Source organism: Phyllobates terribilis, unplaced genomic scaffold (genome assembly GCF_046119375.1).
Source record: "Phyllobates terribilis strain yellow unplaced genomic scaffold, ASM4611937v1 Scaffold_3__8_contigs__length_932513732, whole genome shotgun sequence".
Lineage (NCBI taxonomy): Eukaryota > Metazoa > Chordata > Amphibia > Anura > Dendrobatidae > Phyllobates > Phyllobates terribilis.
In genome coordinates, this window is record NW_027362763.1 from 316671069 (window position 1) to 316794955 (window position 123887).

Consider the following 123887-nt stretch of genomic DNA (forward strand, 5'->3'; position numbering starts at 1 on the left):
AACAGACAGTACTCTGCCTCCTAAAATAATAGAAACAGACGGTACTCTACCTCCTAAAATAATAGAAACAGACGGTCCTCCTAAAATAATAGAAACAGACAGTACTCTGCCTCCTAAAATAATAGAAACAGACAGTACTCTGCCTCCTAAAATAATAGAAACAGAAAGTACTCTGCCTCCTAAAATAATAGAAACAGACAGTACTCTGCCTCCTAAAATAATAGAAACAGAAAGTACTCTGCCTCCTAAAATAATAGAAACAGACAGTACTCTACCTCCTAAAATAATAGAAACAGACGGTCCTCCTAAAATAATAGAAACAGACAGTACTCGGCCTCCTAAAATAATAGAAACAGACGGTCCTCCTAAAATAATAGAAACAGACAGTACTCTGCCTCCTAAAATAATAGAAACAGACGGTCCTCCTAAAATAATAGAAACAGACAGTACTCTGCCTCCTAAAATAATAGAAACAGACAGTACTCTGCCTCCTAAAATAATAGAAACAGAAAGTACTCTGCCTCCTAAAATAATAGAAACAGACGGTACTCTGCCTCCTAAAATAATAGAAACAGACAGTACTCTACCTCCTAAAATAATAGAAACAGACGGTCCTCCTAAAATAATAGAAACAGACAGTACTCGGCCTCCTAAAATAATAGAAACAGACAGTACTCGGCCTCCTAAAATAATAGAAACAGACAGTACTCTGCCTCCTAAAATAATAGAAACATACAGTACTCTGCCTCCTAATAATAGAAACAGACAGTACTCGGCCTCCTAATAATAGAAACAGACAGTACTCTGCCACCTAATAATAGAAACAGACAGTACTCGGCCTCCTAATAATAGAAACAGACAGTACTCTGCCTCCTAATAATAGAAACAGACAGTACTCTGCCTCATAAAATAATAGAAACAGCCAGTACTCGGCCTCCTAAAATAATAGAAACAGACAGTACTCGGCCTCCTAAAATAATAGAAACAGACGGTACTCTGCCTCCTAAAATAATAGAAACAGACGGTCCTCCTAAAATAATAGAAACAGACAGTACTCGGCCTCCTAAAATAATAGAAACAGACGGTCCTCCTAAAATAATAGAAACAGACAGTACTCTGCCTCCTAAAATAATAGAAACAGACGGTCCTCCTAAAATAATAGAAACAGACAGTACTCGGCCTCCTAAAATAATAGAAACAGACGGTCCTCCTAAAATAATAGAAACAGACAGTACTCTGCCTCCTAAAATAATAGAAACAGACGGTCCTCCTAAAATAATAGAAACAGACAGTACTCTGCCTCCTAAAATAATAGAAACAGAAAGTACTCTGCCTCCTAAAATAATAGAAACAGACGGTACTCTACCTCCTAAAATAATAGAAACAGACGGTCCTCCTAAAATAATAGAAACAGACAGTACTCTGCCTCCTAAAATAATAGAAACAGACAGTACTCTGCCTCCTAAAATAATAGAAACAGAAAGTACTCTGCCTCCTAAAATAATAGAAACAGACAGTACTCTACCTCCTAAAATAATAGAAACAGAAAGTACTCTGCCTCCTAAAATAATAGAAACAGACGGTACTCTACCTCCTAAAATAATAGAAACAGACAGTACTCTACCTCCTAAAATAATAGAAACAGAAAGTACTCTGCCTCCTAAAATAATAGAAACAGACGGTACTCTACCTCCTAAAATAATAGAAACAGACAGTACTCTACCTCCTAAAATAATAGAAACAGAAAGTACTCTGCCTCCTAAAATAATAGAAACAGACGGTACTCGGCCTCCTCAAATAATAGAAACAGACGGTACTCTACCTCCTAAAATAATAGAAACAGACAGTACTCTGCCTCCTAAAATAATAGAAACAGAAAGTACTCTGCCTCCTAAAATAATAGAAACAGACGGTACTCTACCTCCTAAAATAATAGAAACAGACGGTCCTCCTAAAATAATAGAAACAGACAGTACTCTGCCTCCTAAAATAATAGAAACAGAAAGTACTCTGCCTCCTAAAATAATAGAAACAGACAGTACTCTGCCTCCTAAAATAATAGAAACAGAAAGTACTCTGCCTCCTAAAATAATAGAAACAGACAGTACTCTACCTCCTAAAATAATAGAAACAGACGGTCCTCCTAAAATAATAGAAACAGACAGTACTCGGCCTCCTAAAATAATAGAAACAGACGGTCCTCCTAAAATAATAGAAACAGACAGTACTCTGCCTCCTAAAATAATAGAAACAGACGGTCCTCCTAAAATAATAGAAACAGACAGTACTCTGCCTCCTAAAATAATAGAAACAGACAGTACTCTGCCTCCTAAAATAATAGAAACAGAAAGTACTCTGCCTCCTAAAATAATAGAAACAGACGGTACTCTGCCTCCTAAAATAATAGAAACAGACAGTACTCTACCTCCTAAAATAATAGAAACAGACGGTCCTCCTAAAATAATAGAAACAGACAGTACTCGGCCTCCTAAAATAATAGAAACAGACAGTACTCGGCCTCCTAAAATAATAGAAACAGACAGTACTCTGCCTCCTAAAATAATAGAAACATACAGTACTCTGCCTCCTAATAATAGAAACAGACGGTACTCTGCCTCCTAAAATAATAGAAACAGACAGTACTCTACCTCCTAAAATAATAGAAACAGACGGTCCTCCTAAAATAATAGAAACAGACAGTACTCGGCCTCCTAAAATAATAGAAACAGAAAGTACTCTGCCTCCTAAAATAATAGAAACAGACGGTACTCTGCCTCCTAAAATAATAGAAACAGACAGTACTCTACCTCCTAAAATAATAGAAACAGACAGTACTCGGCCTCCTAAAATAATAGAAACAGACGGTACTCGGCCTCCTCAAATAATAGAAACAGACGGTACTCTGCCTCCTAAAATAATAGAAACAGACAATACTCTGCCTCCTAAAATAATAGAAACAGAAAGTACTCTGCCTCCTAAAATAATAGAAACAGACGGTACTCTGCCTCCTAAAATAATAGAAACAGACGGTACTCTGCCTCCTAAAATAATAGAAACAGACAGTACTCTGCCTCCTAAAATAATAGAAACAGACAGTACTCTGCCTCCTAAAATAATAGAAACAGACAGTACTCTGCCTCCTAAAATAATAGAAACAGACAGTACTCTGCCTCCTAAAATAATAGAAACAGACAGTACTCGGCCTCCTAAAATAATAGAAACAGACGGTACTCTGCCTCCTAAAATAATAGAAACAGAAAGTACTCTGCCTCCTAAAATAATAGAAACAGACGGTACTCTACCTCCTAAAATAATAGAAACAGACGGTCCTCCTAAAATAATAGAAACAGACAGTACTCGGCCTCCTAAAATAATAGAAACAGACGGTCCTCCTAAAATAATAGAAACAGACAGTACTCTACCTCCTAAAATAATAGAAACAGACGGTCCTCCTAAAATAATAGAAACAGACAGTACTCGGCCTCCTAAAATAATAGAAACAGACGGTCCTCCTAAAATAATAGAAACAGACAGTACTCTGCCTCCTAAAATAATAGAAACAGACGGTCCTCCTAAAATAATAGAAACAGACAGTACTCTGCCTCCTAAAATAATAGAAACCGACAGTACTCTGCCTCCTAAAATAATAGAAACAGAAAGTACTCTGCCTCCTAAAATAATAGAAACAGACGGTACTCTGCCTCCTAAAATAATAGAAACAGACAGTACTCTACCTCCTAAAATAATAGAAACAGACGGTCCTCCTAAAATAATAGAAACAGACAGTACTCGGCCTCCTAAAATAATAGAAACAGACAGTACTCGGCCTCCTAAAATAATAGAAACAGACAGTACTCTGCCTCCTAAAATAATAGAAACATACAGTACTCTGCCTCCTAATAATAGAAACAGACGGTACTCTGCCTCCTAAAATAATAGAAACAGACAGTACTCTACCTCCTAAAATAATAGAAACAGACGGTCCTCCTAAAATAATAGAAACAGACAGTACTCTGCCTCCTAAAATAATAGAAACAGAAAGTACTCTGCCTCCTAAAATAATAGAAACAGACGGTACTCTGCCTACTAAAATAATAGAAACAGACAGTACTCTACCTCCTAAAATAATAGAAACAGACAGTACTCGGCCTCCTAAAATAATAGAAACAGACGGTACTCGGCCTCCTCAAATAATAGAAACAGACGGTACTCTGCCTCCTAAAATAATAGAAACAGACAATACTCTGCCTCCTAAAATAATAGAAACAGAAAGTACTCTGCCTCCTAAAATAATAGAAACAGACGGTACTCTGCCTCCTAAAATAATAGAAACAGACGGTACTCTGCCTCCTAAAATAATAGAAACAGACAGTATTCTGCCTCCTAAAATAATAGAAACAGACAGTACTCTGCCTCCTAAAATAAAATAAAACGGACAGTACTCGGCCTCCTAAAATAATAGAAACAGACAGTACTCTGCCTCCTAAAATAATAGGAACAGACGGTACTCTGCCTCCTAAAATAATAGAAACAGACGGTACTCTGCCTCCTAAAATAATAGAAACAGACAGTACTCGGCCTCCTAAAATAATAGAAACAGACAGTACTCGGCCTCCTAAAATAATAGAAACAGACGGTACTCTGCCTCCTAAAATAAAATAAAACGGACAGTACTCGGCCTCCTAAAATAATAGAAACAGACAGTACTCTGCCTCCTAAAATAATAGAAACAGACGGTACTCTGCCTCCTAAAATAATAGAAACAGACGGTACTCTGCCTCCTAAAATAATAGAAACAGACAGTACTCTGCCACCTAATAATAGAAACAGACAGTACTCTGCCTCCTAAAATAATAGAAACAGACAGTACTCTGCCTCCTAAAATAATAGAAACAGACGGTACTCTGCCTCCTAAAATAATAGAAACAGACAGTACTCTGCCTCATAAAATAATAGAAAGAGACAGTACTCGGCCTCCTAAAATAATAGAAACAGACGGTACTCTGCCTCCTAATAATAGAAACAGACGGTACTCGGCCTCCTAAAATAATAGAAACAGACAGTACTCGGCCTCCTAAAATAATAGAAACAGACAGTACTCGGCCTCCTAAAATAACAGAAACAGACAGTACTCGGCCTCCTAAAATAATAGAAACAGACGGTACTCGGCCTCCTAAAATAATAGAAACAGACGGTACTCGGCCTCCTAAAATAATAGAAACAGACAGTACTCGGCCTTCTAAAATAACAGAAACAGACAGTACTCGGCCTCCTAAAATAATAGAAACAGACGGTACTCGGCCTCCTAAAATAATAGAAACAGACGGTACTCGGCCTCCTAAAATAATAGAAACAGACGGTACTCGGCCTCCTAAAATAATAGAAACAGACGGTACTCGGCCTCCTAAAATAATAGAAACAGACGGTACTCGGCCTCCTAAAATAATAGAAACAGTTGGTACTCGGCCTCCTAAAATAATAGAAACATACAGTACTCTGCCTCCTAATAATAGAAACAGACGGTACTCGGCCTCCTAAAATAACAGAAACAGACAGTACTCGGCCTCCTAAAATAATAGAAACAGACAGTACTCGGCCTCCTAAAATAACAGAAACAGACAGTACTCGGCCTCCTAAAATAATAGAAACAGACGGTACTCGGCCTCCTAAAATAATAGAAACAGACGGTACTCGGCCTCCTAAAATAATAGAAACAGACGGTACTCGGCCTCCTAAAATAATAGAAACAGACAGTACTCGGCCTCCTAAAATAACAGAAACAGACAGTACTCGGCCTCCTAAAATAATAGAAACAGACGGTACTCGGCCGCGCGGTGTCTCCACTGCTGCATTAGCTGTAGATGGCAGGAGCCACTAACCCCACTGATGGCAGCGCTGTGGATATGATGTCACCTCTAATGCCGGTAAACAACTCCCAGAACAGTGGTGGAGATGCAGCGCGGGACACAGTGAGAGTGAGTACCAGCTATTTGTATTATTTTTAATACAAGCATGCCTATGGCATGCAGAGTGCTGAAAGAGGAAATGCCTATAAAGCTATATAGGCATAAAACTATATGTTGTAGTATAGTCGCCATTGGTGGACTGTCCAAGGTATATGGAAGGAAGATTGCCTTTATTGACTGTTGCAGGTGTGGAAGACTAACCACTTGTTCAAGTTAAAGAGGTTGTCCACTGCTTTATTATTGATGACCCATCCTGATCAGTCGGGGTTCAACACCCGGCACCCCTGCCGATCAACTGTTCCCTATGTCAGCGGCTTCCGGCCAGAAATGCTCAATTCCGGAGCAGCTCCATCTTCTGATAGTGGCCGCGGCCGAGTACTGCACATCAATTTGAATAGGAGGTGGATGTGCAGTACCGGCTGCAACCACTATCAGAAGATGGAGACTGGCTGCCTTTGGTTGAAAGTGCATAAGATGAGGTTGCCCACAGAAGAAAGCATTGCCTGTGGAAGAGAGTGAAAGTCTTATCCACAGTGAGCGAAAGAAACCTGTAAGTGAGGAGACCTGACTGCTAGAGAGGCAAAGAGAATAGGACTAAGCACTTCTTCAGACGAGCGTATTATCGAGTAAAAATGGGACAGCACAATGACCAATTTGACTCAGTAGGGCTGTTCAGATGAGTTTCCCTGTGAAAAGAGTTGTAGCATGCACTATTCTCCTTCAAGCATTGGATGAGAATCACCTATACAAGTATGAGTGCACCAAAAAATCAGATCCCATATGGATCATCTGTGTAGTATCCGATTTTTACGGTTACATTGCCATTATTAACCAAAGAAACGGTATTTGATCATGTACATTTTAAAATGTTTATGTATAAAAACAGATGTCACACAGCCATAAAAAGTGGACACATGGATGACAATATGGATAAAAATCTACATGTACACGGTGCATCCGCACACTCCGATTAATGAATACATGAACTCCAATATTGCTGTAAATGTTTAAAACATAAAGTACTTAGTGTTTTTTGATCAAAGAGCGCAAAAGCCACCTAACCACGTCAAGGTGTACCTTTTAATACAGATGGTCCCTAAATACTAAATGTCCTACCTCTCCATTTACCAAACCAGGCCTCATCTGAATGGGGAGTGAGAAGGAGACTAGACGTAGCTCAAAGGGAATCTATCACTCCCTGGAACTTATCTGATCTCTAATATGGGCATACAGGTGATAGAAATGTAAATCTATACATACCTGTATGTCCCATATTAGAGGTCTTGTTGCTGTGAAATATTTTTTTATTCATACAAGTTTCTGATGCGTTCCAGTCCCGGGGCCCGGAAGAAATCCCTGCCTCCTGTGTGAAGTATAATGTTTCACCCCTCCCCATCACAGTGCCCTGCGACATGCAGTTGCGGCGGCCAAATCCTGTGCCTGCGCACTTCACTTTTTGCAGAAGGTGCCCTTGTACTATGTACTATGCACAGGGCCGGCTCCAGGTTTTTGTGGGCCCTGGGCGAAAGAGTCTCAGTGGGCCCCTTTAGCACATACCACGATTCATGATGCACAGATACCACAGAGAAATATATATATATATAGTACAATGCAAAGATTTCACTTACTACATTACATGAGTGATATCTATTGTAAATTCTACAATAGCTCAGAAACCGGCGAATCCTCACAGCGCACAGTGCAGACCGGACAGTATAGTCCTCCATACAGTATAATGTACCCCATATAATGCTCCATACAGGATACTGACCCCCATAAAATGCTCCATACAGGATACTGGTCCCCATATAATGCTCCATACAGGATACTAGCCCCCATATAATGCCCCACACAGGATACTGACCCCCATATAACGCTCCATACAGGTTACTGGTCCCGATATAAAGCTCCATTCAGGATACTGGTCTCCATATAATGCTCCATACAGGATACTGGTCCCCATATAACGCTCCATACAGGATACTGGTCCCCATATAAAGCTGCATACAGAATACTGGCCCCCATAAAATGCTCCATACAGGATACTGGTCCCCATATAAAGCTCAATACAGGATACTGGTCCCCATATAACGCTCAATACAGGATACTGGTCCCCATATAACGCTCCATACAGAATACTGGCCCCCACATAACGTTCCATACAGAATACTGGCCCCCATATAATGCTCCATGCAGGCTGTTACCCCCTTATAATGCCCCATGCAGGATGTCACCCCCCTTATAATGCCCCATGCTGGATGTCACCCCCCCTTTTAATGCCCTATGCAGGATGTCACCTCTCCCCCCTCCATATAATGTCCCATGCAGGATGTCACCTCTCCCCCCCATATAATGCCCCTTGCAGGATGTCACTTCCCCCCTTTAATGCCCCATGCAGGATGTCAGACCACCCCCTCCCTTATAATGCCCCAAGCAGTATGTCACATACCCACCCTCCTTATAATGCCCCATGCAGTATGTCACACACCCACCCTCCTTATAATGCCCTATGCAGAATGTCACATACCCACCCTCCTTATAATGCCCCATTCAGGATGTCACCCCCCCTTATAATGCCCCATGCAGGATGTCACTTCCCCCCTCCCCCTCTTATAATGCCCCATGCAGGATGTCGCACCCCCCCTCACCTTATAATTAATGCCCCATGAAGGATGTCACATACACCCCCACCATATAATGCCCCATGCCCCCATATATGAAAAAAATAAAAAAATCCAATACTCACCTCACTTCTTACCTGCTGCTGGCGCTGCTCCGGACCCCCGCGTCTTCCCGCTCTGCACTGTGACAGGTCAGGAGAGAGCGCGCGCGGTGTAAAGACATCACCGCGCCCTCTGACCTGAGACGTCACAGTCAGAGGACGCGAAAGATGCTGCGGAGGCACGGGGAGAGGTAAGTATTGTGCCGGCTGCCAGGGCCCTGAGCAAGTGGGGGGGTGGCGGGTGCTGACACCGGCACCGCACCGCTCATGGGTCCCATAGCGTGGCGGGTGCCCAATGGCAGTGGGCCCCTCTGCCTGCTCAGGGCCCCGGCACTTGCCCGGGTGCGCCAGTTGCTGACGCCGGCCCTGACTATGCAGTACAAGTGCGCCTAGAAGGTGTGGGGTGCAGACTGAGATTGTGCCCAGTTAGGAAGCATGGACAAGGGGTAGAAAATAAGGCACAAGTGTGAACAGTATATGACACCGCTTTTCAGGAGGTGCACATAAGCCATCAGTGAGGTGAGAGTAACGCAGAGCAGAAGGAAGCACTGTGTGTTGTGTGCTGTAAGCTGAGGAGAAATATGAACTACTGATGCGCCCCCTGGGGCCGTGGGGTACTCGGCAGCAGGGCCGGTCGGTGCTGGGGATGTCACGGTGGCAGTGACCCGGTCCGTGGCCCGAGCGGTCAAATAATTGGAAAAGTAAAAGGGGAATAAATTTTTTAGAGATAATGTTCGTGACGCCACCTGTGGTATGCGGCTATATGCAATGCAGATCCACTGGAGCTGATGGTGACGCAGCAGAGTTGGTTCAGCTCTCCACAGGCAGAGCTAAGCCCCAGGGCAGTATATGAAGAATTTTGGAGGTACATGTTGTTGGTGCGGTGTAATGCAGGTGATGGCGCAGCAATTTTTCAAGGACACAGTGGGGTGCAATCTTCAGGTTCTACTCACAGTTGTTAAGTTCCTCAGGTTACAGTCACCAGTGTGCAACCGCCCACGTCATCCTGTGTTCTCCGTGGTAGTGATCCAGCAAACTCTCAGGTATCTCAAGAGCACTTGGACGGGACCCCATTCTATGTACCTTTCCAGGTCGTCTCACTGCGCTGGCTCTCACCCTCCTGCCCTGCGCCTCACAATCAGTGTCCCAAGCCAGTGGCCTCGGGCCTTGTCGGGCGACGTGCAGTCCCCTGGACCCTATGTGGCCACCTTTTCAGCGATGTAATTGTGGATGTTGGCTGCAACACCTTGAAAATGCTGCAGCCTCCGGTTGTCTAGCTGAGCCTGGTTGTTCTCCACTAGTCTGGGGCCTGTCCCCTTCTGCGGCCTGATCCCTCCACGTCAGTGTGAATTCGGGTGCACGGGTGGCTTCCTGCACTGACCGTGCCGCTGGGATACCTTCTGTCTCTGGAGCTTTTCCCTCTGCTCCCGTCTTCTCTCACTCTCCTCCTGGGCCTCTCTCACCAGGCCCGTCTCCTCTCTCTCTCCACTGAACTCCTGCTCCAAGCACTGGAGCCAGGTGAATGGACCCTTCTGCACTGCTCTCCTGAGCAGGACTGGACCCTTCTAGATGTTTCGCTCTGTCTTTTATACCCTTTCTGTCTGTGCTCCCCTGATCGACTTCCTCCACCCACCTCCTCTACCAAGTTACACCCTCCAGCTAGGGACTGTGCTCTCCCTTAGGAGCAATCTCGCCCTTCCCTACTGAAGTGGAGTGTATTGGATGTGGGTGTGTGGGTCCCGGGTAGTACTCCGTCCTTACCTGAGAGTGGGGTACCACACCTCTGGGTGAGATGCAGTACCTCTGTGGCTACTGGACCCGCAGGGGTGCCACATTACCATTCCTGTCTTCTGTAAATACTTTCATAAATGCTCAAGATTGTGCGTCCTGCAAAAGTTGAAGTGCACAATTTGTTGACTTCTTCTCAACAGAAACAAGTTGAAGAATCTGCCCATATAGTTCAGACTGAGTAATTATATGGGCGTTATACATATGTCACACTTCTGACATGCTATGTTTTTTTTTTCATTTGAATTTCTACAGAAATATGACAGAAATTGAAATAATTGGACCTATGGAGCTACAGTAGAGGCCCTCTAGAAGTCTAGGGGTGCTTACTTCCAGCTCCGTATAATTTGTAGGTTGTAAGGAGCCCTACTAAGGCCATGCACAATCGTCACCACCATATTTTAATATTGGTTTATTTGCAAAATACAACATGATAGTCACAAAAGTTTCGGTCATGAAATGGTTGATTGTTTTGGCAAGAATGCTAGTTTACTGTAAGCTGCCATATATGTGAAAATGTCACCTCAAAGGTGATGATAATCTCTAAGCCTGCTCGTCTGCTCTGCGGAAGAAATTGATCTTTTTCAAAATGTTTTCTACTGCAATCTTAGAGCATGTTATTTTCAGTTTTCTGAGAAATGGGTCTGTTGCTCTTGTACCTTGTAACTACACCGCCTACAGAGCTTTCACTCACCTGCAAGTTGTCACTTCCTATTTTATGACACCTTGTAACATCTGAGCTGTGCTAGTAAATTACTTTCATTTTGTAATAATAAAAAAACAGTGAATAATGAAGGGATAAATTTGGCCTGAATGTGGCAATGATTGAAGAATTCCAAATAAAATGTGTGATAAATCCCTTTGTCCCCCCCTTGCAGTATATAAGTGCTCTATTGTTCCACGCACATGGAAATCGACTGACATAAAGGAAGACTGGTTTGATGAAATCGCCATGACATAAAGAATAGAGGGACTCATTGCACAAACCCCTTGGGTATCCGACATACATATGAATACTTAGTGATATTGGCTATAGTTCCAAACATATCATGCTATTACGAATTAAATAATCTTCGACAATATCTTCTGAGCCATATATTCTTTCTGATTACTTTGTTTCGTAACCCACCAGATTGCAAACAATTATCAACCATCACTGTAAGTTATATATAGGAGGAAATTCTAGATAACTTCTCAGCACTTCTATTCTCTCAATCTTTCTCTTCCTATCCATTCCTTTTGTTTTCTGTTTTACATGGACAACATACCTACAGTGCTCGGAATAATTGAGAACACTCCATTTGAAAAGTAAGATTTTAATCAATATCTTACAGAATGCAATTTCCAAAATTTTGACAAGACTGAGTTTCATAGAACATTTTCATTACAAAATCTTCTTCAGGTTTACTCAATTTAGTTGATGCAAAGATGAATACAACCCACATCACTAGCTACTACATCTTTAGTTTTTTGTATGATCTTCATGATTTTTAAAGACAGCACCAAGTCTTCTAGGTATGGAATGAACAAGTTGGCGATATACAGTTAGGTCCATATATATTTGGACAGAGACAACATTTTTCTAATTTTGGTTCTAGACATTACCTCAATGAATTTTAAACAAAACAATTCAGATGCAGTTGAAGTTCAGACTTTCAGCTTTCATTTGAGGGTATCCACACTAAAATTGGATGAAGGGTTTAGGAGTTTCAGCTCCTTAACATGTGCCACCCTGTTTTTAAAGGGACCAAAAGTAATTGGACAATTGACTCCAAGGCTATTTCATGGACGGGTGTGGGAAATCCCTTCGCTATGTCATTCTCAGTTAAGCAGATAAAAGGCCTGGAGTTGATTTGAGCTGTGGTGCTTGCATTTGGAAGGTTTTGCTGTGAAGTAAACATGCGGTCAAAGGAGCTCTCCATGCAGGTGAAACAAGCCACCCTTAAGCTGCAAAAACAGAAAAAACCCATCCGAGAAATTGCTACAATATTAGGAGTGGCAAAATCTACAGTTTGGTACATCCTGAGAAAGAAAGAAAGCACTGGTGAACTCATCAATGCTAAAAGACCTGGGTGCCCACGGAAGACAACAGTGGTGGATGATCACAGAATAATCTCCATGGTGAAGAGAAACCCCTTCACAACAACCAACCAAGTGAACAACACTCTCCAGGAGGTAGGCGTATCAATATCCAAATCTACCATAAAGAGAAGACTGCATGAAAGTAAATACAGAGGGTTCACTGCACGGTGCAAGCCACTCATAAGCATCAAGAATAAAAAGGCTAGACTGGACTTTGCTAAAAAAACATCTAAAAAAGCCAGCACAGTTCTGAAGAACATTCTTTGGACAGATGAAACCAAGATCAACCTCTACCAGAATGATGGAAAGAGAAAAGTATGGCGAAGGCGTGGTACAGCTTATGATCCAAAGCATACCACATCATCTGGAAAACACGGCGGAGGCAGTGTGATGGCTTGGGCATGCATGGCTGCCAGTGGCACTGGGTCACTAGTGTTTATTGATGATGTGACACAGGACAGAAGCAGCCGAATGAATTCTGATGTATTCAGAGCCATACTGTGTGCTCAAATCCAGCCAAATGCAGCCAAACTGATTGGTCGTCGTTTCATACTACAGATGGACAATGACCCAAAACATAAAGCCAAAGCAACCCAGGAGTTTATTAAAGCAAAGAAGTGGAATATTCTTGAATGGCCAAGTCAGTCACCTGATCTCAACCCAACTGAGCATGCATTTCACTTGTTAAAGACTAAGCTTCAGACAGAAAGGCCCACAAACAAACAGCAACTGAAAACCACCACAGTGAAGGCCTGGCAGAGCATCAAAAAGGAGGAAACACAGCGTCTGGTGATGTCCATGAGTTCAAGACTTCAGGCAGTCATTGCCAACAAAGGGTTTTCAACCAAGTACTAGAAATGAACATTTTATTTACAATTATTTAATCTGTCCAATTAGTTTTGGTCCCTTTAAAAACAGGGTGGCACATGTTAAGGAGCTGAAACTCCTAAACCCTTCATCCAATTTTAATGTGGATACCCTCAAATGAAAGCTGAAAGTCCGAACTTCAACTGCATCTGAGTTGTTTTGTTTAAAATTCATTGTGGTAATGTCTAGAACCAAAATTAGAAAAATGTTGTCTCTGTCCAAATATATATGGACCTAACTGTATTGCAACATTCCTTTTCTGCTCTTCAAGAACGACCTGTTTTAGAGCCTGGATGCTGGATGGAGAGTGATGCTCAACTTGTTTCTTCAAAATTCACCATAGGGGTTGGGTTGGATTCAGATCATCCTGTACTTCTTCAGAAATGCAATAGATCTGTGTTTTGAATCATTGATTGTTCTCAGTGGGAGCAACATAATAATAATCTTGCAGTTATAATACCTTTTAATGGTTAACAAAAATAAACCAAGCGATGTTAAAAATCAAGCTTTTGAGATTACTTAGGTTCTCCATCAAGCATGTTATAATGAAGTATCTGAAGCAGAGGTGTGCCTAGGTTTTCTGGCACCCGGGCAAGAATTCAGTTTGTCCCCCACCCCCCCAAGGCACATATGCGATTTGCACACTCAGTCACGTGCCAACGAGCTGCTCTCCCTAATTCTCTCAATGTTCAGTGAAAAAAATGAGAAAAGCAGGAAGAGAAGCTTGTTGTTACTTGACCCTGAGTATGAAAATCACATACGAGTGAAGTGGCTGGAACCTGCAAGCAGTGCTGAATCCTAACAGTGAGTAAATTACACACTGTTAGGATTGGCTGCTACAGGGCTTTATTTTATAATTAAAGGGCTCATCCAGGTTTGAGATGAAAGTCTTCAGTGACTATGTGACTGCAGGCTTCTGAATTCTCACAGCGAATGTACTGCACACTTTTAGGATTCTCCCTTGCCGGTGGCATGAGTGGATGGTCATGTCAGCACAAGTATTCGATTTGTATACTTCTGGCCACATTCTGACTAGACGTGTCCGGCCTCGCTCAATGCATTTTCATCGAGTGAGACCACGCATATCTAGTGGTCACGTGACCGCATGTATGCAAATCGCTGGCACCAGAGAATCCTGACAGCGTGCAGTGCTCAATGTGAGAATTCAGAAGTCTGCAGTCACATAGAATGACTGAAGAATCATCAAAAACTTGGACAACCCCTTTAATGCTCCTAACAAAAAAAAAGAGAATTAGTATCACAAAAAATCTTTATATCCAGGTACTTTTTTAGATGAACGACTCCAGAGACAATGTCTCTTTCTTTTCATCTTCATCTTGTCCAGACGCCATGATGACTTTTCTCATCCACAGCTTGTATCTACAGACTTACGTCTTCTCCAGTCTAGTGCAGCACATCCCCACACAATGTCCTTAAATATAGCAGTGTCATTCTAATGCTCCTGAATAAAAATATCTGCCCTACTCTGAGCCCCTGAATAAATAATTGCCCCTCACTATATTCCCTGCATAAAATATGACCCCCACATTGTCCCTCTTATGGTACATGCCCTTCACACTGCCCCCTCCTTACCATACTGGGCCCCCTTTTCACACTGTCCTCTCACACTGTGTCCCCCCTATAGGGCCTAGTCTGTGCCCCCTCATCACACTCCCCCTCCTTAGCTTACTGTCACTTTCTGGCTGTGCCCTTACACTGTCCCCCCATGCTACCCCCCCCCCACACTACTTAGTTTTTATTCTGTGCCCACTCACATTTTTCTCCCCTAATACTGTCTCCTCACACATTTCCCCCACATCCTCATACTGTCTTCTCTCACACCCCCTGCTAACCATACAGTCTCCTCACAAATCACCCCAACTCCGGGGGTCAGAAGAAGGCACAGCGCCGAAAGGCGCGTAGGGGTGACGGTACCTGGGCTTACATTCTTTGCATCTACACATGTAAGTTATATTATTTTGTGTATACTTTTGTTGCTTAATGGAGATTGTTTTTCCCATATTTAGCTATGCACTGTGCACTTTAGTGGCTCATTGGAGCCTTCTTGATAGTCTTTATACGACCAATTTGGCTATGGTATATGTTTGACATATCCATAGTTACATATGTCCCATTTCAGCAACTTTTTTTAACTATTTTGCACCATGTGTTTGGTTCAGCCTTGAGTATCTGTTTATATTGCTCACTACTAATGTATCTGCGTCATTATGTCAAATAAATATGTCAGTTTTTAATTTTGTATTTACAATAAACTTTGCATTTTTATGTACCATTACGTTCTTGTACGTCATTTGCTCTATATGAATCATAGACAATATGAATGTTGTTATATTAAAAGGCAACTTCAAATCACAAAAACATTGAAGTGTGTGTGAAAAAAATGAATGGCAGTCTTTGATACCCTCCACACAGGACTAAATCTATCACAAGGATTTATAATATACTACAATCTGAGGAATCTGCTCAAGACAGTAAGGGCATTAGGTCTCTGATCTACATAGTTATTGGGAAACTAGATGGAGGCCCGATGCTTTCGCAACGGGAGGGCAGTAATGTCACGATGGGGGCAGGCGTTGCAGCGTTGAGAATCTCTCCCCCCCATGTGCTCACCCACATATCCACTCTCTCTTTCCCCCATGTGCTGACTTCTCCCATCTGTGCTCTCTTCTTTGACCTGTCTACCCCATGTGCTATCCCCCTTGTCTGCTGTTTCTCTACTTCCTGTGCTGTGTTCTCCCCTCATGTGCTGTCCCATTTGAGCTGTCTCCCCCTGTGCTCTGTCTTTCTCCCCCCTGTGCGCTTTCTCTCTCCCCCATCTCCTGTCTTCTGCTCTCATGTGATCTCTTCTTTGACCTGTGTACCCCATGTGCTCCCCCCATTGTCTGCTCTCTCTCCACCCATGTGCTGTCTTCTTCCCTTATGTGTTCTCTCGTTTGAGCTGTCTCCCCCCTGTGTGTCCTCTCTTTCCTATGTTCACTCACCCCTCCCCCTGTGTTAAGCGTGGAATTCACGCAGGTGCAGTAAATCAGACCGCCGCCATCTTTGTGCAGGCAGATAGCGGCGGTCACATTAAAACTGTGAATGCGCTCCTCCTGTACAAAGATGGCGGTGGTCAGTGAATCATTTGGCTGATCCCGGCGGCGGCGTGTGCAGTGCATACGGCATGTTCGTGACGGTGTTCCGCTGGTGGTATCGCGCAAGAGGCTGGTACCACCAGCGGTTTCCATATTGAGACACCCATCACTTGGGTGTCCCAATATGGTGGTCGACGAACCTCCACCGCTTGGAATTCTGGGATCCGGACACATCTGGACGGAACAGGATGTGAAGACATTACAAGGTAAGTATATATTAGATAAAACTTTCACACCACTTATCTAAGCCAATGAAGGATTCATTCTCTGAGCTCAGTTTGTTTGTTTTTTTTAAATGTCCATTCATTATGTCATGTCTCTGCTCCTTTTGTGTATACATGTGTGTTTTTTTCCGATATTTTGTTATACCATGCCCGATGAAGAGACTTAAGTAGTCTTGAATCCTTGCTTTGTAACATCACTAATTTTATTTTTGTTAGCTATTAAAAGGTATCATAACTACAAGATTACTATTTTGTTTATCCCACTGAGAACAATCAATCTTTTTTCAACTGGCTAACATGGTACCAAAAACTTTTTTTTTTTCCTTTTGGATCATTGTCATGTTGGAAAATGCACGTCTACCAAAGGCACAGAGCTCTTTCAATATAGAGCAGTGCATCTATGAATTCATAATACCATTAATTTCTAAATTAGTTATTTTTTTTCAAAGGAAATGGAAAAATGTGTAATTCTCAACTTCTGATCTGAGTTTTATGTCCTGTTGTAAATAAAATATGGCTATAAAGGATTTCCATATCATTGCAGTCTTGTTTTCTTTACGTTGTACTAAGTGTCCCAACTTTTTTTAGGGCTGTAGACTGAATTTTCCCTCACCCTCTTGTACCAGATTATTTTTCAGGGAACCAACACTGATTTTTGAGTCTCTTATTATTCATGGAGTTTTTGAAGAGTATTTTTGGCTTAGTGTTTCTTTGCAGTGAGTCTCTTTGTCTCAATCTCTGCTGCTTTGAAATGTTTTTTTTACATAAGTTTTTTCTCTATATAATTTTTTAATGTCTCACCTTGCTTTAATTCTAAGCACTTTCTTTTTGTCATTTATTGCGCCCTTTTCAGCTCTATTTAGCCATAGTGGTTTTCTAATTCTAACTCGTATATTTTTTTGCACAAGATCGATTCAGGATGCTGATAAAAGTGTCCCATTTTCTTTGTGTACTTTTATTTTCAAGGACAGTCCAAGTTTATGGTATAAGGATCATCTCTTAGCCGATGGAAACAAGCCTTCATTATTATAGTGTTTCTGTAACTCCTATATGAAACACCTTATTAAATAATATGTGAAAGCTCAGTATGTTTTAGCCACCATTACTTTAGTGACATCCAACCTATACATTTGATATTCTGGCTGGTCTATTAGTTAAAATAAGATCTAGAAACAAGTGACTGCAATCTCTGCAGTGCTGCCAAAAAATATGTGGTTTCTGTGGCAGAAAAAAACCCACAGAAACAATCTAAGACGATATCTCAGAACAGCAGTGTAATTCATGAGGTTTTATTAAATCCTGATTATAACACCAAGGATTATCCGGTGGCTAGACAAGGAACAATGCAAAGTAATTTCAGGTCATTGATGTTTCCCCTCAGCTTATAGGCTTTATAAAAAAAAAAGAAGATGTAAAAGAGTATTTATTAACTGTTCTTGACAGCAACCTGTCCATTGTTACATAGAATCTTTATCAAAGACAGCATCATATAAACTCTTATGGTCCTTCCAAAGTATGTTGCAATCACCTTGCATATTGTCTTCAAGATTTGGGAGTGTATTTTGATGTATTGCTCATTTTTCTGCTGAATGTCTTTGATTTACAGGATCTACTTTGAGTAACATTTGCAGACACCCACTCTCCTTCTGCTTATCAACTAAGGATAGGGGAAGCTTCTTCCAGCCATTGCTTAGGTTCCCATTAAAATGTAGAAAAAAATATCCTGTCACTAAGTTATTATCCTCATCATATTTTACTGGAATTCCAGAAATGGTTACAAGAAAACATATTCTCGCAGTCTGGTTTAATTATTAGCAAGGAAATGCTGCAGAGTTAAGCTGTGCCAGGACTGCAAGTATGACATGAATAAGTTAGCACCGCAATGTCGCTGAAATCTAAACAGGACATTTCTTGCATTTCATGTGTTGCAATGCCAGGTATTTCATTTGTACCATACTATCAGATCGAAACTTGGGAGTGAGAGCTTAGAGGGAACCTGTCAGCTGATTCCTGCTATCCAAACCAGTGGCACGATGAATGAAAGCCTGGCAGCCACACATATTTGTCTCTGAAACTCCCATTGTTTAGCAAGAGACCTGTCAATCATCTGGAGCGGCACTGGAAAAATTCGGCCAGCGGCAGTGCTGGAATATACTCGTCTCTCCGTATGGTTCCTGGCTGGCTTTTCAAACTATATTTTCTTTGAAACACTGGTCCGTTTCAGAGATAAATATACCTGGCCGTAATTGTGCTGCCAGTCTATGATTCAGGCTGCCAATGGCTTGGGCAACATAAATCGTCTGACAGGTTCCTTTTAATTTCTCTCAAAAACTGATAAGAAATATGAACCTGAAGGTAATAGGAAGTCGGCACCCATATTATTTTTTAACACAGTAATGCACCACACTTACGGTGATTGAAATGTATTGCAATTGGGGATGTCTTTAAAAAAAAAAAAAGACTTTTGACTCCTTGTAACAGTGACAATATGGATAATATAAATTAAAGGGAAGTTTCAGAATGTTTCCAGTCAAGTGCATTTGTCATTCACAGGAAAATGCGGGATGAAGAGTGATGATAGAAAATACCATTATCAAGTCAGAAGTTCTTGAATCACTGAAGCACCATGGCTGAGAAGAATGCTGAGCACCACTACCCAAATAACAGACTTCCCTTATGAGGATGGGGTGATCAGTAATGAAGTCCATGGAGTTGTGGGTCCAAGATTTTTTTGGGGTGGGTAAAGACTGAAGAAGTCCCATGGGACGAGTTCAGAGTGTTTTCATTAGGGCACAAATTTTGCAAGTACTAACATATTCCCTACAATCACGAACAATGGTTGGCCCCTAAAATTCCTGGTTATTAGTCAGATAGTATTACTAATCTCAGGGTGACCTGCAAGACAGAATCATGAGACTCCTGGAGTATTCGTAGATGAAACTGGAACAAATAATTTTTGAGAAGGAGTATTGTCAGGCGCTAACTCTTGAGATTTATATATCTCCTCAACAAGATGTAGAGAAACCGAAGACACAACTATAACCTCAGCTAGAATGGTGACTTGTTCTGAGTCCCCGGTTTGGGATGGGCTGAAACTTTGGGAGAGAACTTTGGCTTTAATATTTTCGGACCAGGTCTAAATGTCATCACAAAATCAAACCTAGAGAAGAAGAAAACCCATAGAACTTGCCTAAGATTTAGTCTTTTGACTGATTCAAAATACATAAGGTTTTTGTGGTTCGTAACAACAGTAATTTTATGTTTAGCACCTTTGAAGAAGTAGCGCCATTTCTCAAAGGCCCATTTGATTGCCAACAATTCACGATTGCTGATATAATTATTTTTTTCAGTAGATGAATTTATGTTTTAAAATAAGGCACACAAATGGAGTTGAGTGAGAGACTGTGTACCCTGTAACAAAACTACACTTACGCCAATTTCTGAGGCATCAGCCTCCTCTGCAATAGGAAGGTCAAGAACAGGCTGGACCAATACAGGGTCAGATTTGAAACACTGTTTTAATTCAGTAAATGCACGGATGGCCTCAGGCTTACAAACAGATATATTTGCCTCCGTCTTGGTCAACTCAATAAGTGGTTTGGCAATCTCGAAACATTTTACCAAATTTATAATAGTAGTTTGCAAACTCAAGAAAATGCTACCAGGCCTTCAGAGATTTGAATTGCACCCTCTTCCTAACAACTTTGACCCTGGGGTACATTCAGAAGTTCTTATTAGACAAGATATACTCCAGGAAATTTATTTCTTGACCAAGAACACACAATTTTCAAGTTTAGCAAATAAAAAATTGTCTTTGAGTCTTTGGCGTACTTTATGTACAAGTTGGATGTGTGACATAATATCAGGTGAATAATAAACCCAGATGTCATCCAGATAGACAGACATATTAAACACTGATATCTCTGAATATGTCATTGGCAACATTTTTAAAAACAGCCGGCGCATTACTTAGTGGAAAAAGGCACCGCAAGATATTCATAGTGACCCTCAGGCATGTTAAATGCTGTCTTCCACTCATCTCCTTCTGTGATAAGCATCAGGTTATATGTTCCCCTGAGATTATTGGTGAACCAATGGGCTCCCAACAGCTGGTTATAGAGATCAGGGATGTGTGGCAGATGATATTGATTCTTTACAGTAATTTTGTTAAGTTCCCGATAGTCAATACATGGTCTGAGACCACTATATTTTTTACAAACAAAAAAGAAACCTGCCCCTACTGGTGACGTGGACGTTCTGATGAACCCATTTTGCAGACTGTCGGCTAAATAATCTTTCATGGCCTGATGTTATTGACCAGAAAGATTTTAGATTTTTTCCTTGGACAGATCAATGGAACAATCAAAATCCCTTGACACAAAAATTAAGACATAGAAAATAAATCAGCATGACTTTAGAGAGATTCACAGAAAAAGACATACATTTGTCCTGATACTCAAGGGTCCAGGGTACAATATCACCTTGGAGCCAGTCAACATCTGGGTTATGTTAGTGGAACCAAGGCATGTCCAAGACCGCAACCCCAGACATAAAATGTAAGGTAACAACAAGAAGGGATACCTCCTTAATGATATGCTTCACCATGCCCTGAGTGAGAGGGGTATCATCAATAGCAGTGATTTTCATAGGAAAACATAATTTTAGCAGTGGTAAACTAAGATCTTAAGCCGCTTGGACATTAATAAAATCAGCAATCGAACCAATGACTGAAAGACCACCCACTGGACTGAAAATCCCAGAAAGAGCAGAGGCTTAAATGATTAAAAGGAACCAGTCAGCAAGTACATGTGTAGCACCCTGAGGATTCGGCTGCTACAGGGGTATTGCACCTCAACCCAGAGGTGTGATATTCCACTCCCGGGTAAGGATGGAGTGTGGACCTGAGCTCGGTAGGCTGCATGCACTACACACATCCCATTTCCGAGGAGCAGACCGACGGTACTCCCACTTAGAAATGTGCAGGTACGACCGAGTCTGTTCCTGGCTGGAGTGGGAGGGGGGTGGAACATCCCAAGTAGTGTAGGGGCAGATAGGGGGAGCAGCCTGGGTAAAGATAGGAGCTCATTGGGTGCTGGTCACCTGAGCTCACACATAGAGGGTGTATATAAGGTGGGCACCATCAGAGAACAGGGTCAGTCAGTCAGTCTTTGCAGAGAAGTCAGAGGAAGAGGAGCAGAGAAGACCCAGAGAGAGAGAGAGGAGAAAGCCAGAAAGACCCAGAGGGGGAAACAGAAAAGGAACTCTGAGAACCCAAAGTCCATCAGCGGGTGAAGAGTTGGCAAAAGGGTACCGGATCCCAAGCTGGTGGGGGCAAAAGCACACCCTAGCCAGAGACCGGAGGCCGTGGGCAGCGTCTGCCACGGCCACCCACCACATCCACCCCGAAGGCATACCACGTGGAGGGTCAGGGAACCCAAGGCCAAGGGTCTCCCAACAGAAGGCCCGAGGGAGCTGGACCTGGGTGGATCACTAGTGGGGACGGCCAGAGGAAGGGGCAGAAGGAGAGCTCAGGGTCACGCTCCGGACTTGTTTGGGGGTTGGCTGGATCCAGGACCTGGTGGACGCAGCACGGCTCGGGTGGTCACTTGAAGCTGGAGTGACCGGAACATCAGCAGTAAGTAAATACCCTAAACTGCACAACCCGACTCTGTCTTTAATTATCATCTATGCTGCACCACCACAACCCCCATCCTCTGCACCTGACCCCCTGAGGCTATACCCCACCCGTTGGGGGTTATACTATCAAAAGCTGCACCAACACCATCAGCCTCAGCGGACCCTGCTGCAGCGGCGGCCGTAGTGACCGCAATACAACGGGTGGCGTAGTCGACATAAAGAACTTTATAACATCTGTAGGACTGCCACATACTCTGAGCTTGACACCCTGGGCACGGACCGGGTCACAGCCACTCGGAGACTACAACCCCCATCTGATCCGGCTCCGGGTATTCCCCTAAAGAATATGGCCCAGGGGGCGCGTCACATGCAGACCCAACTGTGGGCAGCATGTATCAGCCACTGGCTGTACAATCACAGCCATGTATGTTTTTCTCTGAAGCGCTGCGGTCTTTCAGAGAAAAACATACTTGTAATAGGTGCCGCGGGCCAATCTGTGCTGTGCACTAGTCATACAGGCAGATCCCTGGAAGCTTCTCCCCGCCAGTTGACAGTGACTGACAATCCTCGCTCATACCCTGGATGCCGCTGTCACCAAAGACTGTAGTATCCGAGTGGTTGACAGATGCAATCTAGAGAGCTGATGTTTGCTATGACAACTGTAGGCCTAACAATGCCTTCAAGGTCCACCAGTTACAGAAGCCAGAATTGCTGGGTTAAGTAAATCCCCCTCCCCTTATATTGTAAAAAATCCCTCATTAAAAATAATTTAAAAAATGTATATATAAAAAAAGCAATCAAGAAGTCACATAAACCCAAAACGTTTACTAAAAAACACCTGACACACCTTTGGCAAGGAAGAAATAAAATCGTTATTGCTCTAACAATTTGGCAAAAAAAATATTATTTATTTACTTTTTTAACCCTTAACAACCTCCGTAACGTATTTTCACGGCGGTAATGAAGGATATTTATTCCTCAGCGCCGTGAAAATGCGACGCTGAGGAATGAGTAAATAGCGCCACCCGGCGGTGGTGATTCCTGCGGGTGTCAGCTGTGTGTGACAGCTGACGCCCTGCAGTATCGGCCCCGGCCGGTCTCGATGCCGATCGGGGCCGATTAACCCCTTAAATACCGCTGTCAATCGTGACAGCGGTATTTAAGTTGTTACTTAGTAACCATCGGACCCCTGCGATGAGCATTGCGGGTCTCAATGGTTACCATGGTACCCTGAGATCATGTGATGATCCCAGGGTACGGTGGCTTGTGAGATCCAGCAATAAGCTGGATCTCACAGGCATAGTCAGTGAGTCAGACACGACTCACTGACAGGTCTCATACACTGCAGTACAGGAGTACTGCAGTGTATGAGATCAGCAATAAAAGTGACAATCACACATGTCCCACAGTGGGGACATGTTTAAATAAAATATGTAAAAAAAAAGTAAAAAAACACACACAAAAAAGTGCACACAAATCACTAAAATCCGTTTTGCCGCTCAAAACGCAGCGTTTGTGATAAAACAAAAATAAACAAAAAAAGTACACATAATTGGTATTGCCGTGTCCGGAACAACCCGCTCTATAAAACTCTTGCATTATTTAGTCCGTTTGGCGAATGCTGTAAAAAATAATAAAAAATACGTTGAAAATGACGCTTTTTCATCATACTGACTCACAAAAAAGTGAATAAAAAGCGATCAAAAAGTCGCATGTAAAAAAAAATTACATTAATAAAAATGGCAAATTCTCCCGCAAAAAACAAGCCCTAATATGGCTCATTCGGCAAAAAAAAAAAAGTTACAGCTCTCAAAATGTGACGATGCAAAATCAAGTTCTTTTTTCTAAAATACTGTTTTTAGTCTGTAATAATAGCAAAGCATAAAAAAATATATAAATCTTGTATGTACCGACCCGACGAACAAACCGGTCTTATCACTTTTACTGCACGGCGAACGGCGCAAAGAATAAAAACAATAACTGAATTGCTGGTTTTTGTTCATTCTGTGTCTGAAAAATCTGAATAAATAGTAATCAAAAATTACTATGTGCCCCAAAATGGTACCAAAAAAATCTGCAACTCGTCCCCCAAAAGATAAGCCATCATACAGCTCTGTTCACCAAAAAAGAAAAAAGTTACAGCTCTCAGAATATGGTGACGAAAATAACTATTTTTAGTAAAAAGCATTTTTACTGTGTGATCGCAACAAAACCTAAAAAAAAAACATATAAATCTGGTATTGCTGTAATCGCACTGATTCAAAGAATAAATCCGCCTTATCACTTATACTGCACGGTGAAGCGCAAAAAAATAAAAATAAGAACTATTCTGGTACTGCTGTCTATTTTTTCATTCTGCCTCCAAAAAAATGGGAATAAGGCTCGGCTCACGTTTATCCTGCGCTCTACGCTGAGCGCTTACGTTGGAGTTTCCGTGTAAATTCACCAAAACAGCAATTCAGACAAAAAACACAGATGGAGCCACTCACTTATGAAGCTGATGGAGTCCCTTTGGACTGGTCACTGTTCCGGCGGCGTACCATCATTTTAGGCCTTTTTTTAGCACACAAGTGTGGACGACCACAGATCTGTGCATGCCTAAAAAGATGGATAACACGGGAGCAGACGCCAAACGGACTCCAAAGTGTCTGACACTTTGTGGTGGGTGGTTCCGTTTGGGGTTTCATCTGAATCGCATTTTTGCGGGATTTAAACGGAAACCCTGACAAAAGTGCTCAGCGTAGAACACAAGCATGTGATCCAGCCTTATCCTGGAAGCAATTGAAAATTATGTACCCCAAAATGTTACCAATAAAACCCCTAATTTATCATCAAATAAATCCAGTGAATTCTGCGCTCCCAAATCCAAATGCCCCCTCCTTCTGAGCCCCACTGTGCCTAAACCGCAATAAGCAGCCACATCTTTGGCATTATTGTAGCTTGAAGAGCGCTTAATTTACGGGGTGTGTGTCACCAGGAGAAATGTATGGGGACACTACACTTTATGGGGGCACAATGTATGGGCACTAAACTGGCATAAGAATAAAGCCTGGCGTGGATGTTACATAATAGTCACTGCAGCAGTAGATGAAATCATTGAGATGTGAAATTTCTACAATGGGGTCACTTTTGGGTTTTTTTCTGCTGTTCTTCCACCTTAGGAGCTCCGCAAATGTCACCCACAAAGTATTCTACCAAAATCTATGCTCCAAAAGCCAAATAGTGCTCCTTCCTTCTCAGCCCTGACATGTGGCCTAACAGTAATTTCTGATAACATATAGGGCATCATAACGTTCGGGAGAAATAGCATAACAAATTATGAGGTACGTTTTCTTCTATTATCCATTGCAAAAATTACTAATTTTGGGCTAAAACTACATTTTCATGAAAAAAATGAACATTTTCAGTATGACCACCTAATGTTATCAAATTCTGTGTAGTAGCTGTGGGTTAAAAATGCACACTATACCCCTGGATAAAATCCTCGAGGGGTGTAGTTTCCAAAATGGGGTAACTTTTCGGGGTTTTCCACTGCTTAGGCACATCAGGGGCTCTACAAACGCGACATGACACCCACATACCATTCCATCAAAGTCTGCGTTCCAAAAGTCACTCCTTCCTTTCCAAGCCCTGCCATATGCCCAACAATAGTTTTCCCCTACATATAGGGTATGTCCGTACTCAGGAGCAATTGCACATCAAATTTTGGGGTCCATTTTCTCCTGTTACCCTTGTGAAAATATAAAAAATTGGGGCTAAAAGTACATTTTTGTGGAAAAAAATTTGATTTCTTAATTTCATGGCTCTAAGTTATAAACTTCTGTGAAGCACCTGGCAGTTCAAGGTGTTCACAACACATCTAGACAAGTTCCTTAAGGGGTCTAGTTTCCAAAATGGTGTCACTTGAGGGTGGCTTCCACTGTTTAGGCACATCAGGGGCTCCCCAAACACGACATGGCGTCCGCTAATTATTCAAGCAAATTTTACATTCAAAAAGTAAAATGGTGCTCCTTCCTTTCCGAACCCTGCTGTGCGCCAAAACAGTGTTTTTTCCCTACATATGGGGTATTGGCTTACTCAGGAGGAATTTCTCAATACATGGTGTGGGGCAATTTCTCGTGTTGCCCTTATGAAAACGCAAAATTGGGGGCTGAAAAACATTTTTGTGGGAAAAATGAGAAAATTTTATTTTTATGGCTCAATGTTATAAACTTCTGTGAAGCACCTGGGGGTTCAAGGTGTTCACCACACATCCAGATAAGTTCCCTAAGAGGTCTAGTTTCCAAAATGGTGTCACTTGTGGGGGGTTTGCACTGTTTAAGCACATCAGGGGCTCCCCAAACACGACATGGCTTCCTCTAATTATTCAAGCAAATTTTTCATTCAAAATGTCAAATGGCGCTCCTTCCCTTCTGAACCCTGCCGTGCGCCGAAACAGTGGTTTTCCCCCACATATGGGGCATCAGCTTACTCAGGAGGAATTGCACAACAAATTTTTTGGTCCATTTTCTCTCGTTACCTTTGTGAAAATAAAAAAATTGGGTCTGAAGTAAACATTTTGTGAAAAAAAGTTGTGTTCATTTTTTACTTTCACGTTGCTTCAGTTCCTGTGAAGCACGTGAAGGGTTAATAAACTTCTTGAATGTGGTTTTGAGCACCTTGAGGGGTGCAGTTTTTAGAATGGTGTCACTTTTGAGTATTTTCTGTCATATAGACACCTCAAAGTCACTTTGAATGTGATGTGGTCCCTAAAAAAATGGTTTTGTAAATTTTGGAAAATGAGAAATCGCTGGTCAACTTTTAACGCTTATAACTTCCGAACCAAAAAAAATTTTGGTTCCAAACTTGTTCTGATGTAAAGTAGACATGTGGGAAATGTTGTTTATTAACTATTTTGTGTGACATATCTCTCTGATTTAAGGGCATGAAAATGCAAAGTTTGAAAATTGATACATTTTCAAAATTTTGCCAAATTTCCATTTTTTTCACACAAGTAAACGCAAGTCTTATCGAAGAAATTGTACCACTATCATGAAGTACAATATGTCACGAAAAAACAATCTCAAAATCAGTGGGATCCGTTGAAGCATTCCAGAGTTATTATCTCATAAAAGTGACACTGATCAGAATAGTAAAAATGAACTTGGTCATTAAGTACATAATTGGCTGTGTCCTTAAGGGGTTAAAGGGAATTTTATTGAGAAAAAGTAATAACATATTAATACACTATACATATTTGGTAAAATTGTGTCAACAATGACCGACATGTAAAATTAGCATGTTATTTATCCTGCCCAGCGATCACTGTAATAAAAAAAATAAAAAATAAAGTCACAGTGAGTCCTGTAAAATTTAATAAAAAGTGATCTTAGAATACAGACACAATTTAAAAAACAAAACATTTTATTGCTCATAAATATGAAAACATAAAAAATATATACATAATTGAAATTGACTCATTCATAAGCATCTAAGCTGTAACTTTATCATATTATTTACCTTTCAGATAACTTTGGGGGGAAAAAACATAAAAAACAATGACAGTACTGAGTCATTTTTTTTTAATCTTCTCTTACAATAAAATATACTAATTGACCACAACTTAGAAATTAAAAAGTTATGGCTCCCAGAATATGGCAACATCAAAATGCTAAAACTATTTTTTCAAGAAATGTTTTTTTATTGTGCAAAACGTATTAAACATAAATAAAACCTACATCAATTTTATATTTACATAGTCATACTGACCCACTAAAACAAGTTAATATGTCACTGATACCACATAGTCAATGCAGTAGAAAAGTTAACCCATAGCAGGTTAAAAAATGTAAAATTTCACTTTTTACCATATGCCACATATTAATTTCTCAAAGAAACTTTTGGGGTCAAAATGCTCTTTATACTCCTTGATAACTGCCTTGAGAAGTGGAGTTTCCAAAAAAAGGTGACATCTTATGGTACTTTTAAAAATATTTTTTCACTTTAGAAACTCAACAATTGTTGGACAAAGCTCTCAAAATCACCAAATGAGACCTTAAATGCATATGGTGCTCTTTCACTTCTGAGCCCTGTTGATTATCAAGCCAAAAGACTATAACCAAGTATAGAGATATGAATCACGCATAGGACTGCTGGACAGTGTGTTAGATATGCCACATTGATTATGGTGTTTGGTGGGTATATATTGGATTTGTATGCTGTTATTCAGGGGTTGGCAATTCATTTTCCCAATGGGCCACATGAGAGGCTGTAACTATTGTAGAGGGCCGAAGCAAAAGGCTGAAATTAATTCTGCTCAATATTAATATATTGATTAAAATTATTTTATATTAATATTAATTGTATCACTTAGCATTGAGCAGAATTAAAGGGGTATTCCCATCTCCAAGATTCTATCCCAATATGTGATAGGTGTAATAATAATAATATTAGCAAATAACTCCAATTAGAAATATAGTGTAGTTTTTCTGATTCGCTATGTCTCAGGCATTGCAGGACCTTAGGTATCCATGTTACTGTCCCGCCCCAGCCGGGCCGCTGCTGTTACGGTACTGGTGCATGGCAGTCCCAGTGCTGGTCTGGTCTGAGACCGGGGACACGCTACAGTCTTTGTTAATTGTGGGGGTTAATAACAAAATAATAAAAAGGTTCGTGACGCCAGTTGGGATGTTCGGCCTGGTATGGCTGGGCACTGATGAAGGCCCCTGGGATTTAGGGTGATGAGCAGTGCCAGATGATTAACCCTTCCCAACCAGGGCTGGCTCCCAGGGGAGTTGGAGCAGGAATGGCGCAGCAGAGAATAATCAGCTTGAGACAGGGTAATAACCAGTTTGTATCTTTTACTGGAGTTTTGCAAACAGTTCCATAAGCTTCTATGCAATTCACATACAGGGTTTTGGACAGACCTGCACGGTGAGGGTTCAGATTCTACTGTAAGGTTGTGTAGCCTTCCTGCTAATTATATCTCTGGTAGACGATTCCTTGGATCCTCAGGGGTCCAATGTAAACAATTACTGGATCTGTGATCCCTTCCAGCGAGGAGGCAACATGAATCCTGTCAGAACACTCACTTTCTCTTGCAGCAGTGTCTTTGATTCCATGCAGTTGCTGAGCACCCAGGTAAAACAGTTCCCTGCTCGTTATATAAAGACCGAGCAGACTCACAGTTTAGCACAGACTCTGGAAGTCTCTGTGCTCTCGGGACTGAAACCTGGGGTTGTGCAGTCTGTACATGCAGAGAGTACACTTCTCTCCCTTGCACAGGGAACTCCATGATGCTCCTTTTTCCTCACACTACAACTTCTCAAGCACCTCCTCCCCTCTCTGAGGGATTGTGCACAACTTCCTGGTTTGGCAGAAGTGCACAATCCTCCAGTAAGGGATCGGGTAACAATGTGTGTATGTAATGAAAATAGCAGAGAACTTACGCTCACCATAACTGGCAACACATATGAATTATATCACACATGCAGGCATTTTGTGGCGCTATAGACATGGGGGCCACATTACAACCACTAGCAACTAGCTAACAGTCACTATATCAGTGGTCGTAACACTACATACAGTATGAGCCCCCACATAGCCCCTCTATATACAGTATGAGACCCCACATAACCCCCCTATATATAGTATGAGCCCTCACATAGCCTCTCTATTTACAATATGAGCCCCCACATTGTCATCTGTATACGGTATGAGCCTCTACATAGAATCCTGTATACAGTATGAGCCCTCACAGTCTCCCCATATACAGTATGAGAACCCACATAGGCTCTCTATGTACAAAATGAGCCCTCAAATAGCCCCCTGCATACAATGTGAGCCCACAAATAGCCTCCTATATACAGTATGAGCCCCCACACTCCCTCTCTATATACAATATGAGCCCCCACATTGTCATCTGTATACGGTATGAGCCTCTACATAGCCTCCTGTATACAGTATGAGCCATCACAGTCTCCCCATATACAGTATGAGAACCCACATAGGCTCTCTATGTACAAAATGAGCCCTCACATAGCCCCCTGCATACAGTGTGAGCCCACAAATAGCCTCCTATATACAGTATGAGCCCCCACATAGCCTCCTAAATACAGCATAAGCCCCGACATAGCCTCTTAAATGCAGTATGAGCCCCCACATAGCCCCCCAATATACAGTGAGCCCCCACAGAACCTCTCTATATACAATATATGCCCTCGCATAGCCTCCTGCATACAGTATAAGCCCCCACATAGCCTCTCTATGTACAATATTGTTACGCACACGCCCGGACTGACTGGCGTGAGCATGATTAGTGATCCCACTGTACCATGAACCGAGGAGTGCCTGGAGGGGCGTAACTAAGTATCAACTCGGTCCGACCAAGGTCACACGGCGGCTCAGTTGACTCCGTGAACCAGGGAGGAACCGAGCAGAGGGACCAGGTGCTACTCCAGGTCAGACCCCGGTCACAGTTGTTGACCCACACCGGGGAATGCAGGAACAGGCAGGTTAGGCTGGCATACAGACAGGTGGATACTGGCAGGCACGGCTGGTATGCAGACAGGTGGGTATTGGCAGGCACGGCTGGTGTGCAGACAGGTGGGCGCTGGCAGGCACGGTTGGCATACAGACAGGTGGGCACTGGCAGGCACGGCTGGCATGCAGACAGGCGGGTACTGGCAGGTAGGAACACAGGCAGGATAGGGACCAGTACAGACTGGGATACTGAAACAGACAAGCAGAGCAGAGCAAAACCCGCAGATGCGGTAGACAAGCAGAACAGAGCAAAACCCGCAGAAGTGGTAGACAAGCAGAGCAGAGCAAAACCTGCAGGTGCGGTAGACAAGAAGAGCAGGGCAAAACCCGCAGGTGCGGTAGACAAGCAGAGCAGGGCAAAACCCGCAGGAGTGGTAAACAAACAGAGCAGAGCAAAACTCGCAGATGCGGTAGACAAGCAGAGCAGAGCAAAACCCGCAGGTGCGGTAGACAAGCAGAGCAGGGCAAAACCCGCAGGTGCGATAAACAAGCAGAGCAGAGCAAAACTCGCAGATGCGGTAGACAAGCAGAGCAGAGCAAAACCTGCAGATGCGGTAAACAAGCAGAGCAGAGCAAAACCCGCAGAAGCGGTAGACAAGCAGAGCAGAGCAAAACCCACAGGTGCGGTAGACAAGCAGAGCAGGACAAAACCAGCAGGTGCGGTAAACAAGCAGAGCAGAGCAAAACCCACAGATGCGGTAGACAAGCAGAGCAGAGCAAAACCCGCAGATGCGGTAGACAAGCAGAGCAGAGCAAAACCTGCAGATGCAGTAAACAAGCAGAGCAGAGCAAAACCTGCAGATGCGGTAGACAAGCAGAGCAGAGAAAAACCCGCAGATGCGGTAGACAAGCAGAGCAGAGCAAAACCCGCAGATGCGGTAGACAAGCAGAGCAGAGCAAAACCCGCAGATGCGGTAGACAAGCAGAGCAGAGCAAAACCCGCAGATGCAGTAGACAAGCAGAGCAAAACCCGCAGATGCGGTAGAAAAGCAGAGCAGAGCAAAACTCGCAGATGCGGTAGACAAGCAGAGCAGAGCGAAACCCGCAGATGCGGTAGACAAGCAGAGCAGAGCAAAACCCGCAGAAGCGGTAGGCTAGCAGAGCAGAGTAAAACCCGCAGATGCGGTAGACAAGCAGAGCAGAGCAAAACCCGCAGGTGCGGTAAACAAGCAGAGCAGAGCAAAACCCGCAGATGCGGTAGACAAGCAGAGCAGAGCAAAACCCGCAGATGCGGTAGACAAGCAGAGCTGTGCAAAACCCGCAGATGCGGTAGACAAGCAGAGCAGAGCAAAACCCGCAGATGCGGTAGACAGGACAGGGCTCTGTTCACATGGAACAGACTGGAAAACACAAGAAGATACCTGGAACACAGGAGTTAGATATGGAGGCAGGGAAACAGAATGAGCAGAACCAGATACACACAAGGTACTAGCAATGAAGTAGTGAGTGGACACAAAACTCACAAACAGAAGTACAGAGACAACGAGTTGGAGTTAGGTGCAGGTTCAGATACTGCAGGAAAAGGGGAAAGTACAGACATAGAGACAAACAGGTAACGGACTAGGACACTGTTCAGACAGGATCTGAACCAGCAACAAGATACAGGAACGAGCCTAGGAACTCAGCCCCCAGGGTGGCGGAAACTGACTAGAAGTCACAGGTACAGGTAACAGGCCTGGGTATACAGCTCCCAGGGTGGCAGAAACAGACTAGATACAGGACAGGACCTGGCAACTCAGTTGCACAGCACACACTGAATGAAAGTGTTGCTCAGGCACCTCCTACTGGGTGGAGGGGGTTTAAGTATCCAGTGACTCACAGCAATAGGCTGGGGACGCATTAGGACTCCGCACACTGTAGCTTTAAGAATCAGGAAGCAACAGCGCCACTGCCCTAAGCCAGCAGACAAGAGACATACAAACAGCAGGTACTGGAGCAAAGTGTGCAGCCTGGCCTGATAGGTAAGATTGCGGTCTTGCATGGTGGGAGATGGTAAGCCAAGCAAGCACGCCGCCAGGGATGTTACAAATATGAGCCCTCACATTGCCCTCCATATACAGCATGAGCCCCCACACAGCCTCCTAAATACAGTATGAGCCCCACATAGTCTCCTATATGCAGTATGACCCTCCACATAGACTTCTATATACAGTATGCAGTCTTTGTGAAGACCAAGCTGACTTTTATCCCCCTCTTCCCTAGCTTGGCTAAATATAATGGCCGGGGGTTCACCTGCTATTTCAAATAGCAAAACGAAAGATGGGACAACCCTGTCTTGTCCCTCTGCCTAGGGGAACATTGATCTAATATTGTAACTACTGTAGCATCATAAAAGGACGCTGGGAGACGACCACATTCAATGGAAGATTGATAAACTTCAAGGGGTCTAGGGTCAATGAGATGGAGATACTTGGTGTATACTCCTAGGGGATCCCATCTGAGCCAGGAGCTTTCCCATTCACTATTCCACAGATCACATCAATAATTTCATCAGCAATAATAGGGGCTTCTAGGGCCGCTACTCCTTCTGGTGTCAATATGGGAAAATTGATAGCGTCAAGGTGATCAGATTCCTCAAAAAGTAACATGCAACTGATATAACTTTGTATAAAACTTGGAAGCACAATATCTCCAAAGGGTCTGTCAGCAACTTCCCTTCATCCGCAATGAAAAGACCCAGAGGGAAGCAGATTTTTGATTATCCACACAAGCCAATAGTCCCCCTGTCTGATTTCTCAACTAAAAAAATGACTGTTTAAAAAAAAGACCTACAGTGCTGGTCACCATTATTGTCACCCCCTCATTTTTTTCATAGACTGTACAATATCTTCAGAAATAAATGGAAATGCACCAAAGTTATATCCTTAGGATTTTTTAATTAGTGGTCCAAAGTAATACAACAATAAAACATTGTTTTTCAACTTCCATGTAGCAATTTCAAGGAAGAAACTGAATAAACAGCATGGGCAGCAATAAAGGCACCCCTACTTAATACTGGGTTGCACACCCTTTGGCATTGCTGACAGCCTCCAAACGTTTCTTGTAGCCATCTATAAGCTTCTTGCACTTCTCAGCTGGAATTTTCTCCCACTCTTCTTTTGCAGTTTGTTCAAGGTCTTGAATGTTTGCAGGATTCTTTTTCCCAATGGCAGATTTCAGCTCACCCCAAACATTTTCAATGGTATTGAGGTCAGGACTCATTGCTGGCCATTTTAAAACAGTCCATTTTTTCTTTTTCAGCAGTTCTGGTGTACTTTTGGATGTGTGCTTTGGGTCATTGTCTTGCTGGAGGACCCATGATCTTCGACTCAAACCAGGTTTTCTTACACTGGGTAGGACATTTTGCTCTAAAATCTCTTGATAATTCTCTGATTTCATGATTTCTGTGATATGGCCAAGGCCTTCAGTACCAGATGCAGCAAAGCAACCCCACAGTATTATGGATCCTCCACCATGCTTAACGGTTGGTAATGTGTTCTTATCATTATCAGCTTCATTGTGCAGTCTGTAAACAAACTGTTGCTTTGCATTGCCAAAAACTTCTATTTTTGTTTCATCTGTCCACAGAACATTTTACCAGAAGGATTGTGGTTTGTCAAGGTACTCTTTGGCAAAGATCAGTCGTTCCTTTTTATGTCTTTTCCTCAGCAATGGTTTCTTCCTTGGCCTTCACCCATAAAGCTCTGCCTGGTTTAGTGTGCAGCATTTGATAATTGTTGAAACCATGACCCCAGACTGTTCCAGGTTGGCCTTCAGGTCTTTGAATATTTGACGTGGTGTTTTTTCCACCATTTGCACCAACCTTCGAATATATCTCTTGTCAATTTTCCTCTTTCCCCCACATCCAGGGAGGTTTTTGATGGTTCCATGCTTGGCAAACTTCTTAATAACATTAAACACTGTTGAAACTGGGATACCAAGGTCTTTGGAGATGGCCTTATACCCTTTGGAAGTCTTGTGTTTGCTAATAATAGCACTTCTGATATCCTCAGACAGCTCATTTGTCTTCACCATTGTGACAAAGGAACATGTGGCTTTTTAAAACACTGAAGTTATCATTCATTGGCTAATTCATGTCACATGGGCACTGACAATTAATCACTTGAGAATCTCTTTTGTGATTTACCACAGGCGAGTCAAAATGTGTTTCCATACTAAATTAATGTAAATTGTGCCAATACCAGTGTCACAGCAAGCTTTAGGTTTTTATATTTTTCCCTCCAATTGTTTTTGGTTTTAAATTATTGTTTATCATTTGCTCTTTTGTATTTAACACGAGTGCTCTATACAAAAAATTGTTTCACTTGATTCTTTTTTTTCAGGAGACATTCCACATTATGTACTTAAACTTCATGGGTTCCAATAACAATGAGCAGGACTGTATAAGCTTTATCCTTCTAAAGTTGCAAAGAGTATCCACCTGCCCTAAACTATTTGTTACACCAATGTCCCGGGTATCCCGGTTCATGCTCCCTTCCCCTGGGTCTGCTGCCCTCTGTTGTGGTCCACATCGGATTTTGCAAGTTGCCTGGCGTGGATCATTATATCTTCTCCCTAGACCTATTTAAAGCCCATTGACACACACACCTGTCTTGGGATTGAGATTCTAAGACTCCTAGACCTATGTCTGGTGTGTTCCACCATTTGTACTGTTTACAGTGGGTACGGAAAGTATTCAGACCCCTTTAAATTTTTCACTCTTTGTTTCCATTTGGTAAATTCTAAAAAGTTCATTTTTTTTCTCATTAAAGTACACTCTGCACCCCATTTTGACTGAAAAAAAAAAACAGAAATGTAGACATTTTTGCAAATGTATTAAAAAAGAAAAACTGAAATATCACATGGTCATAAGTATTCAGACCCTTTGCTCAGACACTCATATTTAAGTCACATACTGTCCATTTCCTTGTGATCCTCCTTGAGATGGTTATTCTCCTTCATTGGAGTCCAGCTGTGTTTAATTAAACTGATATGACTTGATTTGGAAAGACACACACCTGTCTATATAAGACCTCATAGCTCACAGTGCATGTCAGACCAAATGAGAATCATGAGCTCAAAGGAACTGCCCATGGAGCTCAGAGACAGAATTGTGGCAAGGCACAGATCTGGCCAAGGTTACAAAAGAATTTCTGCATTTCTCAAAGTTCCTAAGAGCACAGTGGCCTCCATAATCCTTAAATGGAAGACGTTTGCGACCACCAGAAGTCTTCCTAGACCTGGCCGCCCAGCCAAACTGAGCAATCGTGGGAGAAGAGCCTTGGTGAGAGAGGTAAAGAAGAACCCCAAGATCACTATGGCTGAGCTCCAGAGATGCAGTAGGGAGATGGACGAAAGTTCCACAAAGTCAACTATCACTGCAGCCCTCCACCAGTCGGGCCTTTATGGCAGAGTGGCCCGACAGAACTTTTTAGAATTTACCAAATGGCTGCAATGAAACAAAGAGTGAAAAATTTAAAGGGGTCTGAATACTTTCCGTACCTACTGTATGTTTTATGCTTGTGTCTGCATTCATCCCTGCTGGGTTCTAGTGCAACCGATCTGCTGATCCTGGGATTCCTGGTGATCATGTCCTCGCTGCACACATGCTTTCCTGCTCACTGCATCAATGTCCGGGATCCATGTGCCCACCCAGACCTGGGGCTTAAAGGTTCCACCTCACCTAGTGAGCCGTGAACCCACTGTTCCCTATTCTTACCATGGTTCCGAATGTACGACATCTGAAGAGTCACCCTTCAAAAAGCCAGCTCCTCCTACTGCCTAGCCAATGACTTCTAAATAAATACAGTGGATCTCATACATACTCTAAGGTAGGGCTTGCAAGTCTTCCATAGTATCCCCAAGCCATCTCAGTCTACTAGTATCTGATCAGGAAATCTTATAATTTTCCCCTCTAAAACTCAACCAAAAAAGATGAATTCTATCATTTCAGTTCATACATGGTACTGAATTACATAGATCTATGAGCATAGGGAAATGGTCAGATATTGCTCTGGGGAAATAGTCTACATTAGGCACTAAAGGGGATTGTTTCCCGATTGCCAAAACTATAATCCATCCTGGATATTCTTTCTCTAGGATGAGTGTGGCATGAGAATTTTCTAAAGTTAAAAGGTCTTGTCCTCCAGAAGTCGAACTCCCCCACCCCCCAATCAAAATGTTAACCACTTAAGGACGGAGCCAATTATGTATTTAACTAGATGGTGGCCCGATTCTAACGCATCGGTTATTCTAGAATATGTAGACTAATATATGCGACTAATCAGCAAAGCAGTGTTTAAATGGGTTGTGCACTACTTTAAATTAACCCCTCAATGTATCCCCCCGGGGCCCCTAATGAATTTTGTAATTAAGTCATGTTGTCAATTCTGCTTGTGACAACATCGATGACCACGCACAGCCAGCATGTAATTCCCCCGGCTGCAGCCGGCTCTTGCTTCCGCTTACATCACGACTATTTGCGGCTGCAGCCAGGGGTCTCCTGTTCGCCGGCCGCGACCAATCAGCGAACCGTGTTAGTGAGGACTGGGGAGCGGCGCTGCCTGTGCGGGTACTTCTGCTGCGAGCAGCCGGGAGATGACCGGCCAGCGCCGGTCATCTTCCGGCTGCATCACCACTGACCTCCATGCGGCTACCGTCGGGAGATCAGCGGCTGGGCTGGGGCCGCTGATCTCCCGACGGCAAGTGTGAAGGGAGGACCGGGGAGCGAAGCCGCCGGTCGGGGTAATTCTGCTGCGAGGAGCCGGGAGATGACCGGCTAGCACCGGTCATCTCCTGGCTGCGTCGCCGCTGATCTCCCGACGGTGGCCTGCGTGTTTCAAATCCGGCGCCAATTCGCGGCCGGGCTGCGCCAGTCGCTGCGACCAATCAGAGAAGCGGTGTTTTAAATTTCGCGCCAATATCGCTGATTGGTCACGGCTGGGCAGGTGCAACCAATCAGCGAAGTGTGTTTCAAATCCGGCGCCAATTCGCGGCCGGACTGCGCTCGTCGCTGATTGGTGGCGACCGCCGGCCGCGACCAATCAGGACAGCGGTGTTTTAAATTTCGCGCCAATATCGCGACCAATCAGCGAACCGTGTTAGTGAGAACCGGGGAGCGGTGCTGCCTGTGCGGGTACTTCCCGCTGCATCGCCGCTGACCTTCATACGGCTAAAGTCGGCTAAGGCCGCTGATCTCCCAACGGCAAGTGTGAAGGGAGGACAGGGGAGCGGCGCCGCCTAGGCCGCCGGTCGGGGTACTTCTGCTGCGAGCGGTCATCTCCCGGCTGCATCGCCGCTAACCTCCGTGCGGCAGATAAGCCGCTAACGGCCGCCATCTTGTTCTGAAATCCGGCGTCGCTGATTGCCCGCGGCCGGACCAATCAGCGACGCAGGGTTTCCTGGACGGACAGACAGACGGGATAAGCCGATTATATAGTAGATGACCAAGCCAAATTTTACAATTCTGACCACTGTCACTATATGCGGTAATAACTCTGGACCGCTTCAACGGATCCCCTTGATTCTGAGATAGTTTTTTCATGACATATTGTACTTCATGAATTTTTATGCCCTTAAATCAGAGAGATATGTCACACAAACTAGTTAATAAATAACATTTCCCACATGTCTACTTTACATCAGCACAATTTTGGAACCAACATTTTTTTTGTTAGGAAGTTATAAGGCTTAAAAGTTGACAAGCGATTTCTAATTTTTCCAACAAAATTTACAAAAACATTTTTTTTAGGGACCACATCACATTTGAAGTGACATTGAGAGGTTTACATGACAGAATATACCCAAAAGTGACACCATTCTAAAAACAGCACCCCTCAAGGTGCTCAAAACCACATTCAAGAAGTTTATTAACCCTTCACGCACGTGCTTCACAGGAACTGAAGCAACATGGAAGGAAAAAATGAATATTTAACTTTTTTTTACACAAATTTTACTTCAGGCCCCACATTTTTAATTTTCTCAAAGGTAACAAGAGAAAATGGGTGACAAAATTTGTTGTACAATTTCTCCTGAGCACTACGACACCCCATATGTGGGGGAAAATCACTGTTTGGGCGCACGACAGGGTTCGGATGGGAAGGAGCGCCATTTGACTTTTTGAATGTAAAATTTGTTTGAATAATTAGTGGACGCCATGTCGCATTTGGGGAGCCCCTGATGTGCCTAAACAGTGGAAACCCCTCACAAGTGACACCATTTTGGAAATTAGACCCCTCAGGGAACTTATCTAGATGTGTGCTGAGCATATTGAACCCCCAGGTGCTTCACAGAAGTTTATAACGTTGAGCCGTAAAAATAAAATTTTCACATTTTTTCCACAAAAATGTTTTTCAGCCCCCAATTTAGCATTTTCATAAGGGTAACAGGAGAAATTGCACCATAAAATTTGTTGTGCAATTTCTCCTGAGTAAGCCAATACCCCATATGTGGTGGAAAACCACTGTTTGGGCGCACGGCAGGGCTCGGAAAGGAAGGAGCGCCATTTCACTTTTTGAATGTAAAATTTGCTTGAAACTGGATGCCATGTCGCGTTTGGGGTACCCCTGATGCTCCTAAACAGTGAAAAACCCCCACAAGTGACCCCATTTTGGAAACTACACCCCTCAAGGATTTTATCACGGGGTATAGTGAACATTTTGAACCCAGAGGTACGACACAGAATTTGATAACATTAGGTCATTATATTGAATAAGTTGTCATTAGTTTTGAGCGCAAGTGCTTGCTACTAAGGGTACTCGGGTATGCACCATGTATCGCGGGTGCTCGGGTGACATGCTCGAGTCCCCGCCCCGCATGTTTCACAGTTGTTAGACACCCAAAAAAAACATACGGGGATCGCTCGTGTATGGCAGGCAATCCCCACGTTTTTTTTTTGCTGTATACCTGAGCACCCGATGCAAACTCAAGTAGCGAGCACTTGCGCTCAACACTTGTCGCCATATCGTCATCTTTTTTTTTCTTCACTTTTGAAAAAATCCCAACCCCAACACAACCGTAACAAAACCCTAGTCCTAATCCTAACCGTAACCCTAACACAACCCTAACCCTGGGCTAACCCTAAGCCTGGGCTAACCCTAACCCTGGACTAACCTTAACCCTGGGCTAACACTAACCCTGGGCTAACCCTAACCCTGGGCTAACCCTAACCCTGGGCTAACCCTAACCCTTTGGCTAACCCTAACCCTGGGCTAACCCTAACCATTGGCTCTCCCTAACCCTGGGATAACCCTAACCCTTACTTTGGGCTAACCCTAACCCTGGGCTAACCCTAACCTGGGCTAACCCTAACCATGGGCTAACCCTAACCTTGGGTTAACCCTAACCCTAACAAAATATATATATTTTTTATTTTATTTACCTAAGGGGGGGATAAAAGGGGGTTTGATTTATTATTTTTTTTTATTTTGATCACTGTGATAGGGTTTATCACAGTGATCAAAATGAACCAATAGGGAAAATTTTCTGTTGTTGCCGGGCACCGGCTGGCAGATCTGGGCGTACGCACTGCGCATGCGCCCCCATTTTTTTTACAAGAAGATGCTGGGGAGCTGGGGGACAATCAGGGGGAGATCTGGGGACCGTACAGGTACCGGGTGGGCTTCATTTCTCTCTCTTCTGACATGTACAGTGCAGACCAAAAGTTTGGACACGCCTTCTCATTTAAAGATTTTTCTGTATTTTCATGACTATGAAAATTGTACATTCACACTGAAGGCATCAAAACTATGAATTAACACATGTGGAATTATATACTTAACAAAAAAGTGTGAAACAACTGAAAATATGTCTTATATTCTAGGTTCTTCAAAGTAGCCACCTTTTGCTTTGATGACTGCTTTGCACACTCTTGGCATTCTCTTGATGAGCTTCAAGAGGTAGTCACCGGAAATGGTTTTCACTTCACAGGTGTGCCCTGTCAGGTTTAATAAGTGGGACTTCTTGCCTTATAAATGGGGTTGGGACCATCAGTTGTATTGTGCAGAAGTCTGGTGGATATGACGCGCCCCCTGGGCCGTGGGGAACCCGGAACTGGGCATTTTAGGATGAATGCTGGGGGTTGTAGTCCTTGTGTGGCGATGACCCGGTCCCATGGCTCAGGGTGGTCAGACCAGTGGCGGATTTACTGGTATTGTCCGACTACGCCACCCGTGGATTGCGGTCAGGGCGAACCGCCGCTGCAGGGCAGACCGCTGAGGCTGGTGTTGTGGGTGCAGCAGAGTGTGGTATAACTCCCCACGGGAGGAGTGATGCAGTCCAGGGCCTTTACTCACAGTTCTTATACTCCAGACCACTTCTACAGGTACCGGCTGCCCACGTCGCACTGTGCTCACCAGGTGAGGGGCTCGGCCGACTCCCAGGTATCTCTGAAGTGCTTCACAGGACCCCCTTTGTGTGTCCTTCCTCTGGCCTGTCATACCCCACCAGTGACCACGCTTCTGTCCAGCTGCCTCGGGCCTTGGCGGGCAAACGTGCGTTCCGTTTCCCTGGATCCTATGTGGTGCCTTCCTAGCGGGTGTAGCGAGGGGCTGCGCCACTTGAAATGTCGCAGCCTCCGGTTCCTAGCTGAGGGTAGTTTCGCGCCTCCCCTAGTAAGGGATCCGGTACCCTCTCTTGGCCTGACCCCTCTATGCAGGTAGATACGGGCGTGCAGTGGCGACTGGCCGGTCTGCACCCCTGGGATCCCTTCGTTCCTCTGTTCCTGGAGCCTCCTCCGCTCCCCTCTCCTTCCCCTCTTTCTCTTTCTCCAGGCTTAGGCCTCCTGACAGGGCCTGCCTGGGGAGCAGAGCCATGCAGCAGCTCTGCTCCCTGACTCCTCTCACAGAACTCACTCCCTAAGATAGCCCCCACCTTTTATATCTCTCTCTTGTGCATCCAGGAACTGCTTCCTCTCTGCCCCTGCACTACTGGGTTCCCCCTTCCTGGGTGTTCCCTCCCTCCCACTCCAGCCAGGGACAGGGACTGTCGTGCTCATCTCAGGAGCATATCGGTCGCCCTGTCCCCCGGAAATGTGGTGTAGTGCATGCAGCTGTCGGGGTCCTGATCCACACTCCATCCTTACCTGGAAGTGAGGTATCGCACCTCTGAGTGAGATGCAATACCTCTGTAGCGACCGAGTCCTCGGGGTGCCACAGATACACAGCTGGTAGTCCTACTGAATAGACTGTTAGAACTTGTATTATGGCAAGAAAAAAGCAGCTAAGTAAAGAAAAACGAGTGGCCATCATTACTTTAAGAAACGAAGGTCAGTCAGTCCGAAAAATTGGGAAAACTTTGAAAGTGTCCCCAAGTGCAGTTGCAAAAACCATCAAGCGCTACAAAGAAACTGGCTCACATGAGGACCGCCCCAGGAAAGGAAGACCAAGAGTCACCTCTGCTTCTGAGGATAAGTTTATCCAAGTCACCAGCCTCAGAAATCGCAGGTTAACAGCAGCTCAGATTAGAGACCAGGTCAATGCCACACAGAGTTCTAGCGGCAGACACATCTCTTCAACAACTGTTAAGAGGAGACTTTGTGCAGCAGGCCTTCATGGTAAAATAGCTGCTAGGAAACCACTGCTAAGGACAGGCAACAAGCAGAAGAGATTTGTTTGGGCTAAAGAACACAAGGAATGGACATTAGACCAGTGGAAATCTGTGCTTTGGTCTGATGAGTCCAAATTTGAGATATTTGGTTCCAACCACTGTGTCTTTGTGCGACGCAGAAAAGGTGAACGGATGGACTCTACATGCCTGGTTCCCACCGTAAAGCATGGAGGAGGAGGTGTGATGGTGTGGAGGTGCTTTGCTGGTGACACTGTTGGGGATTTAGTCAAAATTGAAGGCATACTGAACCAGCATGGCTACCACAGCATCTTGCAGCGGCATGCTATTCCATCCGGTTTGCATTTAGTTGGACCATCATTTATTTTTCAACAGGACAATGACCCCAAACATACCTCCAGGCTGTGTAAGGGCTATTTGACCAAGAAGGAGAGTGATGGGGTGCTACGCCAGATGACCTGGCCTCCACGGTCACCAGACCTGTACCCAATTGAGATGGTTTGGGGTGAGCTGGACCACAGAGTGAAGGCAAAAGGGACAACAAGTGCTAAGCATCTCTGGGAACTCCTTCAAGATTGTTGGAAGACAATTTCCGGTGACTACCTCTTGAAACTCATCAAGAGAATGCCAAGTGTGTGCAAAGCAGTCATCAAAGCAAAAGGTGGCTACTTTGAAGAACCTACTGTAGAATATAAGACATATTTTCAGTTGTTTCACACTTTTTTGTTAAGTATATAATTCCACATGTGTTAATTCATAGTTTTGATGCCTTCAGTGTGAATGTACAATTTTCATAGTCTTGAAAATACAGAAAAATCTTTAAATGAGAAGGTGTGTCCAAACTTTTGGTCTGTACTGTATATCATGTCAGAGGAGAGAGAAATCATTGCAACCACCAGCACACTTTTTTTTTGCATGATCGATGTTATTCATTGAATAACGATGATCACATGATTAGGGGCTGGAAAAACTGGCCCTGATCATATTCTCCAGGGTCTCCGCTACCAGAGAATTTCCGACTCTGGGGGGCGCTACAGCCTTATTCCTCAGCGACGCATTTTCACGGTGCTGAGGAATAAGTACCCTTAACTGCCACCGTGAAAATGTGTTACGGCGGTTGTTAAGGGGTTAAATCATGTGGGACCAGGGAGACCAGCAAGTGAACCAGATAGTGTAAATCTATCTCGCTGCGGGTACATTACCATATTTAAGTTATCCATACAAATCAAAGGGGCAGAGACGAAAAAAGCTGCAAATGACATTGCTATAGGTTTACAGGAAACCAGGGCTACCACAAATACGAATGGCCTTTCTGGGTCACATTTCAAAGCGATAACCTCCCACCTTATGTACTATAATAGGAACCCACCTACAGTAATTTGTTTGATAAAACTTACGGACCATTGAATCAAGGGTTTAGCTAAAAGCCTAGAGGAAGTTTAAGTTAGATCCGTCTCCTGCAGACACACTATGTGTGGATCATGTGAATCTTCAACTAGCCATTTTAGATAGGGAGAAAAATATCCACAGATGTAGTATCATCATATAGTGAAAATCAAGTATTCAAATATATCTATGTAGGCATGAGCCCAACGTATTTGGAACAGATAACTGCAAACAATAAGAAGGCTACAATGCACAATGGAGACGTCATTCTTAGGTGATTCAGAAGAGCAATTACGGTAAAACATCAAAACTAAGGCTCAACAGGAGCTAACATAGTGCAAACTGAAAAAGTATCATATGTGGATGAGTAAATTAATTGCTTCTTTAGGATGTGACCAAAAATAAGAAAAAAGGAGTATCTGGATGACTACTAGATGAAATATGTTGAATAAACAAGATGTTACAGCACATAATGACATTTAGGAGCTAGGACAAACATAAATCAATCTCATATCTAATATTCTTATATTGAAAAAGAAAAATGACCCAGAAAGACAGCAGATGAACAAACAAATATACATGCAAAGGGCAACAAAAATAATCACGACTAACTTAAAAGTTCATCTTTGTGAATGCCTCTAGAAAGCCACTCATTGGCCTCCACGAGAGAAATAAAAAAATGGGCTCAATCTCCATCCACCACCCTTGAGTGGGATGAGCATGCCATTAAATATGGATTTGGAGATCTCTCATTCTTCACTTTATGGAAATAAACAAGGTTTTTTGTTTTTGTAATTCTGCGGAGAAGTTGGGAAAGATAGAGACAAGAGGTATTTTCAAAGCAAATATCACCCTTGCTCCTTGCCGCCAATAGAATTGTGTCGCAATCTTTATAATGGAGTAACAATGCCAGAGGTCTCAGGGGAGCCCAAGGGAGTAGGGACCCCATGCAAGTATAAGAGTGGTGGACTGTGCTGCTGTGTTCCTGCCCCTGAAGACACCAATTGCGTTAATATTGTGTAATGTGAATAGCGTCATGCGTTTATGTGCATAAATTGTGTAATGTGATACGGTATTGTATAATGTTGATAGTTTACAGTATAAGGATAGGACATACGATAAGGACAATAGGCTTAGTACATACTATTGAATACTACAAAACAATGAAGTGATAATCCCCAAAAATGAGCAAAAGAACAAACAGTGACAGTACATTACATAAAAATTAGTAGATCAATGGTGAGGACACAAGCAAACAGGATGTCACCATGGACAGTAATATATGTAAGCAAAATCATGTAGGGACAGTTGACAATACCTCCATATGCATTGGTTAGTAGAAAAAGTATACATATATACCAAAACCTGACAAAGAGAAAGGCAGTGCTAGGCAGTAATACTGTATGTTATGACACCAGAGTCAGGATGTATGTAACTGCAAGTAAACTGACCATTAAAATGGTTTGTGGTCACCTAATATGATGCAGTGCAAAGTTTACTCATGTAGTGGATTACCCAGGTGTACGCCCGTTGCCCTGACGCACGTTTCGCTTAGGCTTTCTCGAGGGCTACGGACCTTGTTACTGTATGTCCTTTTCTGAGTCACTACCTGAAAGTGGTATGTTTATTTTTCCGTATTGATAGCTGGTACTATTTATACATCTTGCATGTATGTTTTGTTGATTTTGCCTTGCATGATGTTCTTTGAAATCTAGTATTCATTTTTGATATCTTGTTAGTTTTTAATATTTTTGTCTAATTTTATCTTTTCCACTTAATTACCGTTCAATTTCACCTACCAACCTATTTATTCTCGTATCTTTGAATCTCCTGTAAGACATGTTTATTCCAGCTGTTCAGGCAAGAAAGCTGTCCATAACTCAAGTGAAAAAAAAGTTTCACTATCTGGTTATTTTTTTAAAAAAATATACGGAATATGTTACCTTTAACACCTTCAGGACTGGACCATTTTTCATTTTTGCTATTTTGTTTTTATAACTCCAATTCTTCCCAGAGCAGTAAGTTTTTTCTAGTTTTGCATACGTCTAGCCATAACTTTTCATATATTGCAGATAAACATATAAAAATATGACATATGCAATGGAATTGTGAAAAAAATTAAGTTCGCCATTGCATATTGTGTGTTGCAGCAAAAAATTATCTGATAACGTGATTCTTCAGGTCCATAGGACTATGCTGACACCAAAATTGTATACTTTATTTTTAGATTTTAATAGTTAAAAAAAACATGGAGCTTTGTAAAAATTTGGTTTGTGGTGCCATTTTCAAAGACCTGTAACTTTTTCATTTTTCCATCAATTAAGCTGAGGTGTTCACTCAATGTTTTAAATGCGTTTTATTGTATAATTGGGGTGGAGGAGGGGAGAAGAGCAGTGACCAGAAAAAAAGAAATTCTGGCAGTTTCATTTTTTCTCTTTACATAGTTGACCATATTGGATAATTAATTTTATTTTCATAGATAGGATTCTTACAGACATGGTGACACCAAATGTGTTTAATTTTAAAATTGGAAAGGGGTAGGGGTTTAAGCTTATATTTTTCAAAGTTTTTTTTTATTAACTTTTATTTTTTTAGTCCCCATTGGGGGATTTGAACTTCCCTTTACTTGTGTTATTTAATAAAATACTGCAGCTGTTTCAGCCGGTAGCAATCTTCCCCAACTTTTGCCTAGAGAAGTGCACTCATTTTGCCGATCTCTCCTACGGGCTCTATGAGAACTGCTACCAGACATCTTTGGCAGAGGCTTATCTCCAGAGAACAAAGGATTGGCAGTCCAAAGTCGGACATGCCAGATCCACTGCCAAAATCATCTGTCGGGAGAGTCAAGGGCCCTCATGTGAGGAATGTGAAAGAAACAAGCATGCCTCACATGTACACTGTGTTCCAAATTATTATGCAAATAATATTTTCTCAGATTTTCCCAAATTACCTATATGAATTGCAGCCATTGTAATTTTCCAGTCAAATAACTATTAGAGTACAATTGAAAGGTTTTTGTACAAACTGCCTATGATAACAGTATATTTAAAAAAAAATAAAAAACTCAAACTGCACTCAAAATGCATGTTCCAAATTATTATGCACAGCAGAGTTTTCAACCTTTTCATTTTAATAAAGAACAAAAAAATGGTCATTTTTGAAATTATAGGCATTAGCAGGTTATTACAAACTGAAATCAAACAGTTTTCAACTCAAAACTTTATTCTAGGTAATGTTACATTTGCACATAGGACCCCTTGTTCGAAAGGAGCTTCTGAACTCTCTCGTCCATTGAATTTGTCAGGTTTTGGATGGTTTCTGCTTTAATTGTTTTGCATGAGGACAGAATACCCTCCCAGAGCTGTTGCTTAGATGTGAACGGCCTCCCGCCATCATAGACACTCCTTCTGATGATGCTCCAGAGGTTCTCAATGGGGTAGAGGTCAGGGGAGCATGGGTGCCACACCATAAGTTTGTCCCCTTTTATGCCCATATCAGCCAGAGATGCAGATGTGTTATGTGCAGCATGAGACGGGGCATTATCATGCATGAAAATGATCTTGCTGCGGAATACACGGTTCTTCTTCTTGAACCATGGAAGGAAGTGCTGTTTGAGAAACTCAATATACATTATGGAGTTCATCTTTACCCCTTCAGGGATCCTAAAAGGGCCGACAATCTCTCTCCCCATGATTCCAGCCCAAAACATTACTCCACCTCCTCCTTGTTAGCGCCGTAGCCGTGTTTGCATGAGGTGTCCATCAACCAGCCATCCTCCACTCCATCCATCTGGACCATCGAGATCATTTCATGCATGATAATGCCCCGTCTCATTTGCACAATAATTTGGAACACAGTACGCTGAAGATACTCGGTACTCGCACGAGCATACTCGCCGAAAGGGTTAACCGAACATACTCGCTCATCACTAATGACAAGACTACAGTCATGCTGACTACTGCACACTGGGGGAAGATTTACAGATTGATAATAAATTAGATCTCAATGCTTTGTACTGCATGTGAGGTATTATTCTCTCTGACGCAAGCTAAAGAAAGAGAGAAAGACTAAGTAAAACATGAGAAACAATGCACCTAGGACCAAACTGCAGTGTTTTGTCCGTATTTTACGTCAGCATTTGTAAGCCAAGACCAGGAGTCATTCTTCAGTTGTGCTGACATAAAAGGTCTTCGAACGAAGCTTAAATCTGAAGTCACTTATTTATGTTGATTAAAATGTATTTCACACTGGTCGATTATTGTGAATGAGCGTTCCCAGGAATACTCTTTCCCAATAATTGGCCTGTGTAAACAGGCTGCCAATCACCCGACCAACAAGCAAAACACTTGTTCATCAAGTTAAATGATTGTTAAGCTTGCTTACAAAGCATCGTTCATGGCAGCACATAATCTTGTGTAAACAGCATATGAGCTGCTGAGAACAATGATATTCTATGAAGACAGAGCAATCTATTACTGATAGTGCTGTGCAAGCAAAAACAAAAAAACCCCTCTAAAATTATTCTTTATTATTTTACTTATTAAAAAATGCAATAGATAATCACAACACACAAAAACATCAAGTCAGCAGGGGAGTTCAATATCCTCAGGCGTCCCTAAGAGGAGCCCTATTCTTACCCCTGCCTGTCTGCAGAGGTTGGCACCCAATTAGATGATTGACATGGTGCCCGCGCTCAGCGTAGGCTGATCCACTTGGTCCCTACGTTCTCAATTGAGCATGAGTAACATTAATGTAAATTGTATGGTGTCATTCAGATAAAGTGCCTCCACACACTCAATAGGATAGACACGTCTTCAAACAAGGCCGAGGCAAAAGAATGGGGCAATTAGAAAAGAGGTATTCTAAGGTCTAATCACACCCCTAAGCCTGCCCCTACCTGCCAGCGATGGTTAACACCCTATTTTGCATTGGTGCCTCTGCTCCTCGCCGGCTGGCCCTGTTTCTCCCTATATAAGACCCTAATACATAGGGAGAGGGAACACATTGGAGCACCTGGGCTTCTTCTGCCATTTTCTCCTGATGAACCCCCACAACAATGGGGGGGGGGAGCATCGGGTACTTCAGCAGAATAAGATAAGTGGTTACTTATATTTATATTAATATCTCATTGAAAGGTTATTGCATGTGATGCATGGGGATATTGATTACCCATATGAGCTGTGTCCATTGACATTAATGAAGGATTCAGATGAGTCCCGATTATCTGGCTACCTTAATTGAGCATGGTGGGTGACCTATTTCTTATAATTCTTCACAATAGCTATCTAAAATCAGTATATCATTAATTATTTTGTTTTTGGTTTCCTGAATGTGGGGAACTGTTACTTTGGCATCATCGGTAGCATCTTACCCCTTCCCCTTCCTGTCTATTGTCCTATGTGGCTGGTTTCCCTCTCCCTATTTATTAGGTTCTCATAAACTTACCAATTTTCATTTCTAAGCAAGATGCAGTGAAGGCCATCAATGTTAGCCTTGTAAACTGTGGTGTCTGCCTCTGTGGGGTGCACTTATGTGGTGCAGCCCGCCTGATTTAAGGGTGTGGGCTCTGTGCACCACATCTGTGTGACTTGGGGCCCTATAAAGGCCTTATCTGTGTGCAATTCTAATATTAGGAAATCACCCCCTACATGAATCGGTAGGATTAAAAGTGGTTGTTTTATCAGTATTTTTCACCTGTGTTGCCTCTGGCTTCATCAAGGGGGCTGCTGCATCCTGCAATAGTTTTGTGACCTGTAATGGTAAATACGGCTGCTTTTTTTCTGCAATGTTTTTTGAATGGTTTAAATTTAGCAGCAACTTCTTCATTTTTTTCAAGGAAATTTATAAATCCTATTTTATACATATCTATTCAGTGGTTAGCTGACTTTGTGGGTCCTATATATCGGAAAAACTCAGAAGTGACACCATTTAAAAAACTGTACCTCTCAAATTATTCTATACTGCTGTGAGAAAATGTGTCAACCCTTCACACAGAAATCAAGGCATAGTGGAATGAAAAATTACATATTTTTTTCCTCAAAAATATTGCATTAGCCGCACGTTTTTCACTTTTCACAAGGGATATTAGGATAAAATGAAAATATATTACTGAATTTCTCCCATATGTGGCAATATCATATATGTGGTCAAAAACTGTGTTTGGGCACAAGGCAAAGCTAGGGAGAGGAGATGTGCTATTTGGTATTTGGAACATAAATATGGTTGGATTAGACTGTACCATGTCGAATTTGCAGAGCCCCTGAGGTATCACAATAGCAGAAAACCCCACAAGAGACCCCATTTTGGAAAATATATCACATAAGAAATTCATCTATGGGTGTGTTGACCTTTTTGTACCCATAGGGTGCTTAACAAAACTTTATAACATTTGGACGTGAAAAAGAAAAATTACATTTTTTTCCATGGAAATTATGTTTTAGTCCCAAGTTTGTAAGTTTCAAACAAGAACAAAAGGATCCCATAATTTGTTACGCAAGTTATCATGAACATGGTGATATCCCACATGTGTTCAAAAGCCAATGTTTGGGCATATGGCAAGGCTTGTAAAGCAAAGAGCGCAATTTCATTTTTGGAGCACAAATTTGGCTGGAATAGATTGTAAAATGTTGCATATGCGGAGCCCCTTAAGTGCCAGAACAGCAGAAACCTCCACAAGAGACTGATTTTGGTAGCTGAACCCTTCAAAGTATCCATCTAGGGGTTTGTTTAGCACATTGAACCCACAGCTCCTTCACATAACTATAAAACATTTGGATGTGAAAACAAAAAATTATGATTTATACAGTAAAATGTTTTAGCAACAAAGAAATAATAGTTGAAAATGGACTCCATAATTTGCTATTCAATTTTCCCCGAATACAGTGGACAAAAACTAATGTTTGGACTCACAGCAGAGCTCAGAAAGTGAAGAGCACTATTTGATTTTTGGAGCGCAAATTTGGACGCCATGCTGCATTCATAGACCCCTTGGAGTACCAAAAGAGCAGACACACCCACAAGTGACCCCATTTGGGAAACTAAACTCTGGAAGGAATTAATCTAGGAGCGTGGTGAGCATTTTTAATTGACAAATTACATCGCAGAATTTTACGTTTGTATCATGAAAATGAAAAATGTACGTTTTTTCCACTAAAATGTTAATTTAGCCTCAATGTTTTCATTCATACAAGGGGTCATAGGAGAAAACTGTCCCCACAATTTGTTATCCTATTTTTTCTAAACGTGGCAATGTGCTATATGTACACTGCTGGTTGAGCACACAGTGGGCTCGGAAGGGAAGGAGTGCTACTTGGCTTATGGAACGCAGAATTAGTGTGAATAAATTGTGCTCCTCATTAGCAGAGTCCCTGTGTGGCAGAACAGCAAGAGAAAAAATAAATAGATATTGGAAACTTCACTGCTCAAGGAATTCAGAATTCGTCTAAGGGTATAGAGAGTATTTCAAGCTCACAGGTGCTTCGCAGAATTTTATATAATTGGGCCGTGGAAATACTGCATAACATTTTAGTGTTAAAAATGTAATTTCGTATTAGGTATAATTTTTTCATTCAAAATAATAGGTAAAAATGGACCTCATAACTGATTGCACAATTTCTCCAGAACACGGCCATATGTTGTCAAAATCTTTGGCTTTTGGAGCACAGATGTTGATAAAATAGTTTGTGGGCGCCATTTGCAAAGATGCCCGAACAGTAAATAACCCCCAAAAGTAGCCTCATTTTAGAAATTAAACCTCTCAATGAATTTATCTATGGCTGCAGTGACTATTTTGGCCCCACAATTGTTATCTCTCTGCAGCATCCACGCCATTCTCTTTTTCGGGAGAATTGCAAATATGCCAGTTTATTGCACATACATAGTGCCCAGCTTGTGCTTCTGGAGAAACACACCCCATAAATTGTTGAGTGGGTTATAGCCACCACAGAAATGCCAAACATGTGGAGGATACTTGTGGTTTAGATAGGCTGTGGGGATAAGAAGGGAGGGGATCATTTGGATTTAAGAGCGCAGATTTTACTTGGAGGAGGAAGTCAGGTCACTTTTCCAGATCCTTTGTTCTACCAATAACGTGGAAACAAATGTGGAAACAAAGTATATTTCCATTGTTAGATGACAGAACTGAGAAGAGACTTGTTTTTTTGAAGTTTGTATTGGTAGCATTTTGGGGTACATAACATTTTTTGATCGTTTTCAGTATACGGCTAGGATCACATTTATCTTGTGGTCTACACTGAGCACTTACATTTTTTGCTTCCACCCAGATCCTCAAAAAAATGATTCAGACAAGAAACCACTATAAATGAAGCAAATGGAGTCACTTTGGACGTCGCTTGGCATCTGTTCCGGTGGTCTCCGTCCGAAAATGGAGAAAGTATCTGTTGTTCAGGAGTTTATTAGTGTTGAGCGAGTATGTTCTGTTCCGAGAATGCTCGGGCCGAGCTCCGAGTATTTACAGCTGCTCGGTGATATGTTTGAATCGCTCCGTGTGCATGATTTGCAACTGTTTGACAGTTTTATTACATGTAAGGAATGTGTAAGAAATAGACATGTAATAAAGCTGTCAAACAGTCGCAAATCATGCACATGGGAGCGATTCAAACATATCACCGAGCAGCTGTAAATACTCGGAGCTCGGCCGAGCATACTCGGCGAAAGGGTTAACAGAACATACTCTCTCAACATTAGTGTTTATATTTGGTTATGTGCAACTGAATATTTAATACACCAAAAACATTTTATGTGCAAAGTGGAGCATTGTGTAACTTGAATACTTCTCACTTTGATAGCAGGTCTCATGGACTGCAGTAGTTATGCAGAGCATGAGACTTGTCAATCTTTCACTGACACAGCCTATTAGACCCTGCTTATGCTAACAGGATATCGCACCCTGAATTGAATGAACGACATTGAGTTGTGATAGCAACTATCGGCACCCACAATCTCGATGCGCAAATAGGGTTAAAGAGGGAGCCGTCTTCCTCTTTTAACCATCTAGATGTTGCTGCCACAATTATCAGCGGCATCTGAGCAGTTAATCGGTCCTGATGGGCAGGGCTGTGGAGTCGTTGCCCATTTTGGTGGAATCAGAATAAAATGTACGAACTCCGACTCCTAAAATATATAATGAATTGGGTACAGTAGTTCAATGTAGTTTGTGGGGAATATTTTTTCATAAGAATTTGGGAAAGTTATGAAATGTCCTATAAATGTCTGTCCTATTCCTGATCTAAGGGTCTAGACTTTTATCTGAGATGAATCTGTGGTACAGTAAATTTATCACTTAAACATGAGCCATGTATGAGGGAGTCGGAGTCGTGGAGTCTGTGTCATGGAAATTGAGGAGTCGGAGGTTTGGCTTACCGACTCCACAGCCCTGCTGATGGGTTCCAAAACTGATTGGGACTGATGCCGCAGTGTGTCAGCTGTCATATACAGCCACGTTTTCACCTGTTGGGGGGGGCACTTATTCACTTAATCTTGATACTCGGAAAGAAGCGGTTGTAGGATTTATGTCCGCTGTTAATAGGGGTTAAAGAACCGCTGATCACAAACATGTAGCAGATCAGCAGTCATGTAATGTCCTCAAGTGTAAATGCACCTCGAGTCCTGATTCAGATAAAAGCACAACAGTGTATTTCTAACTGAAGGACCTATAATGACAATAACCCATAATGACAGTGTTGCTGAACATCCATTTTTTCGGTATGACAGAGTTTATAAAACTGGCTCCGGCCACTGCTAACTGGGCAAGATTTACAGCAGCAGTCAAAAGCAAATTGTTAAAGAATATTGTGCCTTTAGCTTTAGGTGAATGCATAAGTGGTAGAACTTTTGAAAAAGTGCAACTCATTGCAATCAGTCCTGGCCATAAGGCGCTTATCTCTTACATTTCCTTATATTCTATGAAACCCAGGAGTCAACCCAAACTACAGAGGGATCACAAATCTTTTGCTCAGCTTACATTTTACTCCTTGTTTTCGCTTACGAATTCTAATGGAAAATACTGCTGTGTGGATAAGGTCTAATTCTGCATAGGCGTTTCATAGAATCAAAGCAGGAATGAATGAAAATGCAATGATACATAATAATTGTAAAATCACATATATCAATTAAGAAAACAAAACATGAATATTAATGTTTTTTCTTCTAGTGTGGTACAGCAGTGAGATGTCTATGGTAATACATCTACAAATCTCAGGCTCAAGCTTTACAAGGTTATAAAAGGAGGCCGAGTGATCATTGCTCTGATAATGCTATGTTAAGCGAGTGAAGCATTAAATTAAAACAGATGGAAGCAAACAGAGTGAGTAGTTCAGTGACGTCAGGTCCCCGGAGATTCTGAGAAAGTAGTGATGTTATTGATAATCAATTGACTGACTGGAGACTTCATTTATGGGGCGTTTTTTATATACTACCCACAATGAAAAGGCAAGAAGGAAAAAGTCTCATTCCAACATTACACGTCTGACTCAGAAATGCTTTCAAGACTCAAAACATTATTTGGCCTTACCGAATAAATTGATCATAAGATGATCTCATGCATATCATCAGTAAGGAGCATTTAGTCATACCGTCTAATTGCCATAATGGTGATATTGCACAGTTAGCAATTAGCTACCAATGTCATTTAACCTGGATTGCTAAAGTGACTAATGTACCGCAGATGCAATGTACAATATTACAGTCTTAAATAGGATTGGCTCATTTTACAACGGGATTTTTAATCATTTCAATCAGGATTTTACAATGTACTGTAAATAAGTCAATCATGACATACACCTCACCATATGGGCTGACACATGCAACATAGACACATTCAGAAAGCATTTTTAATACACGAGATTAAAAATAAAGAATGAATGAATGAATCCTATTATGGTCTACCATCCAGAACTTTATATTATTGCCCAGTACTATTTGATTTTTTTTTTACCATGGGCCTAAGATCTAACAGACAGAAAGTTACCTGTTCTGCTCAACACAGATCTCTGCAAACACAAAGCGGACACAGATCGCTCCTGCAGGTGAATCTGCAGCTTCCGCTGACGTCACGTCGACAGAGCAGCAGCTTCTCTTCTGATTTTTTGATGGGGCGTGACTGACGATTTCATGCTGATTCCCAGCCAGCTCCCCGCTGCCCAAATGCAGGGAGCCAGCTGTCAATCAGCGTGACGTCGGCAGTCAAGCCCAGTCAACAGAGAAGACCAGAAGATCAGCTCTGTTGACATGGAGTAGCAGAATCACCGGCAGGAACGGTCAGTGACCACTCTGAGCCCGCACAAAGCAGTACAGGCAGGTACTTAGCAACTGTGCGCTGCAGGGATTCGAGGGTTTCTGAGCCGAGACTGGAGAGTATGTATGAGTTATACATACTCCCGGCCAGTGGGCACGGCCTCGCTCCATATACTTGTATAGAGTGAGACTGCGCCTAGATTAGTGACATGTCCATCCAGTGGGTGTGGCTAATTAGAGGGCGCGGCCTCGCTCCATACAAATCGAGGCCGCGCCCACTGGACGGGCTCCTAGCCGGGAGTATGTATAACGCATACATACGCTCCGGTGCCGGCTCAGTTACATTTTTAAACTCATCCCAATAAGTCATAATAAAAAGTGTTTCTGAAATGGAGAAGTTACAATTATTATTTTATATGCTGATAATATTAAGTATTTTGTATTGCAACCTGAGTGTATTTAGATAAAATAAACAAAGCAGATATTTGGCTGGGAAAATATTTTAATAAGAATATGATATAGGTAACAAAGCCTATATCACTAATAAGACATCTACAGAGTACAGATAAAATAAAGGCATTAATGTGCTACAAAATATGAGATTTCTTGAAACTTATTGGAAGAGTCTTCATAAGATGCATAAATGTAGCAGTACTAACATCAAGTATTAAAAATATTGTCATAAACCCACAGAGAAGAATCAGTATGGCATCCGTTGTGCCAATGAGCAGCCATGTATTGTGTATTTGCAGGAGCTATGAAAATTCTACCACCAGTTCATGTTAATGAGAACCTAAATCCAATGAAAGATAAAATTGAGTCAAGTACCATATTCTGCAAGGAGAAAATAAGGAAGGATATATGCAGATTTTATAGGAGTCCCATCCGTGACTTGTCACTTTATTTAATTTTTTTTACAATATAAATCGTTAACGTTTTTTTTTCTAACAGTACAGAAAAACAAATGAGGTAGATGTCCTATAAAGAGCACGGTATGAGGAACTAAATCTATGATGAAGAATATTTAGGACCATACAGCAACACGTCCATGATGCAACCTATTGCAATCTATGAGCCATACATTTGATAAGGTGTACGACGTACCTTTTTAAGCAAGGGTACCTTTTAAGCGTACACCATATTGTAGGAATTTATGTTGCTATTATATGTTTTAAAAGGAATCTGTCACCAGTTTTTTGCTATCTACTCTAAAAGCAGCATAATGTAGAGGAAGAGACCCTGATTTCAGCAATGGGTCACTTTACTGGGCTGCTGGCTGTAGTTTTAATAAAATCAGTGTTTTATCAGCAGGAGATTATCACTAGAGGACTAGTAAACCTGCTGCTTCGTAGTACAACCCTGCCTCCACCACTGATTGCCAGCTTTCTGCCTATGCATAGTATACACAAAAAGCTGCCAATCAGTAGAGTGGGTTACACAGCGTACAGTATTCAGAGAATTAGTACATCTCCAGTGCAGCAGATAAATGTGATTTCGTCAAATCGATAGCATGCAGCTTAGTATCCAATACATCCCTGGAATCAGGGTCTCTGTCTCTACACTACTACACTATGCTGCTCTCAGAATGGGTAGCAAAAACCCGGCGACAAATTCCCATTAAAAGTTGGATTGAAATAGGCATAATGTAGAAGTCTGACCTGTATTGTCCTCTTTCTTTACCTGTAGGCTACGTTCACACGATGAGTTTTTGATGTTGCAGATTTTCTGCACCATTTCTGCACCCATTAAGTAAAATAGGTCACTTGCATTTTTTCAAAAACTCACCGTGGGAACTTAGCCTTAGAACAGGTACTGAGTTTTAATTATATCATATTTCTGGCACTTGAAAAAATAAATAAAGCGAATATGGAGTGACTGATTATAGTAGGCCTATATGTAATTTGGCATTTGAGACAGTTTCTAGTGACATCCCTTATTGGATAAAACTTTTGGAGTGAAACAAGAGGCACAGATGTACTACCGGCTCTATACATATCTGCATATTGGCTTTAAATATAACAGAAGCCATGGCAGTCTGCTCGATCCCTCATTTTGTTGGGAAAGTAATACTGCCTTCAGAGCCCTTCATACATATGTGATCAGAGTCTTAGAAAATGCAACATTCTGGTTGTTATGAGATAACATGATGTGAGGTAGTAATGGCTGCTAATCTCCTTATCTTGTTAAAGGGAACGTATCAGGAGAATCATGCTGCCCTAAAACACCAACAGGCTTCCTCATAATAAAGAACTATGCACGGCTGACAGGTCACTCCATATGTACATAGAGAGACGCCAATCCAAGCCAAGGCAGAGGACGCTAAGGCTATGTGCCCACGATGCAGAAATGAAGCAGAAAATTTCTGAAGCATTTCTGCATCTCCCTGGCAGAAAAAAACGCAGGTGGATTGTACATGCAGATTGTGCATGCGTTTTTCCTGCAGAATACATGCGGATCCACATGCGGATTCACATGCGTTTCCGCATGCAGATTGACAAGCGCTTTCCAGGCGATAGCATCACTTGGAAAGTGCTTGACAACTAGGTCACACTATATAAATCCATGCAAACAGCATGGATATACAGTGTGAACCGTAAAAATAAAATAAAATAAAGCTATACTCACCCCCGAGGCCCCGGCGTGTGCAGCAGCGCTCGTTCCTGTCTGGTTCCCGGCTGCCGGCATATCGCGAGACAGAGCGGTGAAGGGCCTGCGGTCACATGACTGTGACGTCACCGAAGGTCCTTCAGCGATGCCGGCATTCAGAGAAAAGCCTTCGGAAAGGTGAGTATAAACTTTATTTATTATTTTATTCTTTTTTTTACAGGTACAATGGTACCCAGGTCTGGATGAGAGTCTCCTCTCCTCCAGAACTGGGTACCATAAGCACATAGAGACGCATAGAAGCCGCTTGTCAAATGTACAGACGCGCATTCTATGCGTCTCAATGCAAGTCAATGGCGGCCATTCCGCTGCGCTTCCGCAAAATTAAATGACATGCTGCGGATTTTTGTACGCAGCATAAACGCTGCGGAAAAATCCGCAGCATGTGCATAGAACATGCGGAATCCCCTTGGGGACCATGGGGTGCGGATTACCTAGCGTTTCACAAGCGTTTACGCTGCGGAAATTCCGCAGCCTAAACGCTTGAAAAACGCTACGTGGGCACCCAGCCTTAGCCCAGGGTCTCTATTTCAAGTTATATTTGCAGAGTTAAAATAGTCCTTAATAATGGGGGAGTCTGTCGATATTTAATGATGGCAGAATGAATCTCCTGAACGATCACCTACCAATCTAAATAGATTAGAAATCCACTAATAATGTCTAATGAATGTAAATTTTATCAGATATTGCCCCGGGCAGGTGTGTCATAACCTGCATCCTGGTCCACCAGTAGTAATCCATGGGATTGTAGCGTGTATATGGCGCCTCCGCAGTCAGAGCGTGGGTGACGTCATTAATGACCGGAGACGTGTCTGTTGAACCACTATTACAATAGGTGTGCATCCTGGCGATCTTCTCGTCAAAGTACTTTCTTCCATAATCATTCTTCACGGTTTCTGATAACTCGTCCCACATCTTATCGCCAATTGCTTTTATTTTTTCAGGGCTGTATAAACTGGTGGCTGCGATGAAATTCCCAGGTTCAACCACACTCACTTTCACTCCAAGGGGGTGCATCTCATAACGCAAGCAGTCAGAGAAAGCTTCCACCCCAAATTTGGTGATACAATAGGGTGAACGAGCAGGGTTTGCCATGCGACCCAACATACTGCTTATATTTACTACACGGCCTGTAATAAAACATGGGCATGAAATCATATTAGAGAATGTTTCAGCTTATTATTTTACAATGATGACCAGCTTTACCGAACTCTGGAATATACTGACTGTGACTAGTCAAGAATGACGCCCATACTATTAATTGGGAACAGCTTCAAAATAAATGATCACTTCTGTGGTTATCACTTTCTTTTATTTATATAATAGTTGGAGCTCTATTTTTCTGAAACAGATCTCCAATTTCTTTTTGTAACGCAGTAAGGGAGTAAATATTACTTATTTTTATTATTTCCAGACAACCTCTTTAAAGAGCAATAACTGTTGTTTTAATTTTTATTTCATAAATCAATAGATCACATAAAAATAAGAAACTTTGTAATATATCTTATCAGATAAATCTGCTTTTATCTCTGCCAGAATTGATCCATCATTAACAAAATTATCAATTCTAAGTAAAATTTGTATTCAGTGAAGACAGACTTTCCCATTACTGGTGACACCAGAACCACCACCCCTAAGTGGGGCTATTATACTGTATGGAGGACTATGTGCTGCCCATAATACTGTATGGAGGACTATGTGGTGCCGATAATACTGCAAGAAGGACTATGTGGGGCTCATTATACTGTATGGAGGACTATGTGGGGCCCATTATTCTGTATGGAGGACTATGTGGGGCCCATTATTCTGTATGGAGGACTATGTGGGGCCCACTATACTGTATGGAGGACTATGTAGGGCCCATTATTCTGTATGGAGGACTATGTCGGGCCCATTAAACTGTATGGAGGACTATGTGGGGCCCATTATTCTGTATGGAGGACTTTGTGGGGCCCATTATTCTGTATGGAGGACTATGTGGGGCCCACTATACTGTATGGAGGACTATGTGGGGCCCACTATACTGTATGGAGGACTATGTGGGGCCCACTATACTGTATGGAGGACTATGTGGGGCCCATTATACTGTATGGAGGACTATGTTGGGCCCATTATTCTGTATGGAGGACTATGTGGGGCCCATTATTCTTATGGAGGACTATGTGGGGCCCATTATACTGTATGGAGGACTATGTGGGGCCCATTATACTGTATGGAGGACTATGTTGGGCCCATTATACTGCATGGAGGACTATGTGGGGCCCATTATTCTTTATGCAGGACTATGTTACATAGTAAAATAGTAACATAGTTAGTAAAGCCGAATAAAGACTTGCGTCCATCAAGTTCGACCTGTAAGTTATGTGGTTGCTAAAGTTGATCCAGAGGAGGGCAAAAACCCCAAATGATTTGGCCAATCTTCACCTGAGGAAAAATTCCCTCCCGACTCTGAAACCAGCAGTCAGAATAAATCCCTGTATCAACCTACTATTTTATTTTATTTTTAAGTATATGCTGAAATCTGCCTGGTATCTAGAAATGCATCCAGTCCCCGCTTGAACTGGTGTAGTGAATCCGACATTACCGTCTCCTCACTCAGTGAATTCCATATTCTCACTGCTCTTACCGTAAAGAACCCCTTCCTATGCTGGTGCTGAAACCTTTTCTCTTCCAGTCTTAGTGAGTGCCCTCTTGTTACCGTAATATCCCTCCTTTTGAACAAATCCCGGGCAAGATCTCTATACTGTCCCCTAACATATTTGTACACATTTATTATGTCCCCCCTCAACCTTCTCTTTTCCAGGCTGAATAGTCCTAGTTTTGCCAACCTCTCTGGGTATTGCAGTCCCTCCATTCCCTTTATTAATTTTGTTGCCCTCCTTTGTACCTTTTCAAGCTCATTTATATCCTTTCTATATATTGGGGCCCATAACTGAGCACAGTATTCCAAGTGTGGTCTGACCAGTACTTTGTACAGTGGAAGAACAATGTTCTCATCCTTTGCAGCTATACCTCTTCTGATACATCCCATTACCCTGTTTGCCCTTACAGCAGCAGCCTGACTTTGGGCACTCCAATTTAGTTTGCTATCAATCAAGATTCCCAAGTCCTTCTCCAGCTCTGAATTCCCCAATGATTTCCAATTCAGTGAGTACTGGTGACTTCCATTTTTCCTTGGGCCCATTATTCTGTAGGGAGGACTATGTGGGGCCTATTATTCTTTATGGAGGGCTATGTTGGGCCCATTATTCTGTATGGAGGACTATGTGGGGCCTATTATTCTTTATGGATGGCTATGTTGGGCCCATTAAACTGTATGGAGGACTATGTGGGGCCCATTATTCTGTATGGAGGACTATGTTGAGCCCATTATTCTTTATGGAGGACTATGTTGGGCCCATTATTCTTTATGGAGGACTATGTTGGGCCCATTAAACTGTACGGAGGACTATGTGGGGCCCATTATACTTTATGGAGGACTATGTGGGGCCCATTATTCTTTATGGAGGACTATGTTGGGCCCATTATACTGTATGGAGGATTATGTGGGTCCATTATTCTGCATGGAGGACTACGTGGTGCCCATAATACTGTAAGGAGGACTATGTAGTGCCCATTATTCTGTATGGAGGACTATATGGGTCCATTATTCTGTACGGAGGACTATGTGAGGCCATTATACTGTATGGAGAACTATGTGGGGTCCATTATACTGTATGGAGGACTATGTTGGGCCCATTATACTGCATGGAGGACTATGTGGGGCCCATTATTCTTTATGCAGGACTATGTTGGGCCCATTATTCTGTATGGAGGACTATGTGGGGCCCATTATTCTGTATGGAGGACTATGTGGGGCCCATTATTCTTTATGCAGGACTATGTTGGGCCCATTATTCTGTATGGAGGACTATGTGGGGCCTATTATTCTTTATGGAGGGCTATGTTGGGCCCATTATTCTTTATGGAGGACTATGTTGGGCCCATTATTCTTTATGGAGGACTATGTTGGGCCCATTATTCTGTATGGAGGACTTTGTAGGGCCCATTATTCTGTATTCTTTATGGAAGACTATGTGAGGCCTATTATTCTGTATGAAGGACTATGTGGAACCATTATCCTGTATGGAGGACTAAGTGGGTCTATTATTCTGTATGGGGGACTATGTGGGGACATTATTCTGTATGGAGGACTATGTGGGGCCATTATTCTGCATGGAGGACTACGTGGTGCCCATAATACTGTTTGGAGGACTATGTAGTGCCCATTATTATGTATGGAGGACTGCGTGGGGTCCATTATACAGTATGGAGTACTATGTAGGGCCCATTATTCTGTATGGAGGACTGTGTGGGGCCCATTATACTGTATGCCGGCTGGCAGGCGACTTTGTCCAAGATTTTTATTTTGGCCCTCTGTGTGTTTGGGTTTGACATCCCTGCCATAGACTAATAGAGGACAATGTCTCACAAAATTCTTGAACAAAATAAAGTCGGTAATTAGATAAACACATTATTTGTCAATACACATTGCAATGGAAAAACAAAAACATTACCTTTAGCTCTGCGAATAAGAGGGAGACAGGCTTTGGTAGTTCGGACAGTGCCCCACAAATTCACCTCAGCAACTTCTTTGTAGGTCTCCATACTAGTGAACTCCACTTCTCCAAATGTAGATATTCCAGCATTGTTCACAACACCCCATAACCCTAAACAATGGAAAATAAGATATTTGACGTACATATGTAAATTCCGCAATTATCTATGGTGCCTAGCGAAGGTGATAAGGACCAAGTTGTTAAAATGTTTTATGTAGAGTGAAGAAATAATATTTACCAGAGTTCAGCTTCCTTAAAGGAGGTGGCAAATGCATGGAATCTATCACCGGGTTTATGACACCTAATCTGAACACAGCATAATGTAGGGGCAGAGACCCTGATACCAGAGATGTGTTACTTACTGTGCAGCTTGCTGTAGTTTTAATAAAATCACTGATTCATCAGCAGGAGATTATCACTAGAGGACTGATAAACCTGCAGTAATGTAAGCCTCCATAGACATGAGCTCTGTATAACACCACCCTCACCACTGATTGGCAGCTTTCTGCCTATGCACAGTGTACAAAGCTATCAATCAGTGGTGTGGGCTGGCTTATACAGAGGTCACCATTCTGAGAACACGGATTGTATCAAAATTAAAGCAAGTAAATGACACATCAATGAGGAATCAGGGTCTCTGCACCTGCATCATGCTTCTCGCAGAAGGATTAGCTAAAACCTGGTGACAGATTCCCTTTAAAATCAACTTTCTTTTTTTTCCAGTTTATATTTTTTTCATCTATATACTATACTGATTGTTGCTTATTAGGTACAATGATATTGGAAGGTAGAGGGGGCAGCTGGCTGTGCGACACAGTGTATGGTAGCAGGAGAGCAGATTTAAAGAATAACCGTCATATTAATTGTTATTTCACAAATCATTAGTGCACATTAGAATAAGCAACTTTCTCTTATCATAGAAATCTGCTACTTTCTCTGCCAGAATTGTTCAGTCCACATCAATTTCTCAATTATGATGTGAAATCTGTATTCAATGAAGACAAACTTTCCCATTACTGAGAAATAAAAATTAAAACGACGGTTACTCTTTAAATATTCTGAGCTCACAGCAATGGCAGCAGAGATGTACCCCAGCATGTTGCTCCATGTACCCATTTTATTCGTTCTTCTTTTACAGATGATTTGTATTTTTACAATTAAACAAAAAAGAATTGGAATTCTGACACTAAAATGGCACATTTATGTGGAAAGGAGCTAAAGCATACATAGACTCAGGTTATTAATATAGTGTGCCATAATTTGCAAAGTTTCATTTTCCAGAAGTAGGCCAATGCTATTATATAGGATCAAGAAGCAGTTGTACAAAACTACATATTCTGAGCAATGATCACTTGATGAATACTGGGGTCTCTGCATTGCATGTGTAGCCACTAATTTCAGTCAACAATTGTACCCTCTGTGATCAGCTGACGCCAGGTACCTTCTCAGTGAAGGGGGTTATAAAGAATGATGACCCCCTTTGCTGGGTTTATGCAATACGTGCACCTGGGTGGATGAGTAGGGGAGCAGATCCCACATATGCATTACACATTTATAGACATGAAAGCGGAGGGATCTTATATCTGTTTTTTGGGCTTACAGCTACTATATGTCTCCTCCTCACAACTAAAATGTGATTAGCAGACCGGAGAACAGAGATTCAAAGAGATCCTGTCACCATGAAAATGCCGCCCAATGTGCAGGCACCATGTTATAGAGTTGGGTGAGCTGAGCAGACTGATATATAGTTTTGTGAGTTTTTCCTGGGTGCTGCACTTTCAGTAAAGTAGCGGGGCAGCTCCCTAACGCTATTAAGCGTAAATCAATTCTTCAGAAATGATGATGAGGAAAAGGCTTTTTATTCACAACACGTTTCAACGCCGTACCTGCGTCTTTTTCAAGTGTTTTCTTCACTTGAAAAAGACACCGATACGGCGTTGAAACGCGTTGTGAATAAAAAGCCTTTTTCATCATCATCATCTCTGAAGAATTGATTCACTTCAGCAGCGCAGCCCAGCTACGTGTTTATCCAACTGGATCCAATATCTCCTGGAGGATTCATCTTCCAGCCACGGGGCAGCAGCTGGTTTTCTTCATGCCTTCATAGGAGTTGTGCCTGTCACAACTCCACCAGGTGAGCATAACCAGCACTCTCCTACTCTCCCTCCATAGGGCATCACTCTATTGTGTGCTCTGTTTTCCACATCTAGATTTACATACAGATTAATAGCGTTACCCGACCAGACAGGTCCCCTGTAACTTCCTCAGACCATCAGGGAAATTATAATTAGTAAGGCTGGCCATACACATTAGATGGCTGCTGACCGAACGATGCAGCCGATAGACACCTCAGCCGACACGCTCATACACTTGGCCAAGCACTCCTGTGTTCTCTATGAGAAAGCACATATTGGCAGGCAGCTTATCTCAGGGAGAACAATGCAATCGGCAGTCCAAAATTGGACATGTGTGATTGACATCTCGCTTAACCATCAGTCCAACGGTGACACCATAGACATTAGACTGTTGGCCGAGCCCGTCGATATCAGTGGGTTCTGCAGACATTAGTCTAAGTGTATTGGGGCTTTAAGAAATATTTTCTTTTCTATATCTACATCTAGGTCTTACAGTCCAGACGATGCAGTATATGCTGTGTTCTGTATACTTGCTATTACTCACCCTTTTCTGGGTCTTTCAAACTTTCTTTTATAAATTCCACAGCTGTGTCCACTTCTTCTTGCTCCACTACATTCAGCTGTATAGTCTTCATCCTCGCACTTTTCATGTTGTCCAGCTCCTTCACGCCGGCATCTCCCTTGTTCTAGGATAGCAATAATATCAGCTCTAGTTCCAACTAATTACTCTGAGGCTTTTGTATGAACGCTGGACTAGAGCACAGAACCTCTGCAGGTATTTACTAACTTGGAATAAAAATATAACTAATCTAATTTCATCCAGGGAACAACCTGATTTTCTGTGCATTTATTTTTTATCTATGAGACATTTCCATTAACTCCTAAAGCTAGAAAAGCAAAACAATTTTTTGGAAAAGCAAAAACCAATTCAACTCGCCCAAAAAAAGCACAAATCTTACCACCAAGAACCTCTGCAAAGAATTAAAAAATGTCTAGGAATTAGCAAGATACAGGATTACTGCTGCATATTAGACCAGAAGCTTTCATTCCTTGATGTGTTACATCAATTTTCATGTTTAGCACTGAAGTCAATATATTTTTGTTCATCTTGTTTGATCTCCCTGTTCTGTGATATTGATCTCTCACACAATGACTTTGTTCCTCAGCAGGCGCTGCCATGTTGTAAAGTAAATCTTATCACACAGAGACGACAGCGACACCTAAGAACTTGTTGCACACGACCGACCTCAGACATGTCACAACACAACTGGTAATTAAGGGTACAACCACTACATATTTGGCCGACATTCAGCCTCTTGTCACCTTCAAAGACAACTTGTTTTATTAGCTATAAAACCGTCTTCAGGCCTCACCTGCAATGTTGCGTGTTGTCTGTGTGTTTGTATCTCACTAGTTCCACCTCACTGGCTACTCTGCAAGTCAATGTCCAATTCTTTAATGGGGATGTCAGCCCCTTAAGAAATTTTTATCAAGCCCTGTAGCTTGCTAAATCCTAGCAGTGTGTAATATACAAACTGTTAGGATTTGGCTTCACTTGCCATTACCGCAGTCATTACGTGACTGCTAGTATGCGAACGAAAGAGGCAGAGGAGACGTGTTCTAGACAGCACGTGACTGCAACTATGCAAATCGTATATTTTTGGTCACGCAATGACAAATCCTAACAGTTTCTACTTTACACACCTCTAGGATCTGGCAAGCTGCAGGGCCTGTCGAAAATGTCTTTATTGAATGGACAACTCATTCAAGTTTTACAACATGACTCAGGTTAATCGGGCAAACTGGAGACAGTACTTTTTGGAGTTGTTGCTCCACATTAGTATAGTGTTAGTAATATGGCATCCCAAATGGGTAACCAGTACCTAACTCAGATACATTGGCTCCTCTTGTGGATCTCTACCTGGATCTTCACAAGGAGAATCAGTACTTTTCAAGAGTTAAAATAATCTAAGGATTAAATTAAATAGGCTTTGCTTACTTAGGCATGCATTTACACAGGGGTGCAAAACCTGGGGCACAGGGGCCACATGCCCCCCTTATGACTTTCTATCCTGCCCTCAACTACCTGCTCATAGCCATGCCTGATAGTGTCTGATCTTATGTAATTTCAATGTTAGGGACTAGTTGGGTGTCAGGTAGCACCATAAGGATGGGTAACTACTAATAGATGATGACATGTTCACAGAGTGCACTATATATGAAGAAGATGAAATGAAGAAGTGGAAAAGCAAGTGTGCTGTCATAATCATTGTAGTTTATGGAGAAGGGAAACACTTGGATGTATCAGCATCTAGCATAATCTATAATTAAGAAAGGTATCACAATCCACAATTACCTCTGGATTGTGAATGGTAGAGAAGAGGACCTCTATCCTCCTGATAGGTGGGAGTCCTAAAATGGAATCAGCTCCTAGTGGATATTTATGTTTTGATGATTATGATGTTTTAGTGTGGCCCATAGGGTTGGTTCAATCTAACAATGTTGCCCTCAGGAAAAAAAAAAAAGTTGTGCACCCCTTGTATAACATATGCTCAACAAATGCATTAGGGAGATGCCTCACAACGCCATCAGTCAACATTGGAATCCATCTTAAAAACCATATATGCATATGCTGTTTGGAACACAGTAGTTGATTGGTTGACTGTACTATTCCAAACAGCGGATTTCCAGTAAAAAAATGCATAGGTTAAAAGTACAGATATTCCTATTGCAACGCTATATGAAATTCATCTGAAACATCCATTTAACCTATATGTTTGAGTGTTAAATGCATTCTTAAAATTTTAAGTCATCGACATTTCTGCAAGGTATGAACATACCCATATAGTAACATACCTTTAACAGACATCCTGCAAACACAGTGAATCCTTTGCCATGAAGATGCTTAGCCAGTGAAAATCCAAATCCTGAATCACATCCTGTGACAAGCACAGCTTTATTAGCCTGCAAAGATAAAATAAGAACATCTGTATGTAGAAATAGCCATAATCTGTATACTGGCAAATGAGCATATAACATTATGCCAGGAAACCTAATATAAAATAAAGGAAATGAAGAAAAAAGTGAAGTAAAGGACAAAGCAGTACACAACAGAGCACGAGCAGAAAAATGGTTTTCTGTGTGGGATATTTACAAATCAGGTGAAATAACAGAAGTGCTGCAATATAAAACATCATCTACAGGGCTGAGCACTTGTAATACAGTGCCTTGAAAAAGTATTCATACCTCGTGAACTTTTCCACATTTTTTCATGTTACACCCGCAAACGTAAATGTATTTTATTGGGATTTTATATGATATACCAACACAAAGTAGCAAGTATTTGTGAAGTGTAAATGAAATGATGCATTGTTTTCTAAATATTTTAAAAATATAAATCTGAAAACTGTGATGTACATTTGTTTTCAGCCCCCTCTAGTCTGGTACCCCTAAATAAAATACTGAGCGACCAATTGAATCCAAAATTGAGTCCACCTGTGTGTAATTTATTCTCAATATAACTATAGCTGTTCTGTGAAGGCCTCAGAGGTTTCTTTGAGAACATTAGGGATCAAACATGGTCACTCTGGAGGAGCTGCAGAGATCCACAGCTCAGGTGGGAGAAACTGTCCACGGGACAACAATTAGTCGTATACTTCACAAATCTGGCCTTTATGGAACAGTTGCAAGAAGAAAGCCATTTAAAAAAAAAAGCCATAAGAAGCCTTGTTTGCAGTTTACAAAAAGCCATGTAGGGGACACAGCTAGCATGTGGAAGAAGGTGCCCTCTCAGATGAAACCAAAGTAGAACTTTCTGGGCTAAAAGCAAAACGCTATGTGTGGTGGAAAACTAATACCGCACATCACCTTGAAAACACCATCCCCAATGTTAAACATGTTAGTGGCAGCATTATGCTATGGGGATACTTGTATTCAGCAGGAACAGTGAAGCTGGTTAGAGTTCATGTGAAGATGGATGGAGCTAAATACAGGGCAATACTGGAGGAAAACCTGTTAGCGGCTGCAAAAGACTTGAGACTGGGGCATAGGTTCACCTTCCAGCAGGACAGAAACCCTAAACATATTGCCAGAGCTACAATGGAATGATTTAGATAAAAGCATATTCATGTATGGGAATGGCCCAGTCAAAGTGCAGAACTAAATCCCATTGAGAATCTGTGGCAAGACTTGAAAATTGCTGTTCACAGACGCCGGCATCCAATCTCAGAGATAGAGCTAGTATGCAAAGAAGAATGGGCAAAACTTTCAGCCTCTAGATGTGCAAAGCTGGTAGAGACATACCCCAAAAGATCTGCAGCAGTAATTGCAGCAAAAGATGGTCCTACAAAGTATTGACTCAGGTGGGGCTGAATACAAATTTACTAAAAAACAAAGCAGCACACTGAAAAGCTAAGTATGCGAACATGAAATATATGAAATTTGAATAGCATTACTGCTCTAGAAAATAGAAATAAATGAGAAATCTTAGCACATAAATTGGCCAATTCATGTGTACCTGGTAGCTGCGGTAAGGCGTTTCTTAAAATACCTGGACCTTACCAATGTGAATACCTCTCTAAGGGACATCCGTCTGCTTATGTGTGGAAAAGTAAGATCCTACTGCAATTAAAACCACTTCAGGTATTGCAATTGGCCAATTCAGGTACATATGAATTGGCCAATTTATGTCCTAAGATTTATCATTTATTTCTATTTTCTAGTGCAGTAATGCTATTCAAATGTCATATATTTCATGTTCGCATACTAAAGCTGTGTGCCCACTATGCGTTTTTAAGCTTTTCTGCAGCGGCAATTCCGCTGCAGAAACGCTTAAAAAATGCTTGGTAGAAGGCCTGCCATGTTCCCCAATGATAATCCGCTGGTGCTGTGCACATGATGCGGAAATTTAAGCTGCGGATTATCATTGCGGAAAAATCCGCAGCACTACCAATTATTTTGCGGAATCGCGGCGCTTTCGCCGCCATTGACTTGCATTGGAACGCATGACATCCGCATCACTACATGTGCACATGCGGATATCATGCGTTTCAATGTGCGGATGGTACCCATGTTTGGAGAAGAGGAGACTCTCCTCCAGACCCGGGTACCATAGTACCTGTAAAGAAAGAATAAAATAAAAAATATACATTATACGTACCTTCTGATGGCCCCTGGTGTCCTTATCCAATAAGTCCTGGCTCGCCGGCAGCTCGCAATGGTCTAAAAGGACCTGCCATAACTAAATGACGTTATGGCAGGTCTTTTTAGACTATCGAGAGCTGCCGGCAAGCCAGGACAAAACGGATAAGGACACCGGGGGCCATCAGAAGTTAAGTATAATATTTATTTTTTACCATTCTTTTATGGTCACACTATATAAATCCATTCCGGTGGCATGGATTTATATAGTGTGACCAAGTTGTCAAGCACTTTCCAAGTGATGCTAAAATCGCTTGGAAAGCGCTCGTCAACAAGCATGCAGAAATGCATGTGAGAAACGCTTCACTTCCGCATGTCCCTGGTAGGAAAACGCATGTACAATCCGCATGTACAATCCGCATGCGTTTTTTCTGCCAGGGAGATGCAGAAACGCTCAGGAAAAATCTGGAGCATTTCTGCATCGTGGGCACATAGCCTTAGGCTGAGTTCACACGATGCGTTTTTCATGCGTTTCCGCGGCGTTTTTGCAGTTGCGTAAACGCCGCGGAAACGCATGAAAAACGCATGGTAGAAGGGCAGCAATGTTCCCCAATGGAAATCCGCATGTGCTGTGCCCATGATGCGGATTTTTCCGCAGCGTAAACGCTGCGGTCAAAAATCCGCAGCATGTCAATTAATTTTGCGGAAACGCTGCTCTTTTGCCGCCATTGACTTGCATTAGACCGCATGGAATCCGCATCACTGTATATGTTGATGCGCTTTTCATGCGGTCTAATGTGCGGATGGTACCCGGGTGTGGATGAGAGGACTCTCATCCAGACCCAGGTACCATTAAAAAAAAAGAATAAAATAAAAAATATATATATTCTCACCTTCTGACGGCCCGCGCTGCGTCCTGCCGGCTTCCCGCGCACTTCGCGGTTGAATGAAGGACCTTCGCTGACGTCAGAGTCATGTGACGGGTCACGTGACGCTGACGTCGGAAGGTCCTACAGTCTCCACTGCCGGCAGCCGGGACCGATGAAGCAGGACACCGGGGGCCATCAGAGGGTAACGTATAGATTTATTTTTTATTTTTTGACATCACACACTATATAAATCCATGCCGGCTGCATGGATTTATATAGTGTAAAGTTGACAAGCACTTTCCAAGTGATGCTAAAATCACTTGGGAAGCGCTTGTCAACCCGCATGCGGAAATGAAAGTGAAGACCGCTTCATTTCCGCATGTCCCTGGCAGGAAACCGCATGTACAATCCGCATGCGTTTTTTCCTGCCAGAGAGATGCAGAAACGCTCAGGAAAAAATCCTGAGCATTTCTGCATCGTGTGCACATAGCCTTAGCGCTGCAGAGTGCTGCTTTGATTGTTAGTATTTTATGGAGGTAGCGGCTCCTAGTAAGCACATGTTCACACCTACAGTACCTTGAGAAAGTATTTAGCCCCCTTGAACTTTTCTACCTTTCGCCACATTTCTGGCTTCAAACATAAAGATATAAAATTCTAATTTTCTTGGGAAGAATCAACAACAAGTGGGACACAATCGTGAAGTGGAATGAAATTTATTGGATATTTTAAACTTTTTAAAAAAATTAAAAACTGAAAAGTGGGGCGTGCAGTATTATTCGGCCCCTTTACTTTCAGTGCAGCAAACTCACTCCAGAAGTTCAGTGAGGATCTCTGAATGATCCAATGTTGTCCTAAATGACTGGTAATGATAAATAGAATCCACCTGTGTGTAATCAAGTCTCCGTATAAATGCACCTGCTCTGTGATACTCTCAGGGTTCTGTTTCAAGTGCAGAGAGCATCATGAAGACCAAGGACACACCAGACAGGTCCGAGATACTGTTGTGGCGAAGTTTAAAGCTGGATTTGGATACAAAAAGATTTCCCAAGTTTTAAACATCTCAAGGAGCACTGTGCAAGCGATCATATTGAAATGGAAGAAGTATCAGACCACTGCAAATCTACCATGACCCGGCGGTCCCTCTAAACTTTCATCTCGAACAAGGAGAAGACTGATCAGAGATGCAGCCAAAAGGCCCATGATCACTCTGGATGAACAGCAGAGATCTACAGCTGAGGTGGGAGAGTCTGTCCATAGGACAACAATCAGTCGTACACTGCACAAATCTGGCCTTTATGGAAGAGTGGCAAGAAGAAAGCCATTTCTCAAAGATATCCATAAAAAGTCTGGTTTGAAGTTTGCCACAAGCCACCTGGGAGACACACCAAACATGTGGAATAAGGTGCTCTGGTCAGATGAAACCAAAATCAAACTTTTTGGCCACAATGCAAAACGATATGTTTGGCGTAAAAGCAACACAGCTCATCACCCTCAAAACACCATCCCCACTGTCAAACATGGTGGTGGCAGCATCATGGTTTGGGCCTGCTTTTCTTCAGCAGGGACAGGGAAGATGGTTAAAATTGATAGGAAGATGGACGGAGCCAAATACAGGACCATTCTGGAAGAAAACCTGTTGGAGTCTGCAAAAGACCTAAGACAGGGACAGAGATTTATCTGCAAACAAGACAATGATCCCAAACATAAAGCAAAATCTACAATGGAATGGTTCAAAAATAAAGGTATCCAGGTGTTAGAATGGCCAAGTCAAAGGCCAGACCTGAATCCAATCGAGAATCTGTGGAAAGAGCTGAAAACTGCTGTTCACAAACGCTCTCCATCCAACCTCACTGAGCTCGAGCTGTTTTGCAAAGTAGAATGGGCAAGAATTTCCGCCTCTCGATGTGCAAAACTGATAGAGACATACCCCAAGCGACTTGCAGCTGTAATCGCAGCAAAAGGTGGCACTACAAAGTATTAACTCAAGGGGGCCGAATAATATAACACGCCCCACTTTTCAGTTTTTAATTTTTAAAAAAAGTTTAAAATATCCAATAAATTTCGTTCCACTTCACAATTGTGTCCCACTTGTTGTTGATTCTTCCCCAAAAAAATAGAATTTTATATCTTTATGTTTGAAGCCAGAAATGTGGCAAAAGGTAGAAAAGTTCAAGGGGGCCAAATACTTTCACAAGCACTGTATTTCTTGTATTGGAAGTACCATCAGTTTTTTCTGAATACAAATGTACGTCACAAATTTCAGATTTATATTTTTTAAATATTTAGAAAACCATGTATTATTTCCATTAGGCTATGTTCACACATGTTGGGTTTTCAGCGTTTTTTGCTGCAGATTGTTATGCAAATTTTCTGCTGCGTTTTGCAGTACCAGCAAAGTCTATGAGAAACCAGAATTCTCTGTTCACACATCTTGTTTTTTTGTTCGGTATTTTGTGCCTTGGTTGGGTTTTTGGAAAATAGAGCATGTCACTTCTTTCAGTGTTTTTTCAGCGTTTTTCCCCCATTGGAAGTAATTTATTTTTGTGATTTAACCATCTTGTCTTGTCAATGAGGTGGTTGTTTGTATTAGGAGAGTTTAATTAAATTAGTGATGTGTATATCGTAAACATTAGCTGAGCTATGTGTGAGATTGAACAATACCTGTGGCCCAGTGAGGTGTGAAATTGAACAATGCCTGTGCAACTGAATGGCAGACCCCATAGTGTGAAAGTAAATAGTGTCATACAAACTCAATGCATTGCCAGTGTCTAAACTATTCCTGAACAATTCACTTCCCCCACTATGCCAAAACCAGAATGAGATTTTTTTTTTCACTGAACTTTATGGACATGCATAAAGAGAAAAAAAGACACTGAAAAACACACTGAAAAAACGCACAAAAAACGCAGCAAAACCTGCGTTTTTGACGCAGCTGATTTCCTGCCAGAGTTGGGTTTTGCTGCAGATTTGTGACACTGGGGTATGAATACATTTCAAGGCACTGTATCTACTGTACATATAGTAAAAGTATAATTTCAATATCAGGGCAAATTTAGTTATCTATAATGTAGTAAGTAAAAAAAAAGAATGTGAAACAAGTCACATATCTAGAAAATATAAATGGAGGGAATAGATATGTGTGTAGTACATACCCCTTCTGGTTGACTTGCATAGGAACGATTTGGCAAAACAGAAGACAAGTTTTGCAGAAATCTAGGAAGTATAAAAAAGAAAACACAGTTCCACTTATCAAATACATTTAATTTAAAAATGTATACAGAATAAGGAGCCTGATAAATAAATATGGAAGCGAGCAGCACATAATTTCAATATCATATTTTGTTTATTACACTTCTTGTACTAAATGTTTTTTTAGTTTTGTGTCATATTTCTTCACTTGTCAATGCACACAGTCATATTACGCATGTGTTTCGTACAATGATATGATAGGGTTAACTCTAAGATTGCCTGGCAGAGGAGAGACCACATGGGCCAAAAAAGTGCTGTCTCCCCTGGTGCCCCTATACTTACAACATACAAATATTGATCAAAGGCAGATAACAGCATATGATAGAAAGTGATGCATGCTAGAATAAAGTGGCTTTTCCTGGAAGGAGAGACATGTTCAAGAAGCAGATACATAAGACCCTGCAGATGTCAGGAGCTACATTGGAAGAAGACCCCCACACTATGCAGTACCTGCATAAAGTTTTACTTTAGCCTCTGTTGGGCCAGTAATGTTTGGTATACCACAAAAAGTAGTAGACCATGCTATTCCATTTCAAGTTATGCACGAAAAGATTACCGTATATACCTCCGGGTATACTTTCCTTAATAAAGGTGCCCTATGAGCGACATATCCTACTAAATGCTTATATGTCATGATATGTCGCTGTCCTATGCGGGGATATACTGCGAGATTTTCTTAGCTTAGGTGCTAAACAGATATCGCTACTGTGTTGTGAACATAGCCTTACACTGCAGATCCTCCTTTCAGTGTAATAGAAGCCAGAAGTGAGGAGAAGCAGCGCACACATGAAGGATAGGGCACGCACGTCCAATTTACAACTGTACATCAGATGGACATAATGCAAACAATCTTTACCCCTCGGACTCCGCATTGTCAGAAAACTTGCTACCTAGACATTCGTTTGTATTAAAGGGAATCTGTCAGTATGATCAACCCTCCTAAGCTGTCTATTTGGGCATGTTGGTCATAGGAAGCTAAATAAAATGAATAAAATGATGCCTTGATATCTGTGATCTGATATCTTATTCCAGAGTAATCCACGTTTTTCTTATATGCAAATGAGCTGTTCAGAGCTAGGGGCCGGACACTGATCTGTATGAGAATCAGCCTCCAGAGATTATTTTACATGAAGGGGGAGTTACCAGTGTGATGTGTGATGGCCGCTCTCTACTCTCCTGATCTCACTGCAGAGCTGTGTGTGATTATACCTCACACATCTGCCGGGTCCTATCAGCTTCAGATTCTACCTCACAGGCAGACAGGGCTGCAATACAGCAGAGCTGTGAGAGATGCAGCTACTAACATATATGTTATGAGGCAAAGTTCAGTTCTACTCTCCTGTGTTAGTCCCATGTCTCACACTGGTACTCTGGAGGCAGGTTTTCATGCAGATCAGTATCTGGCTCATAGATCTTAACAGCTCATTTATATGTAAGAAAAATATGCATCTCTTTGAAATAAAACATTGGATCACAAATACAGTTATATGAAAAAGTTTGGGCACCCCTATTAATCTTAAGCTTATTGTTTTATAAAAATTGGTGATTTTGCAACAGCTATTTCAGTTTGATATATGTAATAAGTGTTGGACACAGTAATGTTTCTGCCTTGAAATGAGGTTTATTGTACTAACAGAAAATGTGCAATCTGCATTCAAACTAAATTTGACAGGTGCATAAGTATGGGCACCTCACCAGAAAAGTGACATTAATATTTAGTAGATCCTCCTTTTGCAAAAATAACAGCCTCTAGTCGCTTCCTGTAGCTTTGAATGATTTCCTGGATCCTGGATGAAGGCATTTTTGACCATTCCTCTTTACAAAACAATTCCAGTTCAGTTAAGTTTGATGGTCGCCGAGCATGGACAGCCCTCTTCAAATGATCCCACAGATGTTCAATGATATTCAGGTCTGGGGACTGGGATGGCCATTCCAGAACATTGTAATTGTTCCTCTGCATGAATGCCTGAGTAGATTTGGAGCGGTGTTTTGGATCATTGTCTTGCTGAAAGATCCATCCCCTGCGTAACTTCAACTTTATCACTGATTCTTGAACATTATTGTCAAGAATCTGCTGATACTGAGTGGAATCCATGCGTCCCTCAACTTTAACAAGATTCCCGATGCCGGCATTGGCCACACAGCCCCAAAGCATGATGGAACCTCCACCAAATTTTACTGTGGGTAGCAAGTGTTTTTCTTGGAATGCTGTGTTTTTTTGCCGCCATGCATAACGCCTTTTTGTATGACCAAACAACTCAATCTTGGTTTCATCAGTCCACAGGACCTTCTTCCAAAAAGAAATTGGCTTCTCCAATTGTGCTTTTGCATACCTCAGCCGACTCTGTTTGTGGCGTGCTTGCAGAAACAGCTTCTTTCGCATCACTCTCCCATACAGCTTCTCCTTGTGCAAAGTGCGTTGTATAGTTGACCGATGCACAGTGACACTATCTGCAGCAAGTTGATGCTGCAGCTCTCTGGAGGTGGTCTGAGGACTGTCCTTGACTGATCTCACCATTCTTCTTCTCTGCCTTTGTGATGTTTTTCTTGGCCTGCCACTTCTGGCCTTAACAAGAACTGTCCCTGTGTTCTTCCATTTCCTTACTATGTTCCTCACAGTGGAAACTGACAGGTTAAATCTCTGAGACAGCTTTTTGTATCCTTCCCCTGAACAACTATGTTGAATAATCTTTGTTTTCAGATCATTTGACAGTTGTTTTGAGGAGCCCATGATGCCACTCTTCAGAGGAGATTCAAACAGGAGAACAACTTGCAAGTGGCCACTTTAAGTAGCTTTTCTCATGATTGCATACACCTGGCTATGAAGTTCAAAGCTCAATGAGGTTACAAAACCAAAAAAAGTGCTTTAGTAAGTCAGTAAAAAGTAGGTAGGAGTATTTAAAACAAGAAAATGATAAGGGCGCCCATACTTATGCACCTGTCAAATTTTGTTAGAATGCAGATTGCACATTTTCTGTTAGTACAATAAACCTCATTTCAAGGCAGAAACATTACTGAGTCCAACAGTTATTACATATATCAAACTGAAATAGCTGTTGCAAAAACACCAATTTTTCTAAAACATTAAGCTTAAGATTAATAGGGGTGCCCAAACTTTTTCATATAACTGTAACAAGGTTTCATTTTATTCACCTTCCTATGACCTATATGCCCTGTAAGAGGGCTGCCGGACATATCCTTGAGGGGAGATATGTGTCATTGAGATTGGCAGCTTCAGTGATGTGAAACCGGGAAAGCATGCTCCAGCACACATAGTGCTGAGAGGGTTAATAGGGTGTATCAGGGCCGTTTTTTTCGAGCAGTCATAAGAGTTGGGGGGATTGGCTGCTCACATATTCCTACCTTAGGGTGTGTGTATAAAATGGACACCAAGTGTCTCATTCAGTGTCTGTGGCTGGAGGTGTGGAGACCTCCAGAGCGTTTGAGGGTAAAAAGACACTGACCGTAACCATGAGCGGGTGAACCCGCCATATTGGATGGATTGTTTACTTTCTGTTTTGTTACACTGTGCCGGACAAGGCTTTCTTTTGTTTACTTCTGGAAGTGCGGTTTATGCAGGATAATAAAACTGCCTTGGTCATTTTAAAGAGACAGTGTCCCGTGCCTACCTCTAACACAGCTAAGTGAGTACCAAACCCTACAGTCCATATAGACAGCTTAGGATGGTTGATCTTACTAACAGATTCCCTTTAAACTTATGTATTAAAAAAAAAATAAATAGTATGAGTGTATATACAGGGAGAGTCTATGGTTTGACATTTATGTGATCATTTGCACTCCAACACAATATAGATCATTAGGTGTATTATAAAACAAAATTATAGACAAACGATTGAAAAAACAAATATGAAATAATATCAATAATAAGACATATTCAACAATAAAATGATGAATTAAGTGATACAGACTGTGAAGGAAATTAGTTTTCCACTCTGGAAACACTTTCTACTGAACACAGTCTACAGGGCTTTTGTGACGGAAGATATTACTCACAGCCAAGCCGTGAGGCTGGGTAGTCAAGAGGTCTGGGGTCAGGTACTAAGAGGGCTCGTCATAAGCAAAAGGGGTAAGGCAAAGACGTAGTCAGGTCACAGTCCGAGGTCAGAATTCCAGAAAGGTAGCAGATCAAGACAAAGGGGCTAGGCAAACAAATGGTCAGAGGCAACGTCCAAAGTCAGGCAGCAATAGATCAGAGACAGAACACTAAAGTACAAGGCAAACATGCACCACTGAGCTAAGGCTACAAATGGCAGTAATCAGAGGCAGACAACCAGCTAAATAGACAGGGAATCACTTAGAACAGGAAACCCATGTAGGAAATACAGCATGCACCGGCAGTGACAGGACGACTGGACTGTCACTCACTATACTGACAGCTCAGCAAGCCCCTGCCCCAGATTGGACAGCTGAGCTGCCACTAACCACACTGAGTGAAGGAATTGTGACAGTTTTCATTGCTAAAGATACAGATATCTGTGCCATGTGGCTAAGGATGTGTGCGCATACTGCTGCTTGCCGCACTGATCCCCTGCAGTGAGATAATGGCTGCATGATTATGTTTCACAAAACAAACGCCCATTGGCCTGCCGTGGGTGCACAAATTTTCTGCTGCATGGCAATTGATGACGTCCTACAAAAAATGTAAGGAGAAACCTGCACCGAAAAATTATAAAAATAAAAAAATATTATTATTGGGTCATTTAATAAAAATAAAAATTATTATTATTTTTATTTTGAAATCACCCAATACATTTCTTATTCTTTATCATTTTTCGATGTTGATCTCTCCTTACATTTTTTGTGGTTACACAGCGGGGTTGCTAGCCTTGCATTTTTTCCGTGCTTTGATGTTTGTATGTTTGTATCCCGTATTCCGACATCAACAATGGTGAGTTGATAATCTGCTTTTCTGTTTTTGCACGATGAAGTCCTAGTTTCATCCTAGTGCTGTCCTTTTTACACTGGTTATTTGATAGGAGATACTTGAGAAACCTCCATCAGTTTTTTGTAGCATATGATAAAAACTGACGAAGTCTGCACTGGAGACAAAATCTGTAGGAGGAAGATGGAATCCCCAAAATTGTATTATAAAATGAATAGCGGCATCTTATAGCATTGTTCAGGTAGCCTGTCCATTCGACAATGCAAATTACATTAAGAAAAAAATTGTGATATGTCCTCGCTAAAGTTACATAAATGACTTGTTAAGTACTCACATGAATATGTGAGAAGCGGAGGCACTAACACATCTTAGTTAGATATTATTCAAGGCTGCGCACCTACTGATGGTTGCGAGGCAGTGTGAACTCTGAGTTGTGGATTTAATTATAATTTACATGAAAAGAACCAAGTAGATTTAAAGGAATTATCCAGGACTATATTATCTTTTTACTATGGGCCTAAAAATTAACAGACAGGTAGTTGATACCTACCTGCCTGTTGTGAATGGCGCCTGCTCCATGTAATCAAAAAAAAAAAAAATGAGCCGGACTATAAGCTGGTATACGTGCAATGTGTAAGAGCACTGCAGCTATTTCACAGACAAAACGCAAGAAAAAAAACTAAAAAAACCCAAAATGATCATATACCCTACAGCAAGTAAATGAATAGTAATAGTACATGTAAATAACATAGGTTACCATGTGTCAAACGACATCAATGTGGACAAGGGCAGAGCAGGATTGGGCTATGACTGAGACACCCATCCATGAGACGTTCTTTGACACATGGGAAGGTTTTAATAGTAGAGACAGGTTAGGACCGTCCCAATAGGTACACCTTGTCGTGGTTGGATGGCTTTTATAATCAAAATAGCATTAACTAAGTTTTGTTCAGTTTTGAGTTTTGTCCATGTAAACAAAGCAGCTGTTCATCTTCTGGGCTGATCTGTCAATGTCATGCTGATTTACAGCTGGCCTCCCACAGTTAGGCAGCTGGCTGTCAATCAGCATGATGCAGACAGTCACGCACCGTCAGCCGAGCGCTTTACAGACATTATCGGCCCTGTCCCCATTAGAGCTCACAATCTAGATTCCCTATCAGTATGTCTTTGGAGTGTGGGATGAGACCGGAGAACCCGGAGGAAACCCACGCAAACACGCAAGAACATACAACCTTCTTGCAGTTGTTGTCCTTGGTGGGATGTGCCCCAGGACCCCAGCGCTGCAAGGCTGCAGTGCTAATCACTGAGCCACTATAGTGCCCCATTGTAGTGTGATTTACACCACATCTGATGCACAATTATGATGAACTTGAATGGTGGGCTTAGATATGACCCATTACAGCTCCATCCCCTTTGGAGGTTTTCGCCAGGACAACTTCAGGTTGCGACATTTCTGTAAAAAAAACTCTTTGAAGAATCTGAGCCTTTGTGTCTCGGTTGCAAATTCTGCCCTGATTAATTTCATAATATGTCTTCATAAGGATTTTAGCTCCATTTTCCTGACACAAAGCTCCTTCTAATACCTCAAATAAGGGGTCAAATAAAACTAGCGCTGTGCACCGGCACAGGATAACTCTGAGGCTACGGAAATTAGTTATCTATTCCTACTCTTACTGTGAAACGCTGAGCATTTCCAAGAAACACCAGTTTGATAAATTCCTAGATGGGAAATACCATTCGCTGCAATATGGGGTTTTGCCGCAGCCGTACACCCTTTCAATATGTCATAGGCGCAGCATGTCACACGTGCAGAGTGATTTTTCAGTAAGCGTTGGCTTCCATATTTGAACAACATGTTTGCTAAAGTATTTTCCACTTCTCAGCAGTAGCGGGAAGCCTTGCTGTGTATGGCTAGGAATTTAACCCATTGCTGGCAGTAACGTTCTCTGCATCTACTACATACCTTGCATGATTAGCATGGTCACTGAAGTGCAGCGTCCTTGTGGGGATACTGCGGCAGGTCCTAGCAGCCAGCATTCTCTATCACTTACTTTCACCTTGACTCCTATAAAAAGAAATAAAGCAATTTCTCCTTTATCTGATGTAGATACTGTAATTGCTCAGTAGCACATAGGTCCTCAGAAAGTAGGAAATCCAGACAATAAAGCTTATCTGTCAGATTAAATGTATTGCTACTTATCAAACCTTACTCAATAGGCTCCCATCCTGGGGTAACGCTTGTAATATTATCATAGGACTAGAATTATGTGAAGCCCCTCGTACACTAAAGATAGCTGCCAGCCGAATGATGATCTGGCTGATTGTTCGGCTGGCAACTATCTCCCCCCGACTCTCCCATTCACAGGCGCTCTCGCTCCGCTCCTGTACTCTCTAGGAGAGACACTGTCTTATAGCTCTGGTGGCAGCTTATCTCTTAGAGAGCAAAGAGATCATTAGTCTGAAATTGGACATGCCAAATCCTTATCTCCAACACACATTAGACTGTCAACTGTCAATATCAGCCGACTTTAGTGTAATGTGTATGCGGCCTTAAAGGGGTATTCCCATCTCCAAGATCCTATCCCAATATTTAGTAGGTGTAATAATAATAATATTAGCAAATATCTCCAATTAGAAATGTAGTGTATTTTTTTCTGATTCGCTATCTCTCTTTTCTCATGAGCAGGCATCACAGGACCTTAGGTATCCATGGTTACGACCACTGATAAAGTCACAGTTAGCTAGTTGCTAGTGGTCGTAACCATGGATACCTAAGGTCCTGCAATGCCTGCACATGAGGAATCAAAAATACTATACTACATTTCTAATTGGAGGTATTTGCTAATATTATTATTATTACACCTACTACATATTGGGATATGATATGGGAGATGGGAATACCCCTTTAAGGTATATTGCCTGAAAAAGGTCACTCTAGCTTTCAACCATGTTTCTCCTGTGTATTGCTGACTACAGTGGTTGTGTCAGGAGGACAGCCATCTATTCCTGGCATAATCCAGCGCAGGAAATATGTGGTGATCCGTAAAATTAATAGAATTCTGTAAATTCTTGTCAGGTCACAGACTTATAATTTCCTATAAGACTTGAGCCTACTGGTTTGGGTCACGAGACCAGCAGTCAGGTTAGGAATAGTGGGCACGATAACGACAAGAAAATACAGATGTTACAAGGATGAACAAACATGGTTTTTAAAGGGGTGTCTCACTGTGATGATATTGATGACCAATCCATAGGATAAATAATCAATATCAGATGGGTGGGGATCTGACATCAGACACCCCACTGCTGCGTAGGGATCTGCTCCACGGGCAGCCGGATATAAACAATTGCGGAGCTGAACAGTATAGCTCGATCAAAGCTCTGTCAACTGTTTATTGGTCACTACCAGGAACTGCAGACCTACATTCACTTGAATAGGAGCTAATCTGCAGTAGCCGGCAGCGGCCACTAGACAGTTGACTGTGCCATACATCCAGGTGCCGCCAGAGCCAAGAACAGCTAACCACGGTCAGGCTTCTGACCCCCACCGATCTGATATTGATGACTTATCAATCCGTAGATCATAAATAAGGATAGGTCATCAGTATCATAGATTATAATTAACATGAGATTATTTTTAGATATATGGTGCTATATTATAATAAAACAGGAGGGACTTCAAAGAGCTCATCCACACAAAAATGGGATTCAGAGGAACCCCTGACGGGCCATAGACTCTCAATGACACAAACTCCGAACATGTCCGTTTGGTCAGACAGGCACAGAAACATAGCCTGTAATACTTCTATGCTGGTCTGAACAAAAGGACACAATGAGAAATGGGGTCTAATCTACGGCCCCCGATTCAGACGGAATCACCCAAACGTACCCCAGAACAGAAAGGCCCTTTACCATGGGACAATCCTTCTTGGCAGAATACATGTACTGTACATATGAAATCGGAGGGAGCAAAACTAAATTTCCCTTCTGCCGTATTCATATGGAATCTATGGGACCTTATGACAGCCCTGTATGACGCAGAGCCGAAATACAGCCGCAAATACAACATCAATCAGATGTTTGGGCACCAGATGTCCCACAATGGAGATTTTGAGGAATTTAAAATATTGCATTAAAAATCTAGTCTTTGATTAAATAAAATAAACATATACTTTATATATATTAGTAACAGTTTTAAGGGAATGCACCAATTAAAACAAAACGGTGTCGCGATGTGACTCCAGCATGTGTGTGTATACATGTACCATTGTGGAGTAAGGGGAAGAATAACCCCATGGTATCAGTGTGAACGTGCCCTTAGAGGGGCTCTGAGCAGTGCTGAGCCTCACTGTAAACTGACTGCTCTTCTGCCCTTTCCCAGCTGATTCATCGGTGTAATCAATGAATGAATGTGAGATCGTGGGCAGCGCCACGTCGTGCCACACACCGTGTGCTGAAATGCCAGCAGTGCCAGGATCAGTAATGGAGGCAGCTGCTGCAGTGCATGTGTTAGAAGTACAGTATATGTGATATATCCACAGAGCTCCCATATAGACCACTGCACTGCTCCTACACATATGGGCACGGGTGGGTAGAGAAGTCCCCATACAGACCTGCTGAGCTCAGGCTGCAGCTTGAAGCTGCCCTTGACTTCCACAGTGGAGGGTGTGAGGAGAGGAGGAGGCAGCTTTTCCCTCGGAAGTCATCTGCTCTGTCTCCGGCTCCTCCTTTCTGTATGAGCTCAGAGCTGCCAGCTGGAGCCTGGATGTTGAGCAAGAACAGAGGGATGGCAGTGCCAGCTTCCAGCCTGAGGACAGCCCTGCTGGTGCTCCTGTCTCTGGGGCTCACACTGGCCCTGGGGCTGCTGCTCCCTGAGGCTCTCAAGCTGCTGTTCTCAGCTCTGGGCTTTCCCTGTGATAATGCCTCACATGCCATTGTCTTGGTGTACTTTGTGTTCATGCTGTTTGTGGCCATGCCAGCCTTACCAAGGGGCACTGTACCAGTAAGTAATACCACCATTCATTGTTATTGCCTCCTATAAAAGCAGCCAGTTGCTTCACAGTATGTACCAGTATATAGTAGTCCATTATTTAGTGGGGGGCTCAGGTTACAGGTAGGTAGTAGTGTATGTGATGTGCTGTGTTCCTGGAGGTGAGAGCTGTATCAGTGCATGGACACAAAGCATGCACTAAGTTATAAAATATTTATCTCTGCATGCATTACTACTGGATAGATAATAATCCAAACTTGAGGTTCTTAGAGCACATTTTGATTAAATTGTATGAGCCCATTTTCCCCGGTAAAGTGACCTCTTCTGGTGGGACCCTACACTAAAGAGCCGGACATCTCTTAGGGATAAGCCCCCAAAACATCTCTGGAAAGGTAGGATCCAGCTAATTTCTACACTAATATGATTCAATATCCACATTATATCTGTGTATTCAGTGCCCTGATAGACCTCGGTGCCTGCAGAGTGCTGCTGCATCTTCTGATTTCGCTTTACAGCCACAACAGCGGCCTCCTACAGTCATTTCACTTTGTATGGATGTACAGTCTATGGCTAGTTTTAAATGACTGTATTTTCTGTGGAAACAGACCAAAAATTGACCCAATGTTAAGCTGCATTTACATTGAAAGATTAGTGTATACGAGCCTTGTGTAAGAACACTCATTCCACAATAGTCTTTCAGTGTAAACTGGCTGCCGATCACCCGATGAACAAGCAAAACACTCTTTCATCCGGTGAAATTATTTTTTGTGCAGTGCAAGAGATCGTGGTCCTCGGCAGTGCATTGTCCTACGGCAACGTGACCCGCACTGCTGAGAACTATGGCAGCCTGTGTGTACTGAGCAATGTATTGTAGCTTAGGGTGGTCTTCATGTGCACACAGGGTATTACTCTATGTGCTATTGCAGAGGGGCTATTTTTTTACATGGTCCTCATCCTCACATTTCATGGACCAGACGAGTCCATGTAAATAGCAGGCAGTTCCTATGTTGATTCATTATGCAATTTGCTAACGTGACTGTTCTGAGTTTTACAACAGCCGTCTGAACTTAGCCCAAGGCCAAGTCCTCACTCTGACAGTGTTTCACGTGGATGCACTAAGTTCAAGAAGGGGAGGTAAAAGTGAAATGGAGTACAAAGCCACTGACACTGGTACCTGTTAAGAGTTCACTGTACACTCCACTAGGATTTGCCTGTGCCATTTATTGTTCATTACTTACACAGTGGTGTAGAAAATAAGAAAAGTTCATCTGCAAGGCAACAGTATTCCAGTTTTGAACCTCTCCGAAATGATCAGAAACTAGGTGCAGCCAGCACCAATTCATTTATTTCCTGATGAGGACTAAATGTCCACACAAAAAAATACAAATCCGTGTCTAATTTTGAACCGTGTCACAGACCAAAATTGCACATTCAAGCCTAAGGGGCCATGAAAAGCTCAGACAGCACTCAGATTCCATCCTAAGGGCAAAGACCGACTGCCGTGTAACTCGTACGAGGATCACATCACACTGCACGGACTGGCCGGCACCTCTCCTAACCTGAACATGACATGATGTATTTCTATGCAGCTGTCACACTCAGGTCAGGAGAGGTGCCGGCCAGTACGAGGTTTACGATGCGATACTCGTAAAGAAATAGGGCAGTGTGTCTCTGCCCTAAGTCACATCCTGTCAGTTTGTTCACAGACTGTTAGAAAAGAGGACTTTGAGAAACCGCCGTCAGTTTTCCTTTCTTGCATATAAGAAAAACTGATGAACCACTGATGGTAAATACTGACACATTGACCAAATATTTATGAATATCTGATGCAGAACACTGATGGAAGACGGTATATTTTTTACTGTAAGAGATACACTGTGTTAATGTTCATGCACTGGGTTTAAAAAGCTCCCAGCAGATATTGTACATTTTCAGTTCTTCTGTCTTCCATCTTCTCAGTATGTGCCTGCCTTTAACTGTAAAAATAATCATTTTAAGATTCGAAGAGGTTGTCCATTATCAATAAAATGGGAAATAACAAATGGATCGCTGAGGTTATGACCTTTGGGACCTCTACCGACCTGAGAGTGGGCCTCTGCAGTGCCTTTTCTGAATGGGCCGGAGAACAAGCATGGGCGCCTTCACGACAGTCATTCTCTATAGGACTGCTGGAAACTGCAGAGCCCTCGGCTATCTCTGCCACCCTCGATAGAGAATGAGTAGAGTGGAGGTGCGCATGCTCGACCTCCGCTCCATTCAGAAGGACTTTACCCAAGTTGCTTTGAAGCTAAAGAGCCAAAAACAGTTGTGAAAGTATCAAAACTGATAAATCATTTACTTATCCTAAACTCATTTTAGTATTGCTGGAAATAATATTGTACCAGAGGACTTAGCAGGTCAAGACTTTGTTATTGTGTTACACAGACCACGTCAGGGCTACGTGTAAGAAAATGTCTTTAAAAAGTGTCATATACGGATGAAGTTGTGTCACATTGTACGAGATACAGTACATGCCACACATGAGACGGCTATGACAGCTATTTGCTATTGTTCATTTTAGCTACATTGTTTGGACTGAATATTGCAAACATTTTTATCTCTACAGTACATACCACAATAATCCACCTACGCATTACACAGACAGCCCATGCAGTCCAAGGGACACTACGTAATGCTATATTGTCCCTAAGGTGGCGCTGCAGAAGGATTGCTTGCTAGGGGTCCCATTATTTAGATATCTTGGGATCAATCCCTCCCCCTGCTTTTTTTTTAAAGTTAAGGCCACGTTCACACGTTCAGTATTTTACATCAGTATTTGTAAGTCAAAACCAGGAGTGGAACAATCAGAGGAAAAGTATAATAGAAACACGTCACCACTTCTGTATATTTTACCCATTACTGGTATGGGCTTACAAATACTAACGTAAAAAACTCACCAAATACTCAATGTGTGCACTTTGCCTTACATAAAAAAGGTATTGTTCAAAGTGAACAACCCACTTAAAGGGAATCTTTCACAAGGGTAATGTTTCCCTATTTGAAGGGAATCTGTGTTATTACAGAAACTGTGTTTCTAGACGGGGTTACTAGGTGTCTTGCAATTATTTCCATAAAGGCACCCTTTATTAAGTGAGGTGAAAACCCTCCCTTCCTCCCACATTTGATTGCCCAACTATCCGTATTTGGTCAGTATTTTTTCTTAGGAGTGAAAGACAAAACCAGATGAAGAACTACCAGAAAAAAGGTAGAATAGAAACAAGTCACCAATTCTGGATTTATCACCCACTCCTGGTTTTGACTCCCACTCCTGAGAAAAAATACTGACCGAATACTGACCGAATACTGATAGTGGGGCCGTGGCCTTAGACTGTACATAAGAGAAAAGCTGTCAGTCCACTGTGGTTTGGTGGGATACTACATTATCATCTATCAGTGCAGTACTGAAAGGTATTTGTGCATTTCCACCTGACGATCCAGGCCGTTAAAGGATCGCCGGTCAGCTACACAAAAGCCAATTGGCGGTTGCTTACCAGCCTGTTCACATAGGGTACACCAACACATCTCCTGCCTACAAAAAAACGACATGCTGCTGATTACAATTATTTTTTAAGCCTGCTTCAAAATCTTCGCACTCAACCAATGTGCACCTTGCTTGTTCGTCGGGTGATTTCTAGCTTGTTTAAACAGGCTAATAAATTGCGTAAGAGCATTCCAACAAATGATTGTTCCCAGATTAATGGCCTGTCTAAATGGGCTTCAATGAATGAATACATCATTAATCATAATTAGTAGTGTAAAACTGTCAGGATAATTCTGTTTGATGGAAAAATCTTTGATTATATGTCATTGTAAGATTACTGAGCTTACTTTGGGGAGCGCACCTTGTATGTAGTGTATACAGTAGATTATATGTAATAATTAGTGATGAGCGAGTGTGCTCGTTTAACCCTTTAAATGAGCATGCTCAGGTACTCGCCGAGTATTTTGGTGTGCTCGGCATTTCAGTTTCAGCCGCCGTGGCTGCATGTGTCACGGCTGTTACACAGCTGTGACACATGTAGGGATTGCCTGACAAACAGGCAATCCTTACGTGTGTCACAGCTGTGTAACAGCTGTGACACATGCAGCTGCTGAAACTGAGCTGCCGAGCATGCCGAAACTGCTCGGCAAGTACCCGAGCGTGCTCGTTTAAAGAGTTAAACGAGCATGCTCGCTCACCACTAGTAATAATCTATTATTTCTATATATAATTCTATACTGTTACAATGATGGTATTTTTGTCTCCCAGACTCAAGGCAAAGCTGTGATGATCACCGGCTGCGACTCTGGCTTCGGACTAGCCTTGGCAAAACATTTATATAATTTAGGGTTTACAGTATTTGCAGGTTGTTTATTAAAGGTGAGTGATATCCTCCATTGTCATGCTACAAAATGATTATGATGGCTTTGTAAAGTTCTTTGCTCCATTTGACCTTTGTGGGTTGGTTGGGCATCGGCACTATTGGGTCCATGTGTCCTGTAGCATATTTATGCAGTATATTGTGTACATTTGAAGATCTTTTGGTCCAAGAAAAATAAAAGTTGATCGGCACATCCAAAACAATAGATAAAATCTTCAAATTTTATTCCATATTGTTAAACTAAAATCCACATGTTGGTGATAGAATAAACACTCTAACGAGGCCATGGCCCCAGTATCAGTATTTGGTCAGTATTCGGTCAGTATTTTTTCTCAGGATTGGGAGCCAAAACCAGGTGAGGAACAATCACAGAAAAAGGTATAATAGAGACAAGTCACCAATTCTGCATTTATCACCCACTCCTGGTTTTGTCTCCCACTCTTGAGAAAAAATACTGACCGAATACTGATAGTGGGGCCGTAGCCTTGGAGTGTTTTTCCATCACCAATATATGGATTTTAATTGTTTTACAAATACTGATTAAAATTTGAAGATTTTATCTATTTTTTTAGATGTGCCAATCAAGTTTATTTTCTGGTGGTAGGCAGCATTTGGAATGGCACCCATGGCACATAAAGGACAGATTTCATCATTCATTACACAGTGAGCGATTTATTCAAGATCTTTTGGCTTCTTCATCTTTAAGAAAAGAAACTGCTTTTGCATTGTGCCACCCTGTCACGCACCATGCGGCTTCTGTTATCTCTGGCTATGTATTCTCTATGTAAGCAGTCTGTGCAGACTTCCATAGGAGATTCGTGTGTAGTATGTAGATGTTGTCATGTACCCAGTTAATTAGACGAGAAAACTGCTCGAGCAGGGAAAGATAAAATGAGTCTTTGTAAAGCTGCCGCTCCGGTAATCAGAAGAAGCTTTGTAAATGCCTCCATGCTTACGGATTAGTTTCTGGGAATTATAAGTCCAGCATTTTTTGGTGCTTATCGTTTTTGCTAACTATGGGGCAAATCTCTTATTAAAAAAAAAAAAGAAAGAAATGTAATGACACTTGTATGTTCCTATGAGATTTACAAAAGGTGCTACTGTAGATGTACTGCTAACAGGAGGTAAGCAATCCATTCACAGTGTTTCTAGGAGAGGACACCATTGTAATATCCTGCTATGTCATTTGCATGTAATATGGCAGAATTTATTTTTCATTCATTCTTGTGGAAAAACAGATTTGTATTCATTGTTGCATTTGTGCATGATGCATTTTACACATGCAAAAGATCAGCATGTAATGAGTACTCATTGATGATATAGCATGTCAGTTGGCGTCCATTTACATGCAGCAATTGTCTCTGTGCAATCTGTATGGGGATGAACAATCATTACTGCAGTTTTTCGCAGCAATACAGCTGCCATTTTCTCAGCAGCGCACACCCTGCTTCTTCACTCAGGGCAATAATCAGAACAAACATTCCTGAAAACACTCATTTGCCAAGAATTAACTTAAGGCTGTGTGCCCACGATGCGTTTTTTAATCGTTTTCGCAGCGGCAAAAACGCTGCAGAAACGCTTAAAAAACGCATGGTAGAAGGCCTGCCATGTTCCCCAATGATAATCCGCATGTGCTGTGCACATGCTGCGGAAATTTCCGCTGCGGATTATCATTGCGGAAAAAAACGCAGCACTACCAATTATTTTGCACAAGTGCTGCTTTTTCGCCGCCATTGACTTGCATTGGAACGCATGGATTCCGCATCACTGTATATGTAGATGCGCATTCCATGCGTTTCAATGTGCGGATGGTACCCAGGTCTAGAGAAGAGGAGACTCTCCTCCGGACCCAGGTACCATAGAAAACTGTAAAAAAAAAAAAAAAAAAGAATAAAATAAAAAATAAATATATACTTACCTTCTGGCGGCCCCCGATGCGCTCCTCCTCTCATGCCGGCAGTTCGCGATGGACTGAAGGACCTGCACTGACGTCATAGTCATGTGACGGGTCACGCGACGCTGATGTCGGCAGGTCCTTCAGTGTAACGCGATCTGCCGGCAGCCGGGACGGTGAAGCAAGACACCGGGGGCCATCAGAAGGTAAGTATAGATTTATTTTTTATTTTTTCACATTCTCTCGGGTCACACTATATAAAACCATGCTGTTTGCATGGATTTATATAGTGTGACCAAGTTGACAAGCACTTTCCAAGTGATGCTAAAATCGCTTGGAAAGTGCTTGTCAACCAGCATACGGAAATGCAAGTGAAGAACTCTTCACATCCGCATGTCCCTGGCAGGAAAAACGCATGTACAATCCGCATGTACAATCCGCATGCATTTTTTCTGCCAGGGGAGATGCAGAAATGCTCAGGAAAAATCCGGAGCATTTCTGCATTGTGGGCACATAACCTAAAAGTCGATGTATGGCTGTGTGCCCACGATGCATTTTTTAAGCGTTTCCGCAGCGGCGAAAACGCTGCAGAAACGCTTATAAAACACATGGTAGAAGGTCTGCCATGTTCCCCAATGATAATCCGCATGTGCTGTGCACATGCTACGGAAATTTCCGCTGCGGATTATCATAACGGGAAAAAACGCAGCACTACCAATTATTTTGCACAAGCGCTGCGTTTTCACCGCCATTGACTTGCATTGGAACGCATGGATTCCGCATCACTGTATATGTAGATGCGCATTACATGCGTTCCAATGTGCGGATGGTACCCGGGTGTGAAGGACAGGAGATTCTCCTCCGGACCCGGGTACCATAGTACCTGTGAAAAAAAGAATAAAATAAAAAATAAATGTTATATTTACCTTCTGACGGCCCCCGCTCTCCTTGTCTTCACTTGCCGGCAGATCGCGATGGACTGAAGGACCTGCGCTGACGTCATAGTCATGTGACGGGTCACGCGATGCTGACGTCGGCAGGTCCTTCAGTGTACCGCGATCTGCCGACAAGGGAGAACGGAGGGAAACAAGACTGCGGGGGTCATCGGAAGGTAAGTATAGATTTATTTTTTTATTTTTAAACATTCTACGGTAACACTATATAAATCCATGCCGGTTGCATGGATTTATATAGTGTGACCAAGTTGACAAGCACTTTCCAAGTGATGCTAAAATCGCTTGGAAAGCGCTTGCATGTGAAGAACGCTTCACATCCGCAAGTCCCTGGCAGGAAAAACGCATGTACAATCCGCATGCGTTTTTTCTGCCAGGAGAGATGCAGAAACGCTCAGGAAAAATCCGGAGCATTTCTGCATCGTGGGCACATAGCCTATAAGGGCCTTTATTACCAGGGCCAGCGTCAGCACCCGTGCACCCAGGCAAGTGCCGGGGCCCTGAGCAGGTGGGGGGGCCCACTCGCTGTCGGGCTCTCCGCCGCGCTATGGGACCCGTGAGTGGAGGAAAGCGGTGTCGGCGCCCGCTCCCCCCCGCTTGCTCAGGGCCCCGGCACAATACTTACCTCTCCCTGTGCCTCCGCAGCAGCTCCAGTCTCTTACGCGTACTCTGACTGTGACGTCTCAGGTCAGAGGGCGCAGTGACGTCTTTCCACCGCGCTCTCTCCTGAGCCGTCACAGCGCAGAGTGGGAAGACGCCGGCGACGCTGGAGACCAGAGCAGCGGCAGCAGATGAGAAGTGAGGTGAGTATTTGATTTTTTTTTTTTAATGTATGGAGGCGTGGGGCATTATAAGGGGGAGGGGAACAAGTGACATCCTGCATGGGGCATTATAAGGGAGGGGGTGTGTGACATCCTGCATGGGGCATTAAAAGGGGGGAGTGACATACTGCATGGGGCATATCCTGCATGGGGCATTATATGGGGGGGGAGTGACATCCTGCATGGGGCATTAAAAGGGGGGAGTGACATCCTGCATGGGGCATTAAAAGGGGGGAGTGACATCCTGCATGGGGCATTAAAAGGGGGGGTGACATCCTGCATGGGGCATTATATGGGGGGGGGGTAACATCCTGCATGGGGCATTATAAGGGGGGGTAACATTCTGCATGGGGCATTATAAGGGGGGTGACATCCTTCATGGGGCATTATAAGGGGGGGTGACATTCTGCATGGGACATTATAAGGGGGGGGTGACATCCTGCATGGGGCATTATACGGGGGGGTGACATCCTGCATGGGGCATTATGTGGGGGGAACAGCCTGCATGAGGCATTATGTGGGGACACAGCCTGCATGGAGCGTTATATGGAGGCCAGTATTCTGTATGGAGCATTATAAGGGGGCCAGTATCCTGTATGGAGCGTTATATGGGGGCCAGTATCCTGTATGGAGCTTTATAAGGGGGCCAGTATCCTGTATGGAGCGTTATATGGGGGCCAGTATCCTGTATGGAGCATTTTATGGGGCCCAGTATTCTGTATGGAGCGATTCGCCGGTTTCTGAGCTATTGTGGAATTTACAATAGATATCGGTCATGTAATGTAAGAAGTGAAATCTTTGGCATTGTACTATATATATATATATATATATATATATATATATATATATATAATATTTCTCTGCGGTATCTGTGCATCATGAATCGTGGTATGTGTTAAAGGGGCCCACTGAGACTCTTTCGCCCAGGGCCCACAAAAACCTGAAGCCGGCCCTGTTTATTACCCAAGAAATTGGCCAATATGTTGACCTGGCACATGAATGTTTGCGATAGTAGTTGAATGACCCAAAGGCTCTTTCAATTTTCCTTGTGGAATTTACTCTATCACCCTGACTTGTAGATTAGAAGACTTTCCCTATACTACAGATAAGGAAATCAATATGGCATAACAAGGCAAACTTTTTCAATTTAAGCCATTAGGGCTCATTCAGGCGTCCTTTTTTTCATGTACGAGAAAAACGGTTCTAATTTCACCAGTGATTTATTTCGGATTTTCATCAGAGTGTCATCCCAGTGGTGTCCGAGTTTCCTTAGTTATTCTTGGATGAGAAAATAAAGAGTTTCTCCATCTTCTTCTATCTAGCAGTCTTTGAAAAGCAGACCTCACTCGGATGGCATTTGAGTGCTGTCCGACTTTTTTTCACGGACCCAAAGACTCACATTGTCGATTTTGATTGGATACTCGGATCAATATCTGACATGTCTTTGTGATTTTGTGCAAGCCACTCGATCGTAAAGAATAAAAATTGGATATGTGAACAGCCCCATAGACTATACTAGGTACAAGTGCTATCTGTAAAAAACACAGGACAGAACTTGTACATGAAAAATGGACGTCTGACTGAGCCTTAAAGGGAACCTGCCAAGTGAAAAAACGCTATTAACCTATAGATTTAGAGTTAATAAAATTCTGAACCTGCCCGACGCCCAAACTTTGAGCCTCACTGCTGGGAAGAAATGAATTTTATTCCTCCCGGCAGCGTTCGGCGTTCAGTCACCGATCTGTGTATAGAGAGCAGCGGCTGTAACCACGCCCCTGGCATTGGGGCTGGCGGTCAGTCAGAGCCTGGGCGCGGTTACAGCTGCCGCTCTCTATACATAGAGTGGTGACTGAACCTGCGCCGTCCCTGTGACTGAAAGCCAAACACTGCCGGAAGGAATAAAATTAATTTCCTCCCGGCACTGGGGCTCAGAGTGCGGGCATTGGACAGGTTCAGAACGCTATTAACCTGCAGATTAACCCCATATCTGTAAGTTAAAGAGGTTATCCACTACTATTAACAATGCCCCCATCGATTTAAACTGTGGAAATAAGCATTTTTGTAAATATCTTCCGTGGTTATTGTTGCCTGTGAGCGGCGCTATCACTGACCACTCACCAGGCATCATGTGACCCCGGCTGCAGCCGGCTCTGACAGTTGCTGATGTCACATCAAGTTCCTGCTGCAGCAGGACGTGACCCAGTGACGCACTCCCCCCTGATTGATGGGCTGTTGGCGGGGTTCCACCGCACGTCACAGCCCAGCATCCACCGTGCGCTTTCTCTCTCCTCTGCATTCATTGGGAAAGCGCGCGATGGAAAGTGGTTGGGATGTACAGAAATCTCATGCCCGCTGGGCTTTTTTTTACTTTAAGGCAGTGTAAACTGACCTGTGGTGTGTTTTTGAAATCTGCAACATGTCAATGTCTTTTGCAGTAAATATTGCTTTTATTTGCCGATTTTCCCCATAGACTTGAATGAAATTAGTAAAATCCACAACTAAAAAGTGCATTTGTGTTTTTATTGAATTTCTGCAGCGGAAATACAGTAAAACATGTGCAATCCAGATGACATGACTATCATTTTTTTTTCGGTTTTAGCAAAGCTAAGCAGGGCTCCCACCAGGAATTTCAGGGCCCCATACTGGCAACATTTTCGGGCCCCCTTGAGATTCCACCTCAGCTATGCCTCCACACCTCAAAACTTCCACAGTCACACCCCTCACTCTTGGAAAAAGTCCATTTCTGTACCACGTCCTCACCAATCACACATTAACAGTTCTCATCGAACACCAGATCACATATATAGCCATCAGCTTTTGTTCTGGCCAAAAGATTTTTGAAGCCATCACCACAACAAGGAGACTCTTTTGGCCGGGCCCTACTCTAATCTATTAAACATTTGTTAAAATATCCAGTACTCTTTTTAGGTATATTTTTATTTAGTTTTCTTTAAGAGAATGTGTCATGTACATTTTTTAAAATAACCAATAATACCACATACAAGGAGCAAATACCGCCACACCATGACCAGACCACATATTACCACCACATACTGACCGGATAATACCACATACAGGGACAAATACCATCACACCAAGACTAGACCACATATTACCACCACATAGTAACCAAATGATACGACTTACAAGGAACAAATACCGCCACACCATGACCAGACCACATATTACCGCAATATAGTAACCAAATAATACTACATACAAGGGATAAATACTGTCACACCATGACCAGATCACATATTACCACCACATAGTGATTGAATAATACCACATACTAGGGACAAATACCGTCACACCATGACTGGACCACATATTACCACCACATAGTAACCGAATAATGCCACATACAAATATGAAATACCATACCATAACCTGATCACATATTACCACCACATAGTAACTGAATAATACCACATACAAGGAACAAATACCGCCACACCATTATCAAACCACATATTACCACCACATAGTGACCGAATATTACAATACTGATCATTAATAAAAAGAACACAATACTAATATTACCATAAGTGCCAGTATACAAGGGAGCTCTGTATATAGTGTCGGTGTTCAGGTAATAAAGGGATCATCGGTGACATACACAGGAGCTCTGTATAAAGTGCACAGGTAATACAGTGAACACCAGTGATATTATACACAGGAGCTCTGTATATAGTGTATAGTGTAGGTGTACAGGTAACACACTGATTTACCAGTGACGTCTCTAGTAGAAGTCCTTCACCTTTGTTTTTCTTTTTCATTCAGCGCAGACTGCCATCACTTCTTCCAGCCAGGACTCGCCTCTGCATAAAATAACACAGTTATCTAGAGCACCACTTCCAGAGCACATTCCCCACTTTTTCCCCTTCTTAGCTGAATACCGACGTGCACCCAACATTAATATATCATTAGTTATTATGCAACCCACCATTCCAAATATAAATTGTAATCCACCACTCGCCCCCACTAACTATAAATAGCCACTTTCCCCCACCTAATATATAAATTAGTTAGCACCCATACTCTTTCCACCAATTCAGTCACACTCCTGCAACCTTAACGCCCCCACTCTGTACTACATCATTTGCAGTCCCCCCACTACATCATTTGCATTCCCCCCCACTACATCATTTGCAGTCCCTCTTCCCCCCACTCCATCATTTGCAGTCCCTCGTCCCCTCACTCCATCATTTGCAGTCCCTCGTTCCCCCCTCACTCCATCATTTGCAGTTTCTTGTCCCCCCTCACTCCATCATTTGCAGCCCCCCTCACTCCATAATTTGCAGCCCCCCCTTACACCATCACTTGCAGCCCCCCCAACTCCATCATTTGCAGCCCCCTCCCCTTGCTCCATCATTTGCAGTTCCTTGCCCCCCACTCCATAATTTGCACCCACCCTTACACCATCATCTGCAGTCTCCCCTTACTTTATAATTTGCAGCCCCCCCTCACTCCATGACTTACAGCCCCACCTCACTCCATGACTTGCAGCCCCACCCTCACTCCATGACTTGCAGCCCCATCCTCATTCCATGACTTGCAGCCCCACCCTCACTCCATGACTTGCAGCCCCACCCTCACTCCATAACTTGCAGCACTCCCTCACTCCATGACTTGCAGCCCCCTCCACGGCTTGCAGCCCCCCCCTACTCCATGACTTGCAGCCCTCCCCTACTCCATGACTTGTAGCCCCCCCTCACTCCATGAGTTGCAGCCCCCTCACCTCACTCCATGACTTGCAGGCCCCCCTCACTCCATGATTTGCAGCCCCCCTCCCTCACCTATTTAATTCATTTAAGAAAGAAAAAAAAAGTTTGATCATACTTACCATCATCTGCAGGCACAACATGGCTTCTGCTGTCCTGGCAACACTCTAGGTGCTTTCCTGGAGCTCTACAACTGCTCAGCTCCAGCTCCCTCATAGTTCTCCAGACTTCTCGTCAGGTGATGGCACGTACGCAATGATGTCATCGCGTATGCACCGTCACCTGACCAGAGTCAGGAGAAGTATGAAGGAGCAGGAGCTGCGAACTCCGGGAAAGCACGCAGCGCCCCAGAGCTCGCCACATTATTACACCATGGGGCCTGTTGAACAGAAGCACAAGAGGGGGGGGCCCTCTGTACTGCTGCTCACTGGGCCCCATACAGCAGTAAGGGCAGTAATGCCCTGATGGCGGCCCTGAAGCTAAGTAACCGAATGTATCCAAAATAAAGTAGTTTAATTTAAAACATGACATACCAAAAGTTGACACAAAATAAATGTGAATAAAAGCACTAAAAACACAATAAAAAAACAATCTTATTTAGCTAATTGATGCAGAAATGCTGCTGAAAATCTGCAGCATTAAAAATTCTAAAGTACAAATTTTGGGAACTTTGCCTAACAATCCTAAACAAGCTTATTTTCTTATTAATCTGACAAAATTGATGAAAGCAAAATAATAATAAAATGAGAAAAGATAGGGAGACATCAATATTTACTTATCTATTACAGTTTTTCTTGTGTCATCACATGTAGTTTTCTTTTTGTGACTTTCAGATTTGATTTGTATTATTATGTACTTGCCTGTGTGTTTCTAGGATAAGAATGGTGAAGGTGCTCAGGAGCTGCAAAGTTTCCATTGTAACCGTATGAAGGTGCTGCAGCTGAATGTCAGCAGCCAGGAAGACGTGACACAAGCTGTTGAGTTTGTGACCAAAAACCTAGAAGACCCTGGTAAAGGTACATTCAAATACTTCAGTGGAGAGACTATGGGGAGAATTGAGTAAAATCTCATTCTTCACATTCTTCTAGATGATTTTATGTAATTGAGGCCTAATGTACATAGAATGGAGAGTGAGTGGCAGTGCTCGGAGACAATACTGTACTACATTGGACTACCATACAATGCTGTACGTACGGACAGCGCTATATTTGCTTAGATGGAATGTTTGAAAAATTCTATCATTTATTTTCTTTGAACAGAATGTTAACAGATGTCCCATTTGTATAATTAATGACAGCGATCGTCATAATGTCTGATATTAAAGGAGGCTTTAAAGGGAATCTGTCATTGGGATCAACCCTCCTAAGCCGTCTATATGACCTTGTAGGCAACAGGAAGCTGAATAAAATGATACCTTGATATCTGTGATCTGATGTCTTATTCCAGAGCAATCCATGTTTTCCTCATATGTAAATGAGCTGTTAAGGACTATGGGCTGGACACAGAGCTGCATGAGAACCTGCCTCCAAAGATTATTTTACATGAAAGGGGACGTACCCTAAGACAGCTTTATTATGTAAATGAACTATAAAGTGATCACTATTATTCTACCCATATCGTGAACACTGTAAAAACAAAAAAATCACATCTTGTAAAAGTGGTCAAAATGGTTCAAAGGGAACTTGTCGTCTGATTCATGCTGCTAAAACTGTGGGCAGCATAAATGAGAGCCTGGCTGCACGATTACAGCCGGGTATATTAACATTGAAGCATTTCAGAGAAAATTTAAAGATCCAGCCGGGGGCAACACTGGTCTCTGGCTATGGTCCTCAGCCGGATCTTCAAGGTACATTTTCTCTGAAATGCTTTCACTCTTCCCAGCAGATGATTGACAGGTCTCTCCCTCATGTGTTCATACGGAGAGATTAATCACCTCCAGTGGTGGATCTTAGCCGGAACATTTCAGGGAAAGATATACCTGACTGCCATGGTGCAGTTTGGGCAGCATGAAACAGATGACAGGTTCCCTTTTAAGTTCCCCAAATTAGAACTAATAAAATGCATCCCACATAAAAACTATCCCCAGACATCTCTATTCCAGACCGCGGTCAGAACATGGCAGCTCAAGAAAACAGACTATTTTTTTGTTATGTGGAAAAAAAAAAGGAAAGTCCAGCAACTGCAAAAATCATAAAAACATCACATTTATTAGTAGATTAAAAGAGGAAAAAGGAAAATTTAAAAACCATGATAGTGTAACGGTTCGTTTCCACGGTTCAATTGCTCAGGAAACCAGCCTGAAGTCTCCATGCACCGCACCCTTATTCCAGGCATTTCTCAACCCGGTGAGCTGATGTTTGCTTCATTGTGCTTTTCTATTTTTTTTGTTATGTTTTTAAAATGCAATAATGGTAAAACTATAAAAAATTGGTATTACTATAATCATAATGGTCTGCTGAATAAAGTTAACATGTGATTTATATAGGGTAATGAATGCCATGAAAATGAAACCCCTCAAAAATACAACTCAAGATTTTCCAAAATTGCAAGGGTTTTTTCCAGTTGTCTCTCAAAAAAATTAAAACTTTTTTTTTTCAATGCATTGTTTACCCCAAAATCATGGCATTAAAAAAAACAAAGCTCAAATTCTGACGCTAAAACCCCTTATGAGGCTACATGAAGGGAAAATGTAAGAAGTTATGGGTCTCAGAAGGAGGTGATCAGAAAAAAAAAGCTCCTCCTCCTAAAAGGCAAAAAAAGGTCATTAATACAATTTTTTAAATAATTTTTAGAGGGGCTCCAATGTACTTTTATTTGTCATTCCATCAAAGAAATTAAGAATGAAATGAAGTAACTTGTACGGAAATTGAGCAGTGGCTCGAACCAGAAGAAATCAGGGATTGTAGGGACTGTATCTTGTATGAAAACTTGACCATACAGTTCATTTCCTTGCAGGTTTGTGGGGTCTGGTGAATAATGCTGGGATTTCAACATTTGGAGAAGTAGAGTTCACAAGTTTAGACACGTATAAAGAAATAGCAGAAGTGAACTTGTGGGGAACAATAAGAGTCACAAAAGCCTTCTTACCATTAGTACGTCAGAGTAAAGGTAAGTTATATCACAACGAAAAGAGAAAACAAAGCTGGTAATATTTAAAGGGGTTGTTCTCTTTTAAAAATTATTATGTATAATCTCTTTTTATTGAAAATGAACAGATAGAAATTTAACATATGCAAAACGCCATAACGTATTTGGTCAACAAAAAACCAACAAAACCTTTCTATTGTTTAGGCTCCAAATGTATCTTCACATATAATGATACTTTTTGCTATAATAAAGCATATTGATAAGAACCCCTATAGGGTTCAGCTAACCAACAACAAACAAATACAAAAAGAAAGAAAGAGAAGAAGAAAAGAGGAAAAAAAAAGGTGGGGAATGGGGGTGGTAAGGGGGGGGGGGATAAAAAGGGGGGGAAATCCCCACAAGTAGCTCACTTTAAATTCCAATATTTAGTTGCCAGCACCAATCTATTAAAAGTGATTATACCGTAGTTATAAAAAAAAAATGTACTACTTACCCTCCTGGATCCAGTGCTGGCTCTCCTTTGCTCTGTTTGGCTGCAGTGGTGACATCACGACGACAATACAGCAGCCAATCACAGAGCTCAGTGGCTCAGACAAATAGCGCGAGCCACTCTGCTCAGTGATTGTCTGCAGCGCTATCAACATGGTGACACTGATGTAGCTTAACAACAAAAATCTAGGCAGCAAGGGAAAGCCAGTACTGCACCTGGGAAGGTTATGTAGTATTCTGTCATTTTATAGATACCTGAGCACATGGTATAATGATTTCTAAAAGAGGACAACACCATTAAGGCACTGTACATAATGGCTTCATGCAACATTTCTGACAGATCTGTTTCATACATTTTTAATGTATGTGAAATCCCTGTAATTTACAATGTCATATTGTAAAAGATCTGATTATCCAGGACTGAAATGCAAGAGAATTTAGAATGACACATTGACTAGAAGCAGAAAGTAACAGATAATAAATTAGAAAAGTTCTCTGATGACTGATCGTCCTAGAAACAGATTTCACGTGGACATTATTTTTGTATTTTCTTTCTGCATGGTCTTTACTCTTACAGGTAAGTTTTATATATGTCTTATTTGATTGTTCCATAATTCACAAAATATAATTTACTGGCACTATATGGTCCCATTGATGGCAGTTTGAGGTTAAGTTCCCACGATGTGTTTTTGGGTAAGTTTTTTGAATCTGCGTATTTTCGCTGCCCAAAAAAATGCCATGTCTTACAGATCCTGCAGAGTAGATGGGACTTATAGAAATCTCATGCCCACTGTAGCTTTTTGAATTTACAACATGAAATGACCTGTGGTACCTTTTTGAAATCGGTAACATTTCAATTTCTCTTGCGAGTACGCTGAGTTTTATGCAGGGCTGCCTCACTACTGAGCGTGTACATAAAGTGAGGCACAGATTCATCTCAACTAAAAGCCGAGATCCTTAGATCAGGGACAGAACAGACATTTATAGAACATTACATAACTTTCCCAAATTCTTATGACAACATTTATAGCACATTCTGCATTGTACTAATGAACCCAATTTATTATATATTGTCGGAGTCAGTCCATTTTATACCGACTCCACCAAAATGGACACCGGCTTCACGACTCTGACTCCACAGCGCTGGATTTATGTGCAGATTTTCCCCATAGACTTGCATTAGATGTGGGAAAATCCTCAGGTAAAAAACGTAGGTGTGTTTTTAGCGCGTTTCCACTGCTCATGTAATCCACAAATGAGATAATCAATGAGGTTTAGTCAGAGCCCAATTTGAGGAAGTATCAAAAACAAAGCAGCTTTATTTACAATATGACATATCAAAAAGAGACAAAATGCAGTGTTAAAAATGCATGGAAAAAAACACACTAAAAAAATTCTATGAAAAAATGCAAGTAACCTAATTTACATAATAAGTGCAGAAATTCTGTAGAAAATCTGCAACATCAAAACTCTCCAAACACTTATCGAGTATTTGGTGAGTTTTTTTCCGCTGCATATGTTTTTTTAAAAAATGCAAGTACCCTATTTTATTTGCTTGTGTCCAGCAGTTTAACATTTGTGGCTGTACAAAGGTGTGGGTCAAATTTATAAGGCAAGGGCCGACATTTTCTACCCCATGTTTTTTTTTTTTTCCTGCCACTTTTGCTCCTTTTATACGCCAACAAGCTAGCTTCTACAATAGAGGTTACAGATATTTGACGCACACCAGGTAGATTCTCCAATGTCAATTTGTTTTCTACATGTAGGAGGACATTAAATAAGCTGCTGGTTGGATTTGATAAGTCCACCTTTTATATCAGCTATAAATTTAGAACATGCATTTTAATATCACGGTGAGCCATTTTATGAAATACAACTGTTTTTTTTCCCTTAGAAATAGTCAAGAGAGGTGCACAATATATTCAGAAACTGACTCTCTCATGGGTCGAGTGAAAGCATATTTTAATCATCCCAGCTGGAAGTAAAAGCTGGTGGGTGTAAGACATTTCATTATAGAGAACATGCTTTCGTCACAGATCTGTCTCTTAAAATAGAACCGTGACTGAACTAAAGTATTACAGGCCTGTAAGTCTCAGCCCTTGTGGATATAAAGGATTCTTTTTTTAGAAGTACTCCTAAATTCGTTATAAATTGCAATTATACAGTCATCAAAGATGGTGTACAATCCACCATGTGGCTTCAGTCTCCTAAGGGGACTATTGAAGCCAGTAAAAAGTAAAAAAAAAAAACACAAAAGTTCAAATCATCTCCTAAATATGAAAATAAAACAATTTAAATAAAATAAATATGTTTGCTATTGCCTTGTTCAGAAATGTCCAATCAAAATATCAAAATATAAAGTAAATTAATCCTATCGGTTAACGGCGTAACAAGAAAAAAAAATCGAAACATCAGAAATACGTTTTTTAGCCCCAAAAAATAAGGCCTCACCCAGCCCCAGATTATGAAAAACGGAGAAGCTCCAGGTCTCGGAAAATGGCGGCACAAGTGATTTTTTTTTTTCTCCCAAATTTTGGAATTTGTTTTCACAACTTAAATAAAAAAGAACCTATGCATGTTTGGTATCAGCGTACTCGTATTGACCTGGGGAATCCTTATGCCAGGTCAGTTTTAGCATTTAATGAACATAGTAATTAAAAAAAAAAAACAACAATTGTGGAATTGCACATTTTTGCAATATCATCGCACCTGGAATTTTTTTTCCCATTTTCCAGTACTCTATATGGTAAAATCAATGGTGTCGTTCAAAAGTTCAACTCGTCCCACAAAAAACAAGCCCTCATATGGCTATGTTGACAGAAAAATGAAAAAGTTATGGCTCTGGGAAGAAGGGGAACCAAAAATGAAAGGGGTTGTCCACTACTTGGACAACCCCTTCTGAATCCCTATGTTTCACTCCAGTAAAATAATAACACCATACTCACCTCCGGTGCCGGCGATGTTCCAGCAGTGTCAGCACTGGCTCTCCCGAGATCTGGGACATTATGTCGTGTGACATTGTTAAGATACATGGTGCAAGATGATTTTACACTTATTTCCCTAACCCAAAAATACACATTTAATAATAAAAATCTTTATTTTTTGATATAGCGCTAACATATTCCGCAGCGCTTTAATTTTAACTGTCGCTAGAAATTGTAGCTTCTTGTGCATACTGAATAAACCTTAGAGGGGATGGCCCACCATAACAACTTTCACAGGATGGGTAATAAGTTCATGATCACAAGTGGTTCAACCATTAGGACCCGAAGTGATACTGAGTACAGGGCTCTCAAGGGCACTGTTTGAGTACAGAGATGGTCCCACATGTGCACCATTGCTCCATTCATTATTTTTGGGGCTCACATGAATAGCTAAGTGCAGTGCCCAGATTTCTCCGACATTCCCATAAACCATGAATAAAGCGTTAGTGTGCATGCAGGACCATATCTCCATTCAAACGGGCCACTTCACAGCTTCATTCTCAGAATTGATGGGCTCTCTAGTCAGACAACCATCAATCAACTACTTATAACCCATTCTGTGGATATGTGACCCATGGTAATTCTCAAAGCATTATTGACCCCAAAAATATTTTTCTTATTGTGTCCCAATGCATTTAGATGAGATTTTAAAGAATCAATTTACGTTTTACTTTTTATTAATAAAAAGTCTACTCTATTTGCTGTGATTTTTCTCTTGTTACTTTAAAAGGGGTTGACCCCTACTGGGCCCAGGGAGGTGAATATAAAAAAAGTAAAACGATCAATACTCGCCTACTGGGTCAGTGCTGCTGCTTCTTACGGCTCATTCATTCTCATAGAACTCATACCTATTATAGTTTATAGCGTTGTTCACATGTCTGTGTATTTTTGCTGAGGGAGCCACACAAAATCATGGAGACCTCTCCAACTTTTTCCTGGGTCTCAGATCAATCTCACTAATGCAAGACTATGGATCCATGACAAAAAAATCAGACAGAACTCACATGTCATCTTTGTGCTGTTCGTTTTATATGCACTGTTTGATATGAGCATGTTGAAAAATCTCCAGCATTTTTTTTAGAAAAACTGATGAAGCTCTGACCAAACTTAGATGGTAAAAACTGACACACTGATCAAACTCTGAAACTCATACCAAATTTTTCATGTGAGAAAATGACTGATGTATGAATGACGCCGTACTCAGTGCTGCATCCCCTGACTGACTGCTGGGATCAACATTCGTCAGGGGCATCACATGAGCGCTGCAGACAATCAGCAGACTGACTGCTGGGATCATCATTTGTCAGGGGCATCACATGAGCGCTGCAGACAATCAGCAATGCCTTTGCTGGAGAGATTTCTAGAAGGATATATCAACAAGAGTTATAAACTGAGAGGAAGCAATCTGTAGTGGATTTTTCTGCAAATGCAAGACCAGATCCGCTAGCATGCAATGAGGATTTGCAGCAGTAAGAATTAAGCCTCATACCCACCAGCGTGAATAAAATTGGTCCGATGTTGTTCCTGAAAAGTTGGACGAGCGTCATGCGAGTACAGTGCGATATTTCTCACCTAGCATCCGAATGACACGTGTATGCAATCCATATGCAATGTGATTTTAACATTAGCTTTTACATAGAGTAATTCTCTGTCATTTAAAGCTAGTTTTCAAATAAAATATTCTTAAAAATATAAGAGATAGATAGAAATATGAGAGTGAGATATATAATCAGGGCGTTGCTTGTGTAGCTTACTGTATATGTATTTAAGTAATAAATAAATGAAAAAAATGACGTGGGGTTCTCCGTATAATTAATAAGCAGCAAAGGCTAGGCAGACAGCTGTGGGCTGATATTAATAGACTAGGAAGGGGCCATGAATATTGGCCCACTCCCAAACTAAAAACCATCAGCTTTCAGCCGCCCCAGAAATTTCTCACAATGCATGCGGTGATGTCAGTAAGATGACCGGAGTTCATCGGCTATGAACTCAAGTCACCTTACTGATGCCAGCGCTCAACACTGAAGCTGTGTTCTCACGCTCAGCTCAGTGTCTCCTGGATGCCGGGCTGAACGGTCGCATTTTATGTCACCGCTCAGCAATGCATCCAGATCTTGAGCTCGTCGCAGGACATGTGGACTATCAGCGGACAGGTGAGGATTTCTTTGTTTTTTTATTTTTCTTTGGATATTAATAAATAGGTAAAAGAGGGTCAGGGAGTATTTTGCTCAAATAATGGACTTTGCTCTGTGTCTGTGTTTTTTTTTTTACTTAATACTGAGGCGATTAGTAATGGGGATGTCTTATAGACGCCACTCCATTACTAACCCCTGGGCTTGATGTCAGCTGACAAAATAAATATCAACCCCAATACTATTATCCCACTTACCACTGCACCTGGGTAAGTGGGAAGAGATGAGGCTTAGCGCCAGAATTGGGGCATCTAATGGATGCTCCATTTCTGGGGCGGCTGAGTGCTGATATTATTAGTCTGGGAGGGGGCCAATACTCATGGCCTCTTCAAAGGTTAGTAATATCAGCCTGCAGCTGTCTGCCTAACCTTTGCTGGCTATTAACCCATCAACGCTGCGGCCCTTTTCCGTTTTTGCGCTTTGTTTTTTACTCCTCTTCTTCCCAGAGCCATAACTTTTTTACTTTTCGGTCAATATGGCCGTGTAAGGGTTTGTTTTTTGTGGGACGTTGTACTTTTGAACAACACAATTGGTTTTACCATATCATGTACTGGAAAACAAGGAAAAAAATTCCAAGTGCTGTGAAATTGCAAAAAAAAAGTGCAATTTCACAAATTGTTTTTTGGTTTTGTTTTTTTTTACCACGTTCATTATATGGTAAAACTGACCTGTCATTATGATTCTCCAAGTCATTACAAGTTCATAGCTACAGACATGTATAGGTTCTTTTTTAAGTGGTGAAAAAAAATCCAAAATCGGCATTTTCCGAGACCCGTAGCATCTCCATTTTTTGGGATCTGGGGCCGGATGAGGGCTTATTTTTTGCGCACCGAGCTGAAGTTTTTATTGATATAATTTTGGGGTAGATACAATGTTTTTATGGCCTGTTATTGCAATGTAGCGGCGACCAAAAAAACTTAATTCTGGCGTATTGATTTTTCTTATCGTTACGCCGTTTACCGATTGGATTAAATATTTTTATATTGATAGATCGGGCAATTCTGAACGCAGCAATACCAAATATCTGTGTTTTTGATTTTTTATTATTATTTTATTTTGAATGGGGTGAAAGGGGGGGGTGATATTAAAAAAAATCTAAAAGTTTATATTTTTAAAAACATTTTTTACACTGGCTTCAATAGTCTACATGGGAGACTTGAAGCTGCAATTGTCTGATCTCCTGCAGACCCCGGGTTGTCATGCCAACCCATCTGCAACCCGCGGTCATGTGACACGGGCACCGATGGGCGGAACTAGTGACGTCCTTCCACCGCAGCCATGTTAAATGCCGCTGTTAGAGATTGACAACGGCATTTAACATGTTAACAGCCGCAAGTGGATCGAGATTTCACCCATGGCTGTTAGGGGCACATGTCAGCTGATCAGATCTGCTGTCATGTCCCAGGAAAGATGAGGGCTCATCGCTGGAGCCTGTGCCAAAGTGGGAGACACGCCATGCGCCATACATGTACGGCGCATGTCATGAAAGGGTTAAAAATAGGGGGGGGCCCACGCCATTTTTTTTTAAATTCTTTAATTAGCTAAATACATGTACAGTAAACTACACACGCACTGCACTAATTTTATAATTTCACTGACATTTCCTACTGTCATCTATCTATAACTGTATATAAGATTATTTTTAAGATTTTATTAGTTAGAAAACTAGCTTGAAATGACAGAGAATTACTGTATGTAAAAGTTGATGTTAAAACCGCATTGCATACAGTACAGACCAAAAGTTTGGACACACCTTCTCATTTAAATATTTTTCTGTATTTTCATGACTATGAAAATTGTACATTCACACTGAAGGCATCAAAACTATGAATTAACACGTGGAATTATATACTTAACAAAAAGTGTGAAACAACTGAAAATATGTCTTATATTCTAGGTTCTTCAAAGTAGCCACCTTTTGCTTTGATGACTGCTTTGCACACTCTTGGCATTTTCTTGATGAGCTTCAAGAGGTAGTCACAGGAAATGGTCTTCCAACAATCTTGAAGGAGTTCCCAGAGATGCTTAGCACTTGTTGGCCCTTTTGCCTTCACTCTGCGGTCCAGCTCACCCCAAACCATCTCGACTGGGTTCAGGTCTGGTGACTGTGGAGGCCGGGTCATCTGGCGTAGCACCCCATCACTCTCCTTCTTGGTCAAATAGCCCTTACACAGCTTGGAGGTGTGTTTGGGGTCATTGTCCTGTTGAGAAATAAATGATGGTCCAACTAAACGCAAACCGGATGGAATAGCATGCCGCTGCAAGATGCTGTGGTAGCCATGCTGGTTCAGTATGCCTTCAATTTTGAATAAATCCCAAACAGTGTCACCAGCAAAGCACCCCCACACCATCACACCTCCTCCTCCATGCTTCACAGTGGGAACCAGGTATGTAGAGTCCATCCATTCACCTTTTCTGTGTCGCACAAAGACACGGTGGTTGGAACCAAAGATCTCAAATTTGGACTCATCAGACCAAAGCACAGATTTCCACTGGTCTAATGTCCATTCCTTGTGTTCTTTAGCCCAAACAAGTCTCTTCTGCTTGTTGCCTGTCCTTAGCAGTGGTTTCCTAGCAGCTATTTTACCATGAAGGCCTGCTGCACAAAGTCTCCTCTTAACAGTTGTTGAAGAGATGTGTCTGCTGCTAGAACTCTGTGTGGCATTGACCTGGTCTCTAATCTGAGCTGCTGTTAACCTGCGATTTCTGAGGCTGGCGACTCGGATAAACTTATCCTCAGAAGCAGAGGTGACTCTTGGTCTTCATTTCCTGGGGCGGTCCTCATGTGAGCCAGTTTCTTTGTAGCGCTTGATGGTTTATGCAACAGCACTTGGGGACACTTTCAAAGTTTTCCCAATTTTTCGCACTGACTGACCTTCATTTCTTAAAGTAATGATGGCCACTCGTTTTTCTTTACTTAGCTGCTTTTTTCTTGCCATAATACAAATTCTAATAGTCTATTCAGTAAGACTATCAGCTGTGTATCCACCAGACTTCTGCACAACACAACTGATGGTCCCAACCCCATTTATAAGGCAAGAAGTCCCACTTATTAAGCCTGACAGGGCAAACCTGTGAAGTGAAAACCATTTCCGGTGACTACCTCTTGAAGCTCATCAAGAGAATGCCAAGAGTGTGCAAAGCAGTCATCAAAGCAAAAGGTGGCTACTTTGAAGAACCTAGAATATAAGACATATTTTCAGTTGTTTCCCACTTTTTTGTTAAGTATATAATTCCACATGTGTTAATTCATAGTTTTGATGCCTTCAGTGTGAATGTACAATTTTCATAGTCATGAAAATACAGAAAAATCTTTAAATGGGGTGTGTCCAAACTTTTGGTCTGTACTGTACGTATATCATACGGATGCTAGGTGAGGAAAATACGCATGACACTCGCCTGACACGCTCCAACTTTTCTGGCTCAGGATCTCAGCTACTTTATATACACAGATGTGAGAAAACCATAATTCTAACATTATTTGGACATTTCATTCATGTGGCACTTGGCTTGAATTGTGTACTAGATTTTCAGTCTAAAAAAAAAGCTTAGTCATGCAATGTCATTGACGTTTTTAAAAAAATATATATCTTAGGTTAGTTGTCCTAAAATGAGTTTCTTTTTTCAGGAAACCTGTGTCCCCAGGCAGTTTGTTGTTAAAAAAAAAAAGTGATTTAGTCATCTTTTCTGGATCTAGCTCTGAGTATCTGCTGCCGCTCCTGGTGTCTGATGTCTGCAGCGTTGAAAATCACATTGACCGTGCTTCAGCTAATCAATGAGCTCGGTGGCTTGTGCCCTCTGTTGTACTCACTGATGGAGAGCGCTGCAGTCAGTGTGATGACAGCGCTGCAGACAATAAGGCTGCGTGCCCACGTTGCGTATTACAAGCGTATATGCTGCGGAATTTCCGCAGCGTAAATGCTTGTAAAACGCATGTATATCCGCACCCCATGGTCCCCAATGGCATTCCACAATGTCAATGCCCATGCTGCGGATTTTTCCGCAGCGTATATGCTGCGGTCAAAAATCCGCAGCATGTTCATTAATTTTGCGTTTCCGCATGCGGAATCAATGTGCGGATGGTACCCAAGTCTGGAGGAGAGGAGACTCTCATCCAGACCTGGGTACCAAAGAACCTGTAAAAAAAAGAATAAAATAAAGTTTATACTTATCTTCTGATGTTTTCCCTCCGTCGCGCTGTTGTGTGAAGGACCTGCCACGTCATTGAGTCATGTGACCCATCACATGACTCAATGACGTCACCGCCGGTCCTGCACACCACAGCGTGAGCCGCTCAAGACTCCGGACGGGGCAGAGAATACATCGGTAGGTGAGTATAAACTTTATTTTTTTATTTTTTACCATTCTGATTCTTTTTTTTTAACTATTACTTGGTCACACTATATAAATCCATGCCGGTTGCATGGATTTATATAGTGTGAACAAGTTGTCAAGCACTTTTCCAAGTGATGCTTAAATCACTTGGAGAAGTGCTTGATAACCCGCATGCGGAAATGCATGCAAAGATGCTGCAAAGACGCCTCACAAACGCTTCTACCTGGCGGGAAAACCGCATGTAAAATCCGCATGCGATTTTCCCGCCAGGGAGAAGCGTAAAAAATATGCTTCAGTTCCGCAACGTGGGCACTTAGCCTATGGCTGAGTTCACACGATGCGTTTTTAATGCGTTTCCGCAGCGTTTTTGCAGTTGCGGAAACGCCGCGGAAACGCATTAAAAACGCATGGTAGAAGGGCAGCAATGTTCCCCAATTGAAATCCGCATGTGCTGTGCCCATGCTGCGGATTTTTCCGCAGCGTAAACGCTGCGCTCAAAAATCCGCAGCATGTCAATTAATTTTGCGTAAAAGCGGCGTTTTCGCCGCCATTGACTTGCATTAGAACGCTCCAATTCCGCAAGACTGCATTTGTACTTGCGTAATTGGCGCGTTCTAATGTGCGGATGGTACCCGGGTGTGGAGGAGAGGAGAGTCTCCTCCACACCCAGGTACCATTAAAAAAGCTGTAAAAAAAAAGAATAAAATAAAAAATAAATGTATACTTACCTTCTGTCGGCCCGCGCCCGCTCCTGCTTGGTTCCCGGCACTTGGCAGTGAGTTGAAGGACCTGCGCTGACGTCAGAGTCATGTGACTGGTCACGTGACGCTGACGTCGGCAGGTCTTTCAATTCAAAGTTGCCGGCGAGGGAGAACGGATTGAGCAGGACAGCGCGGGCCATCAGAGGGTAAAGTATACATTTATTTTTTATTTTTACCATTCTCTCGGATCACACTATATAAATCCATGCCGTTTGCGTGGGTTTATATAGTGTGACCTAGTTGTCAAGCACTTTCCAGGTGATGCTCAAATCGCCTGGAAAGCGTTTGTCAATCCACATGCGGAAACGCATGTGAATCCGCATGTATTCCGCAGGAAAAACGCATGCACAATCTGCATGCGTTTTTTCTGCCAGGGAGATGCAGAAATGATGCAGAAATTTTCTGCTTCATTTCTGCATCGTGTGCACATACCCTAATAGACACAGGGGCATGTACTTTTTTTTTTTTTCTTACAAGAAAGTGAGCCTGAAGACACAACTTTCCTGCTTTCCTGAAAACGGAAAACTCTTGTAAAGGGTTTTTTCCCACAAAATTGTTAGCTAGCTACATAATAGGAGATAAATCATTGCTGAGGGTTCAAATGCAGGATCCTTCACCGAACCTAAAAATGGGGATTCCAAAGTCTCTTGTATGAATGGACAAATGGATCACCTGTGTAACCACAGCTCATGTGAATCCAACTGATAGCGAGATAACGCTGTTAATATAGAAGAAAACACTGATTACTTTCATCAAGCAGGAAATCTTTAAAAAAAAAAATTAAAAGTGGTGCTTCAAGAGGGTACAAATTATTATTTCCTTTTTTATTTCTCTCCTCTAGGCCGAGTGGTGTGCATGGCCAGCATGCTCGGAAGAATGGGCTGCCCGTCTCGATCTAGCTACTGTGTTTCCAAGTATGGAGTAGAAGCCTTTTCTGACTGTTTAAGACAAGAGATGTACAAGTGGAGGGTAAAAGTCATTACTATTGAGCCTGGAAACTTTATAGCTGCTACAAGCATCTTTACCAAAGAGGGAGTAGAAAGGCGAGGACAAGACATGTGGGAGCAAGCTTCAGAAACTGTACGAGCCGATTATGGGAAAGTGTATTTCTCTCATCAGGTTGCCAGAATGAAAGCCTTTGTCAGCTCTGGTTTGAAGGACATGAGTCCTGTTATTAACGTATTGGCAGATGCCCTGACTTCCAAATATCCATACACACAATATAATCCGATGGACACCTACTGCTGGATAAAGCTTCAGGTGATGTCTCACCTTCCTGCTGCCATCGCAGACCGGATTTATATTTAATCAGGAGAGAATGTTGAAACTTACTGAAGGAAGTTTGTTCAGGTATCAAATGAATTGCAATCTGCTGTTACAAGCAGGAACCTGTTTTCTTGCGAGGTACTTCTAGTATGACATTTGTCTTCTCAGCCTTGTCATTCATCAGTGATCAAATGATATAGATAAAGATATGCGAACAATTAATATAAAATGTCTCTGTCCACAGGAGCAGTACACGAAGGAAGAACATATAAAAGGCAATGTATTACTAAAAATATTTAAAGGGAATCTGTCAGCAGGTTTTTGCTATGTAATCTGAGGACAGCATGATGTAGGGGTTAAATACAGATTTCAACAATGTGTCACATGTCAGGTTGTGTGCTGTTGTTTCCCTACAATGAAGGTTTTGATTATCATTGTCTGAACTACAGCAGTGTGTGCATAATAGTCCGACTCTGCCTCCTCCTATGATAAGCACCTCACTGTTTATAGACATTGTATATACAGAGCTTGGTGTGGGCAGGGTTAGCTTTCTCAGCTCTGCTGCATTGCTAAATCTAAAGACTCTGATTGTGTCCGAACCGCTGCACCAGGCAACCTAAGTGATACACCATTGAATTCAGGCTCTCTTTGCCTATATCATGCTATTCTTAGAAGAGGTTGCAAAAATCTGGTGACAGATTCCCTTTAGTGAAGCATTCCCAGCAAAATTGTATTCCCTTATCCCCCATCAATATAGTGTGGATGTGTTTAAAAATGTACAGCTCGCCATTTTCTCCAGTTCGGAGCGCCTTTCCAATCGTCCTCTGAACCAGTTGGCTGGCAGCCTAGTTGCGTTACCAGTGTAAGTCTTATGAGACCCACATTGAGATTCTCATGACTTACACTAAGAAAGCGGCTTTTAGTGCACAGAAGACACTCAGAAGAGGATTCAAACAACTCTGGGAACCAGAGAAGATGGCGATCGGTAAGTATGTAAACCCATCCATACTGTATTACATATGTATTGATAAAGAATTGAGAAGGAAAATCTGCAGTGACACTTTGACTGCCGAATCGTGGCAGTGTAGCTGCGCACACTGTCATGATTGCACTGCCCCGGCTGAGAGGGCAGTCAGGAGAGTATGAGATTTGCATACTTATGGTAACATGCCAATTAGTCTCATCCAGCTTATCTCAAGAGAAGAGAATTGAAAGAAGCCAGATGAGCCTTTCTGATTTGTGTTCATATCCCAAGTTATTTGGCTAGTCTCTTTAAAAGATCAATATTAACTTTTTGGATTGCTACTTCCCATAGGAGGCACTGGAGCGCCTGTCTTCCTCCTGTCTGAAGAAGCTGTTTGCATACTCAGAAAGATGGCGCAGCCATTAGTGGAAGCACAAAAACTTTTGTGGGAGCTCTACATCGATACCCAGCTTTTCATGTACAAACCAAGTGAGGCTTTTGGAGTCCTAAAGTGACCTTACTTATTTACCATATTCACTATCCCTTTAAATTATAATTTATAATTTTCCTTCCCCACATAAGTAGAATGAATAGCTACTTGAAACTGTTGGATTTTTTTTTAACCTCACAAAAAAATATCAAGCCATATAATTTATAACACCTAAAATGTCATTGTAGTATTTGAAAAATTGTGATGTATTTTATTAAAAATTAATATATCAAGAAAACAATGGTATTTTCTAAAGCAACCAAGTCATTTTTCTTATATACTTATGTTCCTAGAGTTTCTTACTGCTTTGTATTGTTAGTGATTTGCCAAACGTTTCATACTGGTGAAATGTCAGTTTATTATCTGCAATCATTTATATTTCGAAATCCAAACTTTAGGAAAATATTCCTAGTTTTGATCATTTTAGGCACATTTTTCTACAAGTTTCATTGTAATGAATGGGAGTCACTGAGAATTCAAGTAAGTAGAAGCTTTAGGAGTGGCCAAAACAACAATTTAGAACATTCTTTTCATCATTAAAAAAAAAAATAAAATCTACAATTAAGGGACACTTTCATGAATGTGAATACAGATGCAAACCACAGGTGACACTCAAAGACAGGAAGTTAAGATTTAACTTCAGTAGAAACCATCTAAAATAGCGTCTCACTCACTGGTAGAAGAATCTACAGGCCGATGAAAGCAAGCTTAATCAGAATGATTGGAAGTGAATCGTTTAAAGGAGAAAGGGACGAGCTCGTGACCCGAAACATAAAACTTCTGTTATAGGGGGTGGAACAAAACCTAAGACAGAAACAAAATGAACCTATACCCTGCTGTAAGTAAAAGCAATGGTGCATATAAATAACATAGGGTAATTTAGTAAACAGAGTTTTTGATCAAAAAAAGAGTAAAAGCCATCCCACCAGCGTCAAGGTGTACCCAAATCGGGATGGTCCTAACCTCTAGTATTTAAACCTTATCCTGTGTCAAAGTGATGTCATTGTGAATTAGGGCTGAGCAGGACAGGGTCCCAAATATGGATACCTAGCAAATGGGAAGCTACATAAACGTAATGTCCAGCTCAAAGAACAGAAGGCCACACCCTCACCTGTACTAAATACAGAAACCTGAAGAGTAACTGAAAGAAATTAACTGGAGTAAAAGTTGGTATGCATGCAAAATAAGAGCATGTTCACACTGGCCATTTAACAGACAAAACCTAAGACAGAAACAAAATGAACATACACCCTGCTGTAAGTAAAAGCAATAGTGCATATAAATAACATAGGGTACTTTGACGCATGGTAAGGTTTTGATACTAGAGGCTAGGACCATCCCGATATGGGTACACCTTGACGCTGGTGGAATGGCTTTTATGCTTTTCTGATCAAAAATGGTGTTTAATAAGTAGCCTATGTTATAACCTTACCATGTGTCAAACTACCCTATGTTATTTTACTTATTTACTTACAGCAGGGTATATGTTCATTTTGTTTGTTCCTTGCATTTGTTTTCTGTTATGTATAGGGGGTGGAACCTGTATTATGGCATGGCCATGTAGAGCTGCCATTGGGCCTGAGTCACTGTTATGTACTAATGATGTGACTGCAGAAAGAAGTACGAAGATTTCAAACAGTATTTTTCGTTTTAATTTTTAATTTAGAAATCAAAAGCGCACTTGAAATTAAAGTGGATTTCCCACGTGCAAAAGTTCATTTTAATCAATACTGTAGATCTCAGAATAATAATAGCTTCCACACTTGGATGTGTTTAAATAAAATGTTCCTGTGCTGAGATAATCTTATAAATGTGCCCCTGCTGTGTACTGTGTAATGGCTGTGTCTGACCATGTACAGAACATGGTCTGATCATACCACAGCTCCTGGGCAGGGGGGAGAGAAAAAAAACTATACAGACATTACAGCAGAGTATTGCAAATGGTTCTTTCTTTGAAGTAAAATATTGTTTAAAAACAGGTAGGGAAATGCTTTACCTCACAAAAAAGAATCAGCTGTGATCCCCTGCTGTAATGTCTGTATATTCTTTTGCTTCCTCCCCTGCCCAAGAGATGTGGTATGATCAGACCATGTTCCTGCACGGTCAGACACAGCCATTACACAGTACACAGCAGGGGCACATTTATAAGATTCTCAGCACAGGAACATTTTATTTAACACATCCAATTGTGGAACTTATTATTATTCCAAGAGGTATTGATTAAAATCAACTTTTGTTCGTGGGAAAACCCCTTTAAGCAACTTTGTAATATAACTTCCGTAGCTAAAATCTAAAGACAGATTTTCACATTACAGAAATAGCAGATGATAGTTGGTGCTTTTAAAATTCTATGAAGGGAAGAGGCAGACGCAGACATTCTGCTGAAAGTTCCCCTGAAATGACAGTTACAGTTCTCTATGCAACCAACTAAGCACCAACTGCCATCTCCTATATATGGGAAAGTCGGTATTCACTGAATAAAGATTTTACCTTGGAATAGAGAATTTTGAAAATAACTGATCAGTCCAGGAGAAAAAAGAAGATTTCTTATTTTCATGTGCACTATTGATGTATGAAGCTAAAAAATGAAAATGACAATTACTCTTTAAGCTATAAATTCTGTGTAGATGCAGTCAAGTGCTATAGAACAGACCATCCTTCACAGTCCATATAGATAATAACCAAAACACCATACAAGCAACCCAAAAGATCCACAAGTAAGCAACAAGTAAATGTGGATAAAGGTCTGGCAAATCATGTCAGGAGAGGAAAATCAGCACTTCGTTATGTCCATGCTTCTGCCTCTGCAGGCAGTGGATTACTTGTGGTCATCTTAAAGGAGTTGTCCCAACTTCAAATTTTTTTAAACGTGGACATAATCAGTTTGTATATTGAAAGTGCACACTATAGGCAAGATTCATCAAGACCAGTGTTGTTTATGCTGGTCTTGATTAGGAGATGGGTTTGAGTCAGATCCTTCTGATTCACGAAGAGCCATATACCTCTGAATGAATCAGGAGCGACGGGCGAGTGGCATGCACCTCTATGTGCACGTCGCCACAAATCTTACTCCAGTCACTGCTGGAGTAAGATTTGCGAGGTAGCAAATGACACCGCTTGTCTTGAATTTGACGAGCGGCGATTACCACACTCCCATCCCACCCCAGCTTCACTCACGTTGTTGGGAGTTGGGTAAAAATAGTGTGAGAATACCAAAAGCCGCATAATTTTAGCACAGCCCCAAGTTGCACCAAAATTTTTTGACTTTTCAAACATTTTTAAGTCAGAATACTGCCTTAAAAGCTTTGATGAATTGTGCCCTAAAGGTGAACGCACCCTTATAATTCTCGTATGGCAGAATGGGAAGTTTAAAACTTCAGACCACATCACTACTTGATGCTCACCTCACAAACTATATTTCCCAAACAATTTGTAGAGTGGTTCAGGGCAAGCAAGCGCTGCTGAACTGCCTATGCCTGCCCTGTGCGTATGTCTACCCTGTGTGTATGCCTACCCTGTGCATGGTGCATACGCCTGCCCTGTGCATGGTGCATACGCCTGCCCTGTGCATGGTGCATACGCCTGCCCTGTGCATGGTGCATACGCCTGCCCTGTGCATGGTGCATACGCCTGCCCTGTGCATGGTGCATACGCCTGCCCTGTGCATGGTGCATACGCCTGCCCTGTGCATGGTGCATATGCCTGCCCGGTGCATATACCTGTCCATGTGCAGCAATACAACATTAGAAAGATTCACTAACTAAAACATGTCCCATGCCATATTTATTAAAGGGGTATTCCATAAACAGAAAATCCATTTCCCCAAGTACAGTTTGTTTAAAAAAAGCAAACAAACTGTGTTTTAGTCACCCTACCCTGGTCCAGAGCTGAGCTCCCAGTGGCTACTGTTGAATGCAGAGCTGCAGTCATGTTGATAGCATTGCAGCCAATCAGTGAACTCGGCAGCTCGTGCTGCCTACTTAAGCAGAGCCAATGAGGTCATTTATTATCTCCAGAGAGATCAATGTACCCTCAGCGTGGCAGACGACAAGCACCAGGAGCAGCAGCAGAGGCGCAGCCCTGAATCCGAGAGGTTGAGGAAAAACAGTTTGTTTAAAACAGACTGCGCCGGTGGATTTCTGATAATGGAAAGGGTTTTTAGGCACTTTTTCCATCTAACTAGACGCTTCCAGAAAGTGTCTAGAAAAGGAAGTGTGGTTAAAGGAGATGTACCTTGTCTCCATTAATGGTTAAAAATGCAAAGTGCTTTTAAAACCAAATAACTTTACAATTTACCCTTTATTAAAAATCCTCTCAAGAACAGAAGGATTTTTAATTCTGTAATGTACAGATCATTACCTAGGTTACCAGCCACCTCAGAGTAGTCAGTTTCCTAAGCGAGGAGTGTACGCTTGCAAGCTGTTTTTCTATACAGTACCTCTAGACTTCTCCGATACTGCAAAGCTGTACACCAGAGTGCACCGTCCCATTGTACAGTTTGTTATATAAAAAAAATTATGAGCCTTCCTCACTATCCCCAGGTCCAGCACTTAGTCTCTGCGGCGGCCCCTGTGTCCAGTATTGGATATGACACTAACATCATATTGACAGTATGGCAGCCAATTAATGAGTTCTGCGGGTCTGAGTGGGGCGTTCCATGCACACGGGCAGAGCCACTGAGCAAACCGATTGCCTGTCACACTGTCAATATGACGTCAGCGCAGCAGCCAAAACCAGACACTGTGGCAGAGACTCAGCGCTTGACCTGGGGACGGTGATAAAAGCACAATTTGTTCTTTTAAAAAAACTGCGCCCGGGCACAAAGATTTTCTGAAAGGGGACAACCCCTTAACTGTCAACCAATCTGTCAACCAATCGGCACCACACCAGCAACCTTAGGAAGCAGAGGAGCCGGGCGCTAATAAAGAATTAGCCAATCCCTTTAAGTGCTTTACAAAAGTGTCAAACTGGATGCACAAATGTTTTATTATCCTCAAAAGAATTCTAATAATAAGCTAACTAATAGCTGGTGTAACCTTAAGCCAGCCATTTACACTGACCGCCAAACGATTCTTTGGCCGACAGCCATCTTAGCCAAATCTCCCATATACAGGGGCACTCTGTCGGCCGAGTGCGCCTGTGTCCTCTATGAGAAAGCTGCTGACTGACACATCAGCCGGCGGCTTATCTCCGTAAGAACAATTTGATCGGCAATCTAAGATCGGACATCCCGGATCAACATCCTCCTCAATCACCAGTTGGCCGGCGCCCCCATACACATTAGACTGTCAGACAAACCAGTCCATAACGGTGGCCGACATTAGCTTAATGTGTATAGGGGTCTTTAGACTAGACAGTTTAGAAACTGCACCAGAATTAGCATTCAGCATACGCCAATGTCATAAATGTACTGCTTATTAGGACTGTGCAGTTGTAACGGGTCTGGGAGGCGGAACCTCTGAGCTACTATACAAGGGGGCGGTCCTTGTAAGGGAGCGGGTGGCGACCAGGCAGGCAGTCACAGCAGGTGACCGGGACAGTCTCTAGAAGAACGGGCAGGAGGTCACGGCAAGTGACCGGGGCAGTCTCTGGATGAACGGGCAGATGGTCACGGCAAGTGACCGGGGCAGTCTCTGGGTGAACGGGCAGATGGTCACGGCAAGTGACCGGGGCAGTCTCTGGGTGAACGGGCAGATGGTCACGGCAAGTGACCGGGGCAGTCTCTGGGTGAACGGGCAGATGGTCACGGCAAGTGACTGGGGCAGTCTCTGGGTGAACGGGCAGATGGTCACGGCAAGTGACCGGGGCAGTCTCTGGGTAAAGGGTAAAGGGTTGGTACGACCTGTGGCGGCTGATGGTAGACGTGAGCTCCCAGGTGAGCAGGCGAGAGTCTCTGGATAAACGGGTGGTCACAGCATGTGACGGCGGAGCCTCCAGGAAGACCAACAGACAGGCGGCAGATGAGCGCTCCCAGGTGAGCGGGCAGAAGTCTCTGGACAGGCGGGTGGTCACAGCACGTGACGGCAGAGCCTCCAGGTAGGCTAGCAGACAGGCAGCAGATGAGCGCTCCCAGGTGAGCGGGCAGGAGTCACTGGACAGGCAGGTGGTCACAGCACGTGACGGCAGAGCCTCCAGGTAGGCTAGCAGGCAGGTAGCAGATGTGCGCTCCCAGGTGAGCGGGCAAGCTGGTCCATAGACAGACTGACAAGAGTTGGAAGGCAGACCGTCGGACCTCAGGCAAACAGGCAGGTAGTTGATGTGCGCTCCCAGGTGAGCGGGCAAGCTGGTCCTTAGACAGACTGACAGGAGTAGTAAGGCAGACCGTCGGACCTCAGGCTAGCAGGCAGGTAGCAGAATATCAGGCTGGCAGGAATCTGGCAGGTATCTGGCAGGTATCTGGCAACGGGACCTGAGGGCTGAAGCAGAGTAGTGAACAGTGCAACAACATTGCTCGGGCACCTCCATTTTGGAGGAGGTGCCTTATATATGGTGAAGTCCTCCGGCCATTGGCCGGGGACTCCTTAGGACGGCGCGCGCGGCCCCTTTAAGAGGGAGGGAGCGCGCGCGCGCACGCCCTAAGCACAGTGGCCGGGAAGGAGCGCGCGCTGCCAGCAGAGCGGGAGGAGGACGCCGGGCTCGGAGCAGAGAGGTGAGGGGAACAGCGTCCCTGCCTAGCAGAGGGCAGGGACGCCGACGCTACAGTACCCCCCCCTTTAGGCCCCCCCTTTTTTAGGCCAGACAGAAATTTAGCAAGGATGAGAGGGGCATGGATATTCTCCCGGGTCTCCCACGTTCTCTCTTCAGGACCAAACCTCTTCCAATCTACTAGAAAAAAGGTCTTCCCTCTTACCCTTTTGGTGGCCAGAATGTTCTCTACCTCAAATTCGTTTTCAGCGGAAACCGGAGCAGGAGGCGTGCCTGTAGACTTGGAAAAAGAGTTAAGTACCACAGGTTTGAGGAGAGATACATGGAAGGAGTTAGGGATCCGCAAGTTGGCCGGGAGTTTCAATTTATAGGCCACCGGGTTGATCTGGCTGATGACCTCCAGAGGACCGATGAACCGAGGCCCTAACTTATAGGAAGGAATCTTGAGCCGGACATATTTGGACGAGAGCCAGACCTTATCCCCTGGACGGAATTGAGGAGGATCCAGACGTTTTTTGTCAGCATGTCTTTTCATACGCTCGGATGACAGAAGGAGTGCGGACCGGGTGCTCTCCCATATGGAGGAAAATTTGTTAACAAGAGATTCCGCAGCCGGATTGTCCACCGAGGTGGAGACGGGAAATGGGATCCGAGGATGCTGACCGAAGACAACAAAAAACGGGGATTTGGAGGAAGATTCGCTCTCGTGATTGTTGTAAGAAAATTCGGCCCATGGCAGGAGATCCACCCAGTCAGAATGGTGGGCATTAACGAAGTGCCGGAGGTAACTGGTCAGGATCTGATTGATCCGCTCCACTTGACCATTAGACTGTGGGTGGTAAGCGGAGGAGAAGTCCAGGGTGACGTCTAGCAATTTACAAGTGGCTCTCCAGAAACGAGAAGTGAACTGTACCCCACGATCCGACACGATGTGACGGGGCAGGCCATGAAGACAGAAGATGTGGCGGATAAAGTCTTTAGCCAGCTCGGGTGCAGACGGGAGGCCTGGCAGGGGAATGAAGTGAGCCATCTTGGAAAAGCGGTCAGCGACCACCCAAATGACCGTACAACCGGCAGAGACGGGAAGATCAGTTATGAAGTCCATCGCTATATGCTGCCAGGGGGCAGCAGGTACTGGCAGAGGAAGAAGGCGACCGGCTGGCAGGTGTCTCGGAACTTTGTTGCGGGCACAGGACACACAGGCAGAAACAAAGTCTATTACATCCTTGCGCAGGTTAGGCCACCAGTAGTGCCGGGAAATAAGCTGGAGAGTCTTTTTCTGACCGGCGTGGTCAGCTAGTTTAGACGAATGACCCCAGTGTAGGATCTTCTCCTGATCAGGTACTGATACGAACGTCTTACCGGGAGGGAGACGATTTAGACTCACGGGAGCCACCTGCATTACTCTGGCGGGATCGATGATATGTTTAGGTTCTTCCTCGAGATCAGATACCAGAAAGGATCGGGACAAGGCATTTGCTTTAATGTTCTTGTCAGCCGGGCGAAAATGTAGAACAAAATCAAAGCGAGCAAAAAACAAGGACCACCGGGCTTGGCGTGGATTAAGTCTCTGGGCATGCTGGAGATAAGCCAAGTTCTTGTGGTCAGTGTAAATTATTACCGGATGAAGAGCCCCCTCGAGTAGGTAACGCCACTCCTCCAATGCCAGCTTGATGGCCAATAACTCTCGGTCTCCTATGGAATAATTGCGCTCTGAGGAGGAGAAGAGTTTAGAGAAGAAGCCGCAAGTTACCATCCTCCCGGAAGAAGATTTTTGAGTAAGTACAGCTCCGGCTCCAGAGGAGGAGGCGTCAACCTCCAGAAAGAACTGCTTGTTGCCGTCCGGACGATGCAGCACCGGGGCGGAAGAGAAGGCCTGTTTTAAGGAAAGAAAGGCCTCCTCTGCTTCGGGCGGCCACTCTTTGGGATTAGTACCCTTACGGGTGAGCGCGGAAATTGGGGCAGTCCGGGAAGAGAAGTGCGGTATGAAGAGGCGGTAGTAGTTGGCGAAGCCCAGGAACCGCTGAATGGCCTTCAACCCCTCCGGTCGGGGCCATTTCTCGATGGCAGACAGTTTCTCTGGATCCATTCGTAGGCCGGTCTGAGAAATAATGTAGCCCAAAAACGGAAGCGAGGTCTGCTCAAAGAGGCACTTCTCATATTTAGCGAGGAGGTGGTTCTGCCTGAGCCTGAGCAGGACCTGACGAACGTCCCTCCGGTGAGTCTGGAGATCCGGAGAGAAGACCAAGATGTCGTCCAGGTACACCACAACGCAGGAGTAGAGAAGGTCCCGGAAGATGTCATTGACCAACTCTTGAAAGACGGCAGGAGCGTTACAGAGACCAAAGGGCATTACCAGATATTCATAGTGGCCGTCCCGGGTGTTGAATGCAGTCTTCCATTCATCCCCTTGACGGATACGGACCAGGTTGTACGCCCCACGGAGGTCCAGTTTGGTGAAGACTCTAGCCCCCCTCAGGCGATCAAATAATTCAGGAATGAGCGGAAGGGGGTACTTATTCTTCACCGTGATCTGGTTAAGGCCTCTATAGTCTATACAGGGACGGAGAGAGCCGTCCTTCTTTTTTACGAAGAAGAAGCCTGCTCCCGCCGGGGAGGTAGATTTCCGGATGAATCCCCTGGCCAAATTCTCCTCAATATATTCGGACATCGACCGGGTCTCAGCAGCGGACAATGGGTAAATACGCCCACGGGGAGGAGTAGTACCGGGTAACAGGTCGATAGGACAGTCGTATGGTCTATGAGGGGGTAATGTCTCTGCCTCCTTTTTATTAAAGACATCAGCAAATGACCAATAGGGAATCGGAAGTCCAGGTAGATTAGTTGGGGTAGGAGAAGGACGGACGGGATGAACAGGAACCAAACAAGCCTTATGACAGTCCTGTCCCCAGCGAAGGACTTCTCCGGTCTGCCAGTCAAGCACGGGTGCATGTCTCTGGAGCCAAGGTAGACCTAGTAAGAGGGCGTGAGAGAGTCCAGGCAGAACATGAAAAGAGATGCTCTCAGAATGCAGCATTCCCACCTGCAGAGTTACGGATTCGGTGATGAGTTGGATGGGACGTGGTAAGAGGCCCCCCATCCACAGCAGCGACAGATATTGGTACAGCCAGAGGTTTGGTGGGAATGCGGTATTTTTCTACCAGGGACTGTGAGATAAGATTCCCGGCCGCTCCAGAGTCAAGTTGGGCTAGTTCGAAATAACTATTTTCCCCGCAGATAATAGAGACTGACAGTAGCAGAGATGGAGAGGATTTATTCTTGTCTAGGTTGACCTCTCTGAGCGAACCTAGACACAGGCGTTTCCCGACCTCTCCGGGCAGGTACGGATCCGGTGCTCCTTACTGCCACAGTAGAAGCATCTCCCTTCGGCACGGCGTAAGTCCTGACGGGTTTTGACCATCTTGGTCTGGTCGACCTGCATAGGCTCAGGAGAGTGTACCTGGGGAGAGACGGATTTCTGAAAAGTAGGAGCTAGACGTGGAAACCTCCTCTCACGGGTGACCTCTTTGGCACGCTCCTGGAACCGTAGGTCAATCCGGGTGGCAAGAGTAATTAGGTCATCGAGAGTGGTAGGAATGTCCCGACCGGCAAGTTCATCTTTAATACGGCCGGACAGACCCTCCCAGAAGACGGATACCAGAGCGTCGTTATCCCAGGCCAGCTCCGAGGCAAGGGTACGGAACCGTATGGCATATTGGCCCACGGTGAGACTTCCCTGACGGAGGCGTAGCAGAGATGATGCGGATGAGGTCTTCCGTCCGGGTTCGTCGAAGACTTTCCAGAAAGCCATGAGAAAGGCAGGCAAGTCGGACACCAGGGGGTCTCCTCTCTCCCATAGAGGATTTAGCCAGGCCAGGGCCTCCCCGGTGAGATGGGACATGATGAAGGCAATTTTGGCCCGGTCGGAGTTAAACTGGTGGGACAGGAGTTCAAAGTGCAGGGTGCACTGATTTATGAAGCCCCGAGCCTGGGCGGAGTCGCCTCCGAAGTGAGGAGGTGCAGAAAGTCGGGGTCCAGGGTAGGATACCATGGTATTGGTGGGCAGCGGAGCTGCCGGGTTGCGAGTCATGGCACTGGCGGTGGTTGCTGGTGGAGCAGTCAGCGTGTCCAGACGAGAATTGACATTCCGCAGGTGACCCAGGATGGACTCCTGTTGGGACCTCTGACGGGACA

General features: G+C 42.7%; 2 protein-coding genes across 2 annotated transcripts; one reads left to right on the top strand and one right to left on the bottom strand.

Annotated features, from left to right (window-relative positions):
* Positions 1–55625: 55625 nt before the first annotated feature.
* On the bottom strand, positions 55626–83460 carry BDH1 (3-hydroxybutyrate dehydrogenase 1). The gene is made up of 7 exons (XM_073675040.1): positions 83312–83460; positions 80662–80763; positions 73699–73759; positions 67395–67502; positions 65083–65224; positions 62362–62514; positions 55626–58935 (listed from the first exon to the last, which is right to left on the bottom strand). Exons 2-7 carry the CDS (start codon positions 80733–80735, stop codon positions 58466–58468), a joined length of 1008 nt encoding a protein of 335 aa, XP_073531141.1. The 5' UTR covers positions 80736–80763; positions 83312–83460; the 3' UTR covers positions 55626–58465.
* On the top strand, positions 83401–113289 carry LOC141259301 (D-beta-hydroxybutyrate dehydrogenase, mitochondrial-like). The gene is made up of 5 exons (XM_073675039.1): positions 83401–83700; positions 87977–88087; positions 97355–97496; positions 99436–99588; positions 111170–113289. The coding sequence occupies exons 1-5, from the start codon at positions 83434–83436 to the stop codon at positions 111634–111636; spliced, it is 1140 nt and encodes a 379-aa protein (XP_073531140.1). The 5' UTR covers positions 83401–83433; the 3' UTR covers positions 111637–113289.
* The last annotated feature ends 10598 nt before the right edge of the window (positions 113290–123887 follow it).

Excerpts from the sequence above, each read along its gene's own strand:
- LOC141259301 (XM_073675039.1), top strand. The coding sequence starts at position 83,434 with ATGAGCTCAGAGCTGCCAGCTGGAGCCTGGATGTTGAGCAAGAACAGA. Across the intron at positions 97,497-99,435 it reads CCTAGAAGACCCTGGTAAAG|GTTTGTGGGGTCTGGTGAAT; the intron begins GTACATTCAAAT and ends ATTTCCTTGCAG. Across the intron at positions 99,589-111,169 it reads ATTAGTACGTCAGAGTAAAG|GCCGAGTGGTGTGCATGGCC; the intron begins GTAAGTTATATC and ends TCTCTCCTCTAG.
- BDH1 (XM_073675040.1), bottom strand. The coding sequence starts at position 80,735 with ATGCTGGCTGCTAGGACCTGCCGCAGTATCCCCACAAGGACGCTGCAC. Across the intron at positions 73,760-80,661 it reads GACCATGCTAATCATGCAAG|ATTTCTGCAAAACTTGTCTT; the intron begins GTATGTAGTAGA and ends TATACTTCCTAG. Across the intron at positions 65,225-67,394 it reads TTGCAGGATGTCTGTTAAAG|AACAAGGGAGATGCCGGCGT; the intron begins GTATGTTACTAT and ends TTGCTATCCTAG.